General features: G+C 43.5%; 1 protein-coding gene, 1 long non-coding RNA gene and 1 pseudogene across 3 annotated transcripts; 2 read left to right on the top strand and 1 right to left on the bottom strand.

The window, feature by feature from the left end:
* The first annotated feature begins 45,186 nt into the window (after positions 1-45,186).
* LOC144689868 (forkhead box protein G1-like) lies at positions 45,187-49,392 on the top strand. Its single transcript, XM_078557324.1, has one exon. It carries the CDS (start codon positions 45,321-45,323, stop codon positions 46,431-46,433), a length of 1,113 nt encoding a protein of 370 aa, XP_078413450.1. The 5' UTR covers positions 45,187-45,320; the 3' UTR covers positions 46,434-49,392.
* Positions 49,393-55,747: 6,355 nt separating this feature from the next.
* On the top strand, positions 55,748-143,769 carry LOC144689873 (uncharacterized). 2 transcript variants are annotated; one of them, XR_013578728.1, is made up of 3 exons: positions 55,748-55,853; positions 60,248-60,383; positions 143,662-143,769. It is a non-coding gene; the product is annotated as an uncharacterized LOC144689873 (long non-coding RNA). The 2 variants fall into 2 exon arrangements; XR_013578727.1 differs by lacking the exon at positions 55,748-55,853 and adding an exon at positions 57,102-57,573.
* Positions 101,901-102,037, bottom strand: LOC144690230 (small nucleolar RNA SNORA53; annotated as a pseudogene).
* Positions 143,770-144,179: the final 410 nt, after the last annotated feature.

The raw sequence follows: 144,179 nt of genomic DNA, 5'->3' as shown, positions 1-144,179 counted from the left end.
AGACCTTGGTCCAGGACATATGGCCTGATGCGCGCAGGAGTTACACTCTAGCACTGTAGCCCTAGGTGGGATCCATCAGTGGCGAATTGAGAGGGGGACAACGTACCTCAACCTCACTCCAGGTGCCCCTTCTCCTCAAGGAGTCAGCCAGGGGCCCTTGGTCACCCACAGGGACAAGGACCAGCAGCTGGGCACCGTGGGAACATCCACCCAGGTGACTCCAAGTGTGTCCAGCCGATCCCAATCCCCTCTGCCTGTGACCCCATCAGCTGCAGCTCCACAGGCGGAGGAGGGCTGCCCCACAGCAGGAGCCCCAAAGCAAGCTGGAGTCCTCCAGGTCTCGGCACTCTAGAGCATACCCACCAAAGCCATCACAGGCAACAGGGCATAGCAGTCACTAGGCTGTCTCTACTTCAGCTGTGGATGTTGGGGATGCACAAAGATGTAGCGGTAGAGTTAGAAAGATGAAGAAATACTAGGAGCACAAAGGTTGCATGGGTGTTCACAATCTTTGTATCATTTCCACAAATGAAAATAGATTTCCACTCATTCCACTTCTCCCACTGTGTATGCCTTTTTTATATGATGATGTTTCGTGGACAGTCAAGTGTCACACATCTCCCCCTCCCCACTCCCTTCTCGCAGATGTTCCATCATGTGCCTCAGGTTGATGTCATGTTGAACCATCTCAGAACAATGTCTGTCCGTTCTCTGCTCAGTATCAGCATCAGTGTAGTGTCAACTTCAAAGAAATTTGTGGTTGCGCAAGGCATCTCTGAGGCCTGCTTCAGAGATTCATCTGATGTTGAGTATTCACTGCGGAAGCTGGAGTCTGATGTCGCTCCCTGATGCTTCTGCATTGTCGACTGCTCAATGTGTATCCTAGATGATGAAATGTAGAGGCGTCTGGAGATGGGGCATCTTTCATGGAGCTCCATATTATCTCCGTCAGCCTTGTATGTGCTCTGTCTATAAGCACAAACTCTGAGCTCATACGTGGTCCTGTCTGTCTGCGGCATTCTCTAATGTCTGTGTGGAAATATGAACAGCACCCCAATATTAATGCCCACCTTCTCACCTCTGTGTTTCTGAACTCAGAACCTTACTGACACATGTTGGTCCTTGCGTTTCCTGCTAGGTGTTTAAAAGTTTGCTAGGGGTTGTGTGCAGAGGCGCCACATGGCTAACGTGGACATGGGAGGATGCAGCACTGGGCCATAAGGTCTGGCTAGCATTTCCTGATATTAACCCACTGCAGCTCCTTGTTGGTCAATTGAAATGGTTATGTGCAACTAACAGTGGCATCATTGTGCCTGGTTTCCATATGCATATGTTAGGCTGCTGGGATGAAAATGTTTAGCCCTGAAATGGGATAAGGATGAGGATGGAATACATCTGATGTGTGCTCTTTATTAGGAATGATTTGGTACCTTGTGGGCTACATGGTGTGTCTGCATTTTCGGAGCACAAAGGCCAGGGCTGGTCATCAGGGGACAATGAGGGACTCCAAACGGAGGCATGTTCATGAGTGGCAGGCAGCTATCAGAATATGGTGCTTGTGAAGTGTTGGCGGACCAATGAAAGGTGAGCTGAACTGCAGCCCCACATCCTTCACTGAGAGTTACAGATGACTGTGTTCCGAGGATGTTTGTAACGCTGAGGACTAAGTATGATGAAGAGGCATCTTGCATGAACAATTCGTAATTGTGAGCCATGCTAAGTAAGGTGTCAGTAACCTCCCATGTGCATTTGTGAGTAGATGCTTGAGAGGTCCCGAAGAAGTCCCCAGTGGACGCCCAGAAGGACCCACTCGCAAATAAGTTCAGAGTGGCGGAGTCTTTGACAGCCACTGGCGCCACAGTGCAAGCATCTCAAAATGGCTACCGGTGTGGAGTTTCCCACCCTTTTGCTTGGTTTGGCAGGCATTCTTGTGAGTGGGGCTGCTTCCCGTGGGTCTTACCATCCTACGGAGTCATCTGAAACCTTGTAGTCGCTCCAAATTCTAGCCCAGCCTGCCTTGCATACTGGACTGCTTGATCCAAAGTAAGATCATCTTTGGTCTGTTGAAAGTCAGAGAATTTTCATCCCAGACACCCGTGAGTATGCAATCACAGATTAGTTCATCCTTCAGCGCATCGTATCCGCAAGAACTAGCTAGGTGATATAGGTCCGTTAGAAGTAATTCAATCGATTCCCCAGGTCGTTGTGACTGCTGGGTAAAATGTGCTCATTCAATGACTAAGTTTTGCTTTGGGCTAAAAATGGTGTCAAAAGCTTTAAGAATGGATTCAAAGTCCACGGTGGACTCTTGCACCCCTTGCCTTAGGAGAACACCATCTGCTATGTGGACCTACTGCATAAAGAAAGGAACCTGTTGTTGCTTGGCACTGGATAAAGTGGTGTTTCCATAATTTCCACTGCTGGCCTCTCTGTGGGCCCTCAACGCAGTGAAACCAGTAGGGCAAGGACAGGACTGCTCACCAGGTATGGTCATCGATACCTCTCTCTAGTATGCCTCCTTCTCCCGCCAATTTTTTACGAGCTGCTTTCAAAGTTTTCTTCACTCTGTGGTACCTTCAATAACACTGATGTGTTTTTATATCGATGTCTCCACTGCTGCACCATGTTCTGAGGCGTGTTCTTCTATCTTAGACTCTGGGCATGGGATTTGATTAGTAGACAGGCTGTAGACATACTCTGGTATCTGCTTACGACTTGTTTTTTAGAACTACATCCTCTAAACAGGTTACAGAGTAGGCACATTGCTCCTTGGCCTGATTCCAACCTCTCTCGATAGAGTCCAACTCATGACTGACTGATGTCAATAGTACATCATCATCTATGTCATACATTAGCATATCCCTTTACACGACAGTATGTGGAAGCTACGAGATGTGGGTGTGAGGCTTGCAGCATTGGTAAGCGTGTAAGTCTGAATTGGAGCCTTTGAATACTAGGCATGAAGCTGACTGCTAGAGATTGATGTTGGGTGAATGATGGGGGTGTGGTGCATTGAGCGACATGTGAGTGCTACCTACATCACCTTAAGAGGACAGAGGATAATTGTATATCATGATCCCCACGCTCAAAGACTGAAGTCCAATTTTTTTCCCACAGTATGCCAATATCAGTCATGAGAACATTAAGTAAAGAATTTCAAGAAAACTTTACTGTGTTGCCCTACCCCTTCCTTCCATAACAATGGTCCTCAAACATTTTTGGTTTCAGGATCTCTTTTCAAATGGATTAGTAATCATGGAACCCCATCTAAATTTTAATATTCAAAATATGAAAGTGCTGCACCATGTTCTGAGGCATGTTCTTCTATCTTAGACTCTGGGCATGGGATTTGATTAGTAGACAGGCTGTAGACATACTCTAGTATCTGCTTACGACCTGTTTATTAGAACTACATCTTCTAAACAGGTTACAGAGTAGGCACATTGCTCCTCGGCCTGATTCCAACCTCTCTTGATAGGGTCCATTAATAGTCATTTTCAGGAAACAGGTATTTCCTTACAGATAACAGTGAGATAAGTGTGCCTGCTTGTCACTGCAGAGTCTTTCTGCCCTTGTGTGGTTCCCTCCTGGATGAGATTCTGTGCTGCATGTGTGGAGGCCGCACTCCCAACCCCCTCCCAGCTCGCATTTCTATTTCACGAACCCTGGATAGTCGCTATGGACCCCAGTTTGAGAACCACTACTCTGTAAGAGCTGGAGGGTCTCACACTTACCAAATTTAGAATTTGGCTTGGCAGCAACATCTGATCTGTGCTGGGACAGCAAGTGTGGAGGTGGCAGAAAATGTTATTAGAAGAATGGGAATTCTTATACAGGTTGACCCTGTTAGCAGCTTCACTGATCTGCAAAAGATATTTTGCTTTAGCACTGGAATATTGTACAGCCATTTAAATAGGCTATAAAAATGATGAACCGTGAGTTTCCTCAGAGTTGCTGCTGTTCCACTGCCGTAACTTCACCAGAATTGCGGAAATCCATTTTACATGCATAAACAAGTTTCTGCCACATTTGTAGTGAAGTTGCAGTGGCAGAGCAGGAACAGCTTGAAGAAATTTCCAGCATGAATTTCTTTTCTCCTTGTTTCTGATACAGTCTGGATCAAGAGTACATAGTCCACAAAATATAAGCTCGGGCCCTGGCCTTCTATAAAACATTTAACTTATTAGTCAAGCTCATTTTTTAAGTAGTTTTTCTCCAGTACCTAACATCTCTGAAGCATGTACTGACAAAACACTGCAAGAAAACAAATATGGAAACTGTCGTGTAGGCTAGATGAAGAAATATGATATGGGTGAATGGAAAATGCACCTCCATCTGCCTGGAAACTCTGTACAAAGGCCTTATTGAAATTTCAGTTGTAGAGACATGTTGTTGCATCCAGATCAGGATATAAATCCTTCAAATCTAATTGTAACTAGGCTGATCGACAACACTCTTTGTAATTTCACTTATGTTGCAGAAGTGACAAGACCAGAAATAAAACAAAAAAATTAATTAATTCAAAAAGTCGATAAAAATCCTTGCATCAGACATCTTATAACAGGTGTGTTGATTACATTATAAAATGAATTGTTGAGGTTTTTGTATATTTAAAAATGGACATTTAAATATATAGCGATGTCACTGCTTCATTATGATAGCATAAGTATGGTAATGTAATGTATGAAATATTTTTCTACTATTTATTCTTTTTATTTAGTTACTCCTGTTTAAGTCTCTAGTATTTAGGATCCAGTATTCGACTGAAAGGGAAAGCAGTTGCTTGCTCCAAGGCCCCTGCTGAGTCTGCTCTATAACAGAGAAATGAATGAGCAAGTTGATTTGTCTCCCTGTTTCCCATTCCAGTATGTAAAGTAGTGTCCGCACTTTGTTATCATCCTTCAGCAGCACCTTAGCTTAGGTTGGAGATACGACTACATATCCTGCAAGCTTATAAGAACCCGGACAATAATTTTTTATTTTTCTGCGATACAGTACCAATGCAAGAACATTGCAGGTTCAATTTCAGTTGGAATGGCAGATGTACCAAAATTGGAGTGAGATCATGTTGGAAGGAAAATAGAAAGGATATTTGCTCCTGATTGCTTTTCAGTGATCTTTGAGGAGAACAGGTTCAGTTTTGGCTATGATTTCCTCAATGACTGAATAATCTGTTGACTTGTTATCTATGCTTACATTTACATTTATAGTTTATTTCTCTTTGAATAGCAACAACAATGTGGTATGTATGAGTGTCCAGTTTATCATGCATCAATTATTTTCCTAGAGTAAAGGATGTGTTCCTTGCAAAGACTTTGGTACACATGGTAAACTATGAAAGAGCTGTAAGCTTGCCTGAGGGCTTTGCATGGGTCATCAGTAAATGTGGAGAGTTGAAAGGCAATGCTTTAAGGCATGCATAACTGGACATGTCTTTGTGCTGCTGTTACCAAAACCCTTTTCCCCATGGTACTCCTAATGCACCATATTCTAGGCACCTGGAATGGCACTAAAATAGTAAATGAGCCAATCTCTCATGGTTGTGTAAAGTTAGCTCATAAAGTTAGCTTCACTCCAACTGAAGCCCACATCCCGTGAATGAATTTTTAAAAAAGTTCAGTACATTGCTGAATGCAATGTCGCTAAACATTTTATTTTTATTCATTCATGGGATCTAGGCATTGCTGGCTAGGCCAGCATTTATTGCCCATCCCTAACTGCCCTTGAGAAGTTGGCGGTGGCTGCCTTCTTGAACCACTGTAGTCCATGTAGTGTAGGTACACCCACAGTGCTGTTAGGGAGCGAGTTCTAGGATTTTGATCCAGCGACAGTGAAGGAATGACGATCTATTTCCAAGTCAGGATGGTGTGTGGCTTGGAGGGGGGCTTCCAGGCGGTGGTGTTCACAGAATCACAGAGTCACACAGTGCAGAAGAGGCCCTTCGGCTGCACCGACACGTGAGAAACACCTGACCTACCTACCTAACCCCATTTACCAGCACCTGGCCCATAGCCTTGAATGTTATGACGTGCCAAGTGCTCATCCAGGTACTTTTTAAAGGATGTGAGGCAACCCACCTCCACCACCCTCCCAGGCAGTGCATTCCAGACCATTACCACCCTCTGGGTAAAAAAGTTTTTCCTCACATCCCCCCTAAACCTCCTGCCCCTCACCTTGAACTTATGTCCCCTTGTGACTGACCCTTCAACTAAGCAGAACAGCTGGTTCCTATCCACCCTGTCCATGCCTCTCATAATCTTGTACACCGTGACCAGGTCGCCCCTCAGTCTTCTGTTCCCATGCATCTGCTGCCCTTGTCCTTCCAGGTGGTAGCAGTCGTGGATTTGGAAATTGAGCTCTCCATGTTTAATTATCTAAGTGTCTATTTGCTAACAAATCCAAGAAAAGTACATACCACTGAAACAAAAATTTTCAGGTGATCAAGTTTTTGCTTTATTGTCCAGCCATTATGTATTAAGCTGCAAAATGTTTCACTGTAAAAATGCATTAATTTCATTATAGCACTGCTTTCAAAACTTTTTCCCACTGTGATTCCATTTTACTGCTTTAAAAACTTCGTGACCCCAGACTGTGAGCGGGGAGGGGGGTCCTGAAAATTGTGAGAGTTGGGGGGCTATGATACAACTTTGCCCATATTGATCCCCAGTAACCGAGAGAGAATTCCTCTGCCCTCTTCGTGATATCAAATCTCACTGCCTCCCTCCTGCTTGACAACTCTTATAGTCACTGCCTCCCTGCCACTCGCCACTTCCCTCCTTGACCCTGCTGGTCGCCACCTCCCCCCCAGCTCCCCAACCCTGCCACTCGCCATCTCCATCCTGCTCCCTGATCCTGCCGCTCACCACTTTCCCCCCAACTGTGCCACTCGTCACCCCCTTCCTGCTGCCTGATCCTGCCACTCACCGCTTTCCTCCCCAACCCTGCCACTCACCACCTTGCCTCTGCTTCCCAACCCTGTGGCTCACCGCTTTCCTCCCTGGCCTCCCGCTGACACCTCCCTCCCACTCCCCCACCCTGCTGCTCCCCCACCCTTCCTCCCTGACCCTCCTGCTCACCACCTTCCTCCCCAACCCTGCCACTCAACACTCCTGAGGGCAGAGTAGTTACTACACTGGATCAAACTCAAGGCAGCAAAATGGAGGCCAGCTCCAGCAAATCTCATGATAAGCAGCCAGACTCTTACCACAAAGCACTTCAGGGAGTTGTAGTTCTATCAAAGTGGACTTCCTTTAGGCTGCTCCATGGCGGCCATTATGAGTCAAAGTTCAGTGGTGGGTGCGGAAGTGAGAGTGATTCCCTCTGTGGGATGGGATGGCTGACCATGTGCCACCTTGCATTGTTCAGCTCATTACATATGTGTCCATGAGGAGCTTGCCGAATCCCACGGCATGGAAGGCAGGAAGTTGCCAGCCCCACTGTTAGCTTATGAGGCGAAGCTCCGGCCGCCATATTTAAAGGGAACCCGGATAGCCATTCTCTCACTGCAAGCGAGGAGCTCTGGATTCTGCTGAGGCCAGGATGTTACAGACCAGACCACGTGTGACCCCACAGTTCAGCGAAACCTCCCTGGGGATTCTTATGTAGGTTGTCCAGGAAAGGTGGGAGGTGCTGTTTCCCAGGCATGGCAGCAGGAGGCCTTCCCACCTGCCCACAGTGGCCTAGATGGAGGTGGCAGTGGAGGTTAGCACCTGTGGGACCCACCAAAGAACTGCCCAGCAGTGCAGGAAGGGGATTAACGATCTGCTATGCTCCACCAGGGTAAGTGGCATCATCTACTCATTGCAAACTAACACTCACAAAGGTATCACATAGTGTAAGTGTGCGAATGCACAGGGATGTCAGACAGGAGTTTGGGTTGAAGATGGGACATGTGCACTGAATGTGTGCCAGCCACTTCATGCTCTCAATCTATTAGTTGCAGGACACCCTGCTTGTTGATTACTTACGGGGGGTGGGTTGCTCAGGAGCTGCCATAGACATGAATGCTCTTAAACTGGTCATGCACCCATAGGAATGAAAATAAATCCTTCTGTCTGTGTGTAGGACAAAAATGCCCACAATAAGAGGGAGCAGGCCAAGACTGGAGGCAGCATTCCAGACATCCGAGTCCTCACCCCTTTGAAGAGCAGGCTGCCAAGATAGCTGGGGAGGAGCAGGACCATGCCTGTGCTGAAGGCGTGATAGGACTCCCACAGGAAGCCAGTGAGGATGCCTCAGTCTGCAGTTATCAGATGCATCTACAGAGCAAGGGCAGAATTTTTACCTCGGCGGGCGGGCGGGCATGCACCCAACCCCACCGAGCGTAAAATGACGCGCAATGACGTCAAGCGAGTGTCCCAATGTCAAAGTGCAGTCGCACGATATTTTGTTCAGCGGGCGCGTGTCGGAGTCGGCAGCACGCCCACCCACAATTAAAAAGTCTGTTAAGGCCATTAAAAAGTTAAGGCTGTTAAAAGGCCAAGCGGCTTTTGCACTTTTCAGGAAACCTCATCCATGGGCGGGATGAAGTTTCCAACAGCAAATAAAAATAAAATAAAATTTTTAAAATTTAATTAATAACATTCCCCTGCTCATGTGACAGTCACATGAGCGGGGACATGTTTTATAACATTTTATAAACCATTATTGTTTTTTGCAAAACTGTTCATCTCCCTGAGGCAACTCTGTACCTCAAGGAGATTTTCAAGCGCACACTCGCGTGCATACGCGAAGTTCCCCAATCGCCCCGCTCACTCTCCTGCCCCGCCACACAGGCAGCGCTGAGCGTTGCCGCTCGCGTTTCACGCTGGGCGGGCCTTAATTGGCCCGCCAGCGTGAAATCATGGTCCGGCCCCGATCACGGGCAACAGTCGGCTTCCTGCCCGCCCGACAAGGGCTAAATTCTGCCCTAACAGATTTCCTTAATTAAGGAGCCTGCTCAGGCATCCATTAAATCTTTCTTTTCTCCATTCCAGGTACCAGCAAAGAATGAGCTGGCCCACAACAGAGACCAGCCACAGCTCCATCTCCAACTCTATCTCTGAGGAGGATGCCTTAGAAGCCTCACACATTGCACCGACACAGCGTTCACCTGCATCCCCCACCAGTGCAGAGACATTCACCTTGGTGGGTGCACGTCCTGAAGTAGGCTCAGGGTCACAATCTAGTGAGCACATCACAGACACGGGTCTACAGCTGACGGAGGAAGTGATAGCCAAGGTCTCTGACACTCAGGGGACTGCTGGAGACCAGGCCCCTTCTCAGCCCATGCAGATGATGTGCCTCTAGACTCAGCCCTAAGAGACCTGTTGGAGTTGCAGAGACAGGATGGGAACATCAGGCAAAGATGCCAAAGGCCATGCGCAGACTGGACCAAAGGCTGGAGGAGTCCATCCACGTTCTGTCTGCTGTCATGGCTCTGGCATGCAAGTGCCTGCCCTGCTGAGCATTTCCAGCATTTTCTGTATTTATTTGGAGTTGGTACTTATTACACGTTCTCATCTTAAGTTAAAAAGAGCAGTTGTGAGGCAAAAAAGTCACTTTTCAGTTTCTTCACTTTGCAAAGATTGAAAGCAAGCTTTAAGGTCTGCTTTTAAAATAGTCATTAAAAAAGATAAAAAGACAAAATACATGAAGCTAGCTGCTTTTATTGCGTCACCTAAAAGTTACAGTTGTCTTTACATATAGTGTTAGCATAATTGTAGCCTTTTTATGACACAAACATGCTTCCATTTAGTGATGAATTATTCCCACTGGTGGCTTTGTATAATGATCATACAGAGATATATTTTGCAGAACATCAAAAGGTCATCGATCTTGCCTGGAGTTTCTCACTGTATAAATATATCTTTTCACTTAGCTATTGCAAAGCATTTATTTCTCACTTCTTATTTCGGCTCTTATCTTTTTGATTCCTTTTACAAATGTTATTGATGAGACTGCATGGTATCGTAAGTAAAAACCGGAGCATATGGCTGTTGATGGTTTAACCCCTGGTTATCATGGAACATCAAAAAACATCCCCTAGTCCATGGTAATGGTTCATCTCTTTGCTGTAATACTGTTTGTCTTTTCAGCTTCCAGCTCTGTTTGCCAACAAGCCAGGACCTATGAGAATACAAAATAAAGATTAATTGCATTTCTTCTGTTTGTTATGATTGCAAAATATCTCCATTTTACAATTTAATGAGCTATAAACATACAACATTGTGGATTGAAGAGCTCATTGGATTAAACAGCCCTTCAGACCTTTGACACTGTCCCCTCTGATAAGCCGTGTACAAACTGCATTGCCATTATTTCATCTTAATTGGGTTAATCTCTTGAGGTGGACCAATAGCCACAGGTAAATAAACTATTCCCTGGCATGCCACTATTGCTGTTAATCTCTAGAAATTTTTATTAGTTCCCAAAAGACTAATTTAACCAAAGCTTTGACATCCTATTCTTCTGCTTCAATTTTCATCTTCTCACTTCTCCAGGACAGCAGTGATCCATTTGCGGAGAGGAACACAGTTAACATTTCGAGTCCGTATGACTCTTCAACAGAACTAAGTTTTTAACCAGCTTATATTTCACCTCTTTTCTATTTTTACTTAGTTCTGTTGAAGAGTCATACGGACTCAAAGCGTTAACTGTGTTCCTCTCCGCAGATGCTGCCAGACCTGCTGAGTTTTTCCAGGTATTTTTATTTTTGTTTTGGATTTCCAGCATCCGCAGTTTTTTGCTTTTATATTACAGCAGTGATCCACACTGGGACATGGTTATACAGGCACTATCAGCCTTTCAGTACCCCAACCAAGTGACCTTCCTTTGTAGATGAATATTGGCGGGCTTTTCCAGCATGTCAGTTGAACCCAAGGCTGCCTTTGTGTTATCTCCAATTATGCATTGTTTCTAACATCATTCAATTATAACAGTCTAAAGTTGGAAACTCCCTCTCAAAGTCATTGCTAAGGTCAATGATAGCACCTTAGTTATGTGACTAAGACTGAGATCATGGCATTTTCTAGTATTTGTTAGACATTTCCAGCATCTGCAGAAATGCTGCTTCTGTCTCATTAACTTAAACAGGCCACCTTCACAATTGAAATGGCTACTGTCCTCCAGCTGGCACTCAGATAAATGTGCAGGAGAGGTTCGGGATGGAGAGACATGATAAGGAAGTACAGGGCAGGGGAGAGCTGCATTTTCCTTGTAGAGACCTCGAGAAACAATCCTACTTCTTCTGGCACCACAAAGGAAATAAATAAACTTACCTGGAGGGCTAATCAGCTTCCTAATCCATTTCACCTAGCTGGATAGCCATGGTCGACTCAATACTCAAGCCTAAGTTAAAATAGCCCATTAGTGACACTGGAGCCTAATTAGCACATATGAATTAGAACTTCAAGATCTTTGGGCAAACAGTTTAGTCAATTGTTCAACATTGTTACTTAAAATTGGATGTGGCAGAAACCAGGGAGCTTTCCAGGTGGCAAATAACAGGGCATTTTGGTGGAACACAGACTGGCATGCTTATAACTCCCTCTCCCCCCCATTAATGACCTTCCGCTCAAGGCTTGGATTTTCTACAAATTACAAAGGCAATCTCACATAATTCCTGACATGATTGTAAGAGCTCCCAGTACTGCTACGATGATAGTTTACATGGAACTGAAACCTTATGCTTTGTTTTAAATAGGTTGAAAACGGAGAGGTGCCAAAATAAACACCAGACTTTTATTTTGCATAACCTTTTCTGAGGTAAGTTTTTATGGCAGTTCTTTATTTAATATGCAAGTTATTTGACACTACCAGAGAAACAGTGATACATATAGACAAACAGATGAGGCAGCTTAGTAAATAAGCAATAAGATCCTGATCAATGTGTCATTAATCTCAGTTAACTAAAGGTACTGGATCCTATGACTTTCAAAATAAAAGAAGTAAAGGTAATGCATTAAATATGGCTTGGAGCTGATCTGAGATAAAGGTGACAATAGTGATACTAGAACTGACCTTCTTCCCTGGGCTGGAGGCAGGACTAATCAATCCAGGTTCCTACTCCTGATTGTTATCGAATGACCCCCCTGCTGGAGAGTGCATGTGTTAATATTGGGTTGATCACAGTCAAGCCGTTTCCCGCTCACGTCAACAAGTTTCTGATGTTCACATCCAAAACTGTGAAACTGATATCCCAACATGAGTCAATGTCTTTCAAGAGAGAAAGGGGGAAAATTGGATGTAAATAAATGTGGCTTGGAATGAAGGATGCACATAAGGTATGGGAAAAGCAACCACCTCTTTTGGGAATATCATTGTCTGGGCACCAACTAAACCAGTGTTGTCTTCATCCTAGAAGCAATTTTTCTTTTGGTTTTATTCTTTGATTTTTACTTTAAATTAGGGACTTCCAAGGTCCCTTATGAACCTTATTATCACCAAAGGACCAATTCTGAGATCCACACTATTCTGACAAGATTCCATGGTGCCTTGCGAAATTACCTCCCACAATCTTTGTATAAAATTTAATCCTAATTATTATCTATATTGACAAAACCACAACAGTTTTGTCAATAACTATTTTTCTTATTTTTATTAATGAAAATACTGTACTAAATATTTACTGATATGCTATGAATCAGTGGAGGGACTTTAGATGACATCACAATAGATGAAAGTCAGTTGGTTTATGAACATCTTATGGCCCTTGAGGTTGAAATACACTTTTGAACTCACTTCAGTTATGTTATTTTATTTATATGACTTACAGATTTCTTAGGAATTTGTGATGTACTGTTTTATGACCAATATATTATACTGCTGCTAAATATGGAAACAAGTCCCTTTAAGGCCACTAAGCCCAATTGTTGTTAAGTAAACAGAGGCTTGGGTCAGTTAGAGTTTAAATGCTGTCATGTCAAGGAACTTTGCAAATTGGAATATGCTTGTCAGTTTAAGAGGAGCACCAATCATTTTAAATTTGCTTCTATCACTTTTTAAAAATTACCAACGAGCTTTCTATGGCATTGTTTGTAGTGAATCAAAAGGGACAATGTTTTGTAGCAATTGGGATACTAATAAAGTGTGACTGAGAAAATACAAGATGTAACTGTGGCACAGGAGACGGATGCTATAAACAAAACTTTTTTCACATTAAAGATATTAGTGCTTTTGGACATGGGGAGTCAAGTTTGGTACAATATTAATATCAAACAAGGTTTGAGAACAAGGAGTGGAGAATAATTGGAGGTTCAGGGAGGGAAGAGGTTGATGAGAATGGAATGAAGGGAGAGAGAAATTGGAAGGGAAAAGGGGGAGAAGGAGAGAGGATGGTAAGTGTGAGAGCAGACAGGAGAGAAAAGGAAAGATTGGGAAAGCAGGAGGATGTCGTGGAGGCGGCAGGTAAAGAGGATGGGACAGGATGAGAGGTTGGAGGAGACGGGTGAAGAGAGGAGGGGAGGAGAGTTGGGAGGGTGAGAGATGCTAAAAAACTGCTTTGTGGGGTCAAAAGGCAATTAACAAAATGATGGTCAGTAGATGAAAAGGGATTGAAGCCAAAAAAAAACTGGTCATAGAGGAGGTGATGGAGAATATGATGCTCAGTGAGGGTTGGGGGCCCAGGTGGTCATAATGCTGATCGGGCAAGGGGGATGATGGGAAAGTTCATTGCAGACAGGAAAAAACAAGCTGGATGATGTGGTAGGGCTGGGAGTGTGGGCAGAGGATGTTGGGAATGAAAGTCATTGATAAGATTATCAGCAGGAGGCAGCAGACCTCAATCTTTATTCAACCAGGGACACAATCTTATTGGCGGGTTGCGGGGGTGGGGGGTAGGCGGAATGGGTGGACAGCTTGACCCCCCCCAGAAGCAAAGTCAGCAGTGTGGGACTTCCACCCCTTACTGGGGATGAAGTCTTGGCTTTGGGAGCTCCCGGCCAATCCAATTGGCCTGCAGCTCTATCCGTCCCAGCAGCGCCAAGAGCACATTAGCGGGCACTACTGCAGCTGCAACGAGGAAGCAGAAGGCCCAATGGATCCCAGAGACAGGTAAGTCTGTAGTCTTGGGCAAGGAGGGTTTGGGGAGTGGGGAGGGGGGGTAGGTTTGTGTGTGTGTTGGGGGTAGTGGGCTTAATGCAGCAGGCAGGTAGGAAGAAATAGGGGGTTCTATCGTAGGGGTGGCCACCCCCAATCTGCAAAGGGCAGCTCCTGAAGGTAGAACTCGCCCTTCCTCCCCACCCTTTGAAGAATTAAAAAAAGAAATCGGGCTACCCATTCCTGCCTTACTGCCCACACAAATCGTTTTATGACATGGATAGCATATTATCAAGGTAAATTGACCCTTGATTATCTATTTAAATATGGTGGGTGGGCTGCCTTTTTCAGTGCCTGCCCATCTCCATAATATGGGGGTGAGCTCGGAGGTGGGCGGGAAGGTGGTGGGTTGGGCACCCACCTTATTTTACATGCCCCTTCCCCTCCGAAAACACGCCCCCCGGAGCACATAAAATGCAGCCCCAGGTTTCAAAATGAAATGCAGCTGGAGACAAAGCAGACTCTGTCTGAGCTGTCACTATCACAAAGCTCAGGTATATGTAGGGTGAAAGATAAAGGCTGGCCAGGAAGGCATTGAGATAATCAAGTCCAGTAGTAACAAAAGCATTGATGAGGGTTTCAGCAGTATATCCCATTTCTCCAAAGTTTCAGACAATCTCCCATTAAAGTTATGGCAGGAGAGCAACAAAATTATTGTAAACCTTTATTAATCATTGATCAGGTCTCAAATGGAGTATTCTGTGCAAATATGGATGCCATACTTCAGGGAGGATGTCAAAGTCTTAGGGAGGATCCAGAGGAGATTTACTAGAGTGGTACTAGTGATGAGGGGCATCAATTAGTGTGGAGACACTAGAGAGATTAGAATTGTTCTCCCCAGAATAGAGGAGGTTAAGGGAAGATTTAATAGAGCTGTTCAAAATTATGAAGGGTTTTAACAGGGTAAATAAGGAGAAACTTTTTCCACTGGCAGAGGGTTGCAGAATGTCAATTAGGCTCATTAATGAGCCAATTGACATATCCCTGAGCCCGCCGCAATTTAGTGGTAGCTAAAGGGTTAAGCGGGAGCCACAAGGCCTTCCACCCTCTCTGAAGGCCACCTTGCAAGCCCGACAGCCTCCAGGAGTTGGGGAGCATAGGTTCCTTGCAGTCAGGCACTCTGCTTGTTTAAGGGAACTGGCATTAGGAAGGGGGGTTGCTGCTGAAAGCCACCTCCCTGCCTTTGCCTTCCACCCCCTCCCCCATCTCCCACGATCCCCAGCCCGTGATCCCCAGCCCGTGATCCCCATCCCGCGTTCACTCACCTTTGGCTTGGGGTCCTTTGGCAATCCTGGGCCTCTGGCGGGTGTATTGCCTCCAGCTTCCACCACTTCCAATGGTGCTATGAGAAGCTGTGGCCTCTGACTGGCCAGCAGCTCTTGGCAGGCGAGACTTCCACCACTGGCGACCGCAATCAAGGGAAGGACCAACAGTGACCATATAAGTGCCTGAAGGGCACTTGATTCCATGGGGCTTCCCCAACAGAACTGAAAGGGGCTTCCTGCAATTCTCCGACAGGAGGGCAAGACCCCTGTTCGCCTGACAGAATCCTGGTCATTGTATTTTCCAGTACACTTTTAGTATAGTAGTAGCAACGTTTTCTGTGGCTGAATGATTTTTAGTTATACCACCCACTTCCATGCATTTCTGTATACCTGTACAATCTTGGATACTACATTGTTTATAAACAAGTCCTTGTTTCTTAATCCTAAAAGTTTCCTGACAGCATTAAACTATAGAAAAGGCAAGCAATTCTATTACTAATTCATTTTCATTGAAAGTGCACTAATTAAAGTGTTAGCATAAAATTCCTTGTGTGCTATTTTATAATAGCTATAATAATCTATAATAGGTTAATGATTGCTTTGAAATAATGCACAAGAGTTTTGTGAAAATGCATTAAAAATAAAGACTTATATCTATATAACACCTTTCACAAGCTCAGGACAACTCATAACCCTTTACAGCCAACAATGAGCCCTTTACAAACCAATGAGCTGCCTGAGAAAATGAAACTTCTAAGTGTGTAGTAACTAATGTAGGATTTGTTTGAGGAAAACAAATTAAACCCTGTTGGTTGAGTCTATTCTTTGGGAAAAGGCTATACTTATGGATAATTCACATAAAATTGAAAATTTGTTTTTGAAGAAAAAGCAGACATTTAAAAATACTTTTTAATGAAAATTTATAATGAATTAAAAGAGATCTTCCAAAAGATTCAATGTTTCACCAAGAAAATCTGATAAATTTAATTATATTTGATGCATTTTTTTACTCTCCTTTATCTTTGAAAAGTAATAAATAATACCTGCCTGGGCAAAATGATTGGCTAGATTGTTGTTTATCTTATATCTCACAGCCTAGTCAATTCATAACTCAGTGGCACTTAAGACATTCAGTTAGTTTAATATATCATTGGATGTCTTGTGTTGCTAAGGTTGTTATTTTCTCTTTAAATCTAGATGTCACTTTTATTTTAAATTTATTTAAGAGTGTGCTTTAACAATGTGTTAGCAATACAGCGTTTATTTTATCTTAGACATTGATAAAGATCAGTCCAACCCACTTGATCACTACAGGTCAGTAGTTTGAAATGATAAACTTTGAAAAAGACTCAACACCTTGCTTATTGTCAACATGTACATATTACATGTCACAATTATTCAAAGTATGATATTAATTATTGTATCTTTCCCAATCCATGTTGCTAGCATTCTTCCCAGTATGTATGTTTATTTTCAGATTAATGCATTACATAATTGCCAATTAAAGACAATAAATGTACCAGTTTTCTCTTTGAGTCAATAAATTACAATGCCTCTTTAATTAGGTCAGTAAAATTGCCATCTATTATTTGTCATTTTGAAACAATGCGTGAAAAATAAAACCTTTTTACAAAAATTGGTTCTATTTTGAGCTTCGGAATATGTTGCCTTTACTTGTGCAATTGAATTACTAAACTTTGTTATTAGTGTTTGCATGTTTAATTTCTGTACTAATAAACCATTGGATTTTCCATTCCTAAACAGGACCAAATTCTATAGCTGCTTATTTTCCCACTATCCTGCTCTCAGTTAGACCTGCTTACCATCTTCCTATCAGTTCACTTCATTTAAAAGGAAAGTCAGACAAGGTGTTAAACAGGCAGTCAACACTGATCACCCATTTTACAGACCTTACAAAGTCAGCTTCACCTCTATTCAATTAGTGTTAATAATATACAGTTATAAGCTGGGATGTTTTGTGTGTGCTACTGCCATTAAGAGTTTTTTTCCAATTTAAATCTGGATGTCATTTGTAGGATACAATTTACTATTTAACTATTAATCATTGACTTGATACATTGGCAATTTCCATGCAAGTAATTAGTAGCAATGAGGCTGGTTACATTTAAGGCTACATCTCTTGGTCTGAAACTACTAATTGTGCAGTGATATGTACAACTGGAAGACTGGATTTATAGGAGAATTTTTCCCAAGCAGGTGGAGGTGGGTGCCTATGGGGAGTTAAATCTCCTAAAGGTGATGTTGGGTCAGGAGCCCAACATCATCCTGCCTTTTTCTGGCTTTTACCTGAGTGGGTTAACTAAAAAAGTTAGAGATAGTGTCAACCTTAAAGAAAAAGCATTTAATTGTGCAAAAATGGATGGCAGGTCGGAAGGTTGGACATAATATAAAAAAACAACAAAGAATGACTAAAAGATTGACATGGAAGGAAAAATTAGAGTATGAGAGAAAGCTAGCTAGAAATATAAAGACTGATAGTAAGAGTTTCTATAGATATTTTAAAAAGAAAAGTTAACAAAGTGAGTGTTGGTCCTATAGAAAGTGAGTCTGGGGAAGTAATAATGGAAAATAAGGAGATGACAGATGAATTGAACAGCTATTTTTGCATCATTCGTCACCATAGAGGATACAAGTAAACGGAAGGAGGGAGGAACTCAAGAAAATTAAAATCACCAGGTAAGTGGTACTGAGCAAATTATTGGAGCTGCGGGCTGACAAGTCCCCAGGTCCTGATGAACTTCATCCTAGGGTCTTAAAGAAGTGGCTAGGGAGATAGTTGATGCATTGGCTTTAATTTTCCAAAATTCCCTACATTTGGGGAAGGTTCCATTAGATTGGAAAATAGTGAATGTAATTCCTTTATTCAAAAAGGGAGACAGAAAGCAGGAAACTACAGGCCAATTAGCTTAACATCTGTCATAGGGAAAATGTTAGAAGCTACTACTAAATACATTATAGCAGGGCACTTGGAAAAATAAAAAGTAATCAGGCAGAGTCAACATGGTTTTGTGAAAGGGAAATCATGTTTAAGCAATTTATTGGAGTTCTTTGCAGAAGTAGCATATGCTGTAGATAAAAGGTAGATGTACTATACGTAGATTTCCAGAAGGCCACATGGAATATTATTGCGAAAAATAAAAGTTCATGGTGTAGGCGGTAACATACTGGCATGGATAAAAGATTGGCTAAGAAGCAGAGAGTAGGCATAAATTGGTCATTGGTCACAGGGATCAGAGCTGGGGCCTCAGCTTTTTACAGTTTATATAAATGATTTGGATGAAGGGACAGAAGGTATGGTTGCTAAATTTGCTGATGACACATAGGTAGGTAGAAAAGTAAGACATGAAGAGGGCTCGAGGTTACAAAAAGATAGGTTAAGTGAGTGGGTAAAGATCTGGCAAATGGAATATAATGTAGGAAGATGTGAAATTGTCCATTTTGGCAGGAAAATGAAAAAGAAGCATACTACCTAAATGGTGAGAGATTGCAGAGCTCTGAGATGCAGAGGGATCTGGGTGTCCTAGTGCATGAATCGCATAAGGTTAATAAGCGGGTACAGAAAGTAATTAGGAAAGCTAATAGAATTGTTTATTGTGAGGAAGGTTTAATACAAAAGCGGTATGCTTCAATTATACAGGACATTGGTGAGACCACATCTGGAATATTGTGTACAGTATTGGTCTCCTTATGTAAGGAAGGATGTTGGAAGCAGTTCAGAGAAGGTTTACTAGACTAATACCCGGAATGGGCAGGTTGTCTTATGGGAAAAGGTTAGACAGGTTAGGCTTGTATCCGTTGGAGTTTAGAAGAGTAAGAGGTGACTTGATTGAAACATATAAGATCATGAGGGGTCCTGACGAGGTGCATGTGGAGAGGATGTTTCCTCCTGCGAGAGAATCTGGAACTAGGGATCACTGTTTAAAAATAAGGGGTCGCAGAGGATCGTGAATCTTTGGAACTCTCTTCCTCAAAATGCGTCTTTGAATATTTTTAAGGCAGAGATAGATAGATTCTTGATAAGCAAGTGGGTGAAAGGTTTTAGGGCGTAGGTGGGAATGTGGAGTTGAAGTTACAATTGGTAAGCATGATCTTATTGAATGGTGGAGCAGGCTCGAAGGGCCAAGTGGCCTACTCTGCTCCTAATTTGTATGTTTGTGTATATCTATTGAGAATGTGGAAAGGGATTAGCTCCTCTCTTGAACATTGCAAGCTCCATTCTGCTCACAAATCTTTCCTACTTTTCAGGAAACAAGCAACTTCCTCGCCATAGGAACAATTCCATTTTGTTTTCCTGCTTCTCATGCAAATTCTGGCTTCATTTATCAATTTTACTCTGGCTTTTACTCAAATGAACAGAAGTAATATAGTGTGTTATATTGGTTTATGTTACTTCACATTTTCTTGCAGGCTACAAATTCCTAAGCTCTCTTAATTTTCCTTACAGTTTGTGTTGTAACAATGCAGTGTATATTGACGAGTTTTCAATAAACTTAATTCCTGTTCAAACACACCACAGTCTACCGTGTGCACTGCTGGTTAAATCTACAGCAGCTGCATTTTGGCATTTGACTTATTTGCAAGTACAAAATAACAGGCCTGGATATGGTAACTGAAGAGTAGAGTCACCTTCTTCCTGAAACAACACATTTCCAAGATCACTTAACCTGCTCGGCAGTACAGCTTGCTCAAGTTTCACAGCGTTGTAACCCTTTGTGTGTGCTTAGACTGGTGCTGAGTTGAATGTATTCTCAATAGGATTTCATTGTTGCCTCAAAAACTTTTTATTCATTCAACTACCAATTATTGTTCCCATTTTCACTTTCACCAATGGTCCCCACTTTAAAAAAAAATGTTCATGGGATTTTTCAATCACTCATGGTTAAATGCACCATGTGGTACAATGTAGAGACTAAAAAGGTCCCGGATTTCCAACTGGTCTGTATTGTTAGCTGATGTAGTTTTGGCAGACCAGTTGGCCTAAGCATCCCTTAACTAGGGAGGGGCAAATAAAAGGATTCCTGCTTTAGATCGCTAACATTCCCTGATGGAAAGAGAGAATAAATGATTGTTAGATGAGGAAAGGTTAGGTGTGCTATCCCATGATATCAAATAACCTGCCAACACTCACATGTAGAATGGTTCACTTGGGCGTGGTGATGAAGGGTTGCCATTGCTTCTGGAATTATACTTTCCTCAAAGTTCACTTTCTTTCTATTAAAGGAATTAAGCCTATAAATGTGCCCTTACCAAGAGTATTTAAACCTTAGGTGTTGTTGGAACACAGGTCTACCAAACCTGTGACAGCACATGAAGTCCTGTTCTGGTGTCTTCCTACCTGATGACCCTGATCCCATACTGATAGAGGGCCGTCATTTCCATAATGCAGATTGGTACAGTGAAACCTTTGTTGTATTGTGTGATGTTCTGCAATATGCAATTCTCCAACAAAAATTTTGGAAAAACAATTTAATCAATTATCATTTTCAAACTAATAAGGCTGCTTGAAGTCCTAATTTCAAAGTCGAATGGTAAGGATAGATTAGATCAATAAAATGAATAATTAACTGCTAGAGAACATTGCCAGGCATGTTCTGTCCACAAAAAGCATAAACCCGATCTGGCCAATTATGCCCCAGCAGTCTATTCTCAATCATCAACAAAGTGATGGAAGGTGTCATTGACAGTGCTATCATGTGCACCAATGCTTTGTTTAGGTTTCACTGGGACCACTTGGCTCCAGACCAAATTACAGAGACTCTAACTCCCCTTGACATTCAATGGCATCACTATCAGAGTTCCTCTGTGGTGAACATCCTGGCAGTTACCATTGACCAGATACTTAACTGGATCAGCCACATAAATACTATATGGCTATAAGAACAGGTCAGAGGTTAGGTATACTGGGATGAGTGACTCACCTTCTCACTCTCAAGCCTTTCCAACTTCTACAAAACACAAGTCAGTGATGTGATGAAATACTCCCATTTGCCTGGATGAGTGCTACTCCAGCAACACTGCAGAAGCTCAACATTACCCAGAACAAAACAACCTACTTATTCAACACACCACCCACCATTTTAAACATTCCCTTACTCCACCACCAGATCAATGTGGCTGCTGTTTCCAACACCTACTAGATACATTGCAGCAACTCATAAAGGCTTCTTCCACAGCAACCTCTTAAACTCACAACCTCTACCAGAAGGGCAAGGACATTGGGTGCATCAGAACACCGTTACCTCTAGGTTTCCCTGCAAGTCACCAACTACTCTGACTTGAAAATATATTGACATTGCTTCATCATTGATGTGTCAAAATCATGGAATTCCAAACCTAATAGCACTTTGGTAGTATCTTCAAGAGACTGACTGCAGCAGTTCAGGAAAATGGCTCATCATCACCTTCTCAAGGGAAAGGAGGGATAGGCAATGTTCCATGTGGTGGGTAAAATGGTTTCTGCCCAAAGCCTTTGTTTTACCTAAGATGTCCTCAGAGGTCCCATGACCATGGCAAGCATCAGTACATAAGAGGCAGCAGTGTACAAAGGCATTTCTCCATACATCCTCCTTTCATAAAAAGAGAAGAGCACATTGCATGCACTAGCATTTGCAGTCACAAGTTACTCACATGCACAGTCTATAAAGAAAATCATCATGTGTAAACAGAAAGCTGTTCATTCTAGCCTGCCTTACTTTTATCTGTCTTTACACACACATTGCACACATAGGCTAGGATTTTCCCCTCGGCGATTTGGGGGCAGGGCCCGCTCACCGAGGGGAAAATGACGTCGGGAGGAACCCCCGATGTCATCCCAGCCCCTTTAAATTTTTAGGAAGGCGGGCGGACAGCGAAATCAGCTATCCGCCTGCCGACCTGTCAATGACAAATTGAGGCCATTGAGAGGCTAATTAAGATAAGTAAAGACCTGCCCATCCAACCTTAAGGCTGGCGGGCAGGCCAGGAGCCCCAACGGGCTCCAGATTACTCATGAAACTTCATCCACTGGCGGGATGAAGTTTCATGTCTGTTTTTTAAAAATTTAATAAACTTTATGTGTTTCTTATTAACATGTCCCATCTCGTGTGACATTATCACATGAGGTGAACATGTTAATTTTTAAATTTTTCTACTTTTTGACTTTCCTTACCTGTCAGTAAACTCCCTGAGACAGGACTTTGCCTCAGGGAGCAGTGTGCTTTTTCGCGCGCATACACGAAAGAGCGCACTTTGACAGATGGGGAACCCCCCCCCCCCACACAGGAAGCGCATAGCGCTTCCTGTCGGGCAGGCCGCTGGGCGGGCCACTCAAAATGGCGGCGGGCCTCGTTTTGGTGGTGGGGGTCAGCTGTCCGCCTGCCGCCGAGCCAGTGGGGCCCGCCCGCCATCCGAGGGCAAAATTCTGCCCATAGGGCGGAATCATCCTAGATTTGCGCTAAGTGCAGTATGGGGCAGGAAAAAAATGATTTTACTTGCTGGCCACAATGGCGAGTTTTCACGCCGTATTTTCCCATTCCCGGCACATCCTGCCTCATTAATAATGCATTCCCGGGAAGCACACTGGATCTCTGGCAGGGCAGCCTCTGATTCGCCCACCCCACCATCCCCTTAGGCCTTCAGAAATCCGGGCACCATATTTAAAGGGCGCCCCTGTACAGAGCTAGCACTCTCTAAAGGATCAGAAGCTGCTGGAAAGTCATGGCCACCAAAGGAAGGAAACATGCTGACCCCAAATTTAGTGGCGCCTCCCTTGGGCACCTACTGGACGCAGTGGAGGCCCACCATGAAGTCCTCTACCCGTGATCTGGGTGAAGACCAGCAAGCAATCCAGCATGGGAAAAGGTGGCAGCAGTGGTCAGCACCAATGCCATGAAAAAGAGGACAGCCACCCAGTACTAAAGAGGATGAATGATCTCTGTTCCACCAGGGTAAGTCACTCTTACCATCTCTCAACTCACACACTCTCAAACCCATCACATGTCCACAGGGATCTCATTCACTGCCAGTTCAAGGGACAGCACCATTCACTCTCTCATCCTGTCCACAGCACCACTCACCGCCCACACATGCCAGTCATCTTTCTCATCTGGCCTGGTAGGCATCCTACTTAAATTCTCTCCATCTATATTCATGCAGGACAAGCTGGCACACAAAAGGGAAAGGTCACAAACTGGTGGAGGAATGCCCGAAATCAAGGTCCTCATAGACCTTGAGAATAGAGTCATCTAGCTGGCCCACAATGACCTGGAACTACTGGAGGTCAGAAATTTGCTGAGTCTGAGACCGATGACAAGCCTCTGGACTCAGTTATACCTCAGTTGCTGGAGCTGCAAAGGCAAGCTCAGGAATGTCCGCTGCACACCTCAGATTGCAAGGCACAATGGAGGGGTCTGTCCACCTTCAGTCTGAGGTGATAGTGCCGGCATGCCAACGCACAGAGGTCAACATTAGTAGGATGGTGGCCGCCATGGAAACCTTGGTCCAGGACATCGGTCCAACATTGCTACACGGGCTGAACTCCATTGCCGACGCCATAATTGGCCTCCAGCAGTGTAAACGCAGGAGGGGTGCAGGGCAGCTCAATCTAACTCCAGCTTCCCCTTCTCAAGCAGTCAGCAAGGGGCCCTCAGGCACCCATAGGGAGTAGGATCAGCAGGTGCATGCCCCAGGGCCATCCACCCAGGTGACTCCGGAAGTGTCCAGCCCATTCAAATCCTCTCTTCCTGTGACCCCAGCAGCTCCAGATCCACAGGCCAAGGAGGGTGTCACTGCCACACAGCAGGACCCCGAAAGCAGGCCGGGTCCCTCCAGGTCTCGGCACTCCAGAGGGCGCCCACCAAGGCCAGCACAGACAAGGCGTTGCAGGCAGCAGGCTGCCTCCACCTGCGCTGTGGATGTCGGGGGAGCACCAAGACATTGCGGCAGGGTTAGGAAGGTTAAGAAGATGTAGTTGCACAGCCTGGGCATGGGTGTTTATCACTCTTGCATAATGTTCACTATTGTAAATAAACTCCCAAGAATGTCTCCTTGCCTTTGGTTCCTTGTTATGATGAACACAGTATTCGTGTCACTCAGATGTGAAACCTTGATTCCTGCACAAGATAAAGGCAGGCGTTTCAGTCCTTGGCCTCTTCCCTGTACAGTGTGTAACCTTCAGACCAAAGTGATGGTCCAGCTTCAGACTCACTGGACACATTAGTGATGCCTGCACCTCGATGGTGCTTGTCATTGCTGCCAGAATGTTGTGGGTGGGTGTCACAGAGTTCCGTCATTCTCTCTGCATGCTCTCAGTACCTTTGAGGTGGAGCTGGCCTCCCATCTCTTCAGCATCTGTAACAGGTGCTGAAAGCTGACAAAGGATCAGGTACATATAAAATTTCACGGCTGCGTCTCCATGATATGACCCTGATCACAGAGCTTGAGTGCAGAAAAGCTTCAGAAGCCTGACTCCAAGCATGTGAAAGGAGCTGCAGCTGAGCCCTTGCCCCAGCACCGCATTGAAAGCCAGCCAGGAAAAAGTGACTTGCTTGTGCTCCCCCCACAAATGGGGGGCAGGGGGGGAACACAATGGATGTCCTACACGCAATGCTCGCAAATGCTGCAAAAGGTTGTGTGCACTCACCTTCGAGTTCCCCTCAAAGTTCAGGTCGCCAGGAGCACGCCTTTTAAAGGCAGTCATGAAGCACACCATTCTGAAGTCATGCTGACGCAAGCGGTAAATTTGACGTAGGGGTGTGATTCCAGTGAGCAGGACTTATAATGAGACGCTAAAATATTGAAATTAGGTTCCTGTTGTGTGGCGGCAGGTGTGACTGGTGGAGCGGACGATCGCAAACTGGTTTCACGACAGCGTAAAACAGATTTTTGGCCTTCTTGCTGTGTTGTCGCCACTCCCTGCCTGTCATGACACCTGACGCCAATGGGGCCGGAAAATTCTGGCCGTAATCTTTAAAGCACTCAGATCTTCTAATGTAACACATGCGGCGTTTTGTTGGCTGTTCATCTGGTGTCTGCTGGCTCCTGGGGTTACATTGCCTAAATTGGGAGAAATGTCTTTGAGCACTGCTGCCTCTTGTGTCTGTAGTTTGCCATAGCCATGTGAGCTTTGAGGTCATCTTGGGTAAAACATAGGCTTTGGACAGAAGCCATTTTACCCACCACATGGAACAGGCAATAAATGCTGGCTGAGCCAGTGACACCTATATGCTGTAAATGAATAAATTAGTTGTAATAAGGTGTGTCCAACTGATATATGCTCTAAGGAAATTATCTTCCTTTTCTGTCCAATTTAAAATACTTATACTCTGAATTCAGAAATAAATGTTGTTAGTTTCTTTCATGCTCTCCATCTTGTACATTACTTTTCTTCTAGCTTTTTGCTTTCCTGAAGTAAAGAGGGTTCACTTGATTTGGCCCAGCTATTCCCAGACCTCTGACAGTGCATTTCTCCATCTGCCCACTAGGTGTATACAATTGAAAGACATCAACCTGCAGTTAAAAATTAACTACAATCAACTGGCAGTAAAAAAAATTACAGCTTAGGTAAACTGCACACACTGCATGGATCTGAATTGATTTTATCCTCACAACAACACAAACTTCGTATTGAAATTTGATTGTGAAACACCCAAATCGAATTTAGACAACCTGTAAAAAGCAAAACTTAAGAACTCGTGAAGCTAATCTATAGCATCTCCTAAGTACTAAAGAAGTAGACAAGGTGGTTGTCTCAATGTGAGTTCTTTGGGACAGAAGTGGCCCTTGTCTCACAGCAACTAAGTTCTGAAATGGACAGACTGTAAGCACTATGTCATGTGTTGCTGCATCAGCAACCTGAATATGCCTCCTTTGTGCTACCCCTACCTGTGTGGACAACAGAGGGAGTTGGCAGGAAATCACATATGTGCTGCTATTCTAAAAGATAGCATCATGATTTGAGCACATTGTTGATATATAACTTATACTGCTCAATAGCACTAGGACGCAACCATCAATTTGTAGGAAAGCATACTAAATGGTACTAATGAAATCAGTGATGTCCTGCCTCACCTGCATTTGCAACTGGTCATCAGATCTCTCTGGAAGCAGTTTAAGTGTCCAACAAAGAAGCACAGATGCCCAGAGGCTTTTGTAATTGGGGCTCTGTTACAGATGATCCTAGAGCTATAACGCACTAGATGGTGGATGATTTCCTACATTTGTAGTGAATAGGCTCCTCCACACAAGCCGCTAGCTGCTAACTGCAGCACACTGTCCGATGGGATCCCCCCAGTGCCTATATTAATGCTTGAAGTTCTTCCAGCATGATTTATTTATAAAATGCAAGATCCATGAGCTGCTGATCAGCAATCTTTTAATCTAAGATGTAACTTCTCTGACCAATCCTCCAACGTACTTGTGCTCTATGTGTCACAGTGCATAGCCTCTGCCCCATCCCATTCACTTACTCTCCTGGCGTGAATGTTTCTGCCAGTGTAAAATGTGCTGCAAAGCACAGGAACCACTGGATACGGAGGGGTCTGCTTCTTTCTCTTGCTGTGGATCATCTAGAAACAAAGTTAGAATGGTCTCTAACTTATGTCATTCCTTTTAGTTGAAGGAATAACATGAGGATTTTACAATATATTAACAATGAATACACAGTGCAATAGGAAGATAAACTGAAAGCCATGACAAACAATCAGCTGACACATTTCTTCCTACTTCCTCATCTCCGACACTCTAAGGCCTGTCTCACTAAGATCTGCAAAGCTCAGCCCTGAAAGAGGATGAGAGGCCTCAGCTTCTGCGGCCCCCGCTCCTTCTGTCGTCACTCTCTTCTGGCCATTATGGGCTGTATTTTCCTTGAAAAAGAAAGCAAAAAGTCAAAATTACCTTTTGTCCCATGACATGCAGTAAACCAAAGTATCAGAAGGCAGCCTATAATGGGTGTGATGACAGGTGTGCGCAACAAGCAATTTAATTCCACGTGAGGCTTTTGTGGGAGGAATGCAGATAAGGATGTGAGTCAAGAAACACTTCCAAGTGATCATAGGGGTGTAAAGGTGAGAGTGCTACCTGATGAGCATTGATGGTAATCAGTTCAAGCAATTTAATACAGTGCGAGGGGGAGGTAATTGTAAGTGACAGACATGCATAACAGTGCATTCTTGGAAGTTTTGTCAGGCTCTTTTATGCTTTACCAGACCTGATATGGTTATGAAACTTTATTTCCAGCACTGACGAGATATGGGGTATTTTCTCTGCACTGACTACCCTGACCACCTCCTTCCACTGGCCTTGAGTTGTTCTTCTTGGAGGCTCTCCACTTTTTTCCAATCCGAAAAGGGCTTTCTTTTGCAGCTGATCCTCCCCTGTGGTAGCGCTTTTTTTGAACTATTTTTCAGGATGTGAACACTGCTCTCAATGTCAGCATTTATTGCCAATCCTTAGTTGTTCTTGAGAGGATGGTGCTTGGGCTTTTTCTTGAATACCTGCAATCCATACTGTGACACTAGTCCTACATGATTAACTCGTCTAGCAATTACCACATGGATAGATGAATGCGGTTCTAATTTTAGTATTTGTGAGGAAGGTTAGTGATTTTCCAACTATCTGTAACATGTGACACATGGGGATGACATTGTCATGTAATATGGTTTTGATATTGCATAGCAATGACATCAGCTGAATCCTATTACTAGAATTAATTTTCCCCTGTAAATTAATTTGTAAGACTCAGGTGCTCAAGCCATATTGGATGAGAATAATTCAATTAGTACTCATGATCTCTCCAGTTGAAATCTCCATTTAAGTTTCCACCTGCAGTTCCCAACACAACCGAAAAACAAGTTAGAATGAGATAGTTCTGCATAAAATGTTATAAAGTGCATAATGAAGCCCTGTAGGATAAAATGTATAGCCCATTTCTAACACTAATCATAATTCTATGTGCTATTAAATTGAGGTAAATGTTTATGCTTTAATTGCCATTATGGAGATGTGGCTACAGGGTGATCAAGATTGGGAACTCAATATCCAAGGATATTCGTAATTTAGGAGGGATAAGCAAAAAGGAAAAGGAGGTGGGGTAGCACTCTTAATAAAGGATGGGATCAGTACATTAGTAAGAGAGGATCTCAGATCAAAGGAACAAGATGTAGAATCAGTTTGGGTGGAGCTAAGAAACAGCAAGGGCAGCAAACATTGGTAAGAGTTGTTTATAGGCCACCAAACTGTAGTGCTAATATTGAGCACAGCATAAATCAGGAAATCAGAGATGCATATAACGTGGGTAATACAGAAATAATGGCGACTTCAATTTACACATAGTCTGGTTAACCAAATCAGCACTAATGCTGTGGAGCAGGAATTCCTGGAATATGTGCGAGGTAAGTTTCTGGAGCAGTACTTTGAGGAGCCAACTAGGGATCGGGTTATTTTGGATTTAGTGTCCTGTAATGAGAAAGGGCTAATTAATAACCTGGCCATAAAGGAGCATTTGGAAATAGTGAACATAATATGATAGAATTTTGCATTAAGTTTGATTGGGATACAGTTCATTCTCAAACTAGGGTTTTAAACCTGTAAAAGGAAATTATGACAGTATGAGGAGGAAATTCGCTATGTTGGATTGGGAAAATACACTAAAAGATTTGACGGTAGACAGGCTAGTATTTAAGGAAATATTACATGGTTTACAACAGATATACATTCCTCTAAGGCACAAATAATCAAAGGGGAGGGTAAGTCAACTGTGGTTAACAACAATAGTTAAAGATTGCATTGGATCAAAGGAAGTGGCTTATAAGGATGCCAGAAAAAGTGGTAAGTCTGAGGATAGGGAGCAATTTAGAACCCAGCAAAGGAGGACCAAGAAACTAATTGAGAAAGGGAAAAGAGAATATGAATGCAAACTAGTGAGGAACATAAAGGTGGACTGTAAAAGCTTTTTTAGGTTTGTGGGGCAGAATTTTGTACGTCGGACGGGCTCGGCGGGAATGAGCAGTGTCGGTCAGAAAGCTGACCGCCACCTGCAATCGGGGCCGGACCGCAGTTTCACGCTGGTGGGCCAATTAAGGCCAGCTCAGCGTGAAACGTAAGCAGCAGCGCTCAGCGCTGCCTGTGCAGGCGGTGGAAGAGGGCGAGTAGGCCGAGCACAAACTGCGCGCATGCGCGCGAGTGCACACTTGAAAATCTCCCTGAGGCACAGAGCTGCCTCAGGGAGATGAAGAGTTTTTAAAAAAAAGATTTTAGAAATGTTATAAAACATGTCCCCTCATGTGACTCTGTAGGGACATGTTATAAATGAAATTTAAAAATTTTATTTCAGTTTTATTTGATGTAGGAAACTGCATCCTGCCCGTGGATGAGGTTTGCAAAAAAGCGCAAAGGCCGCTTGGCCTTTTCTCCTGCTCGCAAACCATAAGGTTGGATGGGCAGCGAAAAATTTGTTTCAATTACCTTGTTAATGGCCTTAACAGGCCTTTTAATTGTCAGCGGGCGCACTGCCGATTCCCACGCGCGCCCGCCGACTGAAATATCGTGCAACATTTTATTCTCAAGCAAGTCGGGCATGCACCTGCCGAGGTAAAAATTCTGCCCGTGGAAAGGAAAAGATTAGCTAGGACAAATGTGAGCCTATTACAGGTGGGGACCAGAGAATTTATAGTGGAGAACAGGGAAAAGGCAGAAAAACTAAACAGCTACTTTGCGTCTGTCTTCACGGAAGAAGATACCGCAAATCTCCCAGAAATACTAGGCAACCAAGGAACTTGTGAAACTAAAAGAAATTGGTACTAGTATCGAGGTAATACTTAAAAAGTTAACTGTATTGAAGGTTGATAAATCCCCTGAACCAGATGAGCTTCATCCAAGACAGTTGAAGGAGGTGGCTAGAGAGATGGTGGATGAATTGGTGGTTATCTTTCAAAAGTATCTAGATTCTGGAAGGGTTCCTGCGGACTGGAAAGTAACAAATGTAACCCCACTATTTAAGAAAGGAGGAAGAGGGAGAATGGAGAACTAAAGACCTGTTAGTTTGACATCAGTAGTAGGGAAGATGTTAGAATCTATTATAAAGGATGTGATAACTGGACATAGAAAAGAATGGTAAAATTGGGCAGAGGAAAAAGCTGGAATCAGATGTAACAGTATTACAGTTGAATAAAAGCAACTACAGAGGCATGAGGGAGGAGCTGGCCAGAATTGACTGGGAGATGAGCCTAGCAGGAAAGGCAGTGGAACAGCAATGGCAGGAGTTTATGGGAGTAATTTGGGAGACACAGCAAAAATTCATCCCTAGGAAGAAGAAGCATACTAAAGGGAGGACAAGGCAACCATGGCTGACAAAGGAAGTCAGGGACAGAATAAAAGCTAAAGAGAAAGCATACAATGCAGCGAAGAGCAGTTGGGAAGCCTACAAAGACCAACAGAGGACAACTAAAAAAGAAATAAGGAGGGGGAAGATTAAATATGAGGGTAAATATGAGAGTAATATAAAAGAAGATTGCAAGAGTTTTTTTAGATATATAAAGGGTAAGAGAGGCAAAAGTGGACATTGGGCCGCTGGAAAATGATGCTGGAGAAGTAGTAGTGGGGAACAAAGAAATGGCGGAGGAACTGAATAGGTACTTTGCGTCAGTCTTCACAGTGGAAGACACGAGTGACATCCCCAAAGTTCAAGAGAGTCGGGGGGCAGAGGTGAGTATGGTGGCCATTACCAAGGAGAAGGTGCTAGGAAAACTGAAAGGTCTGAAGGTGGATAAATCACCTGGACCAGATGGATTACACCCCAGAGTTCTGAAGGAGATAGCTGAAGAGATGGTGGAGGCGTTAGTGATGATCTTTCAGGAATCACTGGAGTCAGGGAGGGTCCCAGAGGACTGGAAAATCACTAATGTAACCCCCCTGTTTAAGAAGGGAGTGAGGCAAAAGACGGGAAATTACAGGCCGATTAGCCTGACGTCGGTCGTTGGTGAAATTTTAGAGTCCATTATTAAGGATGAGATTTCAGAATACTTGGAAGTGCATGGTAAAATCGGGCAAAGTCAGCATGGTTTCATCAAGGGGAGGTCATGCCTGACAAATCTGTTAGAATTCTTTGAGGAGGTAACGAGTAGGTTAGACAAAGGAGAGCCAATGGATGTTATCTACTTGGACTTCCAGAAGGCCTTTGACAAGGTGCCGCACAGGAGGCTGCTCAGTAAGATAAGAGCCCATGGTGTTAGAGGCAAGGTATTAGCATGGATAGAAGATTGGCTGCCTGGCAGGAGGCAGAGAGTGGGGATAAGGGGGTCCTTCTCAGGATGGCGGCCGGTGACTAGTGGAGTTCCGCAGGGGTCAGTGTTGGGACCACAACTTTTCACTTTATACATTAATGATCTAGATGAAGGAACTGAGGGCATCCTGGCTAAGTTTGCAGATGATACAAAGATAGGTGGAGGGACAGGTAATATTGAGGAGGCGGGGAGGCTGCAGAAGGATTTGGACAGGTTAGGAGAATGGGCAAAGAAGTGGCAGATGGAATACAACGTGGGGAAGTGTGAGGTCATGCATTTTGGTAGGAAGAATAGAGGCATGGACTATTTTCTAAATGGGGAGAGAATTCAGAAATCTGGAGTGCAAAGGGACTTGGGAGTCCTAGTCCAGGATTCTCTTAAGGTTAACTTGCAGGTTGAGTCGGTAGTTAGGAAGGTGAATGCAATGTTGGCATTTATTTCGAGAGGACTAGAATATAAAAGCAGGGATGTGCTGCTGAGACTTTATAAGGATCTGGTCAGACCACATTTAGAATATTGTGAGCAATTTTGGGCCCCATATCTCAGGAAGGATTTGCTGGCCCTGGAGAGGGTCCAGAGGAGGTTCACGAGAATGATCCCAGGAATGAAAGGCTTAACATATGAGGAACGTTTGAGGACTCTGGGTCTATACTCGATGGAGTTTGGAAGGATGAGAGGAGATCTGATTGAAACTTACAGAATACTGAAAGGCCTGGATAGAGTGGACGTGGGGAAGATGTTTCCATTAGTAGGAGAGACTAGGACCCAAGGGCACAGCCTCAGAGTAAAGGGAAGACCCTTTAGAACAGAGATGAGGAGAAACTTCTTTAGCCAGAGAGTGGTGAATCTATGGAATTCATTGCCACAGAAGGCTGTGGAGGCCAAGTCATTGAGTGTATTTAAGACCGAGATAGATAGGTTCTTGATTGGTAAGGGGATCAAAGGTTACGGGGAGAAGGCAGGAGAATGGGGTTGAGAAACTTATCAGTCATTCTTGAATGGCGGAGCATACTCGATGGGCCGATTGGCCTAATTTCTGCTCCTATGTCTTATGGTCTTATGGAGTCATCATGGATTTATGAAAGGGAAATCATGTTTGACAAACTTGTTGGAGTTTATTGAGGATACTTGTAGCATTGATAATGGAGAACCAGTGGATGTGGTATATTTGGGTTTTCAGAAGGCTTTCAATAAGGTCCCACACAGGAGGTTAGTAAATAAAATTAGAGTGCATGGGATTGGAGGAAATATACTAGAATGGATTGAGAATTGGTTAACAGACAGAAAGCAAAGAGTAGGATAAAACGGATCAATCTCAGGATGGCAGGCTGTTACTAGTGGGCTACTGCGTGGATCAGTGCTAGCTCCACAACTATTCACAATCTATATAAATGATTTGGATGTGGGGACCAAGTGTGATATTTTCAAATTTGCTGATGACACTAAACTGGGTGGGAACATAAGTTGTGAGGAGGATGCAAGGAGGCTCCAGGGCAGGCTAAGTGAATGGGCTAGAACATGGCAGATGGAATATAATGTGAATAATTGTGAAGTTATTCACTTTGGTAGAAAAAACAGAAAGGCAGAATACTCCTTAAATGATGAGAGGTTGGGAAGTGCGAGTGTCCAGAGGGACCTAGGTGTCCTTGTTCATGAGTCACTAAAAGTTAGCACGCAGGTGCAGCAAGCAATTAGGAAATGGTATGTTAGCCTTCATCTTAAGGAGATTTGAGTACATGAGTAAAGATGTCTTGCTGCAGTTTTATAGAGCCTTGGTGAGACCTCACCTGTAGTATTGTGTACAGTTTTGGTCCCCTTATCGAAGGAGGGATATACGCCATAGAGAGAGTGCAACAGAGGTTCACCAAATTAATCCCTGGGATGGTGGGATTGTCTTTTGAAAAGAGATTGAGGAGACTGGGTCTGTATCCCCTGAAGTTTTGAAGAATGAGGGGTGACCTCATCAAAACTTACAAAATTCTTACAGGATATGACAGGGTGGATGTAGATAAGATGTTTCCCCTGGTTGGTGAATCTAAAACCAGGTGATATAACCTCAGGATAAGGGGTAGGACATTTAATACTGAGATGAGGAGGAATTTCTTCACTCAGAGGATGGAGAATCTTTGAATCCTCCACCCCAGAGGGCTATGGACGCTCAATCATTGAGCATGTTCAAGACAGAAATCGATAGATTTCTAGGAACTAATGACATCAAGGGATATGTAGATAGTGCGGGAAAGTGTCATTGAGGTAGATGATCAGCCATGATCTAATTGAATAGCGGAGCATGCTCAATGGGCTGAATGGCCTACTCCTGTTCCTACGTTCCTATCCAAGTCTGTCCACTTCTGCAATACAGATCATTGGTCCTTTTAATACATCCTGTATAGAAACTGAATGAAAAGGCTTAATTTAGCATTCATAGAGTCATAGAGGTCTACAGCACAGAAAAAGGCCCTTCGGCCCGGTCAAACAAGTACCTAACTTCTCTAATCCCATTTTCCAGCACTAGGCCCATAGCCTTGTATGGCATGGCATCGCAAGTGCACATCCAAATACTTCTTAAATGTTATGAGGGTTTCTGCCTCTACCACCCTTTCAGGCAGTGAGTTCCAGATTCCCACCACCCCCTGGGTGAAAAAATTCTTCCTCACATCCCCTCTAAACCTCCTGCCCCTTAAATCTATGCCCCCGGCTATTGATCCCTCGATCAAAGGAAAAAGTTCCTTCCTGTCTACCCTATCTATGCCCCTCATAATTTTATACACCTCAGTCATGTCCCCCCTCAACCTCCTCTGCTCCAGGGAAAATAACCCCAGTCTATCCAATCTCTCCTCATAACTAAAACTCTCCAGCCTAGGCAACATCCTGGTAAATCTCCTCTGCAGTGTCTCTAGTGCAATCACATCCTTCTATGATGCGAATTCCAGAACTGCACGCAATACTCTAGCTGTGGCCTAACAAGCATTTTATACAGTTCCAGCATAACCTCCCTGCTCTTATATTCTATGCCTCGGCTAATAAGGACAAGTATGCCATATACCTTCTTAACCACCTTATCTACCTGTCACGCTACCTTAAGGGATCAGTGGACATGCACACCAAGGTCCCTCTGATCCTCAGTACTTCCCAGGGTCCTACCATTCATCGTGTATTCCTGTGCCTTGTTTGTCCTGCCCAAGTGCATCACCTCACATTTATCCGGATTAAATTCCATTTGCCACTGATCAGCACATCTGACCAGCCCATCTATATCCTCTTGTAATCTAAGGCTATCCTCCTCACTATTTATCACCCCACCAATTTTCATATCATCCGCAAACTTACTGAACAACCCTCCTACATTCAAATCTAAATCGTTTATATATACCACAAACAGCAAGAGACCCAACACTAATCCCTGTGGAACCCCACTGGACACAGGCATCCAGTCACAAAAACACCCCTCGACCATCACCCTCTGCTTCCTGCCACTCAGCCAATTCTGGATCCAATTTGCCAAATTGCCTTGGATCCCATGGGCTCTTACCTTCGTTATCAGTCTCCCATGCGGGACCTTATCAAAAGCCTTGCTGAAGTCCAAGTAGACTACGTCAAATGCATTTCCCTCATCTACACACCTGGTCACCTCTTCGAAAAATTCAATTAAATTGGTCAGACATGACCTCCCCTTAACAAAACCATGCTGACTGTCCTTGATTAATCCCTGTCTCTCCAAGTGTAGATTAATTCTGTCCCTCAGAATTGCTTCCAATAGTTTCCCCACCACTGAGGTTAGACTGACTGGCCTGTAGTTCCCTGGTTTATCCGTTCCTCCCTTCTTGAATAATGCTACCACACTGGATGTCCTCCATTCCTCTGGCACTTCTCCTGTGGCCAGAGAGGTATTGAAAATTATTGCCAGTGCCCCTGCTATCTCCTCCCTTGCCTCACTCAACAGCCTGGGATACATTTCTTCCAGGCCTGGAGATTTATCTACTTTTAAGCCTGCCAGACCACTTAGAACCTCCTCCCTTTCTATGCTAATTTCTTTAATTATATCACAGTCTTTCTGCCTGATTTCCTTGCCCACGTCATCCCTCTCACTTGTGAACACCAACACAAAGTATTCATTTAAACCCTACCTACGTCTTCGGACTCCACACACAAATTACCACTATGGTCCTTAATGGGCCCTACTCTTTCCCTAGTTACCCTCTTACTCTTAAGGTACTTGTAAAATAACTTTGGATTTTCCTTTATTTTACTTGTTAATGTTTTTTCATGCCCCCTTTTTGCTCTCCTAATTTCCTTTTTAAGATCCCCCCTACACATTCTATACTCCTCTAGGGCTTCCGTTGTTTTGAGCCCTCGGTATCTGCCATAAGCCTCCCTTTTTCTCTTTATCCAATCCTATATATCCCTCGACATCCAGGGTTCCCAGGATTTGTTGGTCCCACCCTTTGTCTTTACTCGAATATGTTGGCCCTGTACTTTCCCTATTTCCTTCTTGAATGAGTCCCAATGCTCTGATGCAGATTTACCTAAAGCTCCCAGTCCACTCTGGCCAAATCACATCTGACCTTATTAAAATCGGCCCTCCCCCAATTTAGAACTGTGATTTCTGGCCCATCCTTGTCCTTTTCCATAACAACCTTGAATCCAACGGAGCTATGATCACTATCTGCAAAATGCTCCCCCACTGATACCTCTACCACTTGCCCGGCTTCATTCCCTAAAATTAAGTCCAGGACCGCCTCCTTTCTTGTAGGACCTTCTATGTACTGGCTTAAAAAGCTCTCCTGGATGCATTTTAAGAATTCCGCTCTCTCTCTAAACCTATCACACTATGACTAACCCAGTTAATGTCGGAGAAGTTGAAATTCCCCACTATTGCTACTCTATTATTTTTACACTTCTCTGAAATTTGCCTACATATCTGCTCTTCTATTTCTCTCTGACTGTTTGGGGGCCTATAGTGCACCCCCAGCAATGTGATTGCTCCTTTTTTGTTATTTAGTTCTACCCATATGGCTTCATTCAAGGAGCCTTCTAAGATGTCATCCCTCCTTACTGCTGTAATTGATTCCTTGATCAATATTGCGATACCCCCTCTTCTTTTACCTCCTTCCCTGTCTCGCCTGAAGACCCTATATCTTGGAATATTGAGCTGCCAATCCTGCCCCCCTCTCAACCATGTCTCTGTGAAAGCAATGACATCATACTTCCATGTGTTAATTTGTGCCCTCAACTCATCTGCCTTATTCATCAGACTTCTTGCATTAAAATAAATACCATCCGACCTTGCCAAACTCCCTTGTGCCTTAACTGGCCTATAATTTCTAAGCCTTCCAGACTCACTTGCTCTCTCTTCTAATTTTGGCTGTGCATCTCCCCCTGCTGAACCTCCTCTCAGGATCCCATCCCCCTGCCAAGTTAGTTTAAACCCTCCCCAACAGCACTAGCAAACCTTCCCACAAGGATTTTGGTCCCATTCCTGTTCAGATGCAACCCATCCGCCTTGTACAGGTCCCACCGCCTCCAGAAATGGTCCCGAGGTCCCAGAAATCTGAAGCCCTCCCTCCTGCACCATCTCTCCAGCCACGCATTCATCTGGACTAACCTATTTCCATACTCACTAGTGCGTGGCACCGGAAGTAATCCAGAGATTACTACCTTTGAGGTACTGTTTTTTAATCTGCTTCCTAGCTTCCTAAATTCTGCTTGCAGGATGTCATCCCTCTTTCTACCTATGTCGTTGGTACCAAAATGTACCATGATCTCTGTCTGTTTGCGCTCCCCCTTTAGAATGCCCTGCAGCCGCTCAGTGACATCCTTGACCCTGGCACCAGGGAGGCAACATACCATCCTGGAGTCACGTCTACGGCCGCAGAAACGCCTGTCTATTCCCCTTACTATCGAGTCTCCTACCACTATTGCTCTTCCCTTCTTTTTCCTCCCCCCCCCCCCACCGCGCCTGTGCAGCTGAGCCACTTACAGTGCCATGACCATGGCTGCACTCCCCAGAGGAACCGTCACTCTCACCATTTTCCAACACAGCAAAACGATTCTTGAACGGGATGCACCCTGGGGATTTCCTGACTACCTGCCTGACACCTTTCTTCTGACTGATGGTCACCCATTCCCTCTCTGTCTGCACGTCCATAAGCTGTGGGGTGACCACATCTAAAAACATGCTATCCATGAAACTCTCAGCCTCGCAGATGCACCTCAGTACCTCCAGCTGCCGCTCAAGCTCCGAAACTCGGAGCTCAAGTAGCTGTAGCTGGTGGCACTTCCTGCACACGTGGTCGGTCAGAGCGCAAAGAGCATCTAGGACTTCCCACATGTTGCAGGAGGTACATAACATGGGACTGTGCTGCTCTGTCATGCCTCTAATTGAAAAAAACCCTTACTTTAAGTTAAATACAGTTTAAAAAGTTAAATTATTTATGTACTTTAAATAAAAACTAGAACCCTTACCTTTTCTTGGCTTAATCTATATTAAACTGGAGAAAAAAACTGGAGAAAAACATTCACCAATCAGCTCTCACCTTTGTGCTGACATCACTTTTTGAAGGTTCCCTGCACTTGCTCAGGTTCTGATCTCTCTGCTGCTCTCTCGCATTGTCTCGTGATGTCACTCTTGTTATTTTCAACAAGAACTGACCGCAGGCCACTCTTCCCAGACTGCTTCACCATGATGCTAGCTGCAGGACAACTCTTCCCAGACTGCTTCACCGTGATACTGACTGCAGGACACTCTTCCCAGACCTCGTTGTGGGATTAATGCGGGATTTGAAATTGTTGCATCATTTAACTTGTCATAGTTGGATACATGGATGTTCCAGAAATGGATGCTTTTGTACAGCATCTGGGATTATGTTAAAATATTAGAAACTAATTCAGGAAATTCAGTTTTGAGATTATAGTCCTAAAAACATAATCCTGCAATTGCAGTAATTTTGAAAAATAGGAAGCCTTCATTCATCAGCAGAGATTTTAAAAATTAGTTATAAAGAACCACAGTGAACTTTTCCATGTTATTTTCCCCTTTCCATTGATTACTGAATGCTTTAGATTAAACAATGAATCTTGATGATATCAAATTCTGACATATACCTTGATCATCTACAATATACATTCAGATATTTGTTATAGTTTCAGAGAATAGGTAAATTCCTTTCCTTTTTGGCATAAAAAAATACTGATTTTCTTTTTGTTTGTAATTCTTCTGTCAGCTACATGATGTAAAAAAATGGCTGGTGTTTCAGTAAAATGTCTTTTGGCAGTAAAGCATCTCACATAGAGGATGAAAAGCAGCATCCAAGGTGACCTTGTGCCGCTTTGTGCAGTAATCTGCACCATTAATTATCCACTACTAGAATGTTTGTTAAAATCATGTGATCTAATCTGCCAGCCAGTGGTCATCAATCCCCCCGATAGATTTCCATATTCTGAGAACTGAATATACATCAGTGCTCTGAGTTAGTGTAGCAGGGTTTTATAACATTGTGATTGCCTATAACAGCACTGATATTGATTCAACAGTGATCTAATACTTCTTGTACCCTTGGACTAAAGCATTAGAATTGTTTCACTAAGGATTCAAAAAAAAGTTCACTAGAGTGCCTTGGTCTAGGAGGCTGCTCATACAGAGATTTTTATTTCTTGTGCCTTCATATGGAAAACCACCCATGTCAGGAAATTATTTGAATATGGGGCAAGTGTCATGCCCTCCCCCCAGATCAAAAATGTGGATTTTCCTGAAAGAAACTGTTTATAGATTAAAGATAGGTCCCTTTGCTTCATAAACCAGGGTGCTGTAATGAGTTGAAACACCCCGATATCATCCCAGATGGGATTAGCTGACAGCACACGCAGGCTTATTTTCACTATTTATCTACTGAATCAATACATTTTTTGACAGAATTACTTTGGTAGGAAAAATAGAAAAGCAGGTTTTTTTTAAAGTTCAGAGACCAGTAAATTTTGTAGTCAAAGGAATTTGTTGTCATTGTACATGAATCACAGAAAGTTACAGCAAGCAATTGGGAAGACAAATGATATGTTAGCATTTTTGCAAGGGGGTTGGAGCATAAGAGTAAGGAAGTTTTGCTGCAATTATATTGCAGTTTGGTGAAAACAAATCTGGGGTAGTATGTACTGTTTTGGTTCCCTTACCTAAGGGTGCCTTAGAGGTGGTGCAGTGAAGGTTCATTAGATTGATTCCCCGATGACGGGTTGTCATATGGGCAGAGATTGAGTAGAATGGGCCTATATACTGTGGGGTTTAGAAGAATGAGAGGTGATCTCAATAAAATGTATAAAGTTCTTGGTGCACTTGACAGAGTAGGTGGTGAGAGGCTATTCTTCGAGACTGGAGAGTCACGAACTAGGGATCATAGTTCAGGGTAAGGGGTTGGCCATGTATGACTGAGATGAGGATCAATTTCATCACTCAGAGAGTTGTGAATCTTTGGAATTCTTTACACCAAATGAAATGATAGATTTTTGAGCTCTAAGGGACTTAAGGGATATGGGAAAATGGAGCTGAAGTAGTTAGTGATCGGCCAACATCTTACTGAATGGCAGAGCAGACTTGAGGAGCCATTTGGCCTATCCCTGCTCCTATTTCTTGTGTTCTTAGAAAAAATGAGGAAAGGCATCCCCTCCCCACTTCAAATTTTATATTTCTCAGCCATACTCAACATGGAGAATGAAGAAATGAAGCAGGTGTGTTTAAGGTCTGCTTGACAGCTGGCATCACTGAGTAACTGAAGACAATTCCACACTGATCTCAGTTACTGAGTGATAGCGAGATAATATTTTCTCACAGGTGTCTCTTGAGCTAATGTATTTAATATTTCAGTCCAGCTATATGATTGATGGTGTCCTCAATAGTTTGTTTGCTGTGTACACTGGTTAATGTGGAACCATACAGACCTGAAGGTCCTGTGTTTGATCTCTGGTCTGTGCTGGGTTAGTTCCTCCAGCTAGCATGGCAATAGGGTGTTACTTTTAGCTTCAGTGTTCTGGGTTAGGGAATGAGAGGGAGGGTTGGGAGTGGGTGGAGGGAATCAATCAGGAATTCAATTCTTGTTATTCATGAATTATTGCAGAGTGCAGACTTGGGTTTGAGAACAGACTTTGGCACTGATTGTTTTGCTCCTGCATGAAAAATATTGAAATTATACCGGACGATTGGACATACTCCAGCATGTCAATGTTGTTGAGAAAATAGAAGAGGAAAGATAATTTGTTTTTAAACTACAGGGTAAGATAGAGTATGAGTGGACACTCACTCAGGAAGCTGATTTATCTTTTTTCCTCTGTCGGGGAACCTCCGGGAGTATTAACTATTACCCACAGTTTAAGTTCCATTTGGAAATATTTACATCTCTGGTCAGACAAGTATTTCTACCTCCTCCCCAGAAGGAGCAGAATTTCGCTGGCATGTGGTACCTTAGGTGCAGCAGCCGTCAAGTGCCTTGCCACTCCTCATGCATAAGAGTAATGAATAATGGTAGATTATTGTAGCGGGAAGTGTATCACAGCCCAGTTCATTTCTGGCCTCGCCCATCATCCATACACATTCGTTCTGCAGCTGAAGTGAAGAATCCTGAGTAACCTTTCCCCTCCCTAACCCAGGTTCGCTGAGGCCAGTTGTCGAGATCCAATTAACTGCACAGACTGAGTGAGTTCAAATGACTCAATCACAGATGGAGGACCTTCTGGTTGGTGTGGTTAAGCAATATACTGGGCGTTGCCTTTGCCTACTAGGTCAGGGGAGCTTGCGTTGGGCAAATCTCAAAAATGTTTTAAGAATTAACATCAGTCAATGGAGTTTGACACCAGTAGCAATAATGAACCTGGGAGCAAGGTATAGCCATGTTTTAATTCTGGAACTGCGCTTGCGTCAAAAAATTTGCCTGAATGATTAAATCCTCAATACATACATAGTTCCTTGTTTAATATTACCCATTTAGTATAATGATGTAATCTGACAATTGAATGTAAATACTCCGTATATCGTTGTTACTCAGTAACTCAGTAAAAGTGATTTTTAAAGGTGCCAATGCGGGGTTGGGGTGGGAGCGAGTACACTGGTCTGGATAGAACTGACTCATTAACGGCGCATTCCTTAATATTATTATGGAGACTGGTCATTCCTCGAATTATGTTTCCTTTCAAAATCTATTAAAGCAAACATTTCTGTAGCAGGGAGAATGTACACATACTGCGAGGTGACCCCCCCCTCCCCTGTGATTTAGATCAAACCAAACCTTGAACAATATTAATCAGGCTGAATGTATTGTCTTTAACTTTCTGACCCATTGAAGCTTTTTGTTGTTATTATAAATATCGTAAGCATAAAGATCTTGTCTAATAAGGAAGTGTCAGGCTGTTCTTAATAAATCTCTATTAAAACTAGTCCGAAAGGTAAAGGTTATAATTTGACCTTTGGACATCACAGCCGAAATAATACAAATTGACATGATTCTATTTGCGCCCCACCCCCCATACTGTGTTCTTTAAAGCTCCCTTCACCTCCTAAAACTTACATCTCGTTCAGTGGATTCGTCGAATTTCCTCTCAATAATTTCAGAAAACATGACAAAAAAAAACACCAAGGTGTCAACTTTTTAAAATGATTTGTGTTTTAAAATGAATTACAGGATAATGCTTAAACCAACCTGAATCAGACTGTAAACTCCACAGAACAACATCTTGGTGTCAATTACTCGGCTTGAATGGAAACTTGTGAGGAAATCTGAATACATGCCTATTTATATCGCTGTAATGAACAGACCGATATATAAAGTTAGAAAAGTACATAGATAAATAGGCACATACATAAACAAACATAGATATATAGACACTGAAAAGCTAAATAAGTGGATACGTATATAAACGGATACTTATACAGAGAAAGAAACTTGTAGAACAATGAACAAACACATTAAAACACTACAGCCTCAGTTATAAACCTGATGGCAGAGAATAAAAGAAAATTGCTTAATTATCAGATACTTTATTTTTCATTTAAATCGGGTGACTTTGTTGAGAAAAACTTATGAGTGGTATATATTTACATATATTGTTTAAAATATCAGATAGTTTCGACATAACTAAAGTGTTAACGTGGTTATATTTATACAACTATAAATTGTGCTCCTGTTTGTTCGTCGCTTGTCTCTGTGTTACTGTAAAGAGCCAGTTAAAGTCGTTGTGTAGATAACTTCACACCATCCTCGCAGTTCTGTGATTGTTTAAGGTCCATAAGTAAGCAGCATTTTTACTGATGTACTTTGGAACGAGTGCTGTGAATATGGTCCCTCAGAAAATTGAACTTTCCTGTAAATGTTTCACCAAACTCCTACTAACATTTATAAATGCGATTTGAAATAACATTTCAACCTCTTTTTAAAAAATACTACAAAATCAATTGAATTAACTGTTCTATTAATAGAATATTATTATATCAAATATTAATGTTTAAAATTAATCATAATTAACCGTGCCGCTAAAGCAACTTTAAATGAATTGCTCGATAAATTTGAAATGTGCACTTTACCTGAGACTGGATCGGTTCCGCTCGACGATAAATAGCATTACTATTAATAAACGATATTAATTTATTTGCAATCTAATTTGTGAGTTTCTTCAATGGAATTCTTAAATAGGTTTAATGTTAGAAAAAAACATTTAAACTACCTCTCGCCCTGGTTCAGTTACAGATACTCCCTCTTTATTTAATAATCAGATTATTATTAGAGTAAAGATTTTTCTAGAATTTAAAATATAAATATATAATGGCGTGACATGCAAGACATAGCCAATTATTTATACACAAATAAATGGTTCCTATCCTATCGACTTCAATCACAGCCCTCTACCCAGGCCTTGCATTCAGTTAACTCGAAAAAGTAACGGTTCGCTTTCAGGGATATCTTTAACATTTACTCTGCATTAATACACCCCACCTTGCTTTTCCTGATGTACATCCCTCCTTTTGTTGTTTTCCCCTTATATTGGTATTCTTGCGAAGTGTCCTGATGAGTGCAAGACGAAAAGTTTCGACACGTTTCCTTCTGATTTTTTATATTTTCCATGTGTTTCTGTATGCAGTTCAGAATCACACTGAGGCTGGAATGCTCCATCATATTTCCTTACATAAACCTTGCCATCACACTTATATCAGATGCTGCAGAATATTAGTCACGATTCTGTTACACAAGGAATACGGCGTCTCTCTGTCTAACCGTGTGGGATTTATTTGTGATTTAAACATGTAAGGCTATCGAAATTAATGCTCCTTATTTTCCCTCATAAACGAGCTTTCTCATTTGCTACTTTAATCACATTTTAGTTATTTTAATATCACAAGAGCAAACAAACTCGTACCACCTTGTCATTGCACAGAACTGATGCTCCTCACTCTCAGCTTTGCAGTTTATTGAGTTTAATCTTGTGGGATCTTTTGCTTAAGTGACTGAAACGCAAACTGTTTGTTTCCACCCGTTTCTTCCGCTTGGCCGTCGCAAAAGAGCAAACGTTCTTTCCTTGGTAAGGACTCTCACTGATCCCACTCCTTAATCACATGCTCATAATACTTACAGTGACATCGGACGAATTGCTACTACTATCTACTGTTTCCGTGGGTTTTGGAAATGAACATCGACTTTCCAAAAAACAAAGAAACAAACTCTCCCATCAATAACAGGTTGTAGACAAAACCAGCAGCACTGACCCACGACTGACCGTTTCTAATGAGCGTCCGAACCGCCACTTCCTATTCCCAATTAGCACTTAACAAAGAGCGCTCTTAAATATTTTTCCCTAGCTCTCCTCTGCCGTGTTTTACTTTGTTTTGGTTCACTGACCTCTCCTCGACTAATTGTTGGGTCTGTTAACGCACACGTTAACAGCGCGGCACCAACAATGAGCAGATGACTTTTTGGGATCATTGACCTGAAGATGAAGACTTTCCGCTTCCAGTAATTAAAAGGGAATACAAACAGTTAAACTGTGGCCGAGAAACTGCAATGAAACTGCAACTTGACTATTGCTATCCGCGAAATTTCTCCAACAGAAAAAAAATCACGAAAGATGTAATAGACAAAAAAAAATGACAGTTTATCTGATTTAAACAGGTTTGTCTAACTCTTATTTGGGCTAATCTACAGTGTCACTGTCCAGCAGTCGCCGATGTTTCACCCCAGTCAAAATTAGAACAGAGTAAAAGAACAAACGTTGAGTAAATGAGATAAGAGCACAGTGAATGGTAATCGATCCATTACCTGCATGGACCGGTATCCCCTTTCCGTCCCTAATCCACTTTACAGACCGTGTTGGTCACTTTCAAATCAATTTCAGAGCCCAAATAGATACACAACATCTTTAAGCTGATTGGCTCGAAAGAGGCGGGTTAAAGCATCCCCTATTCAAACCTGATTGGACATCCTTCAGAAAAAATGTTGAAAGTAACTTATTGATGGAGGCGTTCCTTTTGGTCTCCACACCGCCCCCCCCCCACCCCCCCTACCCCCCTCCAGTTAATTACCTGTTTTGATGCAGGTTGTCCCGCTCTGTTCCTCACCAAGTATCTTCCTGTCTGCAACGTCCCGATTGCTTCGCCGCGCTCCCTTTGACCTTTTTTAAAATACATTATTTGAACAAGGAAGGGAGGCGAGGATTAAAAAAAAAGGAGCGCGTGATGTTGAGCATGGGAGATCAGAAGCAGCCGAAGATGGTTCCCAAGTCCACCTCTTTTAGTATCAAGAGCCTGCTGCTCCCCGAAGCTGTCCAACAAAGTGAGAATCAGAACAGAACCGGGCTTCAAAGCAACAAAAACGGTGACCCTGAGAACGGGACTATCAAGTCTGACTTTAAATATCAGGACAACCCGGAGACACAGGTCTCTGCAGAGGAGGACGATCCCAAAAAGGACGATAAGAAACACGGCAAATACGACAAGCCGCCTTTTAGTTATAACGCCCTGATCATGATGGCTATCCGGCAGAGCCCCGAGAAGAGGCTGACTCTCAATGGGATCTATGAGTTCATCATGAAGAATTTCCCTTACTACAGGGAGAATAAGCAGGGCTGGCAGAACTCGATTAGACATAACCTCAGCCTCAATAAGTGTTTCGTTAAAGTGCCCCGGCACTACGACGACCCCGGGAAAGGGAATTATTGGATGTTGGACCCGTCGAGCGACGACGTGTTTATCGGCGGGACGACGGGGAAATTGCGGCGCAGATCGGCCACGTCAAGGGGAAAACTAGCCTTCAAACGAGGGCTTCGTCTTTCGCCGTCAGGACTGGGGTTAATGGACCGGGGCAACCCCTTATATTGGCCCCTCTCTCCGTTTCTGTCCTTGCACCATCCTCATAACAGTCTCAACTACAGCAGCGCTGCCTCGAGTTTTTTGAACCAAGCGCCCACATACAGCTCCTTGCTTTCCGGCTGTGGATCTGGGGTTGATCAGATGGCCAGCGGGGACCTCTCTCACCCGTTGTTAAGGGGATCCGTACAGTGCGGTTTGACCAACGGATACACGGTAAACCCTTGCTCTGTCAGCCTGCTGTCAGGACAGGCTGGCTACTTTTTCCCGTCTCTACATCACTCGCAGTCAGTGCAGCACCAGAACGGAACGGGGATGGGGAACCCAGGGGCCCCTTCCAGCTCTCCTCCGGCAGCCTCATCTCTCATCACCGAGACCCTCCGACCTTCTCTGTCCACTTTCCCGTCCGGACTCGCCGCTGGATTTACTAGCTACCTGTCACAGCAGAACGGAGGGGCTTCTAGCAATTCGTTTTTGCACTGATCTAGACCCAGGAAGTGACAGTAGGTAGCAAACAATGCTATGCAAAACTACAGCTGCACCTTAACTTCAGGAAATCTGTGCTGATATATCTGCTAGATTATATCTGGTTGTAATCGAAAATTGACTCGTATATGCTGTGGGAAAAAAATCATTTAAAAAGTCTCAAGGCTGTAGTTTCATCCTGTGATAATAATATATTGTCGAAGGTACCTTGCACACTTGCTACTGCAACAGCGAAAAATACTCCTGCCTTCTTTTTATAGTTTAATTGGAAAGGGAGAAGAAAAAACAATGCAACCGGTTTGCTTTGCAATTTTAACGCGGCACAAAGGGAAAATGTTACCTTTAGTCTGAAACCCGGACTTCTCTTTAACCGAAGGTAACACTATTGCATAATCCAAAATACTATCGAAACGTCTGGAGTAAGTTTGTTTTTTTTTTGCTTTTGTGTGTTCAACACTATTTATTATTTATAAAAAATGTACATAAATGTATTTATAATTTAATAAGTTAAACAGTAATGTTTCCTCAGCATTGTAGGTTATTTAATTCTCTTGTGCTAATTACCTTGGAAGTAGTAGTAAATGTGGTGACTTTATTATTTGTGTCCCTCTCTGAAATGGTTGCACCATTCGTTTTATTACTCTCTATAAAAGCGCCTTAATAAACACAGACAAGCAGGGTTTCTATAAAACTTGGACCGCTGTGAAATATTTATTTCTTCTTCGAATTATCATAGCCTTAAATTGCCGAAACCTTGTTTGCATTGCTCAGGATTTCCCCCCCAAGTTATTTCAACAGAAACAGATAAATATTACTACAAATCTCACTTGTACTTCATTTTTGGTGTGCGTGTGTATGTTTGTGTGTGTATGTGGGCGCGTTGCAATATCTTTAACACATTTAAACGGCGCTTTCGGATTTGAAAAAATAAACAGGAAAACAATATGTTTTTGCGGAGCTCTGGCGCCTGGTGAGGATTCCCTCGAATAAGCCCGGCTTGATATTTTCAAAGGGCAGTAATCTATTTCCGGAACTGGAGTATTTGTGGGTTTTTTTGCGATGGAAAGGTGTTTGATCGGAGATAAGATGCTTTATGAAAGCGATGCCTGTGGTGATCTTGTTGGAAGCGTGGAACTCCATAGAATTAAAATTAGTGCCAAGACCGGGATGGCGGAATCCCTCGGTCTGAGTGTCTGTAATACTGTACATATTTGCTCAGAGAATCACGTGTCAACATCCCGACATTAGACGGAAGATGCATTTCGGTTGTAATGTGGTCCAATGTTCATACCGAATGCGATTTGCCTTGCCGCTTTTTCTTCATTTTCGTAATTACCAATTTAGTCAAACTGAAATCCGAGATCCAGCGATATAAATGAATGGAAGCTGTTTGATTAATTTGAAACTCTGATCCAGCTCTCAACAGCCAGTAATACAAACGCAAATCGAGCTGGGAAATATATTAGACTGCGCTGGAAGTCATCTAATAATCTCAGACACTGACTTCCACTCAGTCCCGCCGCTCATTTATATGTTTTACATTTTTGCTGAAGGTTTAATTGAGACTTCTCGCCGGGTTGCCAGTAAGGGTCTACACGGATCTCTCTGTGTACTATCTTTGAGCGGTGCATTGTGCCCAGAGCTGGGCGTCCCCCTCCCTCCCCCGTGAACTGAGGATGGTAAACATGGGGTTTGATGCAAAACGGTGATGACAGGACAAATCTGAAGGCGAGCAGAGGGAAACCAGCCAAGTCTCTCTTTATAGCTCCTGGTTATCCTGGTGATATTTGTGGCATACCGTTGCAAAATGCACAGGCAAAGAAACTGTAATTATAATGTTGATCCAAACAATGTTCCCAAAACTGTATGTGTGAGAGAGAGACAGACAGGCAGAGAAAAGTGTAACTCCGCGTTGTTGTCCCGCCAGAACAGAGGTCACATAGAAAGTATATATTTTCTAATTTATCCATATATTTAAACCCGACTGAAAGAGTGCGGTTCAATTCTGTCCTCTGCCGAGACCTGCTTCGAAAATAACCGGATCAGTGTCAAACCAGCTCTGATATCGTTTTCTTTCAATGCTGTTTCCAAGGTGTCCCTTGGCTCGTTCGGACGAAAGTAGTAAATACTTCCCCGGTCTGCCCTGGCCCTATGTGACATTATCATTGTGTTCAGTGCAGTGCACATGTCTGACTCCCGGGCGCTCCCAGAGCTATTTTAAGGGACGCTCTTCCTTTGTTTGAACCATACAATTTGATTCGCAAACTAATTTTACACAGCTTTGTTTTTTTTTGTTTTGCTTTAGGATTAACAATTAGGCCAATATTTAATTGTTCATTAAACAGCTGAGGACATAATATTAATAAAATATAAGGATATAATGTAAGAGAATATTGATTAGAACGAGGCCTTATATCGACTTGCAGCTATACTGCAGCTCGAAAACACTATTAAAATAGACATGGACAAGTGAATAAAACCAAATCACTGATAAAAATTACATGAAAATCGCCAGTGTAAATACATCCGCTGCGTGTGTGTCTGCTTGGTAACGAAGCCTTGCTCCAGGCCTTTCGATGCTGCAGTCTACCTCACAATGGCTGTTATATAAAGCGGACCACACATAGCAACATTATAAGGAGTACTTGTTATTTTTTTTAATCCCGAAAAGCGGTCGTATTACATTCATTGCAACCGAATTGCTCTCTCTTTTTTCCCTTCCCCTCTGTTGTTGCTGGAGGAAGTTGACTCTGATTAGCTCCTTCGCTATAATATTCGTTCTGTCTTAAACTCACGCTATGGATCCGATTCATGACTTTGTACGTTTAGTGAATGGAATTCAATAAAAGTTTTACTCTATATTATTAAAAATATATAAGAAGAAAACGACCTGGCATTCTGTGTTCACTTTGATTTTGTACTCTGTTCTGTCTGTATTGTGCACAAGTAAATTTGAAACACCTTTAATTGGATAGTTTGTAACGATTATAGGTTTATAAAAATAAATAATACATTTACCTAAAACGTCTTCCTCAACTTTTGGGTAACTTAATAGTTAAAACGCAATAGAGGAAATGAATGGGCCGAGAATGAAAACTCAAGTGTCGACTGTTGCCACGTTTTGCGATGTTGCTAAAGTTCAGGGGAGATGCAAACATGTTACCACAGAGTAGACCTTTCAAAACTTGTACAATTGTACAGATCGACATTTTCTGATGTGTAAATCGTAGAATGAAAGAAACATCAGCGCGGTGGGAGCTCATTCGAGCCCTTGTGCTTGTGTCAATGTTAATTCCCCATCGGAATGGCCTACTCCAGTGTTCTCTCTGTTTAATGTCTTATTCTTCAAGCGTTTGTCCAATTTCATATGAGATTGACTCGGTTTCAATAGCCACTTCAACATTCTATTGAAATAAAAAGATGTTCCTAATCTCCCCGAATGTGCTTTTGGTACCAGTCCTGGAATGCCTTTTCATACCCATTCACAATTTAGTCTTAAATAGTTTGAGCGGAAAAGGGGAAATGTGTACTTTTTGTCGGTAAATAAACTGAACAAATTTTCTGGTATAGCTTGGATTTTTTTCAGCGCAAATAATGTAATAGTTTTCAAAAGACTAGCAGGCCCAGAATAAATTACTTTTCAGTACAGAGAGATGCCCCAGTTTCTGTCTCTCCCCATTTTGATTAGGATTGCTTAAGACATAGCTTTGGAGCTCTGAGGCTATAGCATCGATCCAAAGTCTCCAGGAGAAGCTGAACGGATCTATGAACTGTCTGTATTACATTTCTTCCTTTCAATCCATACTTTTAAAGTTCATTGTGTTTTTAATGGCGGAGAGCGATTTTAATTTTGTAATTGTAGATTGTAGGTTAACAAATAACAATGGGTTCTGTTAACTATTCCTCAGCCTGTAGATTTTATTAAACACGGTGTGGATAAAAATGCACATTTTACCCTCTGATGTACCTTTTACGTGCACAGGGTAGCCATGCTTTCATCACTATAGATATATGGGAAAACAGTAAAACAAGCCCCTGATTCTACACAGCTGGATAGGAACACAAACAAACCTTCCATCATCGTATTATCTCCACTCCACCACATCCCCACACCCGCTCCTTTTCTGTCTCTGTGTTATCTGAAGCCACAGCCAGTCATCACAGTGCTTTTTTGAAAGTCTGTATTTTTGTCACAAGTGTTGATATAGCATCTTACACCACAGAAGGAGGCGGTTCGGCCGATCGTGTCTGAGCCAGCTCTTTGAAAGACAAATAGCCCCACTTCCTGCTCTTTTCCCATAGCCCTGCAATTTTCTCCCCTTTAAATTGTTTATTCAGTTCCGTTTTGAAAGTTATTATTGAATCTGCCCCACCGCTCTTCAGGCAGTGCATTGCATTCCTGCCCATAACTGGCAGTGTAAACATAAAAAAATCTCATCTCCCCGCTAGTTCTTTTGCAAATTACCTTAAATGTGACCTACTTGTTTCTGAAGTGAATGACAGAATCTTGCAGAGATGCTGACCACATTAAATGATGTAACCAGCATTATGTTCTTCTTTTCTCTGCCCGAAGGCAGGTCCGACCTAGAGCACCCAAACCTCCACTGGGGGCGGGGAGAGGGGGGCAAGGAGGCAGGTCCCAAATCCACCCCAGCCAGAACAAGGATCAAACTCCACACTGTTGGCATCAATCTGATCCACATCAGTCATCTGAGCCAACCAGTGACCCCCGCCCCGACAAGAAATTGAAGTTGCTGCAGCATACACTTTTAGATAGACGTTGCAGTCTGGAGTCATGCACGGCGATGGTAGAGGCTCCAATTTCTTTCCTTCACATGATCAGGAGTCACTGACATTCTTACCCCCTGTCATTGGCATAGATTAGAAGGATTTGTAGATTGATACTCAGCCCGTTTCGCCACGCCTTCCTTGGCCTTCAAATCCTGGAGGACTTGAACCTAGAGCTTCTGGTTCAGAGGCAGGGACGCTACCCACTGCACCACAAAGACCTCCTTTCTTGATATGTTAGCTTTTACAGTTAAAACATTTTTTTAAAATCTGGATTTTGGTTGCTTTCCGGTTCGATTAAAGCAGCTAAATAATAGACATTTGGAGCGAATTAAAAGAAATACCGAACATTACACTACTGATCGAACAGACGCAGACTGGATGATTTTTAAAATATAATTTGAAATGCTACGGCTCTTCATTTTCTAAATCCCACTTGTCTAATAATAGTGCAGTTAGAATCTCTCACACAACAAACAGCATTGTGTGTTCCAGTTTTTACCCGGACTAACCCTACTTCGAACCTCCAATTGTGTTTTATAACTTGTCTGACTTTGAATGAATAGTGCATTACTAGCTGAGAATACGGCATCTCCACGTTTAACGAATGATGAGCCACTTGCCAAAATTATTTTATTATAATAAGCGCGCTGAATGAGAATGGTTTAAAATATTTGAACTCAGACCATTGATAGTTTAACTACGGGATTAAACGATTTGAAACTTCCCATAGTACATTCCTGGTAAATGCTGCAGTGTTTACTAATGATGCAAATATGGCATCAGGTCAGGAGGAGTTGGAAGTTTTAATTAATTATTAACCAAGATTCGGCCGCGTGAATGCATCATAACGTGAAGAAATTTTTCTCGATGGTTGTAAAACTCGAGTGCGCGCGTGTATATCCCTATCGGGATGTATCTCTGTATCTTCGTGTATTTCTATTGAAATGTGTGTATGTGAAGGAGTATGTGTCTGTATCTACGCGTGTGCTCTCCCTGCAGATGTTCAGAATCTTTCTGTATGGTTTGTTTTTCCCTCGCCTATTAAGGAGGTGAACTTATTTTGTGTGTGAGATGGAGGCCTAAATCTCCATACACTGAACAACGACACTGGAGTGAGGAGAGAGAGGATCATGTTTTTTAAAAGCAACGCAACTATACTAAGCAAAAAACTATTTGACTCGCTTTTCGAATGTCTGCATGCCCCCACCCCCCGCGCCTTTTCCCCAACCCATTCCCTTCAGGATTTGGGTCACCTTGATTGCTTCCTTCTGTATATGGAGAAGGTCGCGTCTTGTTATCAATTGTCGCTGTTGCTCTGGATTCCAGATCACTGGGCTTGAAATGAAGAGGGCAGGAATTCGCTGCATTATCCCGTTACATCCTTAGCTGCTGCTTGAAACATACTCAATAAAGAATTTAGGTGAAATTTCTTTACGCATAGAATAGTTGTACTGTGGGAACTCGCTATCACAAGGAATAGTTGAGGCGAATAACATAGATGCATTTAAAGGGAAGCTGGATAAATACATGGGGGTAGAACGAGTAAAAGGATATGCTGAAGAGGTTAGATGAAGAGGGATGGGAGGGAGCTTGTATGAAGTATAAACACTGGTATGGATTAGTTGTGAAGAAAGGCCTGTTTCTGAACTGTAAATTCTAAATCTCTGTGTGTGTACAGTATGTTTGCATTTGGTTCTGTGTCTAAATGTTTTTGTTTGTGTGTGTGCATACATCTGTGTATGGCTCTCCAATAGTGCATGTGTTTATGCCTGTATCGGTGTCTGTGTGTGTCTCTGTAAATGTATATATCTGTGTATCTAGGATTCCATCTACGTCTGTACAGCTCTGTCAATTATGAGTCAAAATTGGGTTGACATGAAATTCTGGTTATGTTGAAGTTGTCAACCATTCCCAATGGCAGAATAGCAAATCCCACAGAATTATGCCTATGTTAAAAAGAAATTCTGCACTGGTAACTCCAGATTAACCAAGTTTGTTTAAGCTTGTCATATGACCACGCCAATAACCCTGAAGAGCCTGAGGAATGCCCACCCGCTCGCCCTCCTGTTTCCCTAGCCAATGCCACAAAGGCCATAGAGGTGCTCTGGGATTTTGCGCTGCACTTCAAAAATACTGATGACATGTTTGACTGCATTGATGAAATGGTGGACTGTATTCACACATCTGAAGACAGCATCGCTAAAGCAGAACAAGACTACAAGAGCTTTTCTGGAGCTAACTCCTGACATTTTTCAATGCAAATCTCCAGCCTTTTGTAAGGTCAGGCCATTGTAAGGTGTGAACAAATTGAACAAAAACGTTTTCACACATTTAATGTTTTACTGTGTTTTCATTTGGCTTTTGAATCTGTTTTTGACATAAACTGCATTTGTAGGCATTTCAGGCTACATAGAGATGCATTTGTGTGGGAATGGGGCCTTCTTAGCTATCACGAAGCTCCACTTGACACACATATTTGTGGCCCCTGGGATTTGACTCATCAGGGATTTACTGTATCTGTGTCCATGTATCTAAATGTATCTACCTGCCTGTGTACAACTGTATGTCAGTGTCCTGCGTGTCTGTGTTTATGCATCTGTCTGGAAGGCACCAAAGTTGTAGAAAAATTGTCAAAGCTTGGCGGCGTGTTCTCTCGGGATACCTGTACTGATGAAGATATCAGTACATGCACCCAGAAAGCAAGCTCTGCCTACAGCCAATGATCATGTCTGGAAGCAGCATGGCATTAAGCTCAAGGCTAAAATCAAACTGTACCAGGTCATTGACCTTACCACCCTGCTGTATGGAGTAGAATGCTGGGTCTGCTATAGATGTCACATCAAAGCTGTGGAACTCTTCCACCAAAGACACCTGAGGTCCATCATGAGAATTCAATGGCAGGACAAAATCACAAACACAATGTCCTTTATCATGCTGGGCTCAACAGCATGGAGCCCACCGTACAGAAAATTAAACTTAGATGGCCAGGCCATGTATTCTGCATGGATTACTACAGAATCCCCAAGCAGATGGGGAACTTTCTCAGGGCAAACAACATCGAGGTGGTCAATACGAAAAATAGGACAACCTTTAAAAAAGCCTCACAAACTTCTGCATTGCAGACCACCTCTCTTCGGAAAACACTGCAGACAACCAGCCTACTTAGAGTCAAGCACTGAAATATGGTTCATAATGTTTCAAGTATCTACACCAAACTCACAAAACCCAGTATGCCCAGAGGAAGGCCAGAGTTGGCACAGCTGAGGAAGTGCCCTCAAGCACCAGTAATGACTACATGAACTGCCAGTTCTGTAGACAGATCTCACATTGGACTCTTCAGTCATGAAAGGATCCACAGAAGATGATGAAGACGCTTACAGTATGGACATACTCGAATAATGAGGATTGTACCACCAAATCTCTGCATCGTTGTGCATTTATATGCTGGTTTCTGTGCGTGTGTCCATGTCTCTGTGATTGTATATTTGTATATATGTCTGTCTATATCCGTATGTGTATGTCTGAGTGTTTGTATCTAACTGTATTAGAAATGTTCGACTAGACATTATACTTTTTAAAGATTCAACTAGTCTGTTTCTCATTTCCCACTTTGCAAATTGTATATACTTCAAGATAAGAAATCAATCAGTGGATTCAAGGCTGCAGGGAAACGAAAAACAAATGAAAATTTGCCAGGATTGCTGACTTTAAATATTTACTCCCTGAAGGGCAAAAAACGTTTTCGAGCGTTCAATTTCTGCACGGATGTCATATAAGTCGCAGAAACATATTGGACGAGCCTTGTTCTTGAAACATGGCTTAATAATTCCCTCGCATTTGTGATTGCGGTGCTTAAACAATCGTCCATGGTGCCCCGGAGAGTGGACTGTGTAACAATTTCGCTCCTCCGCCTCTATACCATTACTAGTAATTCTAATAATCAATCTTCCTGTTTGTGTGACGACCCGGAATTTGTAATCCAAACGGGAGGATAAAAGCGTTGTGAAAATAACACGACTTGTTTTATCCTAGATCAGGATGTTTGTCCTGCAAATTCATTTCCAAAGCAGCAGGAAACGTTTAATTTCAGATTTTTTTAGTTTGATTCTTATTTTGTATTATTTTGTCATTTTGTTTGTGTTTCCAATTTCTTTATTATAACTTGAACACTGGAGAGCACTTTAATGGTGCAACGCGAAGAGCATCTGTATGGGAAGTTTGTACATATTGGTCCCCATGAACAGTAATGCGACGTAGGCCTCATTATTGTCTGAACCTGGTGCGTTTTCGTTCAGTCCCATTGATGGGCCTCCAGGGCCCTTCCTTCACTGAAACAAGTGCAAACTAGTGGGAAAATACAGATTGCACTATAAATAAGGGGGAAAAGAACAAGATGATCACTTAATATAACCTGGCCTTATTCCTCTCACTTCCACTAATTACATCTTCATAATGTTATTTCCCTTTTGCCGTATTTTTTAAGCTCTAGTTTAAACCCCTCCTACGCAGACACACACACACCAATCCCATTTATTTTCTGTTTCTACAATGCATTTTTTTGATGAGTTTTTAAAAATTGTAATTGTCCTTTTTATATGTGGATATATGGCTCCCTGTATAAATAAGGTAAGATTAAATTATGAACAGAGGTTGCATAAACGTGCCTTGTATTTCCTCGAGTATAGGAGATTGTGGATCGATCAGATTGAGATGTTTAGAAAGTTAAAAGGGTCGGAGAAGATAGATACCGAGAAATTGGCCGAGCAGACCCGTGGGGCTGAAATGACCTACTCCTGTTCCCAGTGTTCGAACCTAAGCAGAGGATTTAAACTGGGAAGAAATGTAATCAAATAAGAACAGACAGAGCAGAAAGAGGTCAGGACTGCATCAGAAAGAATGAAGTTGGTGGGGCGGTGGGAGGGGGTGGGGTAGACATTTCTCAGTACTTGAAGAAACGTGTGCAGAACCATAGGCTGGGTGATCCAGTGGTCACTTTGAACCCACAGACTGAGTGATCCAGTGGTTACTTTGAACCCACAGACTGAGTGATCCAGTGGCTACTTTAAATGCACAGACTGTGATCCAGGGGTTACTTTAAACCCACAGACTGAGTGATCGAGTGGTTACTTTATACCCACAGACTGAGTGATCCAGTGGTTAATTTAAATGCACAGACTGTGATCCAGGGGTTACTTTAAACCCACAGACTGAGTGATCGAGTGGTTACTTTAAGCTCACAGACTGGGTGATCCAGTGGTCACTTTAAACATAGACTGAGTGATCCAGTGGTTACATTAAACCCACAGACTGGGTGATCCAGTGGTTACTTTGAACCCACAGACTGAGTGATCCAGGGGTTACTTTGAACCCACAGACTGTGTGATCCAGTGGTCACTTTAAACATAGACTGAGTGATCCAGTGGTTACATTAAACCCACAGACTGGGTGATCCAGTGGTTACTTTGAACCCACAGACTGAGTGATCCAGGGGTTACTTTAAACCCACAGACTGGGTACAGAACCCCAAGCTGCTGCAGGTCGTCAGACTGGTTGTAATGGAGGCTTTTTTCCGGGGTGCAGGGATGAGTTGGACCGCATCCCGATGAAATACAATCTCTGGAATGGCGAAAATGAAGTTTGATCTGATCGATGGGCAGACCCCGGGGCGAGGGTGGTCAGCCTCAGCTGCGGCCCACAAGAGCTCCAAGCCAGTGCTCTCCGAGTGTGGGAGGGTAAGGGGGCTCCCATTACTTCAGAGCTCCAGCGCCGTGGAATAGCTTACAGCTGTTTATTCTTCTACCAAAGTTTCCCACATGGGTGAGAACCTACTGGACAAGCTGAGTCATTGCGACCCTCATGAGCAAAGGCCTTCAGGACGGGGAGAACATAAACAACTGGAGCTGGAGACATTTGTCGAGAATTTAAAAAGATTCTCTTCACCCCCAAATGGAGCTGCTGGCTGACGATTCAGCCATGGGACAGCCAGCCTGAGGCAGGGTGGACTGCTTAAGGCGGACCCTTGTCCGAGTGCAGCCGGAAAGATTTCTGAGTCTTTCTTAACATGATCAGGAGGAACGTGTTTGAATTGAGCTCCACCTCTCGCCTGAAATCCAATGTTTTTACAGCAAATTGCTATCAAAAGAGAGCCCTGACAAAATCTTGCCTAGAAACGTTGACTGCCGTCGAAACTTATTTCTATCTGCCTGTAACCACGCTGTCTTAATCTGGGGAGTTTTGCCGTTCAGAAATAGCCCTGCTCCTCAGTTGAATTTTGATCATCGTCAAGTCGAAGTACAGTTTTCTTTACTAACTAATGCCCTTTCGGGAGCAAGTCTTTACTTTCAAGGTTAGTACTATTTGGAACCGACACCTGAGCAGTCATTGAGGCTAGAGTTAGCCCTGCGGATAGTAGGTGGGACTGAAACAATAGTGTCAGCACTGCAACTACAAATCCCGCCAGCGCAAGCAGTCAACCTGTGACTGTATTTCAGGGAGAAATATTACAGCTTGTTTTGACTGTTTCAAAGCTGCCCTGCGCCTCTCCTATCATCGGGTTCGACAGTGCCTTGTGGCCAAATGGATGCCTCCCCACCCCCCTCCCCGTAAGGACACGAATAGACACCAAACCTGCAGCCGAACAGGGTCTGATTAAATTGGAATTACTCGCATCTCATGCAAAGCAATGGAGATTCTCCCGTTTGAGCAACTCATAATGAAACAGGATAGGAATATAAAAACGAAACCAAATAACATTTAGAACAATAATAAGGCGCAAAGTCCAAGTGGTAACATTCCCAAGCGGGAGAGGTCAGATTGGGTCGCCTCAAGTGATTCCACAATCCACACACCCTCCCCACCCCAATCCCCGCGGACCTGCACAGATCAGCCATTGTTTCACATCAAGATTGTATTTTTAAAAAGATTAAAATAATGCAAGGTTCAGAATGTAATGCTGTCAGAACACGCGACATACTATTAACACTGATTTACAGCAGGCTTCACTCCCCGAAAAGTCAGCATCCAAATCGGCAACAGAGTGTATATGAATTAAATACTGGAGTTGTTGTATTTTTTTTTAAATGGGAAGGTCGAGGTGAATGACGGCTAAAGTTTACAGTTCAGGACGTTTAACGTTAATGCCATTCTCTGGGGGTCATTCTGTGAAAGTGAGATGTGCTGCAGTTGTGTCTGTCCAGCAGCCCTGAACCCACCATCTGGCAAGGCCATACCAATTCCTGTGCCGTTATAAACCACATGGAACGCTTCAAGAACTTCATCTTACACTAAGCCAAATGGTAAAGAGCGAGCACGCTCACCGTGCGTGTTAAATCTGTCTCCCTCCCCTAATATATAACATACCTTATAACTTCTCCTTTCGAGGTATTCTGGTGGATGTGTAGCTAAATAGCTGATTTAAAACTTTTAGACTTTTCGTGCCTGTTGTTTATCAGAAGACGGGAAATAAAACACCGACAAAGGCAACCCCAATGCATTTCCAATGAGTCTCCTTGAAAGAAACGACTGGATGAAACAAACACAGATAAAGAATGAGGTGATTTTTAAATAGAGGCAAAGGAACAAAAAATGAGTATGGCTGAAGCTTTTTAAAGTATTGGAAACAACATTATTGTGTCCACATGTTATTTGGCATATGCACCGACCCTATTTGTTTGAGAACTAGTCGTCCTGAACACACACAGGCATTTGTTCCACTTTTGTTAGATAACTAGACATGCACTTAAAACCTGCCCTTTTAACTGGCACGAATGTTTGTTTGATTCGGGTAAAAAGCAATGCAACATCTTAACGAGTCTCAAAGTAGGACACCAGGCGCCTAGTGTTTCTCTTTATTGTTTGTTTAGATATTTGGGTAGATTTACTGTATGTTTGTTTAATCTGTGTAGTTATTATTTGCATGATTTATAACATAGTCCATGTTCTCTCACACCGAAAAGAACAGGAAATATACTACAAGGTTACAGCTGAAAGAAGGTATTACCTGGTGTCATATTCTGTTCCTTCGGCTTTTGGACCAGTTACCTGCCAATTTCTCCTCGAACCATTTCTACCCAACCAGCTGTACTTACTACTTGGCGAAAGAAAGTGTTTATTACTGAATTATACGCCATGTATTAAAGGGAATAACAAATTGAGTTTGAAGCAGAAATTTAATCTTGCATTTCTTGTTAATATTCACAAACCACAAAAGCTTCCCTCCAGGAATTTCTAATATCGTGTAAAGCATTTGATCGAACCGCTGGCTTGTAACTTTGTGTACTGTCACTTCTTATACTTGTCTGCACCTGTTGTATGCTGAAATGTATGTACAAATGCATTCTCTCCATTTACCTCGTCACCTTTAACCAGTGAAAGCTTTCGGATACAAACAGATTGTGCGACTCATTCAGAATATTTCAGATATTTTTATGCGAGTTGCAGGTTTTGGATTTTTCCGAGCCACGGAGCAGCTTTTCAGTTTGATCTCAATTACTAACTCTTTGGAAGTCTAATTTTCATCACAATTTAGGGAATTGTCCTTTGCACACAGTAGGTATTTTGAATGATATCATTTTATATATTTTACTCACCCACTTATGTAAAGAATCACACACATCCTGCTTGAGAGGTATTTCTGTATCCATGCAAATACCATATTTAATAATTCCTGCTAAGTGCTTCACCGTATTTAGATCTAGATAACCACATAGATACTGCATTACATTTTTATTTTCAACATAGAATTATATTCACTCGGTTTCCATTTATTCGATTTTGTAAGCCGAGAAAGTATTTATATTCAAGTATAAAATACTCTGGATTGTAATACAAGGAGCAATGTAATGATACTATTGTCAAGTTTACCTGGTGGATTGATTGGTCTATCTATCGTGGACAATGTTTTTTTTGTGTATGATATACATGAATACGAAGTGCGTGCCCAAGTTTTTATGTTGCTTTGAATTCCATGGAGTTGGGTGGGCTGAAGTTAAGATTTGTCAACCGACTATTTTTATTTACAGTTTGAAGCGATTTTGATCCGAACATATTTCTCAAGGAATTACAAAGAGTACATACAATGAGAAGTAATGGAACATAAACGCCCGACAAGCAAGCTAACTCAGAAATTACGAATTAACGATTGAGTTATAGCCAACGGTGAGTCAGGTCTAGATAAAGCCAATGGCTGCTCATTGCGCATTCTATTAATATCAGCTATTTGTTAAGTAATTACGTCTTTATAAGTTAGATGGAATTTTACTTACACTTGGAACTGAATATATGTGAGTTATAAAATAGTTATTGTATTTCTGTACGTAACACTTTATCACATCTCACTAATGCCCAAAGAAGCCCATGTGTAATGTTCTACTCTGAAGTGCAGTGGCAATTGATGTGTAGGCAAACTGATAAGAATGTTAAAAATGGGGAAATAAAAAGCGGCTATGCCTAATTCGGGCTACACTGCAAAAATTTCAGTTCCAGATCTGACAAGAGATATTGATAAATGTACAAAATCTTACATCTTTGAAATTACACCTGGCCGTTCATGTTTCCAATTTATGTATCTGTAAAATTCATGAGAGTGGTTTACTCTGTTAAGTAGCTTTACGAAAACACCTTTCTGTTTGGAACCTGTTGGGCTCAGCGGAGCTAAAGGACTACTTTCAGCCAGTAAAAATGAGATAATTGTTTGGAATATCACAGGATCTTCAAGAGCAGTAGAAAAAAAAATGTTGGAATAGTTTCCTGATTTATTACATTTCCGACCAGCCATTAGAAATCAAAAAGCAAAATACCACCCATGCTGGAAATCGGAAATAAAAATGCTGGAAAGACCCAGCAAGTCAGGCAGCATCTTTAAAGAGAGGAAGGTAGGGTTAATATTTCAGGTCGATGACTTTTCGTCAGGAATCAATCGTTCAATGTTTATACTTAAAAAAACCCAGCAATCCTCTCCTAAAAATCTCTTCACTTTAATAGACCAGTGACTATTTACATCGATTATTTTTAAGCGGTTTCTGAATTTAGCGGCTTCACATGAAATGTAAATAACTCGGAGTTTAAAACTCAGCAAAACACACAAGAGAACAGCCTGATAAGAATTGAGAGAAAAGGTTAATTGCTGCAGCTTCGCCAGATCTAGGACTGATCAGCTCGGGAAAGCACTGAAGTCTCTCGGAAGGTAATTACTGTGATAGAATGAACGGTCCCTTTTACTATATTTTTTAATGAAAACCATCCAGATAAACCGCATTGCCTTGCAAACTTATAGGTTTATAGATTTTTAAAAAAAAAAACAACAGCTCTTATCTTGTCTCCCGGTCGACTGATGCCTGGTTTTATTTCAGCTCAAAGCAGGAACTTTTCATAGAAGCTGACGAAGTTCATTTCAATAAATCTTCATCGGCGAGAAACATCAATGTTATTAACGTTTAGCCGCTTAGAAATCTGTAAGATGCGCCTTCCAAAAATAAACCCATTGTGAATCCTAAACCGACAACCCATTGATTTAATCTGTACATTACAACCTAATAAATTCCTGTATTATTGGAGATGCTGCTATGCCGGGCTCTATTTATTGAGTAATTTGGCTAATATGTTATTAGAAACAGATACAAATGCATTGATCTCACAATTTGTAGTTATTTACAAGACAACACATTTAACGTTAGCAGATAAAATTGTAGAAAATAATCGTAACCTCTAAACAGTGAAAGGTAGTTAATGAGAGGGGAATCCCACAGTTTTGCAGAAATAGCTGGATGGTTCCTTGCGCCCTTCCAGGCAAACGTTGTTTACTTTCTCTTCTGCATCAATATATATAAAAATAAAAACACGGAATTCTAGTCTATAAAGCTTAACTAATGTACTTTCCTCACACCTTTGCTCAAATTTACCAACAAAAATTCCAATGCCAACATTTATAATGGCAACCATCCATGTAAACTTGTGACTCTTTAATTGCACAATCTGGCCACTGGGCGGTTTTCCTCCAACAATGGCTTAGGTTTTCTGAAAACCTTTCAATTGACAATTTGTGATTGTCAGTTTTTTTCTCAACCGCAGAGATTTCTAGTGCTGATAATAAAGTTTCAAACAAAATAAAAAAACACATTTTACAACAACGCGATTAAATCAATAAACTGTATTTGGGTTATTATAATGCCGTCATTAACACTTAACTGAAGACCTCAGCCTCTCCCAAATGCTTGGCTTTGAGCTTAATATTTTTGCTCAGAAATATGACAATGTGAGCTGAATTGTGCAGTCTACGATGCATCAGTCCAATAACCTGCATTGATGGTATATTTATTTATCATACGTTTCTGGCAATGTTTTCAAATAATTTTGAAAATAAGACAAGTGTCAAATGCTTAACAACAAAAAACTACTGCGGATGCTGGAAATCCAAAACAAAAACTGAATTACCTGGAAAAACTCAGCAGGTCTGGCAGCATCGGTGGAGAAGAAAAGAGTTGACGTTTCGAGTCCTCATGACCTGAACCAGTTCTGCTGAAGGGTCATGAGGACTCGAAACGTCAACTCTTTTCTTCTTGGCCGATGCTGCCAGACCTGCTGAGTTTTTCCAGGTAATTCTGTTTTTCCGATGCTGCCAGACCTGCTGAGTTTTTCCAGGTAATTCTGTTTTTGTGTCAAATGCTTAACTCTGCTTTGCTTTGTATTCAATGTACTTGCAAGAGAGGTGATATGTCTCTGTGTTTGTGTTGCGCAAGCCATTGAAAAAAATGACAGCGCACTGTATCATTTTGTGTTCTTCGACTTTACGAAGTGTATTGATCAGAGAGAGAGAAAGAGAATGGGTCAGATAATATGGGAAAGACGGTGAAAGAGGAGTTTGACTGAGTGTGCGAGCTTATTTTCAAAAATAACCAGCTGAATTTCCTGACCATCTGCTATGTTTAGTCGACGGTTGGAAAAGTTAAATGTTAATTGACCAGGAAAACTGTTAATAGATATTTAAATATCTACATCGAAAACCCAAGTCTGTCTAAAAACATTATTTCCGGTTGCCACGTTTTTGTTACATTTTTATGTCAATTTTCCATTATAAATCCTTACGTCTAAATTTTTTAATGAAAACTGCCTTGCTCTGCTGTAATTACACCCTTCCATCTGTGCTGACAATGCAGCAGCTCAGATTTGCGTCTTCCAGCTGTTCAACCTGTATTGCGTTAAGGTGTTCAGTTTGCTCAGTTGCCCAAATTGCTCTATATGTTGACAAGTCACGGCGAATAACATAAAATAGTTGTATAAAGGTATAGAATACATGACTTTAAAATGGGGATTGAATTATATCTGTGCACCCTGGACCAATTATGTCCCAACTTCCAACTCCCTCGTCTGAAGACACAGTCCATCATAGATTAGCGCCTGCCTTAGGAAATCCTGTGTTGCATTGTATATGCTTAATTAATTATAGAAGAGATTAACTGAGCTGAGGAAAACTTTGGAAACTGTCTCCACAAACATCACCAAGAATAGCCACGTGCATTATTACAATCAATTGTTCACAGACAGAATTTCCATTCCAAATGTTAACATTGTTAAGTGTTGACACAAAAGCAAGACCAAAAATATAACAGTAGGAAATTTGACAGGGAGCACCTGCATAACTAGGTACATAAACATTTGAACGGGTACATTGTAACCATCACAGTGCAGCTAAGAATCCAGTAGCATGCTAGACCTGTTCCTCTCCCACATAGATAACCCGGGACAATAAATTGGAATTATTAACATGTACCGATTGCGTACAAAGGCGTGCCCTCACTTTTGAAGATCGTCTAACACTTCACACACATCCCAATGTCACTGCACATACCGGATATTGTTGATTTAAACAAAACAACAGTGTGTTCCCGTCACAGAATTCACTGCAAACATTAATAGATTTCGAAGGAAAGATAGGAGACTGAGCAGATTGTTGCCCGTTCGGTGCCAACATAAATTAAATGTTTAACTTCAGCTAAGACACTGAGTTACATGCAACATCGTTAATAGAGTTGGAGTAACAGCTTTATTTTTATGTCACACACTTTCAGGATTACATTTTATTCCTGTCTAGTAAGATATCATTTTCTTTAGTCTTGCACTTAATATTTCTTCGGCAAAGTTGGTACCGCATTTTTAAGACTTAAATTTTTTTTTAAAAACGAATTAATTTCACTTTAAAAGGATAATGTGAACGTGGTGGTTTATAGTTAATATGTGAAAGTTGGGAAAGCTGGAACATATAATAGGGCCGCCAACAATGAAAACTTCTTGGTTTGTGTATTTAAATTTGAATTTCTGAACGCCTTTCTCTTTCTGTTGGGTAAATATGTAATGCTTTGTTCACTGTTAGCGACACCCGCTATTATTGTTTGGCATTGGTTGGGCTCCTGTACATTGGTACTCTGCTACAATCACACCCACATGTACCATCCACGTGTGTTGCATTAAACGCCAATGCAGCAAACTCTGAGGAATGCATTCAGTCAGTCATCGGGAGTTATACAAAAGTTCAGACTTTCATCTCCAAAATAAGCCCTGGCTATTTGGAATGTTATATCCATTGCTGCAGTAACGAAGCTTGCCTGGGAGATTCATATCTGGTTTCGCTAAAAACAATCTAAATGAAGGTATAGTGACAGGGATTAACTTATCAATTTATTCCCGCCTCCCAGTTTTCATACCTACAATGGATTTTTTATAGGTTAAACCAGAGTTCATTGGTACTCAAGCCAGTTAGAAGTTTATTGATTTATAAATAAATAGGAGATCCCTCTTCACTAGTAGTTTTAGTAAAATACTGAAAGCTACAAAGTGACGCATACACGTGTCCAAGGCCTGCTTTTTAACATGATAACACTTGGCTTTCTAAAGGGAATTGGATAAACACCTGATGGAGAACAAAATGGAAGAGCGAAAGGGTTAGGGACTGGAATTAACGAGTATTTGCAGAGAGCAGGCACAGACACACGGGCAGAAAGGCCTTCTTCTGCGCTGTTACCATTCCATGATTCCATAATTTTCATGGATTGCAATCAATTAACAGAAGCCACTCAGGTTGGCACCAGTCTGGGGACTGATCTGGTCCTTATGAGAACACTAAGGGTAGTTTCCTTCCATGCATTTCATTTGATTCGTTTATGGTGCTTACAAATGGCTGGTTGCTTAAAAATGAAGCAATGTCAAGGCAAACATCTCGGCAAGTCTTCGGGAAATCATGAGAAGTTTCAAGAGGGTTTCAAAACTTCACCCTGAGTTTACAAGATTATTACTATATTTTCTTTGTGCTATTAAGATGGCGGCAACTGTAAAAGGATGCAGCTAGTTCAATTTAAAGGCAACAAATTTATGAAACTATTTGGCCCACGCCATGAGGTAAACCATCGCATTGCGTGTTTGAGCTGTTATGATGATGAAAGTGATGCACAGAACATCCGCCCCTATTGCTTTCTCCCCCGCCCCCTCCCCGAAAACAGTCAAACTTTTACCAAAACAAAAATACCTGGAAAAACTCAGCAGCATCTGCGGAGAGGGATACAGTTGACGTTTCGAGTCCGTAACTTCTACCAAACTTTGGCAGTTCTGATGAATGGTCACCGTTCTGAAAATTTAATTTTGTTTCTCTCTCCACAGAGGCTGCTGGACCTGCAGAATATTTCCAGCATTTTCTGTTTTTATTTATTATTACATGCTTACCGTGTAGAAAACACCATTTTCCCTCACAATATTTTTACTTTTACTCTGCTGAAGATGCTGATTCACAGTTCCATGGTCACTTGGTATTGTCTCATTGTCCATCACATTCAACAAGTGCCCAGCAATCATATTCTATGGCACATGGCATCCAAGTCCACTTACCGCACTCATCAACCTCATTAAGTCAAGGGTTTCCTGTTTTTCACAACTTCAGCAACCTCTCCCTTGCATTTTATCTCAGTCTGTTACTCTACCCTTTCTGTGGACTTTTCTCTCTGTTCTGTGCCTTGGCTGTTATTCTCTCCCCAGATACCGAGGCGAATTGTAGAGATCCCCTGCAGGAAAATTTGTCGGAACCTCCTACCATTCATGGAGCGGGTTTAATCCATGTAAATACCGACACTTCAAAACTTGATGTTGCATTAAACAATGGAATAAAGCTACCTAATGGTGCAATTTTTGTAACACCGTTTTTCTTACATTTCAGTCAATTAAAAATGTTATACGTTCTTCTGTTTCTGCCTCTATACATTGCCTTAACTTTCTCTTTGTCATTGTTCTCTTTACTATTTATCTACTCGCTTCAACTTTCGTTTTTCTTACCCCATCTATATCTTTCATTCACAAAGCCCTAGATAATGCAAACAAAATGCTTTTCCATTTAATTTGCAGACCACAGCCCGCCATTTGGGAAGCCCTACTCTGTGGGGATTACCCTGACCTACATTATAACTCTTTTCGAGTTAAAACAATTAACTAAATTAACAAAATAAGGGATAAATCAAGCACAGCCCCTAAGTCAGGCCAGCTATAAAATCAAGGAAAAACTTTAAAGGAAACTTACAAACATCAAACCAAAATGTGATTAAAGGGGTCAACAAAACACCCCAGTCCCCGCGGTGACCACCGAGCATGGAAGGCCTCGAGAGTGCCGGCAGACACCGCGTGCTTCCTCTCCACGGACACCCGGCCGCGAACGTAGCCGCGGAAGAGGGACAAACAATCGGGCGGGACTCCCCCCTTGATCGCCCGCTGCCTGGACCTGTTAATGGCCAACTTGGCCAGGCCCAGGAGCAGGTTCACGAGGAGGTCCTCCTCCTTCCCGACCCCCTTCCGCACCGGGTGTCCGTAGATCAGGAGCTTGGGACTGAAGTGCAAACAAAACATTAATAAAAGGTTTTTTAAATAACTAAAAAGGGAGTGCAGCCTACCACACCCTATATATGCGTGGTCCACGGACTCCACAAGACCACAAAAAGGGCAGGTGTCCTGGGAGTCTGTGAACCTACACATCCTTCAATTGTAAGGGACTGCTGCATGCAACACCCTCCAACCCAGGTCCCCAATAGAAAACGGGAGGACACCTCCATAGAGGGCCTCCGCCGCCGGACGGCAACAAGGAACGCCAGGGCGTGTCCGGGCGGCGGACGAGGGCGAGAAAATGGAAGGTGTGCAGCAGCAGTCCATACATAAAACTCCTCCGCGCCGTGCCAAATGGCACGGAGGGCATGTCCCCGAGACGGCTCATATTGCGGGGCACCGGCACCCGAGGGAGGGTTCGGGGCTTGGGGCCAATGTGGAATTCCGTCCGAACAGGGGAACGTTCAGCAGGAAGACCACCGCGCACCTGGGCCACCTCAAGACCTAAAATTACACCGGGTCCGAGCACGACCGTCCTTAGGTCTTGGATGGCATCGGCTGCGATCTGGACACTCACAGACGCGTGATGCGCCAACTCCTGCGGGAGTCCTCCGCCACCCAGCACGTCCCCGATCCTGGTCACCCCGGCAGCCACAACCCTCCTCTCCACCAGCCACTGAAAAGGACGGAGGGGCGGATTCCTGAGCAGCAGCTCTCTGACGATAGCCGCTACTCCTGACGGGGGAGAGCTGCGTCGCAAGGCGACCATGTTCCAGACTTTGATCAGGTCCTGGTAAAAGACGGGCAATGCCTGTAAGGAGCCACCGAGGCCCCTCTGCTCTATAAACAGGAGCTGCACGTCATAATTCAGGCCGTGCACCTGGCGGAAGAAATACATCACCAGGGCACACCATCTCGGAGGAGGCTCGATGTAAAGGTATCGCTGCAGGGTCTGAAGACGGAAAGTCGCCACCTGTGTGCGTAAGCACACCAGCGCCTGACCGCCCCCCCAAGCGGGAGGCTCAGAACCTCAGCAGCGACCCAGTGCAATCTTTTGTCCCAGAAGAAGTTGATTAGCATTCTCTGGATTTTCGTGACAAAACCTACATTATAGGAGGACATAAACATTGAAAGAACAGAAGAATAGTATGAGTCCTTAACAAAGTTGCACAAGTTCTGCTTTTCATTTGCTTGGTATGTGAAAATGTCTGAGCCTTTAATGAAAACTTTTTAGCACAGACACACACATACACCTGGCAACCTGCAACAAGGAGATCATGATGGTGATTCACAAGGCTTGATTTAGCATTACGCTTTGAGGTTAGGACTAGGGGTTAGTTTGTTCGGGTTAAAATTAAGAGTTGGGGTTAGAGTTTAGAATAAAGGGATTAGGGTTAGTGGTTAAGTGTAGAGGTTAGATTTCGGGCCAGAACCCACTGTTGACACTGCTGTTGTCATTAGGCGCTAAAGCAACTTTATGACAAAGTAGTGGGTCAACTTCACTGTTTTCCAACAAATAATATAATTATATAAATAACACAGCAGCAGAGAGAGTGAGAACAGCAGGGCTATAAAAAGTGGTGATCCCTGACCCGAAAGCAGCAGCAGAGCGAAACTGGCGGGAGTGTAAAAAGCGCGACCCAAGGCCTGAGACTGCAACAGCAAGTGCGGGAGCAGAGCGAGACCAGCAGTGGGGAGCCGAGCGAGACCGGCAGGGGGATGCAGAGCGAGACCGGCAGGGGGACGCAGAGCGAGACCGGCAGGGGGACGCAGAGCGAGACCGGCAGGGGGGAGCAGAGCGAGACCGGCAGGGGGACGCAGAGCGAGACCGGCAGGGGGACGCAGAGCGAGACCGGCAGGGGGACGCAGAGCGAGACCGGCAGGGGGATGCAGAGCGAGACCGGCAGGGGGACGCAGAGCGAGACCGGCAGGGGGACGCAGAGCGAGACCGGCAGGGGGATGCAGACGGACTGCGTTCGAGAGAAAAAAAATCAAAAGTAACATCACAGGAAAGGAGGTAAGTGATTGGCGAGTACTTTTCTGTATAAACTAGGGCATTGGTTTAAACTAAAAGCTGGGAAATTAAGCATTTCAATCGGGCTAGATAAAACATTAAGTGAATTAATAATGAGTATTAGCACAGAGCAGGTCTAGAGACAATAATTGAAATTCATAGTTTAAAGGTACTAACTAGATTCTAAAAGAGGAACTAGGTTTGTTTTTGCATCAAGGATAGGCAGCTGAGACCTGTTGCTTGCAATTCCCGTGCCATGTGAAAACTTCAGGATGCGTCATGTGTCTTGAGCACCACGTGAATAGGAAATGTCTCCATCTGCCTTGAGCTCAAGCTCAGGGTTTCCGAGCACGAGGGACTACAGAGCACCATGGAGGCTGAGAGTTTCCAGGATCACACTTTTAAGGAAATGGCCACCCCACAGACAGAGAGAAGTCAGGATAGAAAATGGATAGGCATCTGGAAGAGTAGAAAGAGGCAGAGTGTGTAAGAGTGTTCGGAGCGGGTGCCACTATCAAACAAGTATTCGGCATTGGAGACTGCAGGAAGTGATGACACCTTGAAGGAATGCAACCTAGGCCATAGCATCAATGGGCAAGACATTGCACAAGCATAGAAATGAAGTCATCATAATAGATTCCATAGTTTAGGGATAGACAGGCATTTCTCTGACCATCATTGTGAGTCTCACATTGTGTTGCCTCCCAGTGCCAGGTTAAAAGACATCATGGAGAGGGTGCAGAACATTTAGCCATGGGAAGGGAGTGAACCAGAAGTTGTGGTACATTTTGATACCAACAATTTTGACAGCAATTGGACAGCATTTGCTAGATAATCCTTAGTGTGCTAAGAATTACGCTGACAACCAATTTAAGATTGTCAGTCAGGCTCGCAATGTGGTGTATTTGTGTGCACTGGATGCTACATATATTAATACAGAGGGCCCAGTTCTTTGCAGATAGAAAGAACATGTACACACATTGCGCCTGTTTCAGCTAAACAAAATAAATGACAGCCATTTGCTGGTTCATTCTTCAAGGCAATGTCTTGACCAGAGTCCAGATGCCTGATTTAAATTTCAAACAATGCTTGGCAGTTAACTTCCAATCACCATCAACTGGTGCATTGCCTCCACCAATCAGAGTCCATTTGCCAACCAATCAGCACTTACTTCTCATTCGGTATAAATTTATTATCTCCCTTGTATTTGTATTCTTGCAAAATGTCCTGATGAATGCAAGATGCAAAGCTTCAACAAAAATATCTTTTTTTTAGCAATACCAACAATATAGAGAGGGCAGGCATTGAGGCCCTATGGTCAGACTTTCAGGAGCTATGGAGGAAGTTAAAAAGCGGGACCTCGAAGGTAGTAATATCTGGATTATTCCCAGTGCCACAAGCTAACCTGTGCACCCTGATGGAGGACTACGTAATGCCATTAAAAGCAGGAGGCCACCCATTGCCCATGGCAGTGAAGGTGGCAGTCGCCTTGAACTTGTAAACATTCAGCTCATTTCAAAGCTCAGCCGCAGACATCTGTCAGATTTCACAATTAACAGCCCACAAATGTATTAGTCATAGATGTCTTATATTAGCGAGTATCCCAGCACAAGAAGTCAAAATGGATGTGGTCACTCAAGGCCAGAGGGCTATAGGCTTTGGATTGATGGCTGGCTTTCCCGAAGTTAAGAGCATCATAGATTGGACCCATGTGGCAATCAAAACTCCCACACACAGGCTAGGTGTATTTGTTACTCATTCATGATGTAGCTGGTATGTGACATCCTCAAGGTGATTCTGCAAGTGGTCGTGAGGTTTCCAGGGAGCTGCCATGACACCTTTACCCTCCAGAAGACTCAGGTGCCTCAGGTCTTCACACCTCCACGCAGCCTCTGCGGATGGTTACTGGGTGATATGGGATATCTCCTGAAAACCTGGCTGCTGACACCAGTGTATCACTCCACCACAGAGGCACACGAGAGGTTCAGTAGGTACCGTCTATCTAGCAGTACCACAATAAAGTGAACCATTGGCTTGCTCAAAATGTGGTTCAGGTGCCTTGACCGCTCTGGGGGCACACTTTAATACAGGCAACAAGGGTTTCCCACATAGTGGTGATGTACTGTGTCCTACACAACTTAGCAATTCAAAGAGGACTGGATGGCATCAAAGGATGTTGGTGGCACAACAGCTTCCTCAGAGGAGGAGGCACCCTTCAACTGAGGGCAGTGAGCCTATCATTGCCCCTATGTCAGCTCTTGTCTTGGCACTCACACAACATCCTTGTACACCACCCCCTTCCCAACAAGGTTGCCTCACTGTTAGGATACCCCTACATAACGTCCGCCACCCTGCATTGAGAACCTACAGTCTCATACTTCAACCTAACTATGGTCATTGTGGGATTGGAAATGAGGTCACAATGACACTTCTATGGGAACAACGAGACACTTTTTGAAATAAAATTGATCATTCTACAATAATATTAGAGCTGCACCCAAGTGAATCCATTTGTGCTACTAAGACTTTCTCAGCCTTCTCTTTCCCTTCTGTGTGGTACTGCCTCTGTAGCTGCTGCAGAGCTGGATGCAACTGAGTGTGGGTGAGTGCTCGGATGCATTTGGTTGTAGTGGTGGCCATCAAGGTTACTGTTCATTCAGTGCTTTTCAATATAGTCAGCATCATATGGAGGCCATTGTCATGTGCCTTCACCCACTCATTGGCCTATCACATCTCCATGAGGTTGGCCATACTTACAAAGGAGGCTGTCACATGCTTATATGCCAAAGACATAATGGCCATGATGAACTCTTTCATCTTCATTGCTAAGGACCACACTGCCTCTGGGAATCCTAACAGATGACTACACATTTCCCTTTGTTGTTCATGAGTCATGTGAAGGTGCATCTTCAGAATGCCACTCCTCTGAGGACTGCACTGTCTCCTCCCTCAACTCTCACCGCCCCTCCCATGTCCCCCCACACCCCCAGTGATGCCCCTGCAGGAGATAAAAATCAATAGCCAGCGTGGCACATAGCTGATGCAGAGATGAAGCCCTTGCATTTTGCTGATGATTATATTTCTCCTATCAGTGAACAGGGTTCCACATGAGTCACATGTTCATAAGTATTATAAGTAATGCACTCACTCGCTCACTGCAGTATCGCTATCTCTCCATTGGTGACAGCACTAATTGCACTCTGCCAATTTCCAGCACATCCTCCTCCATTGGCATCAGTATGGCCAAGTATGGCACCCACCCCTGCTACTGTGCCTCTCCCAGAAGTTGTATGGTTTCCTCTGCACTGAGCAAAGAAAACGGATGAGGAGTATGATTAGAGGAGTCTTTGCTTAGGACCTAAGCTCAACTTTTGAGGGGACTCACTGTGGGATGGAGACTGTTGGCTCAACAATTTGAAGGAAGAGGTGATTGCTATCTATAGAGATGTAGAGTTAAGTTGTAGCCAGGGTAGACATTCTTGGGTGAGGTTGCAAAGAGAGAGATTCAAAGGATATGTGTACGGGAGAAGGCTGCAGAGGCAAGAGCAATGGTAGCCCACTGACAAGCTTGCGTGCTACTCACCTTGCTGAACCTCAAGAGGTCATTGAAACTCTTCCTGCACTGAATCCATGTCCTCCACACCACACAGCTGCTTCCCTCCTTGGCTAAGCCTGTTTGATGAGGCTGGCTGGCATCTCCCTGACATCCCAGCATCACCTGAAGTCCCTTGTCCATAAATCGTGGGGCTGCCCTTTTTCCTGTGGCATCCATACTCCTCCTACTTTTGCTTCTGCAGTTTTGCTGTCCAAAACACACAGTTCTGCAAGTGTGTGTGCTACCAGCGTCCCTTTAAGTCTTGCACCCTCAATTGGGCTTCTGAATGCTCCTCCTACCCCCTCCTAATTGGATGCCAAATCTGAAGCTGCCTTCTTAATTGGCTGGTCCCAGGAAAATTCACCCAGATGGTCCGCTACTCGCTGGGTCAGATTGCCGAGCCAGATATGGCCCTGATGCTCCATCAGAATCTAAGTCTGTAAGATTTTGTCCAATGGGTTAAGTGCTTTAAGACGTTTTGACATGATAACGTATATTTAATTCTAAGTGTTATTATATTAACATAATGAGTACATAGGTGTTTGATTCTTCATCCTTCTCAAAAATAAATAGGCCAAATATTTTAATCTTGTGAAGAAATGTCCTCTTAAATAGTCAGCCTGATTTTGAAATCTACCATCGCACATGTTGTCCTTCTTAATTATGTTCTTCCAAAATGACCACTTGATCAGGTCAAGCACCAAGGTCAAACCTACTCTGTACCTCTAAAGCCAGTCAATGTGCACTATTTCAGCCTTACAAATATCATAACAGGAAATTGCAATTAAAAATACATGTTTGACTATCTAATAAAATATTCAAAATATTATTATTCTGTGCATTAGAAAGACTAACATTAGTTGTACAATTAATGTGAATTTGTTTGATGATGTGGTGTCACATCTAAACATGCCACAAATTGGAAATGAAAATGGCTGGTACTATAAATATTTTGACCATCTGTCATTTACTGTTTCTATTAGAAAATGATTTACCGTATTTAAATACAGGTATCAACTGGCTCAGTGACTCCCTTCCATTAAAATAGTTTCCAGAAATCACTGTGGCCATAACACTTTATACATTCTGAAAAATGGTCCTTTTTTGACTCATGTGCTTCAACACAAAACATTTGAAATGAATGAGGCATGAAAGAAATGAAAGGCACCGCTCCAAGAGGCACCTGACATTGCAAAGTAAATAAATTCCAGTCTGGGGATGGTTCCTTGAAATTTGATCAGGAGATCTGTCACAAATTCTGCTTTCCAAATACCTGATATTTGAGCTGAAGACTTATATGAGTCTCTAACAAGTGACCACTTAAGGGCCTCCTCCCACTGACACTGGAATTTTATCCATGTCAGGACAAGTGTGCAGTCTGCCAGGTTTCACTGCTTGGGCTGATGGCTGGGGAAGGAGGAGTACATCTTTTACAGGTCCCCAGTGCCCACTAAAGCCCCCCCCCCACCCACAAGGTCTTCCCACACTCGTGTTTCTCCTCCCTCTCTGCCCCAGCCCCCCATTCCCCTCACCCCACATGCCGGGGCCTGCCAGCCTGGCGCCGGCAATATCCCCCCACCACCCCAACATCTTTGCATCCAGCTCCATCGACCATTGCCATTGAGACTTGATGCTGGCAGCTCTTGGAGGCAGGACATCCTCCCCTGTTGGGGAGGGAAGGTCCGGCTCAAACCAAATAACGGCCTGACAGCCAAGCTTGCCCCTAACCTTTACACCAGGAACTGGGAACCCGTCCGCAGCATAAAATCCTGGCCTTTATTTCTGTCTCTGTACCTGATTTAACTCTAATTCACCCACTTTAAATCAACTTCCTTCTCAGTCACTCCTCACTTTCTTTCTCAACTCTTAAATCTCAATGGTTGAGGAGATAACCTGTCAGGACAGGTCCCAGCTGACTCTTTGTCCTTGCCATGCTGTTAACTGCTTGCATTTCCAGCTAGTTATGGCTTAAAAAAAGTTGAGCTGCAGGGTGCATGAAAAGTCTAACATACTAAGTTTAGCTAACTGTGAGCATTTCCAAGTCCAGCAAGATTAGGCTTCTTGAGGCCTGAATCTGTCTAGACCCCTGATTCGCCATATACAAGGTACCCTAGGACAATCTCCATTTTTCACAGTTGAATTTTTGGGCAACATTGTTAATTTGTCCTTTTAGCTGCACCCAATGTATTAGTCATTATAGCTGTTTCTTATATATTCATTAGTCACAGAATTGTTACAGCGCAAAAAGGAGGCCATTTAGCCTATCGTGTCTGTGCCGGCTCTCCGAATGAGCAAATCACCTAGTACTAATCCACGCCTTCTCCCCATAACCCTACACATTCTTCCTTTTCAAATAACAGTCTAATTCCCTTTTGGATGCTTCAATTGAATCTGCCTCTACCACACTCTCAGGCAGTGCATTCCAAACCCTAACCACTCATTGCATAAAAAAGTTTCTACTCATTTCAATTTTGCTTCTTTTGCTAATTACTTTAAATCTGTGTACCCTCAGTCTCAATCGTTTCACGAGTGGGAACAGGTTCTCTCTCTCTACTCTGTCCAGACCCCTCATGATTTTGAATATCTCTATCAAATCCCCTCTCAACCTTCTTTTCTCCAAGGGAAACAGCCCTAACTTCTCCAATCTGCCTTCATAACTGAAGTTCCTCATCCCTGGAATCATTCTCGTGGACCTCTTCTGCACTCTCTCTAATGCTTCACATCTTTCCTAAAATGCAGAGCCCAGAACTGGACGCAATACTCCAGCTGAGGCTGAACTAGTGATTTATACAAATTCAACATAACTTCCCTGTTCTTGTTCTCTATGCCCTATTAATAAAGCCCAGGATACTGTATGCTTTATTAACTGCTCTCTCAGCCTGTCCTTGCAGCTTCAATGGCTTATGCACATATACACCCAGGTCCCTCTGCTTCTCCATTTCTGTAGAGTTGTACCCTTTAATTTGTATTGTCTCTCCATGTTTTTCCTACCAAAATGAATCACCTCACACTTCTCTGCATTGAACTTCATCTGCCACCTGTCTGCCCATTCCACCAACTTGTCTATGTCCCTTTGAAGTTCTACACCATCCTCCTCACAATTCACAATTCTTCCAAGTTTTGTATCATCCGCAAACTTTGAAGTTGTGCCATGTATGCCAAGGTCTAGGTCATTAATATATATCAAGAAGAGCAAATGTCCCAACACTGACCCCTGGGGAACTCCATTACAAACCTTTCTTAAGCCTGAAAACCACCCATTAGCCACTATCGTCTATTTCCTGTCATTCAGCCAAGTCCATATCCATGTTGCTACTGTTTAATCTTATCTTTGATTCTTGGTAATTTTTCTTCAATATTGTTGCGAAAATCTGCCGAAGACTATGGCATACCTTTGGTTGGTCTCTAGAGAACGAAGGCACTTCAAGATTGTTGTAACATATAAAGAAATTATTTGGGGATGAGGGGGGTGAGTAAAAAATTGAACTGGGTTCATAGCATAAGTAAATATAAACCATAGTCTTAAATTAATAGTGCTTGTTATGCTTAATTTTTATATACTACAAAGTTTGTTTTTTGTTTCAAAATGTGAAATCTTGTGGGGTAGTTCTGTCAGTTGATTCCTGGGTGTTCAGAACTCTCTTTAAATGTTAAGGGTTCCTGACAGGATTGTAACAATATGTCTCGTAATTTCTGGGCTAAAACTAGAAAAATACCGTGAAAGCTGCCAAGTGTTTGCAAGTGTTCGTCAGGAAGGAAAATTACAACCCCACTCTAGTCTTGCCTACATGTGACTCCAGTTCATACTAAATGGTTGACTGTTAATGCCCTCTGAAGTGGTCACATAGTTGTACAAAATAATTACTATGAAGTGGAAGGTCTATCACAGAAGGAGACTGGTTGAAGGCAATACGAATGGGGTGATGTGAAGTAAACTCCATCAATGCCAACCACCATGTCTCACTGGAAGCCTTTCAGGTCAAGTAGGTGTTGACAATAAATAGACTGATTGGGCTGAATATAATGTTTCTGTGCCGTATATTCAATGTAATTCCATGTATAAAGTCCCCAAGAGGCCCAGTGGTATTCCTAGACATTTCTAAAACTCAGCTCTGCACCTGGAGGGTGAGTTATATTGCACTTGGTGCAAGGTTAAACCAGTGTGTGATTGTTCCCTTGGGATGGTCTCCCATATACTGACTTTATTACACTCAATTACTGATCTGACCCATCCCAAACCATACCTCCACTTTCCAGTTGATGCACACCTGAAACTATTTTCACATAAATACAAAGTGGCAATTAAACACACCTTTTAAACAAAGCAAATTTATTCTGAACTGGTTTCAATGAGATCTTGAGAACTATATTGAGATATCAAAAACATAATAAGATTACAATTTTTTGTAACTTAAAAAATATATATTAAATATCTTTTGCTAATTTGTATGTCTCTAAATCTCCTTTCTATTGCTCCACAAAAAGAAGTTTACAGAAAGCAGTTTTTACAGAAGGTTTAAGAAATTTTCTTTGTGCACTTTGAATAGGTCTTCCGGTACCCACTGGATGCTGATTAGGACTTGAATCAGAAAGGCCCAGGTGTCTTTCACTCATGTAAAAAACTATCATAATTCACTATTGCGTTTGGTGCATATGAGCTTTATGTTCACCAATTCGTAACACACATCAGTAACCCAATGTCACCAGTCAGATGTTATTTGCAGCTTGTTAAATGGCAAGAAAAATTAATTGCCAACAAGAGATCTCTGTGTAATTTTAATGACTTTTTGGTTTAAACTAGGTTCATTTTGATAGATTATAGCAGCAATATTCAAATACCGTACATAAAGTGACAGCAAATCCAAGACATATGTACACTATTTAAATTTGCAGATGACATCAAATTGGGGGAGTGGTATTGATAATACAAAGGAAGATTCTGACAAAAAACACTAATAAACTTGCAGAATGGGCATTAATTGGCAAATGAATTTCAATATGGATAAGCATAAGGTGGTATATTTTGGTAGGAAGAATAAGGAAGCCACACATTGCTTGGATAATGAGAAGCTAAATGAGGTAGAGGAGCACAGCAATATAGGGACACAGGTACACAAATCAAGTAACAACTTAGGTTAACAGGTCATAAAGTAAGTTTATTTCCAGAGATGGAATTGCAAAGTAGGGAACTCGTTGCATTTGTAAACTTGATTAGACCACACTTGGAGTACCATGAACAGCATTGGGAAGATGCAAAAATATTTTACAAGAGTGTTAGCAGAACTGAAAGTTTATAACTATCTGGATAGACTGAATAGGCTGGGGCTCTTTTATCTCAAAAAGAGAAGACTGAGAGGTAAACCGTTAGTGGCCCTTAAAATGATGCAGGGGTTGGACATCAGGTGGACGTAGAGAAGACATTTTCACTTGTAGGGGATTAAAAAACTAGGGGCCATAGAAATGAGTCACTAATAAACCCAGTGGGGAATTCAGGAGAAACATCATTACCCAAAGTGTAATAAGGATCGCTACCACAATGAGTAGTTACTTCAAATAGCATTTATGCATTTAAGGGGAAGCTAATAAACATTTGATGGTGAAAAGAATTGAAGTGTACACTGGTTGGCCGAGATTTTCCTGTCCTGCCCTTGGCTGGAGAGCCGGCCAAAAGTCCATTGACTTTCCGAGGCACCAGAAAATCCCAGCCACGGTCAGGGCTGGAAAATCCCGGCCGAAGAGTTCAGAGGGGTCACAGCGGTGGAATATAAATGCTGTTACAGACCAGCTGGGTTGAATGGCCTGTTTCTGCGCTGTAGCCTTGATGTAACATGTTTCAGTGTGTATTCTGGAACACACTCGCCAAAGACCATTTCCAATCAATGCTTTACCTTGCTATAAATGGGGTAACTTGGGGTAAGGCCACATATATTGAGTTTAGGTTGATGGTATCAGGCCATCTCCAGGAGTGCCTCTCACATGTACTTTGTCTGGGCACTGGCTACAGAACGAAGTGCGAAGCCCACTTTAAAGTGAAAACTTTTCAGATGTTAATTTTAATCTTAATGATGTTAGCATGCCCTGTCCACTCTTTGCTGACATTAACATTTAACTGGTATTTGAAGCCTCCATTTTCCCTTGCTAAAGAGCAGTGCAAAGGTGGAGGTATAATTCAAGAGCGTCCTAAGCAGGAATAAATCTGAAACCAATTATTGTGGAATAGCTCTGCCCTAAAATTTAAGCTCAAGGCAATATTTAAAAATCAAACTTGTTGTCTCCACTCTGAGTCAACAAACGAAAATTCTGTATAAACACCAGAACATATTCAATGGATGTGTGTGTTTTCAGGCACATAATGTCTAATGAGTATTAGTAATCTGTGAACAGGGATTGCTAGAATCGATGACCTTTCAAAAGCTTTATTGATCCGACACAAATTTATTTGCCTAGGCTTCAGCATATCCAGCTGGAAAAAACCACCACCACCAGTATGTCTGACGCACTTCCCTAGAGAGGGTGCAGTGATAAATATAAAACATACAACATGCCGTAACTTCTGAGCTCCCCAGCATCAGATTGGGCGTGATACCCCAAGGTTGCTCTTGGAACTTCACAGGTAAAGGTTTGCATGGCAACTGCCCAGAAGCACAAACTTCCTCCGGGCAATTGCCCTGCTCCCAGACCCATCCAAAAATGCGAATTAAATCGTAAACTTCAAATGGTTCCGACAGGGTTACAACAATAGTCACTCAGATAGGTTAGAAGAACTAAAACCTCTTCTAACTTCTAGGCAACTATTGTAAAGATCCAGACCGACGCCCCTACTCCCCCACGGAACTCCCCATATACCTCCGACCTGCCAAGGGACTCCTCCCAGCCCCCGACTAACCCCCCCCACCATCCTCAACCCCACCGTGGGATTCCTCCCACCTGCACAGGACTCCTCCCCTGCCCTGCACCCTCCCTGGGCCTGACTCTCATACCCATACCTCCCGACCTGACAACCCCCCACCGATCCAATCCCCCCACCTCTGACTTCCCCCCCGGCAACTCCTAAAATCCTATCCACTTACCTTAGACACCTTCTCCCTAGCCTGTCAATTTCAGTGGGACCTTTAACTTACCTGGTCGACAGCAGCTAGCACGTAAAAAAGGGGGCATGTCCTCCTTCAATTCAACAGAGCTGGACTTTGACGCTGGGTCTTTGGGACAAGCTGCGCTGCCTGGATCTCGCCCAGCCTGAGTCGGAAGGCCGGGCTAGACAGGCACAGAAGAAAACCCACAAAGGTAATTGGGCACAGAGTGGCAATCCGATGTTGATTGCCACTCCGAGGAAGTTATGGCCTACGATATACACTGTGATTCTTTCCACATGAACAGGAGCTCCTTAAGGTTAACACTTGGTACATCATTGAAACATCCTTGAACACTTGACACAATTCATTGTTTTTTGAGTGTGGTGACTGTTGCTGTGCGGGTAAAATGTTACACACAAGACTTGGAATCAGAATATTTGCAGGTTATAAAATCTCCTATTTGTAGAGAAGGCTGGCCAATGTTTTGGGATGGGCTGGTGCTACAATTAGTGAATGGACCACATATGTTTAAATCAGCAAGATTCTTCATCAAATGTCTTGTCCCAACCCCAATGTATTTTATATTTATGGAATCTTTTGGACCCTGTTTTTTCCATATCCATAAATTTCACCTTTCTGTTCCACCCTCTTCATTTTTGTCTGTCTCTTCCTTCATCTTCTTCTTTGTTGCTCTTTCATTTCTCTCTTGCTCCCTTTCCTCCTCACCAGTCCTTCTCTCTTCCCTTCTTTCTCCTTAACCTTTTCTCTTACCGTAGACAACGTAAATGCAGTGACTTTGGAAATTGAGCAAGGGAGAATGAATTTCAGATAGTGGCGTTGAGAGTCAGTTCAGTGGGCGAGATAGAGGCAACAGCATCAGGCTTCAGGCAGGTGAAAAAAAATAGCTTTGGAGGTGCATGGGACTTAGTGGATCACGATGATGGATGGAGGCACCACAGTTTGTGTGCATGGAGAAGAGTCTTGGTTGGTGCTCTTTTGTGGAGGTGGTTAGCTGGGGTTGGGGAAGACCAAGGGTGGTTTAGAGCTGCTGTGGGAGGGGAAGGAACTACTGGGGAGAGTGACGAGTTATTGGGGGAGGGGAAACTGTTGTGCAGGGTGGGCTGTACAGCTGCTGAAGAATGGGGTAGGGCTGCTGGGGAAGGAAAAAGAGATTCTGGGTGGGGATGAGAGGCTGGGGGAGAGGATGAGCTGCTGACGGAGGAATCAGTGTTGCTGGAGCAGCGAAGCATATCGTCATGAAGAAGAGAGGGCAGCATTGGAAGTGCTTTATGCCAGTTATGAAGAGGTGGCACAAGGGTGGTGCAGGTACACCCATAGCACTGTTAGGAAGAGAGTTCCAGGTTTTCAACTCAGCAACAGTGAAAGAATGGGTATATAGTTCCAAATAGAATGGTGTGTGTCTTGGAAGGGAGCTTCCTATGTGTCTGCTGCTCTTCTTCCAGGTGGTAGAAGGCATGGGTTTGGAAGGTGCTGTAGAGGGAACCTTGGCAAATTGTTGCATTCCCTTGTGTAGATGGTACATACTGCTGCCACTGTGTGCCAATGGTGGAGGGAGTGAATGTTTAAGATGGTACTGTTATCTCTGGCTGTACCCTGTTTTTTTTTATTCATTCATGGGACTTGGGTGTCAGGCCAGCATTTATTGCGCATCCTTAATTGCCCTTGAGAACTGAGTGACTTGCTAGACATTTCAGATGGGCCAAAGGACCTTTTTCTGTGCTGTAGACCTCTATGACACTATAGGGCGTTTAAGAGTCAATCACATTGCTGTGGGTCTGGAGTCACATGTCAGCCAGACCAGGGAAGGACAACAAATTTCCTAAATCCTAAAGGAAGTTGGTGAACCAGGTGGGTTTTTATGACAGTCATTTCACAGTCATCATTAGACTTTTAATTCCAGATTTGATGGGATTTGAACCTAGGTTTCCACAGCATTGCCCTGAGTCTCTGGATTACTAGTCCAGTGTCAATACCACAACACCACCCCCTATTTAATATAGAGCAAGAATAAAAATTCTTTACTCATCAAGTCATAGCAAAGGAGAGAAAACTAAAAGCTGTGCTGCATCAATTTACTCTGGAGCTCCCCCTAGAGGCTGGATTGAGAGTAACATCAACATAGGGATTGGAGCTTATCAAAGGATGTCCCTTTCTCAGCTTTACTCTCCCTCTCTCCGGGAACTATGTGATTTATGCTCAGCACTTATGGTTATGATTGGGAGCTCAGAGGCATGGAAGGTCTAATGCCCAAACCCATTCCTAGCATTCATTAACCCTAGATCGCCCCAACATTAAATGCAATGTCTAAAGCTTTAAAGTGAATGGATTGCTCAAAGGGACCAAGGTCTGATTTATTTATTTATTGATAATTTCTCACCACAGTGCTGTCCTTCCCATCCCTAATTGCCCTTGAGAAGGTGGTGGTGAGCTGCCTTCTTGAACGCAACAGTCCATGTGGTGCAGGGTACACCCACAGTGCTGTTAGGGAGGGAGTTCCAGGATTTTGACCCAGTGACAGTGAAGGAATAGTGATATATTTCCAACTAAGGATGGTGTGTGAGTTGGAGGGGAACTTCCAGGTGGTGGTGTTCCCATGCATCTGCTGTCCTTGTCCTTCTAGATGGTAGCGGTCATGGGTTTGGAAAGTGCTGTCTAAAGAACCTTGATGAGTTCCTGCAGTGTATATTGTAGATGGTACACACTGCTGCCACTGTGCGTCGATGGTGGAGGGAGTGAATGTTTGTGGATGGGGTGCCAATCAAGCGAGTTGCTTTGTCCTGGCTGGTGTCGAGCTTCTTGAGTGTTGTTGGAACTGTACTCATCCAGTCAAGTGGACAGTAGTCCATAACACTCCTGACTTGTGTCTTGTAGATGGAGGACAGGCTTTGGGGGTCAGGAGGTGAGTTACTCGCTGCAGGATGCTTAGCCTCTGACCTTCTCATGTAGCCACAGTATTTATATGGCTCGTCCACTTCAGTTTCTGGTCAATGGTAATCCCCAGGATGTTGATATTAGGGGATTCAGCAATGGTAATGTCATTGAATGTCAAGGGATTAGATTCTCTCTTGTTGGAGATGGTCATTGCCTGGCACTTGTGTGGGGTGAATATTACTTGCCACTTGTCAGCCCAAGTCTAGATATTGTTCAGGTCTTTCAGCATTTGGGCATGGACTGCTTCAGCATCTGAGCAGTCGTGAATGGTGTTGAACATTGTGCAATCATCAGCGAACATCCCGAGTTCTGACCTTATGATGGAAGGAAGGTTATTGATGAAGCAGCTGAAGATGGTTGTGCCTAGGACACTACCCTGAGGAACTCCTGCAGTGATGTCCTGGAACTATAACCTCCAACAACCATGACCCTCTTCCTTTGTGCCAGGTATGACTCCAACCAGCAGAGAGTTTTCCCCCTGATTCATACTGACTTCAATGTTGCTAGGGCTCCTTAATGCCACACTCGTTCAAACGCTGCATTGGTGTTAAGGGCACAAACTCACACCCCACCTCTGGTGTTCAGTTCTTTTGTCCATTTTTGAACCAAGGGTAGCAGATGAGTGATCGTGGCAGAACCCAAATTGATCACCAGTGAGCAGGTTATTTCTAAGCAAGTGCCACTTGATAGCACTGTTGATGACCCCTTCCATCCCTTTACTGGTGATCGAGAGTAGGCCGATGGTATGATAATTGGCTGGGATAGATTTATTCTGCTTTCTATGTACAGGACACACCTGGGCAATTTTCCACATTGTCGGGTCGATGCCAGTGTTGTAGCTGTACTGGAACAGATTGGCTTAACATAGAAACTAGGAGCAGGAGTAGGCCATTCAACCCTTCAAGCCTGCTCCACCATTCATTATGATCATGGCTGATCATCCAACTCAATAGCCTGCTCCCGCTTTCTCCCCGTATCTTTTGATCCCTTTTGCCCCAAGAGCTATATCCAACTCCTTCTTGAAAACATACAATGTTTTTGCCTCAATTACTTTCTGTGGTAACAAATTCCACAGGCTCACCATTCTCTGGGTGAAGAAATTTCTCCTCATCTCAGTCCTATATGGTCTACCTTGTATCCCCAGACTGTGACCCCTGGTTCTGGACTCCCCCACCATCGGGAACATCCTTCCTGCATCTATCCTGTCTAGTCCTATTAGAATTGTATAGGTTTCTATGAGATCCCCCCTCATTCTTCTGAACTCCAGCGAATATAATCCTAACTGACTCAATCTCTCCTCATATGTCAGTCCCGCCATCCCAGGAATCAGTCTGGTAAACCTTCACTGCACTCCCTCTATAGCAAGTACATCCTTCCTCAGATAAGGAGATCAAAACTGCACACAATATTCCAGGTGTGGTCTCATCAAGGCCTTGCACAATTGCGGCAAGACATCCCTGCTCCTGTACTTGAATCCTCTGGCTATGAAGGCCAACATACCATTTGCCTTCTTTACCGCCTGCTGCACCTGCATGCTTACCTTCAGCGACTGGTGTACGAGGACACCCAGGTTTCATTGCACATTCCCCTCTCTCAGTTTATAACCATTCAGATAATTATCTGCCTTCCTGTTTTTGCTACCAAAGTGGATAACCTCACATTTATTCACATTATACTGCATCTGCCATGCATTTGCTTGGGACGTGGCAAGTTCTGGAGCACAAGTCCTCAGTACCATTGCTGGAATATTGTCAGGGCCCATAGCCTTTGCAGTATCCAGTGCCTTTAGCCATTTCTTGATATCACATGAAGTGAATCAAATTGGCTGAAGATTGGCATCTGTGATGCTGGGGACCTCCAGAGAAGGCCAAGGTGGATCATCCAATTGGCACTTCTCGCTGAAGATTGTTGCAAATGCTTCAGTCTTATCCTTTGCACTGATGTGTTAGGCTCCCCCATCAGTGAGGAGCCTCCTCCTCCAGTGAGTTGTTTAATTGTCCACCACTATTCCTGACTGGATGTCGCAGGACTGCAGAGCTTAGATCTGATCCATTGCTTGTGAGATTGCTTACCTCTGTCTATCGCATGCTGCTTACACTGTTTGGACCGCAAGTAGTCCTGAGTTGTAGCTTCACCAGGTTGACACCTCATTTTTAGATATGCCTAGTGGTGCCCCTGGCTAATGCCCTTTAGGGAAGGAAATCTGCCACCCTTGCCTGGTCTGGCCTACATGTGACTCCAGATTCACAGCAATGTGGTTGACTGTTAAATGCCCTCTGAACGAGGGCAGTTAGGGATGGGCAATAAATGCTGGCCTAACCAGCGAAGCCCACATCCCGTAAATTAATTAAAAAGTGCCCTTCTGCACTCTTCATTGATCCCCTGGCTTGGTGGTAATGGTAGAGTGAGGAATATGCCAGGCCATGAGGTTACGGATTGTGATTGAGTACAATTCTGCTGCTACTGATGTGCACAGTGCCTCATGGATGCCCAGTCTTCGGTTGCTAGATCTGTTTGAAACCTATCCCATTTAGCATGGTGGTGTACCACACAACATGATGGAGGGTGTCCTCAATGTGGAGACGCTCTTCGTCTCCACAAGGACTGTATGGTGGTCACTCCTACCAATATTGTCATGGACAGGTGCATCCGCAGCAGGCACATTGGTGAGGATGAAGTCAAGTATGTTTTTCCCTCTGTTGGTTCCCACTACAGTGACCACCTCCCGGAGACCAAGTCTAGCAGCTATGTCCTTTAGGACTTGGCCAACTTGATAAGTCGTGGTGCTACCAAGCCTCTCTTGGTGATGGACATTGAAGTCTGCGAAAGAGTACATTCTGCACCCTTGCCACCCTCAATGCTTCCGCCAAGTGGTGTTCAGACCATGGGATAGATTTCAAGCCGATCTAACAACTCAAGACTGGGCATCCATAAGGCACTTTGGGCCATCAGCAACAGCAAAATTGTACTCAACCACAATCTGTAACATCATGGCCGGCATATCCCTCACTCTACCATTACCACTTAGCCAGGGGATCAAACCTGTTTCAATGAAGGGTGCAGGAGGGCATGCCAGGAGCAGCACCAGGCATACCTAAAAATGAAGTGTCAACATAATGAAGTTGCAACACAGGACTACTTGCCTGCCCAACAGCATCAGCAGCATGCGATAGACAGAACTAAGCAATCCCACAACCAACAGATCAGATCTAAGCTCTGCAGTCCTGCGACATCCAGTCACTGGAGTAAGAGGCTCTACAAACATCCCCATCCTCAATGATAGGGGAGCACAGCACATCTGTGCAAAATATAAAGCTGAAACACTTGCAACAATCTTCAGCCAGCAGTGCCGAGTGGACAGTCCATCTCGGCCTCCTCCAGAGGTCCCCAGCATCACGGATGCCAGTCTTCAGCCAATTTGATTCACTCCATGTGATATTGAGAAATGGTTGAAGGCACGGGACACTGCAAAGGCTATATATCCTGACAATATTCCAGCAATGGTACTGTAGACTTGTGCTCCAGAACTTGCCATGCTCCTACCCAATCTGTTCTACAATACTGGCATCTACCTGGCTATGTGGAAAATTGCCCAGGTATGTCCTGCACACAAAAAGCAGGACAAATCCAACCCAGCCAATTACTGCCCCATCAGTCTACTCTAGCTCATTAGTAAAGTGATGGAAGAGGCCATCAACAGTGCTATCAAGTGGCACTTGCTTAGCAATAACCGGCGCACTGACGCTCAGTTTGGGTTCCACCTGGATCACTCAACTCCTGACTTCATTACAGCCTTGGTTCAAGCATAGACAAAAGGTCTGAACTCCAAAGTGAGGTGAGAATGACAGCACTTGACATCAAGGCAGCATTTGACCAAGTGTGGCATCAACGAGCCCTAGTCAATAGGTATAAGGGGGAAAGCTCTCCGCTAGTTGGAGTCATACCCAGCACAAAGGAAGATGGCTCTGGTTGTTGGAGTCAATCATCTCAGTCCCAGGACATCACTGCAGGTGTTCCTCAGGGTAGTGTCCTAGGCCCAATCATCTTCAGCTGCTTCAACAATGACCTTCCTTCCATCATAAGGTCAGAAGTGGGGATGTTTGCTGATGATTGCACAATGTTCAGCACCATTCGTGACTCCTCAGATACAGAAGCAGTCCATTTCCTATTGCAGCAAGACCTGGACAATATCCAAGCTTGGGCTGCCAAGTGGCAAGCAACATTCACACCACACAAGTGCCAGGCAATGACCATCTCCAAAAAGAGAGATTCTAACCATCGCCCCTTGACATTTAATGACATTACCATTGCTGAATCCCACAATATCAACATCCTGGGGGTTACCATTGACCAGAAACTGAACTGGACCTGAACAGGACTAGCCATATGAATATTGTGGCTACAAGAGGAGGTCAGAGGCTATGAATCCTATGGTGAGTAACTCACCTCCTGGCTCTCCAAAACTTGTCCAGCATTTACAAGGCACAAGTGTGGAGTGTGAGGGAATACTCTCCACTTGCCTGGATGAGTACAGCTCCAACAACACTCAAGAAGCTTGACACCATCCAGGACAAAACAACCCGCTTGATTGGGACCCCATCACAAACATCCACTCCCTCCACCACTGACGCACAGTGGCAGCAGAGTGTACCATCTAAAAGATGCACTGCAGGAACTTGCTAAGGTTCCTTAGACAGCACCTTCCAAATTCACGACCACTACCATCTAGAAGGACAAAGACAGCAGATGCATGGGAACACCACCACCTGAAAGTTCCCCTTCAAGCCACCACCCCGACTTGGAAATATACCTCCATTCTTCTTTGTTATTGGGTCAAAATCCTGGAACTCCCACCCTAAGAGCACTGTGGATGTACCTACACCACATGGACTGCAGCAGTTCAAGAAGGCAGCTCACCACTACCTTCCCAAGGGCAATTAGGGATGGGCAATAAATGCTGGCCTAGCCAGTGACACCTACATCACATGAATGAGTAAAAAAAAAGACAGGAAGCAGAGGGTGGGCATAAACAGAACATTTTCATGCAGTGAGTAGCGGAGCGCCACAAGGATCAATGCCTCAGCTATTTACAATCCATGTTAATGACTTAGATGAAGAGACAGAGAGTAATATATCCAAGTTTGCTGATGACACAAAACTAGGTGGAAAGGTAAGCTGTGGAGGGGACACAGGGAGGCTGCAAAGAGATATAGACAGGTTAAGTGAGTGGGCAACAGAGTGGCAGATGGTGTATACTGTAGGGAAGTGTGAAATTATTCACTTTGGTCATGAGAATAGAAAAGCAGAATAATTTTTAAAAGGTGAGAAACTTGCTGATGTTCAGAGAGAATTGGGTGTGTACAAGGAATGTAGAATGTTAGCATGCAAGTTCAGAAAGAAGTTAGGAAGGCAAATGACATGTTGGCCTTTAATGCAAGGGGGTTGGAGTACAGGAATAAAGAGGTCTTGCTATAATTGTACAGGGTTTTGGTGAGACCACATCTGGAATACTGTGTGCAGTTTTGGTCTCTGCACTTAGGAAAGAATATACTTGGGGGCTGTACAGTGAAGGTCCACTAAATTGGTCCCTGGAATGAGGAGGTTATTCTATGATGAGAGACTGCGTAAACTGGGCCTATATTCTCTGGAGTTTAGAAATATGGGAGCTGATCTCATTGAAACATAAAAAATTCTGAAGGGGCTTGATAGGGTGGATGCTGAGAAATTGTTTCCACTATTCGGGGAATCTAAACTATGGGGCACAGTCTCATGATAAAGGGCCGATCATTTAGGACTGAGATGAGGAGAAATTACTTCACTTGCTAAAAGGACAAGGGCAGCAAATGCACCACTTGGAAATATATTGCACTTCCTGCACTGTCACTGGGTCAAAATCCTCAAACTCCCTCCCTAACAGCACTGTGGATGTACCTACACCACAGGGACTGCAGCTGTTCAAGAAGGCAGCTCAACACCACCTTCTCAAGGACAATAAATACCGGCCTAGCCAGTGACACCCACATCCCCTAAACTAATAAAAACAAACTCAAAGGGTTGTGGATATTCCATCACAGCAAATTTAAGGCTGCACGAGACAGACTTTTGATCTCACGGGGAATCGAGGGATATGGGGAGTAGGCAGGAAAATGGAGTTGAAACCCATGATCAGCCATGATCATATTGAATGGCAGAGCAGGCTTGATGGGCCATGTGGTCTATTCCTGCTTCTTGTGTTCTTCTTGTGTTCTTTAAAAGCACCCTCCCCACCCCACCTCCAGCTGTGATAATGGTAGGCTGTGGAAGCAGTCAAGCAGAAATAGTACTTTAATGATAGCACTCAGACTTATGCCAATAAACATCTATTGAAATTGCAAGCACCGTTTTGTTTCAGGTTGGTTGTTTTTTTCAAAAGGTAAAGGGCTGGAGATTTCAATGACTTGACAGCTTGACAGTTCCACTGACCTTATCCACTTATTACACACGTTCACATCTACTCTTAACAATCCCAAAGAGGTACCTGACCTCTCCCAAAATGGTACCTGACCTCTCCCAAAGGATACCTGACCTCTCCAAATAACTCTGGTAGGTTTAGACCTTTCAATCAAATTCGTAAAGCCCATGAATCATGTTTTAGAAACCTGGGTGACCAAAATTGCTTCTATTTGAAGGCAGTTGCACTTTTAAATGTGTCGCTGCCTCCATGAACCACAGATATGTGAAATACATCCTGTCCCTGTTCTCACACCCCTTCCCCCCACATGTGAAAATGGAGGGTACCAGGTTTGGGGGCAGGACTTCCAGAATTGGGGCTGAGTCACCATTTGGTTAAAGAATGGAGTCCATTCGGCTTGTTGAAAATTCAGACGTGAATCACCAAAGCACAGGGCTGAAGAGTACTAGCTGCACATTCAGTCTCCCACTCTGCTGATGACTGACCTGAACTCCATCCCAATTGAATCATGCTGCTTAGGGGGCAGCTATCTTCACATGGGGAGGGATCACTCACCCGCTATAATCCAATACATGAAGATTTCTGTTTCACGTTGATAGCGACACTCCAGTACCAAAGGAATGCTACATAGTCAGAAGAAATGTTAAACTGAGCTCCAACTGCCTGTCAGATCCCATGGCATTATTTGAAGAAGAGCAAGGGAGATCTCCTGATATTCTGATCACCATTTATCTCATTGCTGTTTGTGAGAACTTGCTGTGCACAAACTGGCTGCCATTTTCTTTCCTTTGTAACAATAGTGAGTACACTTTAAAAAGTAATTCATTGCTTCTAATCATTCCCAGTAACCGTACAGTACTTTGGGACATCCTAAGAATGTGATAAGTAAGGTTCTAAGCTCTGGAATTCCTTCCCTAAATATCACCCTCACCACCTTTCCTGTTTTAGGACACTGCTTAAATAAAATCTGTCTCTGACCAAGCATTTAGTCTCCTAACCTAATGTCTCCTTATGTACCTTGGTGTCATATTTTGTTTTGTAATGTTCTTGCGAAGCATATTGGAAGATTGAATATGCAACCAGCACCCTGCGGCTCTGTGCTATGGTGCTCCAGTGTCTCCCCATTATAACGGACTTGTTGCATGGTTCTTTTTAAAGGAAACAGTTTCACTGACCTGATCTCACTCTCAAATTTCCAGAAGCAGGTTTTTGAAATCAGGTCTCCAAACATACCTTTAGAGCAGAGCCACAGACGCCATGAAGTTTATTATGTTAAAGGTGCAATGCAATATAAATGCAAGCTGTTGCAATTGTGTGAATGAAAGATCTTTCTTTCTGTAGCTCCTCCCTTTCCTGCACACACTTGCAGAAGTTTAGTGAATTTAGTTGTGCCATGTATCTTTGCCAAGGAGACTGGGACTACAGTTGTCCAAATAGACAAAACATTGTTGCAGAATTCTACTTATAGCCCCTTAAGATCACAGTGCTGTCACCATTATGAAGAGATGGTGTACACCAGTGCCTCAGGAGGCAGGAGTAGTGAACAGAAAAACTACCACTGAGGGCACAAACTGACATTACATCTGGCAGCAGTTGGAATGAGTGGCCAGCCCTTTTGCACAATTTCTTGAGATTTAAAACAATTCTGCCTTTATTTAATTTCCCTCTTCATCTTGATTCATCATTGATTACTTTGCATTTGAGTACTTTGCATCTGCCTTTACCAAGGAAGAAGATGCTACCCAGGCTTGGTGAAAGAGGAGGTAATTCAGAAAATAGAAAAGATTAAAATTGATGAGGAGGAGATATTGGATAGGCTATATATACTTAAAGTTGATAAGGCGCCAGGACTTGATGGGATGCATCCAAGGATACTGAGGGAAGTGAGAGTGGATATTTTGGAGGCACTGGCCATAATTTTTCACCACCAGGGTTGGTGCCAGAGCACTGGAGAATTGCAAACGTTACACCCTTGTTCAAAAAAGAATGTAAAGATAAGCCCAGCAACTACAGGCCAGTCAGTTTAATTTCGCTGGTGGGGAAACTGCTAGAAACAATAAGTAGGGACAAACTTAATAGTCACATGGACAAATACAGATTAATTAAGGAAAGCCAGCACAGGTTTCTTAAGGGAAAACCGTGTTTAACTAACCTGCAGTAGTTTTTTGAAGAGGTAACAAAGAAGGTTAATGAGGGCAATGCTGTTGATGTGGTGTACGTTTTCCAAAAAGCATTTGATACAGTGTCACATGACACCTTCTGTTGAAGGGTCATGAGGACTCGAAACGTCAACTCCTTTCTTCTCCGCCGATGCTGCCAGACCTGCTGAGTTTTTCCAGGTAATTCTGTTTTTGTCACACGACACACTTGTGAACAAAGTTATAGCTCATAACAGGGAAAGTCGCAACATGGATATGAAATTGGCTGAGTGACAGAAACAGCGAGCAGTGGTTAATGGATGTTTTTCGGGCTGGAGGAAGATTTGTAGTGGAGCTCCCCAGGGGTCAATGTTGGGACCCTTGCTTTTCCTGATATATATTAATGATCTAGACCTAGGTGTACAGGGCAGAATTTCAAAATTTATAGATGATATGAAACTTAGAAGCATTGTAAACTGTGAGGATGATAGTGTAGAACTTCAAAAGGACGTAGACAAATTGGTGGAATGGGTAGACAGGTGGCAGATGAAGGTCAATGCAGAGAAATGTGAAGTGATTCATTCATTTTGGTAGGAAGAACATGGGGTGACAATATAAAATAAAGGGTACAACTCTGAAGGGGGTGCAGGGGCAGAGGGACCTGGGTGTAAGTGTCATTGAAGGTGGCATGACAGGTTGAGAGCGCGGTTAATAAAGCATACAGTATCATAAGCTTTATAAGTAGGGGCATAAAGTACAAAAGCAAGGAGGTTATGTTGAACCTGTATAGGATACTGGTTCGGCCTCAGCTCGGGTATTGCATCCAGTTCTGGATGCCACACTTTAGGAAGGATGTGAAGGCATTGGAGAGAGTGCAGAAAAGATTCATGAGAATAGTTCCAGGGAAGGGAACTTCAGTTATGAAGATAGATGGGAGGAGTTAGGACTGTTTTCCTTGGAGAAGGAAAGACTGAGAGGAGATTTGATAGAGGTATTCAAAACCATGAGGGGTCTGGACAGAGTAAATAGGGAGAAAATGTTTCCACTCGTGAAAAGATCAAGACCAAGAGGGCACAGATTTCAAGTAATTAACAAAAGAAGCAAAAGCGATATGAGGAAAAACTTTTTTATGCAGCAAGTGGTTAAGGCCTGGAATGCACTACCTGAGAGTGTGGTGGAGGCAGATTCAGTTGAGGCATATAAAAGGGAATTAGACTTTATCTGAAAAGGAACAATGTGCAGGGTTATGGGGAGAGGGTGGGAGAATGGCATGAAGTAAATTGCTCATTTGGAGAGCTGGTGCAGACACAATCGGCTGAATGGCCTCCTTCTGCACTATAACAATTCAGTGATCATTATTTTTTTCATAGTTGATCTTTCTCTCAACTTTTGTGCATTTTTCATTGGCCACTTTTACATTTCAGTTGAGAACTCAGGGGAGTAGTGATCAAACTCAGAGCCACAATGTTCATGTTCTGTTATCATGTATTTACTTTATCTTCCTTCTGCTGTTTCCAATTGAGGGTTTTTAGAGGCTGAAAGCCCGAAGTTGATGACTAAAGTTTACAAGGGCAAGGGAATTGGGTTGCAAGTGCTTTGAGGTTAATGGAGATCTGACCGCAGCTCAGCTTATTAAGTGCCAGAATATCTATTGTCACGTACCTTTCTGGCTCAATCTTAGTTCCTTAAATTTGGACGACAGAGGAATGGGAGCTTCTTCTAAATTCAATCCGTAATTGGGGAGAGCCATGGCAGAAAGGGTAGGAAAATTGGACAATGAGGCCTTCCGCTGCAGCCAGACCCCTCTACTACTGGAACCAGCGTTCCTCACTCCTTCTCCATCTGCCACCTGTAATAGGGGAGGGGGGTTCATGGCCAGAGTCCTTGACAGGTCTTCCTTGCTTTTTGCCTGTGTTACGCAGCTTATCAGTGCCTTCATGAGACAGGTGACAAAGAACCTTGGGAAGTGGCAATAATAACTCTGAAGTACCCCCATTGGGGAGGGGGAGGAGGGGGTTGAAGCAGCCTCCATCAAATTCTATTCTTTCCCCAATTACCTATTGAAGTCCCTGTTCTGGGCTAAGGCCCTCAGTGTGGCATGCATTCTGATCTTTGGGGTACTTCTTCCCTGCACTCGACTTTCTGGTGCTGTAGTGACTCCAGATCCTCCTTCCTTGCAGCACCAATAAAGTGTACAGTGGCTTTTGGAGGTGGGGGCAGGGTGAAGAAATGGCTATGCAAACCCAACGTGGATTTGAATGTAGCATTTGCCAACAAAAGCTCTTTATCTGCTTATGCGTTTGACAGCTTGTGAATGAATTGCGATAATGAGGAGAAGACGCACAGCGGTCTCTGGCTATTGGGTGGGGAGGGGCATTGGTGGGGAGGTTAAGCAAACAACTGGCACACATGACAGTAATCCAGCTGTGCTGGGTCGCCCTGTGTCAGCACACACTATTGTGCCTCTTATCACAAGGCAACAATTTACTGCTTTGCTGAGCTGAAAAACTAACAGTTTTTATTGGGTGATCATGATCTGCTACTCCACTGAGATACATGGAGAACAAAAGCAATCACAATCCACTTCAGGGACCCAATGATCAGCAGATTCAATTAACCTTAACAACTATTGTAACAAGTTCTGGGCAAAGTTAGCCCCTGACATGCTGACCACTACCATTAAAATGTGATTAAATGAGCTTAGGCACAACCTTACTGTTAGAAATGTTACTATTTTTACAAGAGCTTATTATACCATCAGTGATGCTGCAACCGATGAATGATTTCCAATAAAAATAGATGAAAGGAATGATATGAGTTCTGTCAGGGATGATTAAGAGTGGGAAAATAAAAGCTTTCCTCACTGCTGCCTTATGTCTGTGGCAGACTGATTCCAGTGCTGAGCCAAGTGAAGACTAGAGAGAAACGGAATGAAAGTTGTCATCCAAATGACATTAAAAGTAGATGAGGGAGAAAAAACTTTTACATTTTATGTATGTCATAACTGGGGTGAAAATAATCAATAATATAAACCTCACCATCTTTGACATACATGAGGCAGAAATGTATATGATGTAAAGCAATTTTAACATTTTGGAAGCATATGTAGATAGATTTTGGCTGCTGTCAATGCTGACTAGTAGTCACCTCAGTCACATTCCAGAGGGAAATGCTTTGGCCCTGCAAGACAGGTTCCAGCAGAATGACAGTGTAACTAAAAATATAAAAATCAAAAACACAGGATATGCTTGGGACAGAGCTGGCTTTTACTGTAAAGCTGTTAGCGAAGATGGAAGAGCCTCTTACCCTGTTTGGCCCCTCTTCTCACCCCCTTCCCCAATTCAACTAGTGTGACATCATAAACCGCATGTTCTTGTTGTGATAGTGTGCTTGCTAATATGTAAAGTATATTCTTTTAAATATATGATTATGTAAATAGTTATGTCATCACAGGAAATGATGCAATGCCACGTGATGCAGCAGCCAACTTAATTAGTAAGTCTGCACTGTGAACAGCACATGTAGCAGCAGCAAGAAGAAGCCTCCATTAAAGATCTATGTTTAACCTCTACCCCTGCCGTCAGCTTTGTTGTATTAGTGTAGGAAGAGATATTACAACATGTGGCAGTGGTAATGAGCTGACAGCATTCAGCAGCAGTTGAAAGTAGTGATTTAAATCAGAAGCCCTACCCAAAGCGCTGCTGCTATATTATCATTTTCACATCAGAGAGGGACTGTGTGAATAGTGTAACCGAGCGCACTCCTGGTTTTGCCTGAACTGGCAAAGAAAAGCAACAACAGTTTCAGCTGCAGATCAGTGCAGCATTATATTTTGGCACGCAGCCTTCCCACCATTTGCTGACCCTGACGTCAGGGCCCCTCCCACCTGCAAGCTAAAAGCCCGTCCTGCAGCAGCAAAGCTTAGGGTGCGGCTCCTTCTCAGCTCTGCAGCCATCGCAGCTTGCCGCAGCTCTTACAGCAACAGATGCTCCTTAGGGAAGAAAAGAACAGAAGGCTGAGGCAATGGCCGCAAGATTTCCAGAGATGGACTGGAAAGCATCCAATACCCCAGGAGAGTTAGACTGGTTAGACAGACGATTGAACTATGCTTCCAAGACCACGAGGTTGTGGATGCAGAGAAACAAGCTATAAACATTAGGATCGCCCTTGGAAATGAAGGTTTGCACCCAATTAATGCCTCTGGTCTATCTGAGGATGACCAGAAGAACCCAGAAAAGCTGTGGACAACATTGGAAAATTAGTTTAAGAGTAAAATGAATTTCAGGGTACACCGCCTGGAATTCATGCAGTACAGACAGAAAGCCAATAAATGCCTAAACGACTTTGTTAACCGATTCAGGGCTAAAGCGAAAGACTGTGATTTCACTGATGCTAAACTCTCAAAGCGAATTATGGAGTTATTATTGCCTCCACTGATATTGAGGTGTTCAAGAAGGACCTCCTGGAAAAACTGAAAGAACACAGTATGAAAGACATATTACAGGATGGATGCAATTAGAATGGCAATTATCACAGGGAGACAATGTTTGTGAGTCTTAGGGTCCAAAACATCTGGAGGCGCAATATCTAAGGTACCCAGACAGAACAAGGTTTGTGGTAACTGCAGACCCTCCCATAAACCACAAAGATACCTGACACACACCAGCACATGCAAAGCCTGTGGGGTCAGAAGGCACTGGGTCAAACATTTGCTGAAGGTCCAGCAGCAGGAACACAGAGTGGGTAGTGCTCAAACCGCCACCCAGAAACGAGAAACCTCCAGAAATCTCCAAAAGCACAGACCCATACACAAAATGAGGGAATGCCTGACAAAATTGGATGAGCTGGATCAAGGTGAAGACAATTATTTCACACAATCACCTTCGCAGAACAGGTCAATTCCATTAACAAAATGGAAGCTTGTGCAACACTTCTGATCGTCTGCCCCAACAAGCCTGGCAGACATCGAATGAGAGTGAAGATTGGCACAGACCCAAGTGCCAACACTCTACCTTTCTGCATTCTCAAAGATATGATGAGTCATGGAAGTATGTGGCCCAACCCACAAGTGTGAAGCTTACTGCATACAACGGTTTGACAATGAAGTACCTAGGTTCCCTAGATCTGGAATGCAGGTACAAGAAGTCAACATGGTCTAGTCAGATGTTCTACACAGTGGATGTAGCAGGACCAGCAGCAGCCACGTTTGCTGTGTGCTACCAATTTTACGTGCTCACCATCCATGAGCTGACCCAGTCTGATGTTTGCAGAAATCAAGGTCACACCTAGAGAACCTCAACAAATGGCTCAGAGTTTGCTTTGGGAAGTGGAAACACTGAGACCAGCAGCAAGGAAAGCCTAATGGCAGTCCAGTGTCCAGCCACAAGGCAAAAGATGAAATGACCAGGAATTTCTTCTTACGTTCATAACAGCGTGTACCCTGAAGCCCAAGAAGTTGCCAGCAATCAGCGGTATTGTTCTTGACAAGATTAAGGAACAGAAAGAACTTGTCCAACCACATGGCATACCATCTTCACCATGGACCAGGTTGGCTACAGATTTGTACACGGTGGTCAGAGAAGATTATCTGTTTATGACTGACCGCCACTCAAAGTTCCCTATTGTGCAGGAGCTTCAAGACAAGTCGAGCGCTGCAGTGATCAGCACTGTTAGCGCCATCTTTAGTCTTTTTGGTGCTCCAGTGAAGTGGTATATAAAAATGGTCCACAATACAATGGAAAATCATTCCTGGACATCTGGATGGTCCTCCAACCACATCACATCATTGCCTCGATATCATCGTTCAAACAGGCTGACTGAATGTATGGTCAGGACAGTCAAATCCCTGATCAAAAAGTGTTCACAAACCAGACAAGATATCCAAGTTGTGTTATTGCATCTTCGCACAATGTCATTGAGCTCCAGATTACCGTTACCAGCTGAGATTCTGTTTCGTTGGCCAGTGAGAATCACATTACCGAGTTATCATCTCACCAATTCATCCAAGATCACAGCCCATCTCATCAAAGCCAGGATAAGATGAAAAACGTGCTTGACGTCCATGCAGGTGCAGAGCTGTTGATGCACTGGTGATCATCTTCTGAGATTCTATAGACTCTGGAACATTTCCTACAGATTGGAGGGTAGCTAATGTAACCCCACTATTTAAAAAGGGAGGTAGAGAGAAAACAGGGAATTATAGACGTTGATAGTGGGGAAAATTCTAGAGTCCATTATAAAAGATTTAATAGCTTAGCACTTGGAAAACAGTGACAGAATCGGACAGAGTCAGCATGGATTTATGAAAGGGAAATCATGCTTGACAACTCTACTGGAAATTTTCGAGGATGTAAGTAGTAGAGTTGATGAGGAGGAGCCAATGGATGTGATTTATTTGGACTTTCAGAAGGCTTTCAACAAAGTCCCACATAAGAGATTAGTATGTAAAATTAAAGTGCATGGGATTGGGGGTAGTGTATTGAGATGGACAGAAAACTGGTTGGCAGACTGGAAACAAAGAGTAGGAATAAACGGGTCTTTTTCCGAATGTCAGGCAGTGACTAGTGGGGTACCACAGGGATTGGTGCTGGGACCCCAGCTATTCACAATATATATTAATGATTTAGATGAGGGAACTAAATGTAGTATCTCCAAATTTGCAGATGACACAAAGCTGGGCGGAAGGGTGAGCTGTGAGGAGGATGCAGAGATGCTTCAGTGTGATTTGGACAAGCTGAGTGAGTGGGCAAATGCATGGCAGATGCAGTATAATGTGGATAAATGTGAGGTTATCCACTTTGGTAGCAAAAACAGGAAGGCAGATTATTATCTGAATGGCTTTGAATTGCCAACGAGACCTGGGTGTCCTCGTATACCAGTCACTGAAGGTAAGCATGCAGGTGCAGCAGGTGGTAAAGAAGACAAATTCGAGTGCAGGAGCAGGGATGTCTTGCTGCAATTATACAGGGCCTTGGTGAGACCACACCTGGAATATTGTGTGCAGTTTTGGTCTCCTTATCTGAGGAAGATGTTCTTGCTTATAGAGGGAGTGCATCGAAGTTTTACCAGACCGATTCCTGGGATGTCGGGACTGACATTTAAGGAGAGATTGAGTCGGTTAGGATTATATTTGCTGGAGTTCAGAAGAATGAGGGGGGATCTCATAGAAACCTATACAATTCTAATAGGACTAGACAGGGTAGATGCAGGAAGGATGTTCCCAGTGGTGGGGGAGGCCAGAACCAGGGGTCACAGTCTGAGGATACGGGGTGGACCACTTAGAACTGAGATGAGGAGAAATTTCTTCACCCAGAGAGCGGTGAGCCTGTGGAATTCGCTACTACAGAAAGTAGTTGAGGCCAAAACGTTGTATGTTTTCAAGAAGGAGTTAGATATAGCTCTTGGGGTGAAAGGGATCAAAAGATATGGGGAGAAAGCAGGAGCAGGCTATTGAGTTGGATGATCAGTCATGATCATAATGAATAGCGGAACAGGCTCGAAGGGCTGAATGGCCTACTCCTGCTCCTATTTCCTATGTTTCTAATATGCATTGGGCAGAAAGTGAGAGTCCTACACCCGAAAAAACAGCTTTGAATGCCAGCGGAGATGTCCAAGATAAGCAAAGAACCACATTCATACAAGATGACAACACAAAATGATGCAGTACTGTAAAGGAATCAATCTCACCTCAGGGAACTCTCTGCTCGCCATGCACAAGGCGATCAACCAGCATTGCTTATGCACAAGCATGTACATTTTTGCAGACGAAAAGACAATAAACAACACACTGAACATCACAACAACTGTACATTGCCGGCCCAAAAGCAATCCTCAGCGTGAAGGAACAGACAGTTCTAAAATAACATCCGCATGTAATGGTTACAAGGTCTGGTTGAGTCAGCCAACGACAACGAATGTACTACCGAGACTACAAAGCATAGGCAACATTTCAAAAGTAGTATTCCAAATATTCTTGTTATGAGATCAATATTCCATGTTAAATAGTGTTATAGTTGCCAATTGTTATGTTTCATAGGGGTTACTTATTCATGTCCATATTCATAATAGACTATATTGTTTTTTTATATTCGAGGGAAGGGGGAATGTTGTGATAGTGTGCTTGCTAATATGTAAAGTATATTCATTTAAGAATATTATTATGTAAATAGTTATGTCAACACAGGAAGTGATGCAATGCCATGTGATGCAGCAGCCACCTTAGTAAGTCTGCACAGTGAGCAGCACATGTAGCAGCAGTAAGAAGTCACCATTAAAGATCTGTGTTAAGCTTTTACCCCTGCTATCATCTTTGTTTGTATTAGTCTAGAAAGAGATAATTGTTCTCTCTCACACTTGGTCTTCTTATTCTCACCTACTGTTGATCCCGTGGCTCCCAGAAGGGAAAACCAGCTCAATATTTTTAAATTCCAGTAAAAATCAGTAATACTGCCGCCAGTTCAATTTTAATGTATACAAGACCAATTCAGGCAAGTTTTACTGGGTTTCCCTTGCTCCTTCTGGCTCTTACCACTTCTAGTCCACTGACTCTCTCACTCACTCCTGGTCTGCTGGCTTTCCTGCACAAATCCTTCTCCTACTCTAGCTGCTTCTCCTATTCATGATGGATTCCTTGATGGTCCTATTGATCCTGCTTCTACAGAATGGCAAGCCATAGCCCTTGCCCTCCACTTATGCTGGACATAAAAGAACAAATGGTTGGATCCCTGTCATTGGTGAGTTGTGGGGTGTGAGAAAATCTCAAACTCATTAAACCAATTCACGAAGACCATATCATGTTGGAAAGCATTGCGTGATAGTTTACATGTGTATATTGTCATCTTTAGTATTCACATATTGCAATTATTATGCATGCTGAGAGGCATTGAAATCACCAGAAACTTGCACACAATAAAATGTTTTTGCTTCTGGGGGCATTTTCCCCATTTGTTGGAGCCTGTAAATGCCAAACAAATTAATTTAAAGGGAAGGCATAAGAGGGCACTATGTAACACTCCAGGACAAATCATTATTAAATGCACAATTACATTCCCCACTCTGACAGTGGCAGCTCAAATTATATCTTCAAGTCACTTGACACAGAGGGGAGAAGATGTCCTCCGGTTGTAAACACAGCTGAAAGATTTCCTGACTTTGATCTTTTGAGGTAAAATATAAACACACTGCAAAAAAAATTACCATCTGAATAGAGCTAATAACCTAAGGAAATTTGCCTTCAAGTAAGAGGAATACTTTTAAATAAGAAAGCTGAAGCCAGTAGGCCACTTGGGTAGAGCAGAAACCCTTCTGCAGGAGTAGTGAGGACACATTTGCAGCCTTTGACCCTGCAGCCCCTTCATTGAGGAGTGGAGCCTCTGGCTCCATTGACCATGTGGTCTGCTGCTGGGATGCCACTTCCAATGAGCTGACACCTTCCTCACTTGGCGGTGGTGGTGGGGTGCCACTCCAGGATATCATCTTAGCACCATTTCAAAATGGCCCCTAAATGGGGCCTTAATTACCCTAATTGGCTACCTGTCTCCTTGAAGCAGGCAGCCAGGCCTGGTCCCAGCCCACCCTAGAGCTTCAGAAACCAGTTCATCCTAAGTAGGTATGAATAGCTACCATCCATTCCCCATTGTGTAGCAATGGCTTCTAACTTCAAATCATTCTGGGTGGACAGTAGAAATATTGATCATGTGGTCGCATGACTGAAACTGATTACAAATAAGAGTTGTTATCACCATAAGGATCAGGGAGAAACCAATCAGTCTGCAAACAGCACAGCAAGAAGCAGCAGCAAAGTCAGCAATATCTATGCCTTATGACTGGAGACTGCAATATCGTAAGGCCTCCAAGTCTGTTCCTTTTCAGGTCCACCAGTACAGAAAACTGATCTCCTAATAATAAGAGTACAAGCAACTAACTCTGTGACCTGCTGGAAATTCACCTCTTCCAGGGAATCCTGCAACGACTTTGATATACAAATTTGGTTATTGAATTCCACTAGCTACACTTAAAGAGTGGAAAAGAACCCCTTCTTCACTAGGCCTGCAATGAGATGAGTCAATTATGTGACTTACGAACTATTCCCTTGTAACTTGCACTATCCTCTTTAACTGTATTTCCCTCGAGTGTGCGTGTGTGTGTGTGGTGAGTGAGTGACATAATGATAGATTTTCAGGGTGAACATGTGAATAAATAATTGTCTTAATTTAAACCTACCAAAAGCGTGCTGCTCGTTATTCAAGTTGATTGTACACCTAGAGATTAAGAAACCCTCCTTTTCAAAAACATACTGATTACAGATAGTAAGGGAAGGGAACAAGGGTTTCAGTTTTCTCCCATTCCTGTCGCTAACATTAAAAAGACAGAAGCTATTTCTGTTGGTTGGAGTGTCTAGGTCTAGGAGGCATAGTCTAAAAATTAGAGCTAGGCCTATCAGGAATGAAGTTAAAAAATACTTCTATGCGTAAAGGGTGATAGAAGTTTGGCATTTGATATTAAGTCAGTTGTTAATTTTAAATCTGAAATTGATAGATTTTTGTTAACCTTGCGAACGTCACATTTCATTGCAGTATTTAAACCAGATGGATTTTGATAAATGTGTCCACACAGCAGCAAAGTCCTGATGGCAGCAACAACCTGTAGTAACAAGTTGTCCACATCAGAACAGAGGGGCTACCGTGCAGATATATTACTTTAACATGCCAATGACTCAAGTTATTAAAGGATGTAGGTTAAGGTGGATATAAATAATTAAAATCACAGAATGATGCAGCACAGTAGGAGGCCAGTCAGCCCATCATACCTGTGCTGGATTGAATGATCGATGTCTGATGTTCCCACTGTGAGTGCAAATAGTTTGGTTGCAGGTCAGCCAAGATCCCACTGAATAGCTGAACAAGCTCAAGGGGCTAAATGGCTCTTGTTCCTATGTTCCTGTGCTCCTATCTGAATTTTCTTTTCTCTGGTTAAAATAAGTCCCCTCAAAATTTATTGCTTAGCACCCCATAATCTATTTTTACTGGCATAACCCATCATGGTGTCTTTTTTTGCCATCCAAAGCTAGTACTACATAATTTTAAAGGTACACAGCATTGCCATGTGAGGGCATGAGATACAGCAATGAGATAAATGATCAGACTTTGGTGATGTTGTTTGAGGGACAAGTATTAGCCACAAACACTAGGAACAACCCCCATGGTCTTCTTTAAAAGTCCCATATGTCCATCTGAGAGTAGGCAGTTTAGTGTGTCATCAAATAAATATTATCTCTAACAATGCAGCATTCCTTCAATACTGCACTGAAGCATTGGCCTAGATTATGTGCTCAGGTCACTGAAGTGTGGCTTTATCCATTAAATTCCTCCTTTAAATTCCTTTAAAATAGAACATATTTTACCTCATAGGTCAACAAAGTGTTCAAAATATTGTGAAAATTACAACTCAAACATCTTATACATTTTACAAGTTTGGGGATTTTTCTGCTTAAAAAGTTGAGGAAGGCTATTGCTAGGGAACTAAACACTTGTTCACTTTGGGCACCATGTGGCAGCATCCAACATTGCCAGTTTATGTTTAATAGATTCCAAGTAATATCTTGTTAACTTATAATGATAATGTGTACTGGTCCAAGGAGATAATTTTGTCAGTACCAATAGTCGTTTGGTAGTACAGAACTTGAGTATTGATGAGAAAAGAGACATGTCTAAGCTTTTTGTCTTGCACTCATCTGGACACTCACAAGAATACCAATATAAGAGGAAAAATCAACAGTTTATACTTTATGTGAAGAGAGTGCTGAGCAGTGTTTGAAATTTAAACCAGGCAGCCTGACTCTGATTGGTCAAGTCATTGACAGAAAGAACATGTACATACACTGCACCTGTTTCAGCTAAACAAGATAAGTAACAGCCATTCACTGACTCATTCCTCAGGGCAATGACTTGACCAATCAGGGTCAAGCTGCCTGATTTAAATTTCAAATAATGCTTGGCAGTTAACTGTCAGTCACCATCAGTGGTGCATTCTCCATGGCAATGCCACTTGCCAACCAAACAGCACTCTCTTCACATACAGTATAAATTGTTGTTTTCCCCCTTATATTTGTATTCTTGCGAGTGTCCTGATGAGTGCAAGACGAAAAGCTTAGACATATCTCTTTTTTCAGCAACACTGAAGTTTTGTCAATACTATTATAGATGGGAGTCACATTGTAAAAATAGTAAAAAAAAAGATTGACAATAAAGAGCTGATGTTATCAGATGAAAAATGATTCTGAATCTGTTGTATTGAAAAGAATGAACCTTTAGGCATTGAACATAAAGCCCATTATAATCCATTAAGCAAGAAAGTGACAGTAAAAGAGGTGACGATTAGTGAGCACCACTCTGCTAAGAAACAACCTTTAATACAGTTAATGAAAGGAAAAGGATTTGCATTTATATGATGCCTTTTACTATCTCAAGATGACCCAAAGCACACCACTGCAAATGAAATATTACTTTTGCAATGTACTTTTGTCTCGCAGGGAATTATTTTGCACATAGCAAGATCCCACAGACCTCAAAGAGATACATGACCAGATAACCTGTTTTTAATGATATTGGTTGAAGGATGAGAGGGCAGACAAAGCTTCTGGGAGGAATCATCCCAGATTTGCACTAAGTGTGGTAACGAGTATAAAAAATTTGTTTGTCCCGCCTGGCACAATGGTGGGTTTTCACGCTGTATCGTCCTTTTCCCGGTGCATCGCACCTCATTAATAATGCATTCACAGGAAACACTCTAGTTCGCTGGTGGGCAGGCTTGTATTTGCCCGCCACACTGTGACCTTAGTGCTTCCTTCATCCGGGCAGCATATTTAAAATGCACCAGAACACAGCCTGCCTCATGTCTACAGATCAGGACTGCAGGTGTCCAGGTGACATGGCCCCGAAAGCAAAGAAGACAGCAGCCCCCAAATTTAGTGACACCCCTCTGGGGCGCCTGCTGGATGCAGTGGAAGGCTGCTGATGTCCTCTACCCCCGCTCTGGCCGCAGGAGGTCCACCAGGGTCACCAATCCGGCCTGGGAGGTAGTGGCAGTGGCGGTCAGCACCACCAGAGCATAGAGGAGGTCAGTCATCCAATGCAGGAAGAGGATGAATGATCTCATCCATTCCATCAGGCTAAGTTAACCGCCTCATTACTCTCAACTCACACGCTCCCAAACCCATCACACGTCACAGGGATCTCACACCTCAAGGGACAACACCACTAACTCTCACACACACCCTCATGTCTCCATCAGGCTCATATTCTCTGGAGCTCGCATCCTCATCCCGTCCATGGTTCTGCTCACCACACAAACATTCCACGTAGTGCCATGTGTCCTGCTCACACTCTCTCCATCTGTTTTCAAGCAGGAGAAGCTGGCTCACAATGGCAGAAAGAGATCCCAGAACAGAGGTGGAGTGGCCCCTCACTCACTTTGAGGAGCGTGCCATCACACTGACTGGTGAGGACGTGGACCGTGCCTGTGGTGACAGTGAGGTCAGCAGCAAACGCCCACATGAGGATCCTGCACCACAGCATTCCTCTCTCAATGCAACTGTGACTGTTCTCTCTCCTGCTTTTGACTCTGCTGCCATCTCTACTTTGGTTCACAGGGAGCTCTGCCAAGTGATCGACACCCTCAGCCAGCCAATCCCCCAGCTCCATCCATGTTCTCACCTCCAGCGAAGCGGACACCTCCTCCATTAAAGAGCTGGAAATAAGCAGTGTGGAAGACCCATCACAGCACTTACCCACACCCTCCAGCAGCGCAGAGACATAAATCTTGGGTTCACAATCTGGTGGTCACCGCACAGACACATGTCCACAGCAGGAGGAAGCAGGTTCAGCCGAGTTCCCTGGCATTCGGAGGACTGCTGGGGAAGAGGCAAATGTGAGGTCCGAGTCAGATGATGAGCAACTGGATTTGGCTTTCCAACTCATTGTGGAGAATCAGCAGAATGTGGAGGAACATCACGCAAAGCTGTTAGAAGCCCTCAACAGAGTGGCACGTGAGTCGGAGAAGTGCATCTGCATGCTCTCTGATGAAATGCTGCCCACATGTGCGCACTTGGGTGTCTCCATGAGAAGGATGGTGGACGGCATGGAGATCCTGATCCAGCAAAACGTGGAGAGGTGTGCAGACCTGCACTTCATTGCGGTAACCATGGGTGAGTTCCTGCAGTGGCAACGTAAGAGGGAAATGGGGCACCTCGACATTCCTCCAGGTGCTTCTTCCTCTCAAGGAGTCAGGCCAGGACTCTCAGGCACCCAAAGGGAGGAGGAGTGGCAGCTGGACACTCTGGGTCATCCACTCAGGAATCTCAGAGGCTGTCAACCCCCTCCAAGTCCCCTTTGCCTGTGACCCCCTCAACCTCGACTTCTGTCAGCGCAGAGAGAGCAGCTGGCCAGCAGGAGGACAGCCAAAGCAAAGGGTCCTCAAGGCCTCAGCTCTCTAGAGATACCAAAGTCATCAGAGGCAACAGGCCCAACCATTGTACAGGCTGTCTCTGCTCCTGCTGCGGATGTCTGGGTAGCATCTAGAAGAAGTGATTGGCCTAGAAAAGTTAAGAAATTCTCATCACAAGTGGTTGCACGGGTGAACACATTTTGTCACTTTATAATCTGAAAATACATTCACTTTCACTGAATAATGTGTAGTGTTGTATTTCAGCTACCTTGACAGGCATTGCAAGTCCTCCCACTGCTTTCCCCCACCACCACCCCGCCGCCCCTGCCCTCCCTCCTTCCCGCCACTGCATGCAGCTGGACCACAAGAGATCCTATAGGGAGAAGCGTGTGTGTACAGCAGGGCCTTTTGGAGCCTCATGAAAGCACTCCCCCACACACATGGAGCCTTCATCCATCACACATAACTTACTATCCCAAGCATTTTCAATGCTGCCTGCTGAGGTTCTCTTTCAGTTATCCATCTAAGCTGACCTGCATCTCCACCCACACACTGATTGCACTCCCATGCAGCACGTGTGCCTGTCCAACACAAAGCTCCGCTCTCCTTTGATTTCAACAACCATTGTCATTGTGAAGTTTTGGATCAGCTCCCCCATCAGCTTCCCCTCCCCCAGTCATCCATGTCCTCTCCTCCATCACTGTCAACCCCCTGGCCTCACCTTCCACCTCTCCACAATCACCTACCAACCCGAATCCTTGTCTTTCCAAGGTGTCCAGGAGAACATGCACGTTTCCTACCTTCCTGAGAATCCCATCCCCATTGACCTTCCCAAACTCCTCCTTCCTACCCTAGGACCCGTGTCTGCCTCCGAGTTCCCACCAACAACCCTTCTACCGCTACCGCCATACCCTCACCCTCCTGCCCTACCGGCTCCCTCTGCCCCACCGGCTCCCTCTGCCCCCTCTCACACTATTCCCTCTCACCACTCCGACCCTCAGTTTGCTCCCCACCTTGGCACCTTGACTCCACAGACCCCTCCCTTGCACGTTCGCCTGGACAACCAGCCCCTTAATCCTTCCTTCATCCTTAATACCTCCTCCAACCGTATTCCCTCCTCCTCCCGGATACCATTCCCCTCTCTGAACTCCCTCCTCCCCCGGACACCTTCCGCCCTCCAAACCCGCGCCTTCCGCCAGACATCTTCACCCCTCTGATCTCCCTCCCTTACACCTTCCTCCCCCTTTACACCCACCACACCATTGCTGCATTCCTGCCCGTTACACCCTCCTCCCCCCATATCCCCTTCTCCTGCTCCCAACCTCACCTCCCCGACACCTTGGTCCCACCCTGCCTCCCAACCTCACTGCACCACCAACACCTTCGTCCCCCCTCTCCCAACCTCACCCCCCAGGTACACCTTCCTCCCTCAGTCACACATAGATCTTCCTCTCCCATCCCTTCCTGGTACACCTTCCTCCCCCACTCACAGCTAGATCTTTCTCTTTCCCCCCCCCTCGCCAATCATCCATAGCAGCTCATGGACAAGACTGTAATTTTGGTTTTTTAAATTCATCCACGGGATGTGAGCTTCACTGGCCGGGCCAGCATTTATTACCCATCCCTAGTTGCCCTTGAGAAGGTAGTGGTGAGCTGCTTTCTTGAACTGCTGCAGTCCATGTGGTGTAGATACACCCACAGTGCTGTTAGGAAGGGAGTTCCAGGATTTTGACCCAGCTACAGTGAAGGAACGGCAAGATATTTCCAAGTCAGGATGGTGAGTGGCTTGGAAGGGAACTTCCTGGTGGTGGTGTTCCTATGTGTCTGCTGCCCTTGTCCTTCTAGATGGTAATGGTGGTGGGTTTGGAAGGTGCTGTCAAAGGGGCCTTGGTGAATTCATGCAGTGCATCTTGTAGATGGTACACACTGCTGCTACTGTGCATCGGTGGTGGAGGGAGTGAATGTTTGTGGATGTGGTGCCAATCAAGCGGGCTGCTTTGTCCTGGACGGTGTCAAGCTTCCCAAGTGTTGTGAGAGCTGCACTCATCCAGGCAAGTGGGGAGTATTCCATCATGCTCCTGATTTGCATCTTGTAGATGGTGGACAGGATTTGGGGAGTCAGGAGGTGAGTTACTCGTCGCACTATTCCTAGCCTCTGACCCGCTCTTGTAGTCACAGTATTTATACGGCTAGTCCGAAGCGGATCTGAAGCATCAACAGAGACCTTCCACTTTCAGAGGGCTGCTATGTGGCGGAGCCATGGTCATGAGAATCCACCCAACCTCCAGGGTGCGGTAGCTGTAGAGCTCCAGCATCTTCTCCTCTTTGGATGTCTGCGATCTGTGCAAGGCTTTAAAGGTGAGTCACGACTTCTGCACCTCTCACTTGTCGAGACATGTTCTAGGAAGACATGTTTTCCCGCCTGCATAATGGTCAATCAGGTGTGGGTGGACAATTCCAGTCGGACCTTACTTTGTATCCCAATACTGGGATGCAAATTGGGTTCACGACGGCCTCCAGTGGGATTTGCGTTCCACCATGGTGGACACCATCGTCAGATGATCCCACCGTGCACCCCTCCCACCAGCCATGATGGTCACTGCCAACAGGACAGATGATTCCGCCCTTAGTTTAACATCTCATCCAAAAGATGACATTTCAGGAGATTGAAGGAACTATGTTCTCTAGAGTTTAGAAGAATGAGAGGTGAGCTCATTGAAAGATACAAGATTTTTATGTGGCTCGACAGATTAGATGCAGGAAGGATGTGCCCCTGGCTGAGGTGTCTAGACCAAGGAGACACAATTTCAGAATAAGAGATAGGCCATTTAGAACTGAGATGAGGGGGAATTTCTTCACTCAAAGGGCAGTGAATTTTTGCAATTCTCTACTCCAGAGGGCTATGGAGGCTCAGTCATTGAGTATATTCAAGAGAGAGATTGATAGATTCAGAGATGTGAACGATATCAAGGGACATGGGGATAGTGCGGGAAAATGGCGTTGAGGTAGAAGATCAGCCATGAACTAGTTGAATGGCAGAGCAGGCTCGAGGAGCTGAGTTGTCTACTCCTGCTCCTATTTCCTATGGTCCCTATGAAACATACAGTACTGCCTGCACCAAAGTGTCAGTTTGGATTAAATAATCAAGTCTCTAAAGTGCAATTTAACCACGTTACTTTCTGACTGGCAAGAGCGCTATCACTGAGCCAAGGAAACCTCACAGATTCTGAAGTGAGGCTTTTCAATTGCATTTTTTGTGCATAATTTATATAGCCTGACTCTCAACTCTATTGACAAGTTTCCTTGTTAGTGTGTTCAGCAGCCACAGAAATAGACCATGCCAGTTTTCAGATTGGAAGCACCCAGATGTGAACTGGACTTATAGGCACAGGAATAGGCATTCAACCCTTTGAGTTTGTTCCATCACTCAGTTAGGTCATGACAGATCTGTATTTTAACTCCACCTATCTACCTTGGTTCCATAACACTTAATACTCTTGCCTAACAAAAACTGATCAACCTCAAATCGAAAATTCTCGATTTACGTGGCATCCTCAGCTTTTTGGGGGAGAGAGTTCCAGATTTCCACCACTTTTTGTCTGAAGCGGTGCTTCCTGACATCACTCCTAGACAGCCTGGCTCTAATTTTAAGATTATGTCCCCTTGTTCTGGACTCCCCCACCCCTCTACACAAGAAGAAATAGTTTCTGGGCTGCCCTATCAAGAACTTCAAACATTTTAGACCCATGAATTAGACCACCTTTTGTACTCAAGGGACCAGCCTAGTCTGTGCAACTAAAAAGGTTGACCACATTGTATAATACTATGTAATTTGGGCAGGTGTAGTTGGCGAATCAATTTCTTCACCACATTGCTGCAAAGCCACCAGCCCTGCATCCACACAGCTTCACATGTAGGTGTTCAGCACTCCATCTTTCTGTTGGAGTTCCAGCTTCTGTGGCTGAAATGGTCCCTGAATCAGAGTACCACCCTCTGAGGGGCCCTTCTAGCATTGGATTCTGCTGGCTCCTAGTAAACCTGCGAACTTATTTTAAGAACAAACGTTGCTGAAATACTGGTCATGTTTTTTGGTCAGTCATTTACTGTGACATGTAATATTTTCAGTAACATAAGCATATTAATTGTGGTATTCCAAACATTCCATAGAAAAATAACACTTTTATTTTATTTCTATTTATTTACAAATACAAAATAGTAATTGATGTTTATTAGCTTTAAGGTGAAATCTGTATCGTAATGCTAAGAGCTTGAAGGAATCTTTTTTTTTCTGACTCTGGAATTTAATTTCCCCTCCTTGCCACTTTTAATATATAGATTTAAAATTTTCAGCATGAATTTTCTTCATCCCCCAGGGTAAGACTGTTAGTCATAGAGTCATTACTGCACAGGAGGAGGCTATTTGGCCCATCAAGTCCATGCCAGATTCCATGTTCTGGAATGTTCACTTGTACGTTACACTCTTTCTATTCTGTGGATCTAATTCTTATATTCAAGTAAAGGGATAACTTGGCACTTGCTAGTTGAAACAGATAAATTATTTCTATCATATAAATATTATGCTCTTGTCAAAGTAACACTCTAATACAATACATTTTGTTTGTATGTTCTCAGATATTAAGCGTGACTTGAATCATAATAGTTTCAGCCATGTCAGTAGTAAAATGCCTGGGCTGAGTATTATGTAGCATTGCAGGAATATGCCATTTTTACTGTTTGGAATATGTAACATAAATGTAGTTAATTGGACTTTCCTTTGCCAGTAGTTAGCTCAATAGGAGATTAAATTTATGTTTTTGCTAAATTTAACATAAAAAGTAAGGACAAGTATAAAGTGTTATGATTAGGTGAGAAGGGGTCGAATGGTTCCCATCTTTGCCCTTCCTCATTTGGCGGCAATGGGCTTTTTTGTTTGTAAAGGGCGTACTTGCCAATTCAGTGAGTAATTAACTGTTTACATGCTGTGGTCATAAAAAAAAACAATAGGACAGGTTTTCTTGAGCTTAGCAAAGGAAGAGGTAGGCTTTATTATACTTAAACCGATCTAAGTAAAATAATAAAAGACGCACCAACTTTCACACACACACACACAATCGAAGTTCACACACACCAATACAGCTTACAGTGTGTGGAAAGATAGATTGGCCAAATTAGAGTCCATAAAAAAAGTAAAAGAGTATGCAGGCTATAGTTTTGTCACTCGGCTGACTTCAGGCTTAATTCCAAAGTCTTGATACTTCCAGTTTAAAGACATAAACAACTGAGTTGGCTGTTCTTCGGGAGATAATAGTGCTGGTTTGGATTCTTTTAAGAAATCTCTGTCTGCAGCAGGGCGTCCCTGGATGAGCACAGTCAGCAAACAGGCCTCAAAGCTTACCAGATGGATTGGAGAAAAAGGGAGGCAGGAGGGACCCCACTTAAGTCTTCTCCCTAAGCTGCTTGTCCTCAGTTCTACTGAGAAAACGTGTTTAAAATATACAATGGGTTTTCCAGTCATGTGACTTCTTTTCTCCAGCTGCCAGGGGATTTTAAAAAAGACATTGTCCATGTATTCTAAAGGTGACTTGATTAGCTCACTAGCTAACTTAGCCAAAGTTCAATTGTCCAAGCAATTAGTCTTAATGGCCTGTCTCCAACGGTTGAATATCTCAGATGATTGCCATAGATGCCTTGCTAATGATACAGCAGTTGTGAGTCCTTCACACTCCCCTGAAGTAATTGGGCTGAATAAATGGGGGGTGGATGGTTTGCACCCACCCCCCTATCCTGAAGCCAAGACGGTGTAGAGCCAACCTGCTCCATGTTGGTGTGCCCTGCACCCTTAATGTGCTGTGGACGGGCTTAACAAGAGCAATGTGGGACTCCAGCCCCTGGAGCTGCCGGACAATCCAATTGGCTCCATCAGTTCCGCGTTAATGGCCACTGATGGGGTTGCAAGTAGAGGAGTAAGAAGGCCCATGGATCCCTAAAGCCAGTAAGCCCAGGGTCTTGGCTAGGGAGGGTTTCAGCTGGTCAGGGAGTGGGGGAGGTGGTTGGGGGGTGGTGTTAGGTTTAAGGCTGTTGGGGGTTAGGAAGAGTGGGGGTTCCACCTTAGGGAGACTGCTTCCCGATCCACAAATGGCAGCCCCTGAAGATTAAACCTCCCCCATTTCCAGACTTAGTGAGTGGGCAAGAACATGGCAGATGGAATATAATGCAGGAAAATGTGAGGTTGTCTGCTTTGGTAGGAGGAACAGATATGCAGGGCACTTCTTAAATGATAAGTGATTAGAAAGTGTAGATGTACAAAGGAACCTGGGAATCCTCATCAATAAGTCACAGACTTATTGACCCCACATGACCCCACCACTGAACATCAAGCAATTGTTTCCAGGACTGTCACTGACCTCATCTCCTCTGGAGATCTTCCTTCCACAGCTTCCAACCTGATAGTCGCCCAACCTCGAATGGCCCGCTTCTACCTCCTACCCAAAATCCACAAACAGGACTGTCCTGGCAGACCGATCATGTCAGCCTGTTCCTGCCCCACGGAACTCATTTCTCGCTATCTTGACTCCCTTCTCTCTCCCCTTGTCCTGTCCCTTCCCACCTACATCCGTGATTCCTCTGACACCTTAGGTCACATCAACAATTTCCAGTTCCCTGGTCCCAACCACCTCCTCTTTACCATGGACATCCAATCCCTCTACACCTCCATCCCCCACGGGGATGGTCTGGTGGCTCTCCGCTTCTTCCTCGAACAGAGGCCCGAACAATCCCCGTCCACCATTACTCTTCTCCGTCTGGCTGAACTTGTTCTCACACTGAACAATTTCTCCTTTAACTCCTCTCACTTCCTCCAAATAAAAGGTGTGGCTATGGGTACCCGCATGGGCCCCAGCTATGCCTGTCTCTTTATGGGGTATGTGGAACATTCCTTGTTCCAGTCCTACTCCGGCCCCCTCCCACAACTCTTTCTCCGGTACATCGATGATTACTTCGGTGCTGCTTCATGCTCTCGTTGGGACCTGGAAAAATTTATTAATTTTGCTTCCAATCTCCACCCCTCCATCATTTTCACATGTTCCATCTCTGACACTTCTCTTCCCTTCCTTGACCTCTCTGTCTCAATTTCTGGTGATAGATAGTCCACCAATATTCATTACAAGCCTACCGACTCCCACAGCTACCTCGACTACAGCTCCTCACACCCCGCTTCCTGTAAGGACTCCATCCCATTCTCTCAGTTCCTTCGCCTCCATCGCATCTGTTCTGATGATGCCACTTTCAAAAACAGTTCTTCTGACATGTCCTCCTTCTTCCTTAACCGAGGTTTTCCACCCACGGTCGTTGACAGGGCCCTCAACCGTGTCCAGCCCATCTCCCGCGCATCCACCCTCACGCCTTCTCCTTCCTCCCAGAAACATGATAGGGTCCCCCTTGTCCTCACTTATCACCCCACCAGCCTCCGCATTCAAAGGATCATCCTTCGCCATTTCCGCCAACTCCAGCATGATGCCACCACCAAACACATCTTCCCTTCACCCCCCCCCGGCGGCATTCCGTAGGGATCGTTCCCTCCGGGACACCCTGGTCCACTCCTCCATCACCCCCTAGTCCTCAACCCCCCTCCCACGGCACCTTCCCATGCAACTGCAGAAGATGCAACACTTGCCCCTTCACTTCCTCTCTCCTCAATGTCCAAGGGCCCAAACACTCCTTTCAAGTGAAGCAGCATTTCACTTGCACTTCCCTCAACTTAGCCTACTGCATTCGTTGCTCCCAATGCAGTTTCCTCTACATTGGAGAGACCAAACGCAGACTGGGTGACCGCTTTGCAGAACACCTTCGGTCTGTCCGCAAGCATTACCCAGACCTCCCTGTCGCTTGCCATTTCAACACTCCACCCTGCTCTCTTGCCCACATGTCTGTCCTTGGCTTGCTGCATTGTTCCAGTGAAGCCCAACGCAAACTGGAGGAACAGCACCTCATCTTCCGACTAGGCACTTTACAGCCTTCTGGGCTGAATATTGAATTCAACAACTTTAGATCTTAAACTCCCTCCCCCATCCCCACCCCCTTTCCATTTCTTCCCCCTCCTTTTTGTTTTTTCCAATAATTTATTTAGATTTTTCTTTTCCCACCTATTTCCATTATTTTTAAATGTATTTCCACCCATTGTTTTATCTCTACCTTTTAGCCTTTTTAGTATTCCTTCACCCCACTCCACCCCCACTAGGGCTATCTGTACCTTGTTTGTCCTGCTTTCTACCCTTAATTAGCACATTCCTTTAGATAATATCACCACCTTCAACACCTCTTTGTCCTTTTGTCTGTGACATCTTTTGGTTATCTCCACCTATTACTGGCTTCTTGTCCCAACAATGCCGTCCCCTCTCCCCTCCCCCCCTCCCCCTTAAACCAGCTTATATTTCACCCCTTCCCTATTTTTCCTTAATTCTGTTGAAGGGTCATGAGGACTCGAAACATCAACTATGCTCTTCTCCGCCGCTGCTGCTAGACCTGCTGAGTTTTTCCAGGTATTTCTGTTTCTGTTTTTGAATAAGTCACAGAACCTTGATTAGACCAAACCTGAAGCACTGTGTGCAGTTTTGGCCCCTTTAGCTTAGGAAAGATATTATTGCCATAGAGGGAGTGCAACAAAGGTTCACCAGGTTTGTTCCTGGGACGATCAGCCATGATTGTATTGAATGGCAGAGAAGGCTCGATGGGCTGAATGGCCTACTCCTGCTCCTGTGTTCCTATGTTCCTTCTCACCCTTTGAAGGATTGAATTAAAAAATCGGGCTGCCCGCTCCCAACCGGCTGCCCACACCAAACTTTTTATGGCATGGGCAGTGTGTTATCAGGATCAATTGGCTTGGTGACAAGCCTAATTGACCCTTGATGACATATTTGAATATAATAGTTGGGCTGCCAATTTTGGCACCCGTCCACCGACCCCCGTATTATGGGGGTGAGCTCGGGGGTGGATGGGATGGTGGTGAGTGGACACACATTCTATTTCACATTCACCCCCCCACCAGAAACACATCTAATGGGAACATGTAAAATGCAGCCCATTGTCTTTGATGGTTTTTGCAGACAGTCTGACTCCACTACAATGAATTGGAATATGGAACATATAGTAATGCAAATTGGAGTTAGCCAACTTGGGCATGAGTTCAAGTCGCTTTAGTCTCTGTGTTTTTAAAAGGTCTGTTTTTTTAAAAGCACAATTCAAGTTTCCAGGCAGTGGATTAAAAAACATAATTTGCCGTAAGGCACATCTTCAATACAAAAGTAATGACACCATACATTCAAGTCTGCTTTTTTGTTAAAATTAACAAAGGCAGGAATTTCACAGACTAGAGGTTTTTAATCCATTGGCATAAAGTATCTATTACAGTAATGAATCTACATCAGAATTGACAAACCAGTATGAATATCACCATAATTCCATGTTTAAATGAAGCAAGCCAACAAAAAAAAATAACAGATTGACTGACATATACCTTCTTGCACCAAAGTGTTTATATGTCTGCAGTTGTGAGCCATGACTCAGCGTTGATTTTTCTACCTCCTCACCCCTAACCTACCACTCCCACATTGCCCAGATTCACAATTTTTTTTCCCATACCTCAGAATGACAGTAATTATATGCACAGATGATTCTCGGTGAGGCGCTACATACTTGAATACAGATAGGTTTTATCTTAAGAACATAGGAATTGTTAGATAATCAGAGAACAAGGTCCATTTAGTTTGCCTTCTATCATTTTGGTAGTCACCTGCTACAATGATAATGAGTTGTTGACCAATTATAGCCATCAATCTCTACCTATTATTCTAAATCGGACACAGAAATGATGCAAGGAATAACATAATGGTTGAAAGCCTTTGGGACCATGGGTCCAAAGTCACCTTTTTATTCCCCCAACCATGCTCAACTCACCAAATGTCATGCCTCAATTACCTCATATACTGTATCTTTCTGTAATGCTTCAACACTTTCGGAAGATGTGTCCTTCGATTTTCCTGGGATGGATCAGATCACAAAATCACAAAAGGCTCAGTAGGCTGAATTTTCTGCAGCCCACCAGAATTATGCTGCCAAATACCAGCTCAAATTTTCCTTGGTGCACCTTCATTCAGTATCTATGGCAGGCTCCAGATGTTGCTAGAACCCTCTATAAGCCTCTGGGGTCACAGGCAGACAATTTAATACTTTTGCAGCACCTGGAAGGATGAAGGCAGCCATTTTGTGTCTGTAACCATGTGGTTCAATGCAGTACATGAGGTTGGTACATTTTAAGGTCACCAAGGTCTTAAAATTAAATGCTCTTTAGTTGTCTTGTTTTTTAATCCCCTGGCAGTTGGAGAAGGGAAGTCACATGACCGGCAAACTTATTGTATGTTTTAAACACGTTTTCTCAGTAGAACTGAGGACAAGCAACTTAGGGAGAAGACTTAAGTGGGGTCCCACCTGCCTCCCTTTTTGTCCAATCCATCTGGTAAGCTTTGAGGCCTGTTTACTGACTGTAACCATCCAGGGATACCCTGCTGCAGACAGAGATTTCTTAAAAGAATCCAAACTAGCACTATTGTCTCCCGAAGAACAACCAGCTCAGTCATCTACATCTTTAAATTGGAAGTATCAAGACCATTGAATTCAACGTGAAGCTAGCTGCGTGACAAAATACAGACTGTATCCTCTTTTACTTTTTTTAATGGACTCCAATTTGAGGTGTTAATATCTGTATTCCAGCAGGGTAACATTTTTGGCCCAAAGAAAAGGAAGCCTTTAGAAAAAGGTAGCCTTGGCAGCGAGTGCCGCCTCATCCCCATTTAGGATTGTCTACTAAAATCTGGAATAAAAACTGAAAATGCTGGAAATATTGGGTGGGTTTGACAGCATCTATAGGGAGAGAAACAGACTTAACAAGGAAAATTTTAATAGCCCACATGAGACAGGATCACATCAGGGTGGAGGTTGCATAAAATTGGGGGGAGCCGTGATGGATCGGCTCCCTGACTATGTCCCTCTGTAGGGAATTTTACCAATGGTGGAACCAGCTTCAGACAGGCTTCCCTTCACAAGGAGGCAGGAAGCAAATTTAAATATTCATTATGCCCTGTTAAGGAACATTTTACCAGACTGTCAACATTTAGCTAATATAAAAGCAAAAAACTGCAGATGCTGGAAATCCAAAACAAAAATAAAAATAAAGATACCTTGGAAAACTCAGCAGGTCTGACAGCATTTGCAGAGAGGAACACAGTTAACGTTTCGAGTCCGTATGACTCTTCAACAGAATTAAGTAAAAATAGAAGAGAGGTGAAATATAAGCTGGTTTAAGGGGGGGGGGGTGGGACAAGTAGAGCTGGATAGAGGGCCAGTGATAGCATTTAGCTAATGGTGGATTGACCCCCTGCCAGTAGCAGCCCAGCTGCAGGGAGTGGGGAGGGGGGATGCATTTTCTTTCTTCAGAAGGAGGCCATGAGTAGGGAAGTTAGCCCCCATGGCCCCAGGAATTAGCTCAGAGGAATTTCTCTTCATCTATATAATTTTAAAGTTTTTACAAACAGTCGACCGTAGCAGGGCCCTGCCTTGCTCAGCAGTGGCCACCAATACTGATGGCACTGCTGAGCTGTTGTCCCCCTAATTGGGCTCATTGTCCAATTCAGGAGAGTGGACAGGCTCTTCAAGCTGGCGGACCAAACAGGCATTCCAGCTTGAAAGCAGTAGCAGGCTGTGATGGCAGGGAAGTAGGAGAGAGGCTGCTTCAAAATAGAGGCACCCTCTCGCCAACTTTTTTAATGTTTAAATTAAAAAAAGGGTTTGCAGCCAGGCCTCTGTTGCATGTGTCGATGAAGGAGGGGGCTCTACCTACCTACAGGGCGGCCTGTAACTGCTGCAGCACCCAGGCAGGTGGAGAGGGCCTGCCTGGAGCCCCAGCTCCCCATTCTGCCACGGAGTTCTTCTCCAGGCAAATAAACTGTCTCCTGCCACCTGTGGGAACATGATGGTCAACTGGAAAATCTCAATCGGATTCTTTAATTGGTCCTAAGTGGCCACCAACAAGCTAAGTAGGCTACGCACTGCTTATGAGCGGGTAGCCATGCCATTCCCCTCATCCAACCTCCACAAAAATGGCATAGGGGCAGGATGGAGCTGGAGAAATGGCACGCTGGCTACCGGGGCTATTTTTAGCTCCCGCCCACCTTGGATCCTGGTCCCAGCAGGGGCTTAAAGTCAACCATAAATGACAAAAGGTTTCATGGTGCAAGGCCAAAAAGAGATATAATAGGATATTTTTGCCTTGCACCATTTTGTCACTTAATCTCTCCTTCCTATCACAGACTGACTCTTTTGTTCTTCTTCCCCTCCTCCACCCTTTCACTTGCTCAAAACCTATTACATCTATAACTTCTCACAGTTCTGATGAAAGCTCACAGGCCCAAATTGTTAGCATTTTATCTGTCCACAGATGCTGCCAGATCTACTGAGTATTTCCAGCATCTGCAGTATTTTGCCTTTGTACTAAAACCTGGGTTGCATTCTAAATGACAGCATTTGTTAGAACTCAGATAGCCAGGCAGTGAAGGATAGAACCCTGAAGCCTAGCCTTTAAACACATAAGCTTTTATTTTCAGAAATACGCATTGCATATCATGCACTTCCAAACAACAACTCCTCTTTCCGCTGGCTTCTGTATTTATGAGCACAGGTGAGTCCCCAGTTAATACCCAACACCTGAACACAATTAATAACACCCAATAGTTATACAATTAACAGAATGCAGAGTGGCTTCATTGTCTTTAATTTCTTCTTAACAAGGAAAGCAAAGAGAAGAAAGTATCTCCCAAAATTATCACTGCAAGTGATCAACTAGAATCTCTTGCTAAAAGCTAGGATTGAGAGGACACATAAGAATTGCCATAAATGGGGAAGGATGGTGGGCTTATGCATTAGGGAGTTTGTCAGATTCATGAGATATTTTTGTCACTAACTGTACACAGAATGATTTAAGTAAGGATGGGATTCAAGTCTGTAGGAGTAACAGAATGATCTCCAAATAAGGGCCTTGGTAGTTGTGGAGGAGAGCTGGTCTTTGAGTTGAGAGTTAGTGCACCCTGATGGTAGAGCTTATTTGGCTGTGGGCTCAGTTCTTTGCCAGGCTAAAGAGCAACTGCATTTATACATCGCCTTTCACAATCTCAGGGCATCCCAAATGCTTCACAGCCAATGCATTACTTTTGAAGCATGGTCACTGTTGTAATGTCATCCTTTGCAAGCTGTGTCCTGATCTGGCACAACTCAATTACCGTTTCTTGAGGAAGAAGCAACTTTTTGAGGTATTGCTGAGGGGCAGGGAGATGTGGCTATTAGTGAGTAGCAGTTGATAGTTCCCTATAGTGCATGTTCAGCATGTCATTTCTGCTGAAAATCCTCCTGAACCACCTCCTCATCAAAAAGGAGAAGTTAAGGTTTAATGAGATCCTGGCCTGGACTTTTGCAATGATTTTTGCCTATCCATCTTTGTGAAAATGGTGGAGGAAACCGAAATCCAGAATTCCCACCCCTGAACATAGCACCTATTATTTTCACAGGGGCGAGAATGGGGGCGGGTCCAGATTTGTACATCTGCGTTTTGTGGAGCCAGCTGCCCATATAAAACAGCAGCTGCCTCCAGTCATGTCTGATTTTCATTAGCCAGGAGTGGGAAACACAATGTGTTACCTGGTAGGATCTGATCAGAGCAGGTCTAAACTTTTAAGAGTTCTTTGAAGAGGTGGGGAACCCTTTTGGTGAAGTAGGGTACCCTTTGGATATGGTCCCAGGACATTTTTGGGGGCGGTCAGGTGCCCCTCGGGAGAGGTAAGGTCCCCTTTGGGATTGTTAAAAGTGGACGTGAAGGTACATAAAAAGTGCAGAAATTAATTGGAACTATCAAGAAAGCTGTCAAAAGGAACGGTCAAAAGCAACTGTCAAAAGTATCAAAAGGAACTGTCAAAGGAAACCACCAAAATTGTCAAAAGGAATGGTCAAAAGCAACTGTCAAAAGCAATTGTCAAGCTGTCAAGGCATTTAAAACTCCTGCCATTTAAATCTTTCAAAAAATTGTGTGAAATGTTAAAAAATCTTTACTTGCTATTTCACTCTGTCTGTTGACCTATGTCTGAGGGTTATCATTACTGGAATAGTAGTGCATAACTGATTTCACAACCTTCCATTATCACAGTAGGGTCCCTGCCATTTCACAGTTTGATTGTCAGCTACAAGTGGTTATATACTCTTTGAAGTGGGACTATAAATTCCAATGTTTGTTTTATAAGGGATTAAGCATTTGAATTAGCTTTTTGTTTTTATAAGGAATTAGTTAGTTGAAGGGATGTGAATGTAGTGAATGGATTTTTATGAATGAGTGTATTTTTAAATAAAGCCTGCAATAGACACTTAGAACTTTATTTTATTTTATCTCAGCATGGGTCCTGAGGTCCGCCCACTGTGGATACTGGGTGAGTTGGTATGGAGGGTGTAAGGGCAAAGGGTGGTTGGTGGGGGGCATGGGTTGGCATGAGTTGGCACTAAGTTGGCATAGAGGCTATAAGGGGCCATGGAGGTGGGTAGAGGGCATCGGTTGATATGGAGGGTATAAGGAGCCATGGAGCTGAGTGGAGCAGCATAGGTTGACTTGGATATGAGGGCCCATGGGGGGGTCATTAGAAGGACATAAGTCGGCATGGATTGGCGTGAATGGGGCATGGGGAGTGTGTGTGCGGGGTGAGGAGGGGTGAAGTTTGGAGGGCTGTTTTATGTTTTATTTTTAAAAAAACTTCCACACATTACTGGTGCACCAAGACAGGCCTTCTGCCCAGTCTACGTCCGCACCCGGCAGCCTCTGCATTCATTCCGAGGTTACCTGCCATGACTCTCACTCTGCAGTGGCATCACTGAACTACTAATCCAGAGACCTAGGGTAATGCACTGGGGACCTGGGTTTGAATCCCATCTCAGCAGATGGTGGAATTTGAATTCAATAAAAAATCTGGAATTAAAAAGTCTAATTAGTGCCGTAAAACCCAAAACCCCATTTGATTCACTAATGTCCTTTAGGGAAGGAAATCCGCTGTCCTTACCTGATTTGACCTACACGTGACTCCAGACCCACAGCAATGTGGTTGACTCTGAAATGCCCTCTGAGATGGCCTAGCAAGCCACTCAGTTGTATCAAATCACTAAAAAGTCTAAAAGGAATGAAACCAGACGGCCCACCCAGCATCGACCTAGGCACCCGAAATGACAATGGCAAAGTCAGCCCTGTCATCCCTACAAAGTCCTCCAAACTAACATCTGGGGACTTGTGCCAAAATTGGGAGAGCTGTCTCATGGATTAGTCAAGCAACAGCCTGATATAGTTATACTCATGGAACCATACCTTACTGATAATGACCCAGACACCACCATCACCATCCCTGGATATGTCCTGTTCCATCAGCAGGTCAGACCCAGCAGAGGTGGTGGCACTGTGGTATACAGTCATGAGGGAGTTGCCCTGGGAGTCCTCAACATTCACACCAGACTCCATGAAGTCTCATGGCATCAGGTCAAACATGGGCAAGGAAATCTCCTGCTGATTACTAGTACTGCATCACCCCCCCCCCCCCTCCCCCCCCCCCCCCCCCCCCCACCCCCGACCTCGGGTGATGAATCAGTACTCCCTCATGTTGAACATCACTTGGAGGAAGAACTGAGAGTGGCAAAGGTGTAAAACATACTCTGGGTGGGGCCTTCAATGTCCATTACCAAGAGTGACTTGGTAGTACCAGTACAGACTGAGCTGGCCGAGTCCAAAAGGACATAGCTGCTAGACTGGGCCTGCGGCAGGTGGTGAGGGAACCAACAACAGGGAAAAACATACTTGACCTCACCCTCATCAACCTGCCTACCGCAGATGCATTTGTCCATGAAAGTATAGGCAGGAGTGACCACCGCATAGTCCTTGTGGTGAAGAAGCCCTGTCTTCACATTGAGGATACCCTCCATCATGCTGTGTGGCACTACCAACGTGCTAAATGGGATAGATTTCAGACAGATCTAGCAATTCAAGACTGGCCAAGGCGCTGTGGGCCATCAACAGCAGCATAACTGTACGCAACCACAATATGTAACCTCGTGGCTTGGCATATCTCCCACTCTACCATTACCACTAAGTCAGGGGGATCAAAACTGATTCGATGAAGAGTGCAGGAGTGCAAGCCAGGAGCAGCACCAGGCATACCTAAAAATGAGGTGTCAGCCTGGTGAAGTTACAATGTAGGACTACTAGTGTGCCAAACAGCATAAGCAGCAAGCGATAGACAGAGCTAAGCGATTCCACAGCCAACAGATCAGATCTAAGCCCTGCAATCCTGCCACATCCAATTGTGATGGTGGTGGACAATTAAACAACTCATTGGAGGAGGAGGCTCCACAAATATCCCCATCCTCAATAATGAGGGAGCCCAGCACATCAGTGCAAAAGATAAGGCTGAAGCATTTGCTGCAATCTTCAGGCAGAAATGCCGAGTGGATGATTCATGTCGACCTCCTCCAGAGGTCCCCAGCATCACAGGTACCAGTCTTCAGCCAATTCAATTCACTCCATGTGATATCAAGAAATGATTGAAAGCACTGGATACTGCAAAGGCTATGAGCCCTGACAATATTCTGGCAATAGTACTGATGACTTGTGTTCCTGAATTTGCTGTGTCCCTAGCTAAGCTGTTTCAGTACAGCTACAACACTGGCATCTACCCGGCAATGTGAAAAATTCCCAGGTATGCCCTGTCCACAAAAAGCAGGACAAATCTGACCTGGCCAATTACCACCCCTTCAGGCTACTCTCCATTGTCATCGATGGAAGGGGTCATCAGCAGTGCTATCAAGCGGCACTTGCTTAGCAAAAACCCGCTCACTGACGTTCTGTTTGGGTTCCACCGGGGCCATTGAGCTCCTGACCTCATTACAGCCTTGATTCAAACATGGACAAAAGAGCTGAACTCAAGAGGTGAGGTGAGAGTGACTTGACATCAAGACAGCATTTGACCGAGTGTGGCATCAAGGAGCCCTAACAAAACTGGAGTCAATGGGAATCAGGGGGAATACCGCTGGTTGGAGTCATGCCTAGCACAAAGAAGATGGTTGTGGTTTTTGGAGGTCAATCACCCCAGGTCCAGGGCATCACTGCAGGAGTTTCTCAGGCTAGTGTCCTAGGCCCCAGCATCTTTAGCTGCTTCATTAATGACCTTCCTCCCATTGTAAGGTCAGAAATGGGGATGTTTGCTGATGATTGCACAATGTTCAGCACCATTCGTGAATCCTCAGATACTGAAGCAATCCATGTCCAAATGTAGCAAGGTCTGGACAATATCCATGCTTGGGCTGACAAATGGCAAGTAACATTTGCGCCACAGAAGTGCCAGACAATGACCACCTCCAACAAGAGAGAATCTAACCATTGTCCCCTGACATTCAATGGGGTTACCATTGCTGAATCCCCCACTATCAACATCCTGGGGGTTACCATTGACCAGAAATTAAACTTAATTAGCCATATAAATACTGTGGCTACAAGTGCAGGTCAGAGGCTATGAATTTTGTGGTGATTAACTCACCTCCTGACTCCCCAAAGCCTGTCCATCATCTACAAGGCACAAGTCAGGAGTGTGATGGAACACTTGCCTGGACAAGTGCAGCTCCAACAACACTCAAGAAGCTTGACACCATCCAGGACAAAGCAGGCTGCCTGATTGGCACCCCATCCACAAACATTCACTCTTTCCATCACCAACGCACAGTGGCAGCAGTGTGTACCAACTACAAGATGCACTGCAACAACTCGCCAAACATCCTTAGACAGCACCTTCCAAACCCACCACCACTACCACCTAGAAGGATAAGGACAGCTGACACATGGGAACACCACCACATGGAAGTTCCCCTCCAAGCCACTCACCATCCTGACTTGGAAATATATTGCCATTCCTTCACTGTCGCTGGGTCAAAATCCTGGAACTCCTTCCCTAACAGCACTGTGGGTCGATCTACACCCCATGGACTGCAGCGGTTCAAGGAGGCAGCTCACCACCACCTTCTCATGGGCAGTTAAGGATGGGCAATAAATGCTGGCCTAGCCAGTGATGCCGCCCACATCCAATGAAAGAATTTTTAAAAAAACGTCCCCAACCCAGAATGAAAATTTGATCTCCTGTGGCACTTTATCCTAGGTCGGGTTTATGGAGCTGGGAACTGTCCCGACTCTCCGCTCCCAACACAGGAGCCCCAATTTGCAACTTCTAAGACTTAAAAATATGTTTTAAAAATCTTTAAAGTAATTTAAATCTTCTTAAAAATGCTTTAAAAATGCTTATATTTTAAACAATTTTTTTTAAAACTAAGAAAGCTTTAATAATACTTAGAAACTTAAAAATAATTACAGAACCTTGAAATACTAGTGATATTTCTATGTTACTTACTGCTAATATGAAGCATACATTCTTGGTCTGTGGCTTTTAGGTTTGGGTGATCCTCTTTGTCCCAACAATATATACGTACATTCTTTTGTGACAGTAGTTGTTGTGTGGTTGGAGTGGAAAATAGAGTCATATATGAGACCTCACCCAACGAACTGCTGTTGACAAACTGTGGGGTGAGGGTGCAATGGCCAAATATGTCCATCCCCAATAAGGGTGAAGGAAAATCTTTCCAGCACCATTTCTGCAGCAGAGATCCGTCCCTTCCTCCATGGCGACCCTTGGGACGACTGACCAAAAGGAGCTAAATGAAGGAAAATCCAGGCCAAATTATTTTTAATGCAGTATTTCTTTATGGTGAACCATAAAAAAACTGTGTGTGTTTACCTGGAATACACTTTATTCCTGTCACAATACATCTTCAAAGGATGAGCCATATCTTTCTAAGTGGTCTTCCGAACATGTCAATATAAGTGAACTTTATGATCTGCCTGCAAGAAGTAGACAGAGCTAGCTGATTGGGGAAGAAACTAATCTCATCTTTATGGCAGTTACTGTGGCGTAAAGAGGCAAACATTATGCCAAGAAATCCAGTTAGGTTGCTTGTTATTTATTTTTAGTGATGCTTTTAGTCTACTGTGGGTCTCCAATTTAATCTTACATTATCTTAATTTAGTCAATACTGTAAAACGTTGAGGGGACGTGCTGTAAGGTCTCATTTTGATCCAGATGCTGCGATTATAATGACAGTGAACTTGTCAGCGTTCGCCATTATTACAACTATGAAACTGACGGCAACTTCTGGTATCTGCATATACACAGTTAAACAAGGAAATCCAGGAGTTGCTGTCAATGATTCTCCAATTCCTCCCTATGGTTTGCTGTTGATGTTCTCGTGATGGAAATGATAGAAATCACTTGATTTGACTTGAACTTTTACTTTCTACACGTTAATCCTGGTGTAAAAAATTTTTTTAGAAAATTATGTCTTGTTGAATGAGATGTAACTGGGTTTTTAACAGTTGTTGCAACCCGGTTAGGGACTGTTAACATTTGAAGAGAAATTTGAACACCTTGTTTTATCCAATGAAACTACACAACAAGATTTACCTTTTTTCTAACAAAGCACAAACTTTATTACATATAGAACAAATTAAACAAGTAAATACAATTAAGTTAACACCATAGCTTATACCGACATACGCCAGGTTTTTAGGCTGACTTCTTACTTCCCCCAAGAATTCCCTCATATGTTACGATATCTTAAAGGTATTTACTTCCATAGGGAACCACCATAAATATGCCACAGTCCTCTGGAAACTCTCTTTAATTCTCCTCAGCTTCAGCTGTTCTCAGAGGTAAAACTTTCATTTACCATGTCTTATCTGTGGTAGTCTCAGTCCCTTGTGATTACTTTTCCAGTACTTCCATACTAAAGTGCTGGTTGCATTCTTTGCCACAAGACTCAGTGAGAACCACCGTAGATTCTTCCACTAGTTTCAGATGAGACAATCTTCAAGTTTCTTTTGCCTCACAAAATTCAAACTGAGATTAAGCCTCACCCGCATTCCGCACAGCAAATGGTGAAGTTAGTTTTTTACTCTGCTTACAGTCCAGGTCTATCTTCTTTCAGTGAGTTGCAAACTGCAAACACCAGTTCCAAGCTTCAACTACTGAACTTGGGTGGCTCTGCATCCCTTTATATAACCTCAACTGGTTTCAGTCTGCCCAGGAGTTTTGGTTTCCAAACCTCAGGTTCAGTCTTTGTTTCCTTATAATCTGGGAGGATCTGTTTCCTTGCTATGTTTTCTGTTTCCACCTCAGTTTCTATTTTCAGTTAGGCAATGCGTTGTTTAAGTTTTTCCATCTACTGTTTTATAGCTCAATCCCTTCCGTTCTCACCTTTTAGGTGTAATGACTTCCCAGCTTGCTGACATTGCATTTACCCCATTTTCTACAGTTAAAACTTTAATTCTTAAAACTATACGTTGTATCCTAAAACTAAAATGTATATTCTAAAACACGAATTATGAATGAGATATTCGCAACATATAATTACTGTTGAATAAACCCTCTGGCCTTGATAAACTAATTTTATATTTGCAGACTGTCAAATTTCTCCCCATTATGATTAGAATGGCTTTTAATATAAAAATTATTTTTAAAAAATTTGTTTATGATATTCCAGCATCGACCTTAACCCCATATTTATATCCCAATTTTTATTTTTCCCTCTGTAAAATTAAGAAGTGAAGCATAATCAATGCTTTTTACCTCCTGCTTTGCTGCTCTGTACAAAGATTCTTCAATTTTATTGGCTGCTTAGCTTGCTTGATGACATCGCTGTTGCTGTACGTTGACGATCCCCTTTAGCTAACACTGGTATTAAATTAATATCAGGAGAGGTGAAATTCATGCCACTGAGATCACTAGATCTTCAGTTTTGTGTCAGCCATGGCTCAGTTGGTATCAAATTGACCTCTGAATCATGAGGTTCTGGGTTCAAGTCCCACTCCAGGGCTTGAGCACAAAAATCAAGTGACACTCCAATGCAGTATTGACGGAGCACTGCACAGCACTGTTGGAGGTGCTGTCTTTCAGCTGACACATGAAGCTTATAACCTATCTGCCTGCTTGGGTAGGTGTAAAAGATGCCATGGCACTATTTTGAAGAAGAGCAAGGGAGTTATCCCCGGTGTCCTGGCCAATATGTATCCCTCATTCAACATCACTAAAAAACAGAGTATCTGGTCATTATCTTATTGCTTAAGCGCATATTGGCTCCTGCGTTTCCTACAGTGCAACAGTGACTACACTTCAAAAAGTGAACTTCATTGGCTGTAAAGTGCTTTGAGATGTCCGGTAGTCATAAAAAATATTATATAAATGCAAATCTTTCTTTTCTTTATTCTTTCAAAGTGCTTCACAGGAGCATTAGATGTCAACTTCAGTTCATATGCTCTTGCCTGAGTCAGAAAGCTGTGGGTTTGAGTCCAACTCCAGAGACTTGAGCACAGAAATCTCGACTGACAATCCAGTGTAGGACTGAGGAAGTGCTGCACTGTCAGAGACACTGTCTTTTGGATGAGGCATTAAGCCGAGGCCTCAGCTAGTATCTCAGTGGACCTGATTATCTGGTCTTTATAATATTGTTTGTGGGAGTTACTAGTTGCAAATTGGCTGCCATGTTTCCTATCTTACAACTGTGTCTACACTTCAGAAGTACTTCATGAGCTGCATAGCAATTTGGGATGTCTTGATGCCCTGACAGGTGCTATATAAATGCAAGTCTTTCTTTTTCTTTCCACAAAGTCATGTGAAGAGACACTAGATACATTTGCACATTAGCTTTCCCTCATGTTATGAGTATCTCTGACGTGTTGTGATATTTTGTTATTTTTAAACAAGTTTTATAAATAATGTAAACCTGTATTTTCTCTTCCTGCTGTTACTTAATTTTAGTTTTTGTTAATTTTATTTCTTAATAAACCTGATTTAGAGTTTGTAGCCTGAAACATATCATCTGTCACAGTGTTATTAGTCTCCAGTTTGGAGCTTTGGAGTTACTATTCTTTGTAGTCATATCCTGAGCGTAAGGAATTTATTGTTGAACCCGAGAATGTTACGTTTTCAGGTACTTTTCACATAAGATCATACGTCAGTTAATTGGGAACAGGCATTTGCCTGTGAGAGCAGTCCTTTGTGTTAGGCATGAAATAAGTATTCGATGAGAGGCCAAATCACAAGACTTCAGTCTCTTTTAATGTGAGATTAAACTTCATTCAAGTAAGAGACTCAGCTGACCACATGTGAAGACTGTTAAGTCTTTTATGAATGGAAATCAGGTGGCCAGTCATTGATTGAGAATTTGAGATGAGGACACAGGTACCCCTATTCTCTGGTCCAAGTTCTCAGATTTATGTAAATCCTAAACAGAACCCCCACCCCTCCCTCGATGCTTGGCTCACATAGTCCTTGGACATCTGTTGATACCAATGATCCTTCAGACAGAAATACTTTAACAAGATTGTTGGCTTCAGTAATAATAAGAATTGTATTTACTTAGAGCCTACTGCTACAGCTATTAGTTTGTCAGTTAATCTATGAAAGGAGATGGGTTACATTGGTGAGAATCCAATAAAAATAAAATATATTGATGTAAGAATGCTGCCATTATCAAAGGGAATAAAGAGTAAATTAAGGAAACCAAAGTAACTCAGGTATACCATGAGTTAAATTGTAGAATTCAGAAAGAAGGATCAAAGTTAGATTGAATGTGAGTAAATGCCAATCTTAAAATTCAGGACTACTCAAGTACTGTTGAATTGATTGAAGCTAATTATCAGTTTGACTAAATACAAAGTGACTAATCCGTTTTTAGACATGAAAGAACATTCTGTCTTGGCCCTGTCAAAATCTATCAGAAGTAATATAATATTATATTTTGAATCATTTTAATGAGTGCTTTGGGTTGGGGAATAATTGTTATTATTAATAATTATTTAATTCTAAAATTTTTAAAACTAATCATCACTTCATGATCGAGCTGAAATAGCCATGTAAGCTGAGAGATCTTGGGGTCTGAAGTATAATCATTGAGTAATCTTAAATACGAGGGGAATTTTAAGCACAAAAAAAATGAATGGGTTTGGGTCAAATGAGGTTGAACTCACCTCCACTCATTCATTTGGACCTTTCAAAGAGGTGGGAAGGTTGGCAGGTGACCAGCCCACTCCAAGGAGGCAGATTTAAATATCAAAATTGATGCTAAGGGTCTCATTGTTATTCTAATTTTGGAGTTTAACGATAAACAGCCGGGTTTCCTGTGACTTGTGAGACCTTGCAGCTACAGTCAGGTGAGGGCTGCTTGATCCGGAGGATAAGTGCCTTCATACCTATCTTCCTGGATCCATCTTGCCTGTCTGGGCAACTTCTGCAATTGGGGAACCCCCTCACCAAAGGCCTCCCCACGTGGTCTCTGACCTCCTCCCCCTCCAAAACTTCTGAACTTCTACCCCAGACCTTCGCCTCTCATCCAACCCCCCAAGCCCTCTGATTTCTTTCCAAATTAAGTCTTCAATTCCTTCCTCCATCCAGAGGCCTACCAACCTCCCACCACCTCCTCCCAAGTCTTTGATCCTCTCCCTAGGCCATTGTGCTCCTCTCCACAGCTCCTGAGATCATCAGTCTCCTGGGATAGCCACACCCCTATTCCCTCAATCTCACCCCTCCACCCAACAGCTCTCCCCACGATCAACCCTGACTTCCCCCATCTTCCTGATCAACTCCAGTCCCCTCCCTGGTATCGACTTCCCCTCCCCTCCCCTCCCCTCATTAATCAGGCTAGCTTCCAGGCAACGAACCGATTAAAACTCACACCGTGCAAGAGAACCTTGACCTCTGAATTCCCTGCACGTTTTTCACTGATCCCACTCCTGATGGTCAGGTTGGTTAAAATTCAGGCCATTGAATGTGAACTTGAATGGGTGAAAATGTTCCAAAGGGCAATAGATTCAAAACCACTGAAAACTAAATAGCACATGGCAAGCCAACATTCTATATTCAAAACTCCACTCTACTATCAATTTCCACAAAATAAAGGAATGCTGACAATGACTGTAGTAGCAGATATCACAATCACAGATCAGCTTCACATTCATGGAGTAGAACCCCATTCTTTTTTGAAAGGTGTGAGACATTAATCTGATGTGACCTTTTAATTCCATTGTCCCAATCACAGACAATGCTATCTCTGATCACTTGCATTCCTCAGCTCACCCCTTCCAACCTCATTTTCTACAGCGTATGACAAAATTCTCCTTTAAGTCATGTACACTGGCACTTCTAAATTTAGCCTTTGTCTCTATTTGCTATGATATTTCTGCAACTGTTGATCTGCTAAGACATTTCCTCACCTTCACCTATGCTGTCTTTTTCCCTGGTAAAACCTTTACACTCTCTCACCCTCTGCTGAAAACATTCCATGACAGTCTGAATTCACATATAAGTTTTCTCGTGGTATATCTGGGTTCCAGGTTATGAGAAATATTGACATCTGTAACCTAACCCACACCAAGGCCTGCTCACCCATCACAACTGTGCTCATTGTCTATGTTTGTTCCCAATCCACTAGTACTTTGATTTTGCAATTCTCAATTTCTCATCTTTGTGTTCAAATCCCTCCATGGCATCTCCTCTCCCTATCTCTGCAAACCCCTCCTGCCCTCCAACTCTCCAACAACAGTATTTTGCTCTAACAGGCCTCATCTGTGAGAGTTGAAAAAAAATATTCTAGCAGTTTCACAGCTGTTTATTGACCTAACCCTAAGTGCTATCAGGTATAGCATTATTAATGCAAAAACAGAAATTGCTGGAAAAACTCAGCAGGTCTGACAGCATCTGTGGAGATAAAGATAGAGTTAACGTTTCGAGTCTGTATGACTCTTCTTCAGAACTAAAGAGAAGTCCTACTTTCTTTCTCTCCACTGGTGCTGTCAGACTTGCTGAATTTTTCCAGCAATTTTTGTTTTTGTTTCAGATTTCCAGCATCCGCAGTATTTTGCTTTTATCTTAGCTTATTAATGCTTGGTTGCTTTCCACAACCTGTCCTTATCACAGTGGGGAGTTGCAAGTTCACAGTTTGCTCAAAGAGGTTATTAAAGGATTAGCTGTCTTTGATGTGGGGTCATGAATACAAGTGTTTGTTTTTATAAGGGATTAAGTACTGGAGGCAATTTAAATGTATTGAATGGACTTTCATGAATAGGACTGCTTTTTATATTGTGAAATCTGTAATAGATATTCAAAAGTTTATTTTACTTCATCTCAGTGTGGCTCCTGAGGTCTGGTTTTAGTGGATATTTGGTGACTTGGCATTGAGGATGTAAAGGCAAAGGTTGGTGGGTGGGGAGCCATGAGTTGGTACCAAGTTGGCATCTTGGTTATAAGGGACCATGAGTGTGGGTAAGGTGTCATGTTGGCATTGTTGACATAGGGGCTATATGGGGCCATGGGGTGGGTGGGAGGTCATGAATGTGCACTAAGTTGGCATGTAGGCCATGGGAGTGGGTGGGGGGTTCATGAGTTGGCATGGGTTAGCACTAAGTTGGCAAAGGAACTATGAGAGGCCATAGAGTAGGTGGAGGCATAGGTTGACATGGAGGGTAAGAGAGGCCGTTGGGGGTGGGTGGGGGACATGGGTTGGCATGAGATTGCATGTATAGGCATGAAGGGTGTGTGGTGGCGGGGTGGGGGGGTGTGAAGGGGTGTAAGAGATGTGGGCGAGAGAGCCTAAAATTTAAGACAACAACTGGGGCGAAGTCCCAGAGAACTGAGGCAGGTCTCTTAAACAACCTGCCTTGGTAGTCAGCAGCCCCTGTAGCTATCTCTGACCTGCATCTGGGGGCAGCGGGCCAGACTCCATTCTGTAGCTGCCCCACCTGCAAACCATTGGGACACTTATTCCCGAGGTGGGTGCTTTACCAGCCTCAGTGCAAAAATCAAGGCCAGTAAGTCAGAAAACAAATCTCCCACAGGCAAGTCATTTTTAGAATATGATGCCACAAATCCAGAGATCGTGGTCCCTGAAGTTATGCGCAAACATGCCTGAAGGTGTCCACTAGCATTGACCGCGCCCCCCCCTCCCCCCCCCCCCCACACACACACACACACACACACTCCTCTAGATATAAAGGCTTTTTTGATTATTTTCTGTAACAGTCCATGACAATTTAATGATGTGATTGTACACAGGCCTCCAAGTCTCTTTGGACCTCTACTGTTTCTAGCTTTTTACCATTTAGAAAGTACTCTGTTCTTTTTAGGTCCAAATGGATGACCTCACATTTGCCTACATTGATTCCATTTGCCACAGTTTTGCCCATCACTTAACCTGTCAATATCTCTTTGTAATTTTATGCTTTCATCTTTGTTTCAAACTTGGATATATGGCTTTCTATAAGTCATTAATAAATATGGTGAATAGTTGAGGGCCCACACAGATCCACTGGTTGCCACTAGTCACATCTTGCCAGTTAGAATTCCTACTTATTATCCCTACCCATCTTCTGCAGCTTGATTTCCCAACCAGAAGAATAATTTGTCTTCAATTCCTGTCCCTCAACTTTAACTTATGAGAGACGTCTGTTTGGCATCCACATCTCGCTGGCAGCTTGGTAATGAGGCCTCAATATGGACTGGGCATCCTTGCTGGCAGGATCGGGTGGTCAGTCAGCATACTGTCTACCAGTCACCCATCAGATCATTAAAATTCACCCCTACCTCCCTCCCACCCAACCAATGTGTAACAGATATGCCACAAAATGTTTCTGTGGACCACCCAGGTCACAGATCATGAGGTTCTGATGTTTTATAGAATTGAAAAGAACTTACAAGAATGTAACTTCAATGTTTTTAATTCCAGAAACAGATTGTGCTGCTGCAACTGATTCTTTTCCAGTTTGTGAAGGCTGCCTTAGTGAGTGGAGCATAGTGGAGACATATAACATATAACATATTATTAGGGCTACTGATTAACGGTGAATGAATAAGCGAGGCTCCATTTTCTAGGTGATTAACAATCATGAATTTCTAAATCTCTTGAATTGTAATTTGTTACTGTTTATGAATATGAAATCTGAATAAATCAGGCACAAAAGAATATGTATACATAAACCTTTTATAATCCTAAAATAAATTATTTATGCTTTTATATAATATATGTACATATACATTATTTATATATTTGTACATATTTGTCTTTCTAGTTCCCTGCAATTGTTGTGGCCACACTATGATTAGAAAAAATTTTGTTTGGCTTTTGGAGGTTGCATGTTAACCCCAATGTTGTACTCAGCAAAACACATACAACAAAGGGCAGTGTGAAGACTCAATTCTAAATAAGAGAGTCATTCTTCCTGTGGAACGTGGCCACAATGCTCCATTTCTATGTACCTAGCCACATAGATATCTATATGTTTGTGAGTACTGTATATCTGTTTCTGATCCTTCCCTGTGCGTGCAGCATGTATCGACAAAACCATTATATCTGAATTTAAAAAGTAATGCATTAGAAAAGACTTTCAGCTATCTTCCGCACTGGAAACCAGAGCTGCTTTTGTATTGTATTCCACAATTGGTTCACCATATGCAGCATTGCTGGAGAAAGGACCCTGCAGATGGAGCATTGTGTTTTTATCTCAGGCTTTGGCGGCGGGCAGTCTGTGCCACGTAAACTGATCTGTACCTTAGTTTAGGTCAGGGAACAGGGGACCTCCCTCTCCTTACACCTGAAAGCTATCCCCTTTGCCTGCTGAACAAAGTTCTACCTGTGTAAACGAGGCTTGCTTATCTACTATCTCAGGCACATTGTGTATCATTGTCCTGTAATATACCAGGCCTGCTTTTCAGGGAACAAGGTCATGGAATAGCAGCAGATGCACATAGCTGACTAAACATCACATTGCAGCAAAGCACTCAGGCCCTCTGAGTGCCTACCTAATCTGCTCCGTACTTCTTCAATCACAAAGACTCCCTGTATAAACTGAAAAAAATCAGTTGCAGCAGTACAAGAACGACCTAGTTTTAAAATGAAATATAAATAAACTTTTTTGTAAGCAATTTTTGATTTCCTGCCTTTCGAACATGGGCCACGGTCTAAGTCCCAGTCACTTCTATTTATTGAATGATCAAACAGAGGCTATTGTCTGTCACCCATATGATCCTGGATCATCTGAAAGCCAAGCTATTTGTGCTTGTGCAATTGATCAAAAATGTGGATGGAATGGAAAAACTGCATATCCTGGTGAAAGCCTCTGCTAATACCACTCATGATATGGCCATTTGAGAATGTATGGTGTAGTATACGTGTATCTGGCATAGCAAGGGTTAATGTGGGACTGGGTACAATTCTGCCCACAGTGTGATGTAAAGAGACACATGACCTGAGGCTAGAGAGAGTTGTAGATTGGACAGAGAATTGTGTGGGAGCAAGCATGCAGTTAGCTCAAGCTTGGACTATACCCAGTATGTCTGTACATATATAGTTATGTGTTATCAATGAATAGTTAATGTTCAACCTCACAAGCCTCAGAACCTCCTCATGAGAGATCTACTGAATATAAAATATACAACATGGTGGCAGCTCTTGGAAAAACACAGGACCTCAGAGAAGCTGGAGCAGAGATTAAAAACTGGAAAATTAAAGTAGCAGCATTCTGACCTGACTGAAAGCACCTGAAGTGAAGACACAGAGGGAGATTGCCTGAGCGAAGCTCCACAGCAGAATTGGAAGCTGAGGCAGAAGAAAATAAAAACTCCACTGTGCAGCTGTGGACTCCATATGGAGGTCCAGTTTGAATGCTCCAGATTGTGGAGTCAAAGGACCTAGCAGGGGTGAGCTAAAAATTAAATTCTTGTCCAGGAGTAGTTTAAAGCACTGCAAAGACCATGGGCCCTGACAATATTCTGGCAATAGTACTGAAGACTTGTCCTCCAGAAATTGCCGCTCCCCTAGCCAAGCTGTTCCAGTACAGCTACAACACTGGCACCTAACAAGCAATGTGGAAAACTGCCCAGTTATGTCCTGTCCACAAAAAGCAGGACAAATCCAACCCAGTCAATTATAGCCCCATCAGTCTACCCTCAATCATCAGTGAACTAATGGAAGGGTTCATCTACAATGCTATCAAGTGGCACTTGCTTAGCAATAACCTGCTCACTGATGCTCAGTTTGGATTCCGCCAGGGCCACTCAGCTCCTGACCTCAGACTTGGTTCAAACATGAACAAAAGAGCTGAACTCCAGAGATGAGGTGGAAGTGACTGCCCTTGACATCAAGGCAGCATTTGACTGAGTGTGGCATCAAGGAGCCCTAGCAAAACTGGAGTCATTGGGAATCCTGGGGAAAACTCTCTGCTGGTTGGACTCATATCTAACACAAAAGAAGATGGTTGTGATTGTTGGAGGTCAATCATCTCAGTTCCAGAAAAACACTGCAGGGGTTCCTTGGGGTAATGTCCTAGGCCCAACCCTCTTCAGCTGCTTCATCAATGACCTTCCTTCCATCATAAGGTCAGAAGTGGGGATGTTCGTGGATAACTGCACAATGTCCCACATCATTCGCGATGACTCAGTTCCAGAACATCACTGCATGAGTTCCTCAGGAATTTTTTCCTTTTCACATACCTAGGCTCAACCATCTTCAGCCGCTTCATCAATGACCTTCCTTCCATCATAAGGTCAGAAGTGGGAATATTTACTGATGATTGCACAATCTTCAGCACCATTCGTGACTCCTCAGATACTGAAGCAGTCCATGTCCAAATGCAGCAAAACCTGAACAATATCCAGGCTTGGGCTGACAAGTGGCAAGTAACATGCATGCCATATAAGTGCCAGGCAATAACCATCTCCAACAAGGGGGAACCTAACCATCGCCCCTTTGCTGAATCCCCTACAATCACCATTCACCAGAAACTGAATTGGACTAAATACTGTGGCTACAAGAGCAGGTCAAAGGCTCAGAAACCCATGGCGAGTAACTCACCTCCTGACTCCTCAAAGCCTGTCCACCATCTACAAGGCACAAGGCATGAGTGTGAAGGAATACTCTCCACTTGCCTGGATGAGTGCAGCTCCAACAACACTCAAGAAGCTTGACACCATCCAGAACAAAGCAGCCTGCTTGATTGGCACCACATCCACAAACATTCACTCCCTCCACCACTGATGCACAGCGGAAACAATGTGTACCGTCTGCAAGATGCACTGCAGGAACTCACCAAGGCTCCTTAGGCAGCACCTTCCAAACTCATGACCATTACCATCTAGAAGGACAAGAGCAGCAGATAGATGGGCCAGAATTTTCCAGACACCCCCTCCACCCCCCTCATAGTGTGGCCAGCGAGCCTTTGAAATCTCCATTCACATCGGCGGGATTTTCCAATCCATCTGGCATGAGGGGCTGGAAAATTCTGGTCATGGTATCACCACCACCTGGAAGTTCTCCTCCAAGCCACTCACCATCCTGACTTGGAAATATATCGCCATTCCTTCACTGTAGCTGGGACAAATTCCTGGAACTCCATCACTAATAGCACTGAGGATGTACCTACACCACATGGACTGCAGTGGTTCAAGAAGGCAGCTCACCACCATCTTCTCAAAGACAATTAGGGATGGGCAATAAATGCTGGCCTAGTCAGCGATGCCCACATGAGCGAATAAAAAAGCAAGTTTTCAGTCTTTTGAAAGCACCGCAGTCAGCCTGGGTTCACGGTTGGCCCCATACCATGTGGCAGCTGAGCTCAAAAACCCAGCAGTTTAAAAACCCCAATGGAAACAATGATAAAACACCACAGGCAATTCAGGGGAGGCCTAGAATAGTCAATTAAGTAAATCGCTGCACAAAACAAAAGACAAAGTGGTTGGGACTGCCGTCACATCGGAAGCCCACCAAAACCCGACAAGTGTGGGAAGACTCTTTGATAAAACACTTACTGCAGTGTCACCTTTAAAACATGCATAGTAGTTAAAGTTTTACTCACAAAAAACCTTTAAACAACCATAAACCGACTTTACCAGACCAGTTTGGACCAATCCAAGGACCAGACCAGGCACAACATTGGGGACTTTGGCAAAAAGCTTCTTCAGATACATGATAGCTTAAGGATTAGGTAAAAAGACTGAAGCTGAACAAGTGAATACTTTATTCAGTAGGTCTGATAGCTGATGATATTATTGTGAGGCAAAGAATAAACGAACCTTCAGATACATTTGAAGAAGTTTTAAAATCATTCAATGCATTTTTAAATCTGAGAAGCAACAAAATTTTGGACAGGGCGAGGTTCAACAAACGTGTACAACAACCAGGAGAACTGGGTGACTCTTTTATTAACAAACTATACAAATTGGCTGAAGGCTGAGACTCCAGTGACCTGGGCCAGAATTTTTACCTTGTCGGGCGGGCGCGCGCTTGACCAAGCATAAAATCACACGCGATGACGTTGGGCAAGTGTCCTGACGTCATCGCTCACCCGTGCGATATTTCAGTAGGTGGGTGCATGCGGGAGTCGATAGCACACCAGCCAACAATTAACAGGCCTATTAAGGCTATTAAAGTACCAATTAAACATAAATTTTTACTGCCCATCCAACCTTACAGTTGGCGGGCAGGCGAAAAGGCCAAGCAATCTTTGCATTTTTTAGGAAACCTCATCCTGCTGATTAGGTTTCCAACAGCAATTAAAAATAAAATAAAAATGTTAACTTTCCATTAATAACATGTCCCTGCTGATGTGACAGAGTCACATGAGGGACATGTTTTGTAACATTTTTAAAATCTTTATTTTTGAATTTTTATATCTTCAGCTCACTGAAGCAGCTCTGTGCCTCAGGGAGCTTTTCCTGTGTGCACCTGCATGCATGCGCAAAGTTCCCTGCTCATCCTCCTTCCCCCCGCACACAGGCAGCGCTGAGCGCTGCAGCACACGTTTCACCCTGGGCAGGCCTTAATTGGCCCACCAGCGTGAAATCGCAGTCATGGCTCAATCATGGGCGACAGTCGGCTTCCTGACTGTGCCCGCCTGCCCCTGCTAAGCCCACCCGACAAGGGCAAAATTCTGCCCCTGAAGTCAGAACTTATAAGGGACAGAATTGTTGTCAGAATGGCTGACAATGCCCTTTCAGACACACTACAGGCCAAGGAAGATCTGACACTAGAAAAGGCCATCCCAATAGTCAGACCGTCCAATATCCACCTCCAGCACCGATCCATTTTATTTGGCATAACAAGCCATGGGACAGAGCAACCCCAACTGTCCAGCTAGTAAAGCAGCAAAGCGGCAGAGAGATTCCAGGCCAAGTGAAACAATACCCAAATCAACCACAAGAGGGTGGGCGACCATGTCAGCACTTTGGAGCCAAACGACCCCTGTGTTTTAACTGCAACCACATGGGATAATTCAGAAAGCTATGTCAAGCTAAAACATCCAGTCAGGTGGAGGATCCCAAGTCAATCCACGAGATTGAGGTACCAAACCAGGAAGAGACCCAACCGCACTCCTTGGGTAAAGTCAGGCACCCTGGATTCTCTTTTTGGAAAGCGGCCACCTCACCAACTCCAGGTTGGACATGGGAGCCTTTATTATAGTCCTCTCAAACAAGGAACCAAGGCTGGTGACATAATGCCTGAATGCCACCCACGACAGAGCTGTACAGAGCAGGCAACATCAAATTCCCAGTTAAAAGTACATTGCAGGCAACACTCCAATACAAAGACAAACAAATACAGGAGACATTATTTGTAGTCCACAGTCAAGAATTTTCCCTCCTAAGCAGGAAAGCCTGTGTCGACCTGAACCTCCTTCAGAAAATTGACGAGGTCAACCAGTAAGGGTCTGGTTCCAAATTTTAAAAAGAATTTCCGAAACTTTTCACTGGATTGAGGCGACTGAGGACCACAAACAGTATTTACATTAATGGAGGATGCCAAAGCCATGTCTCTGTTCATGCCACAAAAAATACTACACCCGCTCATGAAGCAAGTACAGCAACAACTGGACGAGCTGACCAAAATGGGGGTCATCACCCCCAACACTTAGCCAACCAAAAGGTGTTCTGGGATGGTTCCATTTCCAAAGCTAAATGAGTCCATTCGTATCTGTGTCAACCTGACATAACTTAACAAGGCCGTGGTGAGAGAAGTCCATCCAATAACCTCAGTGGGTGACAACCTGACTAAGGTCTATAGTGTTTTCAAAACTCAATGCTGACAGCTTCTGGCAATTTCCATTAGATGAGGAATCCAGATTTCTCACTACGTTTATCACCCTATTTGCAGATTCTGTTTTGCCACTTGCCATTCGGCGTTACCTCAGCACCTGAGATTTTTCAATGCATGATGTCGGCCATTTTACAAGGCCTGGAGGGTCTAATCTACCATATGGATGATGTTTTGATCCATAGCCTGACCGTAGAGGAACAAGACAGGAGGCTCACAGCTGTCCTAGAACACTTGCAGGAAGCAGGGTTGACACTGAATGAGAAATGTGAATTCTCCAAGACCCCTATTCTGTTCTCAGAACACATTGTCAGAAGCAAATGTATCATGGCGGACCCACAAAAAAGGAAAGCAGTGAGTTCCCAACTCCATCATCTATTCCAGACCTCCAGAGATCCCTGGGCATAGTGAACCAATTGGCAAAGTTTCTGCCTGACCTGGCACAGGCCACAGAACCAGTGTTCTCAAAAAAGGCCAGTCATGGTGCTGGGATGTACACCAGGAGCAAGCATTTGGGCATATCAAAGCCTTGCTGCTCTCATCCGATATCCTGGCTCACTATAACCCATCCCTGTCCACTACCATAGCAGTGAATGCCTCTTCCACAGGCCTAGGGGGCAGTTTTATTTCAGGAACATCTGGATGGATGCCATCGACCAACATATTACTCATCTAGAGGACTGTCAAACACAGGAGTGCGATATGCTGTTATTGAAAAAGAAGCTCTTGCAATCACGTGGGCTTACGAGAAGTTCTCTGACTACATTATCGGCCTGAAAGTCATCATTGAAGCGGATCATAAACTATTGGTCTCATTGTTAGACAAGAGGAACTTGCAAAGATGTCCCCCAGAATTCAGAGATTCTGTTTGCGTCTCAAGAGATTCACATATGAGACAGTATATGTTCAAGGGAAATATCAAACAACTGCAGACACACTGTCCAGGCCAACGGTCAACCTACCTGCGACACATGATGTCAACTTGGTTGAGGAGCTTGAGTTGTACTCCCAATTGACAACTGCTGGCTACCTCAGAGAAACTTTAGCAAATCCACCAGGATCAGATGTGAGATGAAGAGTGTGTCCACATCCGCCATTACTGTCAACAAGGGTGGCCACAGCAGAGGCCAGGCGGAAGCGTTATGAAAATTTGGTTTGAACAGCAGAAACGCTTTACCATGACAGATGATCTGCTAGTGTACAACGAGCAGTTGGTCCTACATCTCCTTTCGGCTAGAGAGCCTCCAAAAAATTCACCAAGGCCACTGGGCATTACAAAGTGCAGAGCACATGCCCAGTCTGCAGTATGGTGGCCGGACATATCAAGGGCAATTGAAGAAATGATCACAAACTGCCAGGTGTGTGCGCTGCACAAGCTGAACCTCATTCCCACACAGTTCCCTATCAGGGAATGATTGGGAATTGACTTACTCAACTTTAATGACAAGCCCTTCCTCATCGCGGTTGACTACGTCTCCCAACAGATCAAGGTGCTGCAGTTACACAAGACGACCACTGAGGCGGTCGTGAGACCTTGAAGAAAATACTTGTGAGCCGTAGCATCCCAGACCTGGTGGTGTCCAATAACAGCCCTTAAATACTTCACCCAATTTGTCATCAGTTACTGCTTTCAATACCAAACCAACTTCCCAAGATATTCGCAATCGAACTGTGACGCAGAAAGGGGCATCCGCACCATTAAAGCTTTTCTGACAAAATACAATGACTACCCAACGGCGCTTTTAACTTATAAATCCACCCTACTGCAATGTGGATTAGTGCCATCAGAGCTCCTGATGGGCAGAAAACTCTGCACCCAACTTCTAATGTTGCCAAAGAAACTAATCCCAGGGTTGCCAGTCAAGGACTATGAAACATTCAGGACCGAGAACAGTCCTACAGACAGAGGCAGGCTTCCACCTACAGTAGAAGGTACCACACTAGAAATCTGCCAGAGTTACACAAGGGGACAGGGTGTGGATTAGGGTCCTTGAAAGAGAGAGTGTTATTGTCCTGAGAGATGATGATCAGCCAAGGTTATATCTCATCCAACACCAGAAGGTAAGAACAGGAGGAGCCTCCTCCTCATCCCGCGAGACGAACCTCCTACTATACACTTGAGCAAATTAGAAGACAACCAAGTGCCAGAAAGACAGACTACAATGCAATCTCTGATTCAACGGTTTGCCCAAATCAACAGAGCCTACCCACTGCTCCAAATATAACCAGAACAAGATCTGGAAGAATCGTCAAGCCTCTAGACCACCTGAATCTGTAAAGTCAGAGGGTAGCATAATGGCAATGTAAATATGTTGGGTAAACATGATTGTAATGTAAATGCATCGGTTAAAGACTTGGGGGAGGTGTAGTATAACAGTATCTGGCATAGCAAGAGGTAATATGGGACTGGGTACAGTACCGCCTACAGTGTGATGTAAAGAGACACATGACCTGAGACTGGAAAGAGTTGTGGACTGGACAGAGACCTGTATAGAAACAAGCTCCTGGTTTGGACTATACCTTGTATATATGTATATAGCCATGTACAATCAATACACAATTAATGTCCAACCTTACAAGCCTCAGAACCTCTTCATGAGAGACCGACTTAATATAGAGCATACAACATATGGTACCAGCCTGGGTCTACTGGTCCTTTCATTTTCCCTCACTCCCAACTGAAAAACACGACCTTCTATATAACAATCTTCTTCACAGCTGACACCAAGAACTCGCTGCTACGACGTGCTATGCAGCAAAAACAGATTAGTTGTACATTCATTGCAATGCTGCTTAGTGGGATCTTGTTATGCACAAATGCTGACTGCAACCTGCAAATGAGCCACCGCATTTCAAAATGATGAATTGCATAGTAAGCACTTTGAGATGTTTCTAACAGATATGACAGGCGCTATATGAATGCACATGCTCAGTCTTTAATCTATATTATTTTTCATTGCCAGCTTAGTAATATAACCTGACATGGTCAAAGGAAATCAGTTTGATCCAAAAAAATGTCAGCTGAAGACAGGCGGAACAGTTAAACACTTTGTAAGAAAAGGCGAGCCAACCTCTGTCATCAGAAATCCTCAAGCCTGATCCAAGCTAATAAAATTATAATTTCCCTAGAAATTAAATTCCAAAGGCGACACTTGGTTCAGTTCCCAGTATCTAGATGACAGCTGTGGATGTGCCACTTTTATTAGAAATTCAATCATGCCTAGCAAGTGCAAAGCTAAATCTTATCATTGGTTCAATCAAAGTTCAGATGCAAGACCAGAGCTATCCAGGTCCCTAAAGAATATTCCAAATAAAATACTGTGGAACATCCTGCTGGATGATACCAGAGAACAAAGAAAGATACATTCGCACATGAAAAGTGACCATATGGTAATGTTGTTCATAAGGTGAATGGTTAGTTCTCACTTGTGAGAGAACGAGAGATAAATAGGTCACTATTAGGATTGTGATCCTAAAACAAAAGGTTAGTAAGTGGCCCTGCTCTGCATCATGCAGAAACAATGCTAAAAGTACCACAACAGAACCCTAATGTGGATCACTGCGACCTTGTGATTCACCCATGTTATGCATTGAATAAGACCAAAGATTTTGAACCTGGTTCACCTTGGTCTGATTCAAAATCTTTGTACCTACAGATGTCAACTTTCCAGAAATCAAAGATATTGAACCACTGATCTAGAATTCTGTGATAAACAATTGTTTCCTTTACAGTTAAATGATTCAGATAAATTGTTATTTTGAAACACTGTTTAATCTGCATGTTCAGTTTTACAACATTGGCAAGAACTAGTTTTCTCAAAGGATTGATATTGCTGATATTGATATTGATATTGGTTTGAGAACAATACCTGCTGCAAGCTGGTTCAGTGCCATTCTCTGGCCAGAGAAAATGGAGTTCTGCACATGCATGGTCCAATATAGAAGTTCTCGGTCCTGAACTTGCACTGCAAGATATAAGCATATGAATGCTTAATGCATTCATCTGAATTTTCTCTCTGCTATTTTCACATAACCATTAAACTATTTATTTTGAAAAGGTTACCACCTCTGCTAGATCAATGGATGGATGGAGGCAGTGGCATAGTGATATTGTCGATGGGCTAGTATTCCAGAGATCCAGGGTAATGTTCTGGGGACCTGGGTTTGTATCCCACATGGCAGATGGTGAAATTTGAATTCAGTAAAAATCTGGAATTAAAAGTCTGATGATGACCATGAAACCATTGGTGATTGTCGTAAAAACCCATCTGGTTCACTAATGTCCTTTAGGGAAGGAACTCTGCTGTCCTTTCCTGGTCTGGCCTTCGTGTGACTCCAGACCCACAGCAATGCAGTTGACTCTTAAATGCCCTCTGAACATGGGCAATTAGGGGTGGGCAATAAATGCTGGCCTAACCAGCAATGCCCACATACCATGAATTAATTTTTAAAAATTCAAACAAGTGCATTCAGAATTTGCATGCCATTTCCCATCATTTAATTTTGTGGTAAATTTTGCTTTGCACCAATAGCAGTTATACTGTAACTAGCATGAAGAAACTCAGAGGTCATTACATTTAATTTGGGCAACTTCACATCCAAATAACATTACAATTCACTTCACAGGTAATTCGACTGTTGTGGATGTGCATACCTTCCTCGCCAGGTACCTCGACATGGTCAGGATCAGCACGGAGGTCAAAGTACCCCTTTGGGATTTGGAGCAGCAAGCAGCAGGTCTAGATGAGTTTTAAGATGGACAGCAAGGGAGCAATCTTTCTTCCTCCAGCTTTGCCATCAGGGATGTTAGGGCTGCCTTGTCTATGCTGGGCAGCCCACGCCTGTGGCAAATCTAGCCATGTTGCGCTAACAGCAGAGTCTCATCTGTAAGAACTGCAAGCAAAAAGGCCATTAGACAAAGTACTGCAAGCAGACTAAGTGCTCCAACCTGTGTGGTGGGGCAGGCCAGTTGAAAACGCTGCCACAGCTCCATACAGGTGGCAACATGGTAAAGGAGCAAAAGTGATGTGGGGTTAATGTCACTGGACTAGTGATCCAGAGGCCTAGGGTAATGCTCTGGGGTCATGAGTTCAAATCCTACCAGGCAGCTGGTGGAATTCAAATTCAATTAAAAATTCTGGAAT

This window comes from Cetorhinus maximus, chromosome 14 (assembly GCF_964194155.1).
Source record: "Cetorhinus maximus chromosome 14, sCetMax3.hap1.1, whole genome shotgun sequence".
Classification (NCBI taxonomy): domain Eukaryota; kingdom Metazoa; phylum Chordata; class Chondrichthyes; order Lamniformes; family Cetorhinidae; genus Cetorhinus; species Cetorhinus maximus.
This window is presented reverse-complemented; position numbering and strand designations above follow the sequence as displayed.

What these genes read in the sequence shown, in the direction of transcription:
- LOC144689868 (XM_078557324.1), top strand. Translation starts at nt 45,321, where the DNA reads ATGTTGAGCATGGGAGATCAGAAGCAGCCGAAGATGGTTCCCAAGTCC.